A 138719-nucleotide genomic window follows, 5' to 3' on the forward strand; every position below is an offset into this window, starting at 1 on the left:
GGTGTGACGAGTGCATTCAGCAAATCACACACTCTTTGACGTTTACTTTCCTGAATTACGCATATGGGCAAAAGTTTTCTGAAAAGGTAATGGATAATAGTGTTAGGTATGATTATGACATCAATATATGTTTGGTTTCAAAACAATTGACTGCTGAGAAAAAACAACGAAATGTTCATTGTAAATTTTTGCTTCCCCCCCCTGTAAGTGTCCACTGTGTTGGCTGATACAATGATAATAATAATATAATTGCATTTATAAGCACTTTTCATTCAGCAGAATCTCAAAGTGCTACAAGAGAGACTATATGGAACTAAAACAAAAACCTATGAATATGCAAGAGAACAGATGTAGCTGTCCACTGGTAGTGACCACTATGCATGAAAGGGTTAAAACGGACCAAATGAGGTAACATCCTTAGTCATTTTTTTCAACATTTGCCAAACACATTTACTTTATTTTTTGACATTCATAAATGACAATGATCTAACACAGCTTAGTTTTCATTTGCACTGGTACATTTTCCGCTGCCTACTTTTTAGGGAAGTGTTTCGACTGAGGTGAGCCTTCATGTGGATCCCAACATAAATAAGTCCTCTCTCCCTCGCCGGCGTTTAAGTAGCAGCACGTCAAGCTATTCTTCTCCCAGTTTTAGCAGTGCAATGGTCCATGCGGTTCCCTCACAGTGTGTTTAGAAGAGGACCCTCCATGTCTGCTCAGTTGTGCCTGGTTTACCAACACTATTGATTGCAGGTGATGTTCTGGACAGAGTCCATCTGACCTCTGGAGGGGCTTAAATACATCATTGTCCAGAGAGAGACCTCCTGAGACTCTGGTTATACTGTGTGTGCAGAGCTGCGCCTCACTCCCAGACACACTGATAAAGTGGCAACAAAAAAGTCAACAGGACACATGGATAAGCACTTCTCACTCCTTTTCACAGCACTGCACAATCTAAAAATACAGTTAGAGGAAAGATAAATATGGAGGTTGATAGTCTATCCAGCGCTTGAGTGGTTAATGTACCTAGAAATTGGGTTTAGTTTTGATGTTTATAGTCTGCAAATGTAAAAATAAATAAATAAATAAATAAAATAGAGTAAGTGGATAAGCTGATTAGTGTATGTTTTGATAATGGAGTAGGGTGATGCTAATGTGAAAGTATTTTAAAGTGTAATACCACTAACGGGCGCACTAGATGCTACTCCAAAAAGCTCTGATTCCCTCTGACCTGAACTGAAATTTCTCTAAAAGATTGTCAGTATTTTTTGTTTTTTTTTTTTCCATTAGTGATTCTGGTTTCATTTGCTTTACTTGGAACTTCTGATAGTCGATCGTTAAATGCTTTACCAGTAATTATTGATCTCAGGTCGAATAGAAAGCTGTGATGTCAGAAGTGTGACGCTTTTAGTTTTATTATTAAAATGCTTGAAGGAATTGTGGTTAATTATTATTGTTATTATTATTATTATTATTATTATTATTAGTATTATGTTTATTCTGTTGTTTTACTTGGTATTTTTATTTCACTGTTTTTAATTGTACAGCTGTTTTTATGTCGTTTAATCTATGCTTTTATTTTAGTCTATTATTTTGCTTAATTTATGTTCGGTACGACACTGTTTTAATTGTACAGCTATTTTATGTCTTTAACCTATTCTCGTATTTTTAATGCTTTATTTTAGTTTTTCCCCTGAAGTCACTTGGAAAAAAGTGTCTGCCAAATGCAAAAAAAGTAATGTAATGTAATTGGTTACATGAAAAACACTGTAAACTGGACTTTAATATACAGTGCTTGATGAAGTTTATAGTTTTACAGAGTCAATAAGATAGCGTTTAGCATTAGTTTGCCTCTGGCTCCGCCCCTTTGTCCAAATATGGTCACTACAAGCTCCAAAAGCTAGCATAACAATAACCAATTTTAACCTGCATTTTTGTCATCTGAGATTATACTAGAGGTTTCATTATTATTTTTATGACGTCATATAAAACAGTGAAACCTCGCCTTGAAGAAACAGTACAAAACATAGGATAAAAATAAATAAATAGATAAAATGACAAAGAAATCTGTAGAATTTTGAAGGTCCATACATGTATATGACCTCATTTTATTGCTTCTAGTCAGCAAATATTTATTTGCATTACAAAAATAATGGATACTAGCTCACTTGTGTTATTTTTCTGTTGTTTTTTTTTAAATTACTGATGATGTTAGTTTGCACATTTCAGCATCTGCATGGTCTAAAATACAGTTTGAGGACAAATAAATATATTAAATGATGTCCATGCCGTAGTTTAGTAGTTAATAGTCCTGAACTTTGGTGTTTGTTTAAGATTTAGACACAAAAAAAAAAAAAAAAAAAAATCTGTTTGACATGCTCTTTGATTGCTCTTTCAGACATTTTTTTTTCTCTTGTCATAATGTGAATGTTTTTATCGAACAAGTATATGGCAGTAATACAGCAAACACAAGAATCAAAACAATCTTAAAAGCCAGGAAGCAATTATTTTGAGTGGAAAACATTCAAAATATATCAATATTACAGCGAAATTCTACCCTCTCGACCTTTTTCTAATGTTCCTCATTGTCTCAGAATCTACATGCATAGTTTGACAAAAGATAACTATATTAAATGATGGTCCATGCCGCAATTTAGTTAGCACTCCTGAACTTTGTGTTTGTTTAACATTTAGACGATAAAAAATGTAAAAATAAAATAAAAATAAAAAATCTGAGTGACATGCTCTTTGATTGTGCATTCAGACCATTTTATTTTCTTTTATCATAATCTAAATATCTTTTATTAACAAATATATGGCAATAATATAGCAAATACAAGAATCAAATCAATCTTAAAAGCCAGGGAGCAATTATTTTGAGTGGAAAATGCTCAATATACACGAATATTACAGAGAAATTCTAACCTCTCGACCTTTTGCTACTGCGGAATGTAAATGCATAGTTTGAGAGCAAATAAATATATTGTTCTTTGCATTTTTTCAGCATTTGGACACTGAAAATGTAGAAACAGGGTGATCATAAGGAGCTGGTTTATCTACAGTACGTTTTGATTCTTCATTCAGACAATCTCCTTTGCTCTTGTCATAATTGCACTGATCTGCTCTTCTCGTCGCCTTGCTGTGAATTCTAATTGGCTTTATTAATCAGCAATCATGTTAACACTCTCCCTAATCTGTGTGGCACGCTTTCGTTCCATACACACCTCAGAGCCATTGATGGAAATCCAATGAGACATAGGTTTACCTGCCATGAAAGTACCTCAGCAGCCGTCGTCAACACATTGTGGGGAGTGAGGGGGGAAGTACACTTTAAATTAATTAACACAGACCTCTTGTAGCACTTCATTTCTGTAAACAAACATTCTAATATGCAGTAATTAATTAAATATGCCAAGCCTCCTCTCTGTTCCCGCTGTTGATCTTTCTTCCTGGAGATTTTTTTTTGTAAAATTTCTGAGGGATTTTTGTGTGAAGATGCATGATGTAGCTATCACAGGAAACATGAAGCAACCGGCGGGCAGGATCAGATGGAAAAGACCAGATTTGGACAGAATCAAGTGTAGGATCTTAATGGATGTGCAAGAACGTGGAAACAGATTCGCAAAACCTACTGCACAATCACTTAACTTACAGTATTATTTACTAGATTACATACTGTGCATATGACACAAGCAATGTCCATGTCCACCAATACTTTTATGACACATTAGTTGATAATAACAAAATTGACCCTACAGTTGTCGCTTTTCCATTGATCCTCAAATTGCGCAAATATCAGTTCTGCATAAAAATGTACCGAATGGAAAAATGATAATTTCGCCAGTCTCATTTTTCGATTAGAAGTTTTTTGCGCTGGCAAGAGGGGTTTTTTGGGTGTAGCGCAAATGGTATAATCACGCAAAAGTGCAATGGAAAGACCTCTGGTGAACGAAGCCTCCCCCGGTGGATTATCTTTGGATTACATGTATCTAATTGCATACATCAGGTTTTTCAAGAAAAAAAAAATCACACAGATCATGAGAGGGCTTCAAAACTCATGTATCAAATATGATATGTTTGGCTTTATAGAGTTAAGTGTTCATAAATCTGTAAACATGCTTATTTCTAGATTAATGATCCTTTTCAAAATTGGTAAAGTTCGAATATTACTATTTTTGAACAAACAAAAAACATAATATAACACAAACATGTCTAACAAATTGGTAATTCCTTTTCAAAATTGGTTAAAGTTCTGTCTCCTTCCTCATTAATGACAGTCTTGTGTCACTGGAAAGGCCTCTGGTGAACGAATGCCTCCCCCCTGGTGGATTATCTGTGTATTGCATGTATCTAATTGTATACATTAGGTTTTCCAAGAAAAAAAATCTCATTGATCATGTAGAGGGCTTTCAAAACTCATGCATCAAATATGATATGTTTGCGTTACCAGGGTTAAGTGTTCATAAATTTGTAGACATGTTTATTTCTAGATTTAATCATCTTAATTCAAGAGAAATTATCTTGTTGCATGGACAGATATTTCCCTTGTTATGAGTACCTTTTTCTTCAGATTTAGTGTTTTTATCTTGTTTTTAGACACTCTTTTTTGCAGTGTAAGTGTTGCTGTCATAGTATTCGCTTTTCCATTGACCCTCAAACTGCGCAATATAACTTGCGCATAAAAATGTACCTAATGGAAAAATGACAATTTCACCAAAAGTCACATTTTTCGATTAAAAGTTGTTACGCTGGAAGGAGGTGGTTTACAGGCATAGCGCAAATGGTATATCATAGCAAAACTGCAATGGAAAGGCCTCTGGTGAACGAATGGCCTCCCCCCTGGTGGATTATATGTGTATTGTATGTATCTAATGTATACATCAGGTTTTCAAGAAAAAAACAAAATCACACAGATCATGTAGTGGCTTCAAAACTCATGTATCAAATATGATATGTTTGGCGTTATAGGGTTAAGTGTTCATACATCTGTAGACATGCTTATTTCTAGATTTAATCATCTTAATTCAAGTGAAACTATCTTGCTGCATGGACAGATATTTCACTTGTTTGAGGTACATTTTCCTCATATATTAGAGTTTGTTTCTTGTTTTTAGACACTCTTTTTGCAGTGTAAGTGTTGCTGTCATAGTAGACCGCTTTTCCATTGACCCTCAAATTGCGCAAATATAACTTGCGCATAAAAATTTACCTAATGGAAAATGCCAATTTCACCAAAAGTCTCATTTTTCGGTTAAAAGTTTTTACGCTGGCAAGTGGTGGTTTTTCGGGCATAGCGCAAATGGTATATCACGCAAAACTGCAATGGAAAGACCTTTTTTTTCGCAACTAGAGTCAGGTGAATTTAAAAAACGGATGGTGACGTACGTTACAAGCGAAGAAGAAACATGTCGCAGTATGTGTGGACACACCAGGAAACCGATCATTTTTTAATTAAGTACGAGATAAAGAGGTAATTTATAATAATAATAATGAATATATCTGTAAATCAACACCATATTTACGTTTGTCGCCATGTTATGGAATGACTTCTAATGTCATTTCATGATAATAGATAAATAATTATCACATTAGTGATTTAATGGAAAAACCGACATTGCACACTTCTGTTTTTTTTTTTTTACATTTAGTAAATATCAGTCAGATTTTGCGCAGATGTCCAATGGAAAAGCAACGAGTGATAAATAAGGTTGTATTGTGTTATATAAACTATTGTCTGCTTTTAAAGCTCTGGTAAAAACAACACTTACAAGTAAATATGTCAGTATTTCAGTGAGATATAAAGTGTAATGACTGCTCCTCTTATCCACTCATATAATACTGCACCAATGTAATAAAAAAATTGAATATTTATGCATTTTTTCATTATGTTATATACCATCAAATGTGTTTTAGTACATATAAACCCTACCAGGATCATTATTTTAAAATATAAGGGTAAAAGGAAAGGAGTAACTCGAATAATACTTATTATTAACACATAAATAGGTTAAAATGTTATAACATGACATACTGAAAAAACACTGTAATCATCCACAGTTCACAGATGATAGAGATTATGTTTGGAAAAAAAAAAAAAAATTACAGATTGCAGATCTTTATAAATATGGTTTTCTCTTAAGGTGTGATATAGAGAGATGGAACTTAACTTCCAGAATAGCATTTTCTAGAATAGTAGTAGCCATACAGTACATATAGTTTGGATTAGTTTCAGAGGTTTTATACTTCTTAAAAGACAGAATTCTGGATTCATATAAATACCTCCTCAAACTTGATTATTCTGTCATTTTAGGAGGTGGGTGTTTCTATGAAACTGGGTTCATTTTGTACCTCGCATTTTTCCAGCTTTTTAGACCCAATACTAAAAGACAAATTTAGACATGTTTCCCCCCAGGATGGGACCTAATGATGACCTCAGATAAATGCCAAAAAAAATTATACTCTTGTTCTGAGCCATCCCAAATGAAATAATTTTTTATCAAATATTTGGGCCAAAAATAGGACCAAAATTGGGACATGAAAAGCTACCTAGGTGTCAGTGTGTTTTATCTTAAAAACATGGCTTGAAATGGTCGTATATACCGTTATAAATAAAGACACCGTGTTAAATATGATGATCCTAGTGGTTTTTCCTAATCCAGACGTGGGTTTTTCATGAATCTCAGTCTCATTCCAGGTTTCGCGTGTAACCCATCGTGTCCACTTGTGTCACATGCAGAACCTGCCCTGTTAAACGCATATAAATCGCGAATCATTTTGCAACAGCGATCATTTTGTGAAACACTCTGCCTTGCATAATTAGTTCAATTCCCAAAATGTACCTGTAAGAGAATAAAGAGATATTCAAAAAAATAGTAGCGCATAATTTTCGCGTCCTTTTTACCGTGTTACATACAGATTTTTGTATTAAATGTGACGTAAAATAATATAAAAATGTGTTTTATCTGAAAAATAGCTTCTAGAATTTATTTCTAGAATAGACCCAAAGTGCTTCCAAACTTGCTTCATAACATTAGTCTACATCTGGTTGGAATTTTTAGCCCCCATGTCCAGTTTTTAGGGACCAGTTTTATAGAAGCACCCAACTGCTCTGTGCACATTTTGTATTTTTGCTGTACATGTTGCGTGCTGATGCTGATGTAAAGCTCCGTAATATATCTTTAAATAGGTGCTAAGTATGCTCTATTCACTTACATATTGTGACATAAAACTCATGGGCAAAATCTCTCCCTCCCTCCCTTCCCCAACATATATTTTTTTCATACAAAATCATGAAAATTGTGAAATTTTTCTGACTTTAATCACATTAGAAAGAGGTTTTTTCAACAATTACAAAATCACACAAAGAGCATTGTAATTAAAGACTAAAAAATATGAAACTATCTATTAAATTTATTTGAAATAAGCAAACAATACAATGCATATTCTAGGGATTAAAAGAGAATGTGTGCATGTAATGAGTCTTAAGGTTAAATATGGAAGGTGTTGTTTTTTATTTCAGCCAAGTTTTTTGTTTGTTTTCCATGTTTCAAGTAATTTCACTGTTATTATATTAACACCTGAGCTATTCATGCAAAATATAAGATGAAAATAAATACTAACTAAAGCGAAAATTGGTATTAAGTGATAGTTAGCACTTACACTGTTCACCATAAAGTTGGTAAAAACAAAAAAAAACAAAAAAAACTCTTTGCATGAAATGATTGTGACAATGTGATTTATTTTTAATAGATAAAGTGTAATTGGGACTCAGTAAGTAATCAGTGAAACTTGTTAAATGTGATTACTGATGTGTATAAATAAGAATAAAAAGAACATATTCCAACTTTTTGTGCTACAGTGTATTTGACTGATTAATATTATAAATATTTACATGCATTCGCTAATTACAAATGTTACTTTGTTACATATCAAATGACCTTTTAACCTTTTGTTTCCATCCTATTTTGCTTTATATTTCGGCACAGAAATTCATTTGTATGTGACTTTAACAGTTTAATTCTCACTCGTGATAATTCCAAAAAAAAAAAAAACCAGGAGCCTCATTTTTGTTTTCCTGATTTCCATTTCATATCTGCAACATTCACGCGCCGAGCTCTGCATGAGGGTTGCTCATGGGTGATGATTTTTGAATCGATTTGCCATTCTCACAAACGAAGGGCACAAAAGGCTGAGCAATCAGTCCAAGGCTGGCTGCTTTTGGCCCAGAGAGAGGAGAGATACTCGGTGAGTGGAGGGCAAGCATGGCTGATCTGAATCATGAAGAATAATGTTTAGCCTGGCAGATGATTAGGGATGTTAATTTTTTTCGGAGGGGGGGGGCAAAGGGGGCTGGCACTTGGTGATGTCACTTTGGCGATCTGAACAATCTGGCAGGGCCGATCCTGGCGAAATGCTGCTCAATTTGCTGGGGCTCCTGCTCCATTTGCCTGTTAATGAGCACTGTTGTTGGAGGTACCCATGTGTACCATGTCATGAGGCTAGCAGGCAGCACCTTCACCTGACGCTCTGACCACAGAGGAAAATGGCAGCCGCTGTGACAGATGTTTTCACAGTCCTAGGGAGAGAGCCATGGGAGACCCGTACAGTCAGAGGGCCGGGATATATCGCCGGCAACAACTGCCACAACATGTGTCTGCCTCCGTGTACATCCTGCATGCGTCGAAAACAGGGAGTCAGCTCTTTTCTTTGAGGCAACATTAATATGACAACAGGGCATCCCATAGGGAGACGATTCCACAAACAAAGACTTAGTTGACTCATCCTGTCAGCTTTTAGCAAATCTGTATCAAAGCATTAAATAAGTGACAGTACAGTTTGGAAAAGAACTGACTCATTATGCCACGATATAGTTGCTTTTCCATTGGATATCTGCGCAAAACTTTACCGATATTTACTAAATGTCGAAAAAACAGAAGTGCGTAATGTCGAATTTTCCATTAAATAACAAATGTGATGATTTGTTGATTTATTAATAATAATAATAATAATAACTAGAAAAGCACTCGGAGAGCGCAGACCTCCGCCAAGGCAGATCAGCCCCCTCCCAATCACCGCCAAAATTTAATAATTTGTTCCTTGTGCCAGTATCAACATTTCCTGAAAATTTCATTCAAATCCATCCATAACTTTTGAGTTATCTTGCTAACAAACAAACCAACCAACAAACAAACAACAAACAAACTGGCAAAAACATAACCTCCTTGGCGGAAGTAATAATAATTACACATTTATTTGTAATGCACTTTACATTTTTTTCTAAAAATCTTCAAGTGCTACAGGCAGGGTACAATAAATACGATTCAAAGTGAAGTAAGTAGAAAGTAAGATAGATAAAAACAGTTAAAAAAAGAGACAGTTAAAACAAGGGAAGCATGCACAGATGTGGGGAGATCATGGATATGCTTTCCTGAATAAAAAGGTCTTCAAGCCTTTTTAAAAGTGTCCTCAGTCTGTGGGGCCTGGAGGTGGTCTGGCAGGGTGTTCCACAGACGGGGAAACGCAAGAAGTCTTGAGTTATCGCGAGATAACACAAGAAGTCATTCCATAAACATGGCAACAAACGTAGATATGGTGTTGATTTACAGATATATTCATTATTATTATATAAATTAGCTCTCTATCTCGTACAAAATTTAAAAATGATCAGGTTTCCTGGTGTGTCCACACAAACTGCAACATGTTTCTTCTTCTTCTTCGCTTGTTGTAACATGCGTCAACATCCATTTTTTTTAATTCACCTGACTCTAGTTGTGAAAAAAGGTCTTTCCATTGCAGTTTTGCATGATATACCATTTGTTCTCCACCCAAAGGACCATCTCTTGCTTGCACAAAACTTTTAATCGAAAAATGAGACTTCTGGCGAAATTGTCGTTTTTCCATGAGGTAAATTTTTATGTTATATTTGCACAATTTTAGGGTCAGTGGAAAAGCGTCTACTATGACAGCAACACTTACACTGCAAAAAAGGGTGTCTAAAAACCAGAAAAAATACTAAATCTGAAGAAAAAGGTACTCATAACAAGGGCAATACCTGTCCATGCAACAAGATAATTTCACTTGAATTAAGATGATTGAATCTAGAAATAACATGTCTACAAATTTACGAACACTTAACCCTATAATGCCAAACATATCATATTTGATACATGAGTTTTGAAGCCCTCTACATGATCAATGAGATTTTTTTTTTTTCTTGGAAAACCTAATGTATACAATTAGATACATGCAATACACAGATAATCCACCAGGGGGGAGGAATTCATTCACCAGAGGCCTTTCCAGTGACACTACAAGACTGTCATTAATGAGGAAGGAGGCAGAACTTTACCAGTTTTGAAAAGGAATTACCAATTGTTAGACATGTTTGTGTTATACAGGGTGACACAAAAAAACGGGAACTTTTTAACAATCCAATAAAATCAAGACTGATGGAAGAAAAATATTTTATTCATAGTAACTGAAACCTTAAAACATGCCATTTAAGAAACAATGATGGAATTTTCATTTTTTAAAAATTACTTCCTGTAGATGGCGTCCTCCTGTACGAATCCATTCTTGAAATCTGCTGTTGAGATTCCTCATTGACCGCTGCAACATCTCAGCTGGGATACTGTGAATTTCATCCTGAATTCTCTGTTTTAACTCATCCAGAGTTCTTGGTCGAGTCGCGTACACTTTACTCTTGAGATAGCCCCACAAGAAAAAATCACAAACGGACAAATCTGGCGATCTAGGGGGCCAGGGAACGTTACCGAATCTTGAGATCACACGGTTACCGAACAATTCTCGCACAGCCGCCAATGGTTACTAAAATGGGGGTGTGTTTACTTGCTCAAGGTCACTGTCTCGCAGTGCTGCCACTTGCTCATGTCTGCCATACACACTTCAAAAATTCCCGTTTTTTTGGGTCACCCTGTATTATGTTTTTGTTTGTTCAAAATAGTAATATTTGAGCATTGAGACCCAATGTATCAAATATGATACAAAATTGAAAGTCATGGAAATTGAGATTTGAGAAAAAAACATTTGGATTGTTCAGAAGGACAAAAAAAAGGCTCCAGTTTCAAAAAAGTGGAATTTTTTTAGTCAATGATTTACAGGGTTAAAATAAGAAATCCACTCTAAAAAGAAAATCTGGAAGCCACTACTATGACAGCAACACTTACACTGAATTGAGCAAAAACATCTTGAATTAAGCAAAAAACTAATAATCTGCCAATGGAATAATTGAAAATTATCTTGGTAAGATTTCTTGAAATAAGATTTTTAAGATCTATTGTCTAAAAATCAGTTCTTATATCCGACCGAAAACTTACTCTTTAGGTGATTATGTCTTATTTTAAGTGTGATGAGATATTTTGACAAAGAAATGAGGAAAAACACTTGGTAAGATTTTGATTTTTGCAGTGCATGTGTATTTTGATTCGCTTATGCTTCCTTCAAGCCTCTGCTTCCATTTATTCTACTCCATTATTTCCCTCCAAACCCCTACAAATGTGTTGTCCTACACACATGACTTATTCTCAAGGAGCTACGACTTGCAAAAACAGTGAAACACCCAATGAAACAGACTCACATATGTCTCCAGAGCAAAAAAAAAAAAAAAAACAAGTACTGTGGAGAAAAGAAGAAGGCTCAGATGAAGGCTGAAGGTTGCTGTGGTTATTATGATGCCACTGAGTGAAATGTGCCATAGCTCAGCTATACATCCTACACTATTACACAGTGCATCATTAAACAGATCCATAAAACAGACAGGCAACCCAGACCAAATTTTAATGACAAAAGCACCGATCTGAGATAGTATAAATACTGTGTAATTCAGCAAGGTTTCATGCCTGGTTAAGCATGTACATCTTATGGCGGCCCACTAACTGATATTTCTTCAGTGCAATATTTCAGAGCACATCAACATCCCACTGAAATTAACTCTGATATGTGAGCAGACCCGGGTCCAGCATGCCAAACTGTCTTGTGATTATATCGAGATAGATAGAGCAAGTGGTGCACAAAACTCCCACAATCTACAAGCTGTCCCTGCAATTTAAATAAACCTCAGAAAAAAAAAAAAACGGGAGAATCATTCGCTAATGTTTGTGCTGCTGGAAAATAGGTAATAGATGCAATACCCTGAGAGTGTTTTGTGGAGGCAGTTGGTTTTCCTCTGTCTGATTACTAAATCCAGGGTTGATATACAGATGTAATATGCTGATTTAGAAGCCCCCGCCTCTCCTGAATCCCTCCCTCCCTTCTTCTCTTCCATCTGGCAGACAATAGTTTAAATTCTTAATCCATGAGCAACCATTGAACATTAGTGAATTGCAAATTACAGATGTTTTACTGTCTCTCCGTTCTTTTTTTTTTCTGTTTTGATCTGTGCATCCCACTGTCACTCAGTGTCGCGTCCGGCATCCCTCGCTCCTCTGCATTCATTAGACACCCTGGCCATCATGGCACCATATGACACTGTCATCATTTGGTAATTAAACCTTTGCTCGTTTAAATATGAAAAGCTGGCCCAGGGTGTGATCATAAACAATGTTGCGCAAACCAGATTTTCCAGACTACAATGAGAATTTAAGCAACATCATGCCAGAGAGGATGTTTTTTTTTTTTTTTTTTTTTTTTTTTTATCCCACTTTTTTTTCAGTGGAGCAAAACAACAAAATGGAAACACAACATTGAAGAAGTTGCTTTTGTGCCAAACGTAGCAGACTGTCATTCATTAAAATTCATATCAGATGTAGATGTATTACTGAAAGCATGTCAAAGTGACAAAAATCATGCAAAATACAGCTGTAAATACAAAAAAATTATTAGACCACCCCTTGTTTTCTTCAATTTCTTGTTCATTTTAATGCCTGGTACAACTAAAGGTACATTTGTTTGGACAATAACAATAAAAATAGCTCATAGTAGTTTCATTTCAGAGCTGATATCCATCCATTTTCCATAGTTTTGTTGATAATAACCAAAATCACTTCAGTTCTTACATCAAGAGCTATGGCAAAACAGTGCTTTTAGGCAGTTCCATGTTTTCTTTTCTGTTTGTTTTAGAAAATACAGCTGTAAAATACAAAAAAAAAGTGTTAGACCACCCTTGTTTTGTTTAATTTCTTCTTCATTTTAATACCTTGTTCTTTTTTCAGTTGGAGTAAAACAACAAAATGAAAAACAACATTGAGGAAGTTGCTTTTGTGCCAACGTAGAAGACTGTCATTCATTAAAATTCATATCAAATGTAGATTGCATTACTGGAAGCATGGAGAAAGTGACAAAATCTGCAAAATACAGCTGTAAATACAAAAAATTGTTAGACCACCCAGTGTTTTCTTCAATTTCTTGTTCATTTTAATGCCTGGTACAACTAAAGGTACATTTGTTTGGACAAATATAATGATAACAACAAAAATAGCTCATAAGAGTTTAATTTCAGAGCTGATATCTATCCATTTTCCATGGTTTTCTTAATAATAACCAAAATCACTTCAGTTCTAACATCAGTAGCTATGACAAAAACAGTGCTTTTAGGCATTCCATGTTTTCTTTTGTCTGTTTTAGAAAATACAGCTGTAAAATACAAGCTGTAAAATACAATATATATATATATATATATATATATATATATATATATATATATATATATATATATATATATATATATTAGACCACCCCTTGTTTTCTTCAAATTCTTCATTTTAATTCCTTGTTCTTTTTTAAGTAGGAGCAAAACAACAAAATGGAAAAAACAACAATGAAAAAGTTGCTTTTGTGCCAAACGTAGCAGACTGTCATTCATTAAAATTCATATCAAATGTAGATGCATTACTGAAAGCATGAGAAAGTGACAAAATCTGCAAAATACAGCTGTAAAATACAAAAAAAAATTATTAGACCACAACAGTGTTTTCTTCAATTTCTTCTTCATTTTAATGCTGGTACAACTAAAGGTACATTTGTTTGAACACAATATAATGATAACAACAAAAATAGCTCATAGTAGTTTAATTTCAGAGCTGATATCTATCCATTTTCTATGGTTTTCTTGATAATAACCAAAATCTCTAAAGTTCTTACATCAATTGCTATGGCAAAAAACAGTCTTTTAAGGCATTCCATGTTTTATTTTCTGCCTGTTTTAGTCAAATGATACACACAGGAGTTCATACGTCATTGCATAACCACTGTTTTTGGTGACTTTTGATGGTCTAATAATTGTTTTTTCACGACTATAGAACACTGTTGCATGTATGTACATACCTCAATGATAGATTTAAGTGTAATCAGTAACACTTTGACATCCAAATATGTTTATTTTTATGGTCTAATATTTTTTTTTTCCCATGACTGTATGTTGGGTGAGCTTCTTCAATAACTGCAAAAAAAAAAAAAAAAAAAAAAAACAGCTGTAAAATACAAAAAAAATTATTAGACCACCCCTTGTTTTCTTCAATGGTCTTGTTCATTTTAATGCTTGGTACAACTAAAGGTACATTTGTTTGGAGAAATATAATGATAACAACAAATAGCTCATAGTAGTTTCATTTCAGAACTGATATCTATCCATTTTCCATGTTTCTTGATAATAACCAAAATCACTTCAGTTCTTACATCAATAGCTATGGCAAAAACAGTCTTTTAGGGCATTCCATGTTTTATTTTCTGCCTGTTTTAGTCACGTGATACACACAGGAGTTAGTACTTGATTGCATGACTATTGTATTTGATGACTTTTGATAGATTTAAGTGTAATCGGTAACACTTCAACATCCAAATATGTTTATTTTATCTTCATTCACAGAGCAGACATGAGTATACTCTACTGCACATATATGTGATGAATAAAGATAGATAAAAACTATTAGTCCATAAATGTTTTATTCTTATAGTTTATGGAAGAATTACATTCCAGCATTTAAAGCACAGGTGTCAAACATGCGGCCCAGTGGCCAAATCCAGCCCGCCAAAGGGTCCAGTCCGGCCCTTGGGATGAATTGTGAAATCCAAAATTTACACTCGATATTAACAATCCTTTTAGTTCAGGTTCCACATTCAGACAATTCAATCTCCAGTGGGCAGGACCAGTCAAATACTATCATAATAACATAGAAATAATGACAACTCCAAATTTTTCTCTTCGCAAATGTAAATATTTTCATGTATTTACACTAAAAACAAAGTATATTTCGCAAAAAATGTGAATAACCTGGAATGTCTTAAGAGAAGTAAGTACAATTTTACAATATTCTGCCTGTTATTAAATGTTTTGTGTGTTTGTAGATCCACTGTGATCTGTAAGTTATAATGTACATGTATAAATGATAAACTGAGACGAAATATTATTAAAATTACACTATATTTTTTCAGTTTGTTCATGTTATTCATCATCTGTTGAAAGGATAGTTTGTAGATGTAAACCTATTCATAATCTAAATTTACTTTTTTTCGCTCTTAAACGAGAGAAATGTTTGGAGTTAGACATTATTTATATATATAATTATGTTATTATTTTACTGGTTCGGCCCACTGCAGATCAAATTTAGCTGAATGAGGCCCCTGACCTAAAATGAGGATTGACACCCCTGATTTAAAGTGTACGTTTTATCTTCATATGATTCATGCACAGACATAGAGGTGACTGCACATGTCTGTATTCTACATACACCAGTGAAAACAGGATATTTTAGATAAACACAGGACAATTTGCACTCGTCTATCCTCTAAACACAGTTACTGTGCTTGATCATGTTGGACAATAAATCCCCCCAGTGCCTCAGGACAGCCGTCACCATCTCCCACTCTCTCATCTACATTCACACAGGCCTCCGTCACTGAAGATTTAGCCAAATAGCTCAGAGAGGAGGAATGCCCGAACCATTACAAGCCAAACTACTGGCTTTTTATTACCACTAACAATCTTCCTCAAAGCAGTCCATAGCGTACCTCTGTGCACGGAGCCGGTGAGAAAGTATGTGGGAGGAGGCCATTCAGTCACATATGGCTTATCCATAGATCAAGGGTCACATTTTCATGTACATTACACCGACTGAAGGTGACAGGAAAGCATTACAGAAGTTGAGTCAGGAGCTTATGTGGGAGCTGCTCATCCGTAGATTTCTGGGGAGAGTCGTGTCTGTGTACAGCCTCACACAGACACACAAACTAATAATCAGTAATCAGACAGTGCAGTTGACAAACCACGATTATTATATCATCATAACAACCATGAAAACTGGCAAAAAAAAAAAAAAGAAAACTGGTCAAAGAGGTGAGAAGCAGAGATGGTAAATTAAAAAAAAAAAAAAAAAAAAAAGGGTACCGTAAGATCTGATAAGTTGAGTTTCCTTGAAAAATTTGAGTAAACCGGTTGCCTTAAAAAAAATTAAGTAATGAGTAATGAAAACTTGAGTGTATTAAACTTAAATGCTTGATTCGAATGGAAATGCTATTTTAAGTACAACACACTAAATGCCAAGTTCATGTCAAGTAGCATCAGTTCATTGTACTCAATTCCAGGTTGATTTAAATTAAAATCTTTCACAATAGAAATTGCTTTGTATAATTATTCAACATAATATATTATAGCGTGGATGGAAGTTGGAAGTTTGGTCAATATAATTTTCCAGTACAGGAAGTGCTTTTAATTTGGCAAGGCATAAAGATGTACATATAGATGAACAGGAAAGTCATTGTTCGGCCTACACTGTAAGACCGGATAAGTTGAGTTTACTTAAAAAATTTTTTTAGGAAACCGGTTGCCTTAAAAAATGTAAGTAATAAGTAATGAAACCTTGAGTGTATTAAACCTAAATGCTTGATTTGAATGGAATTGCTATTTTAAGTACAACACACAAACGCCAAATTAATTAACTTAAAAAATTGTTGCATTGTCAATTGCTTTGTATAATCATTAGACTTAATATCATCTAGTGATGTGACATTCACAAACGAATCGAATCTTTTGAACGGCTCTTTGAAATGAACGATGGGAACCGAATCTTTGTAAAGAGCCGATCATTTATTTATTTATAAGGAGGGAGTGTCTGATTGCCTGTCAATTTACCAACATACTGTTCTTGTTCTGAGAATTGCACTACAGTTCAGGTATTTAAGTCATTGCAGTGACTAATCACTGTTGTGTTTTGTGCAATTTTTTCATACATTTACACACATCTATTGTTCTTCTTTTGAGGAGAATAAAATGTTATTTCATAAGAAAATGTTTTATTTTCTTCTTCATTTTTAGGCTACAGACTAGTCCACATAATGTACCGTGATGTTTTTGGTCAAATTCCAGCATTCGCCTGATGTCACCTCTCATGTCATGGATTTAGCCCACACCATTTGAACCAACTATTCTTTTTTACGGTAAGATAATATTTACTGTTGCGCCAATTAAACTCCTTTAAAATGTAATGTCAATCATCACATGTAGCCTACTAGTTATTAAAACATTGGTGTTTTCAAAATGATTAAAAAAACATAAAAGAGCCAGTCTTAGAATGGCTCCCTTCAAAGAGCCAAAAGTCCCATCACTAGTAATTTTTTCCGATATAGGAAATGCTTTTAATTTAGCAAGACATAAAAATTTACATTAAAAAAGAATTGTAGCTGAACAGTAAAGCTATTGTTCAGCCTATGGTTCTGACTCATGGTGCAGCTCTACAAAAATACAAAAACAAACATAAAAAGGCCAATAAACATTGCCATACACACATTAAATCCAAATTAACACTTACAGCACAACCCCGCTGAACCCCTGCACAGAAAAATAACACATTTTCAACAACATGCCAAATACCCACAATGCAAGCAGAGATAAAAAGCTGTGGTCATGACTAAAACTTAGTGATTTAAATCCATTCAAACTTAACCCATAAAGACCCAGTGCTACTTTTGTGATACTTCCCAAATTAATTTTTCTTTATATTTAACTTTCCTAAGTTATTTATGACCTTTTATTATCATGTAATCTTCTGTATTTTGTGTTTTTTCAGTGTAAATCTGGTATTTTCCTATATTTAATTGGCTGATCATCTAGAAGTTCATAAAAGCTCAGATTAAAGTTGAAGTTTATTACATCAGAAACACACAAAACTGAAGAAAAAGTGACTTTTAGAGTAAAATCTCTCATTAACTGAACATAAACCCAGTGTCTCCATCCACTGTCATTGATCCAACTCCAAGGTTTTACTGGTGAATCAATGTTGTAGAAGATGACAGTGTTTCCACGGTAACTACAGAGCCTCTGAACATCCAAATGGGTCATATCTGATGACCATGAAAAGATGAAGAACTGTATTTTACACCAATTATTTCAACGTATTAATAAGTTTAGTGGTTCAGAAGTTATTAAACATTTTAGATCAGTAGATGGTTTTAGTTGCCAGTGGCTGTTTGGGTCTTTATGGGTTAAACTTTTCGTATATTCGACTCTGTCTACAAATTAGTAGAATATACTGAACATTTTATAGTAAAACTTAACTCATTTAAGTATATTGTAATTAAAGCATTTAGTGAATACAACATCCAGGCTTACAGTGAGGGTGAGGATAAGAAACATCTTGTCTGCGTTAAAAAAATCAACATTTGTGAGTTCAAAGCCTGCCACCAGGAGGTGACTGCTACATTATGCATTCACATGCCATAGGCTAACACATGTCAGCGGCCCACTGGACAGACGCTCTGTTTCCCATATTGCTGACATGTGATTGGAAGCTGTTGGCTGTCTGGTTGGGACTGAGGCAGCTGGCGGGACACCTCCGAGCCGCCTCGGGCTGATCTCTGCTGCACACACACACACAAACACACACAAACACACACACACACACACACACACACTGATCCACTGAAAGATCCAGACGTGGGATCAGCATCTCCCACAGCGCTGAACCCAGGGCCTTATGGGAGGACCGGGTGGTGAGCGCTGCCTTTATCCACTGGAAGGAGGTGGAGGACATGATGGTAGTGAAGTATTTTACATGACATTTCAATGCTTCCACTTCCTGGTTTTATTCTCTGTACATATGTTTATGTGCAGATATGTGTAAATATAGTTGAGGAAAAAATTATTAGACCACCCTTCATTTTAATGCCTGGTTCTGAAAACAACAAAATGGAAAACAAACATAGAATAAGTTGCTCTTGTGCCAGACATAGCAGACTGTCATTTGTTAAAATTCATATCAAATATAGATACATAACAGAAAGCATGTAAAAGTGACAAAAATCTGCAAAATACAGCTGTAAAATACAAAAAAAAAAATATTAGACCACCCCTTGTTTTCTTCAATTTCTTCTTCATTTTAATGCCTGGTTCTTTTTGCAGTTGGAGCAAAACAACAAAATGGAAAACAAACATAGATAAGTTGCTCTTGTGCCAGACATAGCAGACTGTCATTTGTTAAAATTCATATCAAATATAGATATATAACAGAAGCATGTAAAAGTGACAAAAATCTGCAAAATACAGCTGTAAAATACAAAAAAAAAATTATTAGACCACCCCTTGTTTTCTTCAATTTCTTCTTCATTTTAATGCCTGGTTCTTTTTGCAGTTGGAGCAAAACACCAAAATGGAAAATAAACATAGAATAAGTTGCTTTTGTGCCAACATAGCAGACTGTCATCCATTAAAATTCATATCAAATGTAGCTACAAAACAGAAAGCATGTGAAAGTGACAAAAAACTGCAAAATACAGCTGTAAAATACAAAAAAAACCTCTTAGACCACCCTGTTTCGTTTAATTTCTTGTTCATTTAATGTCTGATTCTTTTTTCAGTTGGAGCAAACAACAAAATGGAAACAAACATTGAATAAGTTGCTTTTGTGCCAAACATAGCAGACTGTCATCCATTAAAATTCATATCAAATGTAGCTACAAAACAGAAAGCATGTAAAAGTGACAAAAATCTGCAAAATACAGCTGTAAAATACAAAAAAGTATTGTTAGACCACCCTTGTTTTGTTTAATTTCTTGTTCATTTTAATGTCTGATTCTTTTTTTCAGTTGGAGCAAAACAACAAAATGGAAAACAAACATTGAAGAAGTTGCTTTTGTGCCAAACATAGCAGACTGTCATTCATTAAAATTCATATCAAATGTAGATACATAACAGAAAGCATGTAAAAGTGACAAAAATCTGCAAAATGCAGCTGTAAAACACAAAAAAAAAATTATTAGACCACCCTTGTTTCTTCAATTTCTCTTCATTTTATTGCCTGGTACAACTAAAGGTACATTTGTTTGGACAAATACAATAATAACAACAAAAATAGCTCATAGTAGTTTCATTTCAGAGCTGATATCTATCCATTTTCCATTGTTTTCTTCATAATAAACAAAATCACTTTCAGTTCTTGCATCAATAGCTATGGCAAAAACAGTGCTTTTAGGCATTCCATGTTTTCTTTTCTGTCTGTTTTAGTCACATGATACACACAGGAGTTAGGACTTGATTGCATAACCGTTGTTTTGATGACTTTTGATGGTCTAATAATTTTTTCCGTGACTGTATAATGGGGTGAGCTTCTTAAATGAATACAAAAAAGAGTCCCAGTTTTTTAATGTTTTTAATACATCAGTATAAATCATACCATTTGTACATTTTGTCTATTAAATAATAAAAATAATAACAATAATAACATGTATTTCTCATTTAATTAAATGCATTTTTCAGGGCTATTTAGTTATAAGATGGTGAGAAATGTAACTGATTACTGCTGTGATTCTACTTTTAATGAACACATTCAGTATTCACATGAAATGTTGGGTTTTTTTTGTACTTTTACCAGCAGTTTATACTCATCCATGATGTATTTTTGCAAGTTTACTACACAGAAAGAAGTCAAAGCCCCTATTTTATATACATAGAAACGTCTTTGGCCTAAACTGATACAGAAAAGACAAAAAATAATGCATGAAAATCACCAGAATACAAGAAATAAAGTGAAAATGTCCTCTTCCATCCTCATATATGTACAGGTTTTATAGGCATATACAAATGTGATAATGTGTAAGTATGGTATATTTCATTTTTTGCATTTTATTGACTTCATCATAAATATATCACGGAAAAGAAGTCACTCATTTGACAAGTAAAGTTGAACTGAGCAAAACTGAGGCCCACTAATAATAACTAATATTGTTTTTGCTCTTCATGGAACTTTATCAAATAACAGAAACAAAATTAGTTATAATTCAGTTTATCACTGAAGCACAGTCTCTTAAGTGTTTTGGAAACAGGACAGGAACAAAAGGAAGGAAATATTTACAGAAATCACCACCAACATGGAAGAACTTTTGTTATCCAGTCAAAGATATTTCACAATGACATTATTTTCCATTGTTTGTGTATGTGCAGGTTTTATAGGCATATGCATATGTGATAATGTGTAAGAATGGTATATTTCATTTTTTTTTGCATTTTTATTGACTTCATGAATATATCGGTGGAAAAGAAGTTGCTCATTTGTCTGTGCGTGACACGTAAAGTTGAACTGAGGCCCAATAACAATAACTAATATTGTTTTTGTTCCTCATGCAACTTTTTTTTTTAATCAAATAACAGACACAAAATTAGTTATAATTCAGTTTATCACTGAAGTACAGTTTCTCAAGTGTTTTGGAAACAGGACAGGAACAAAAGGAAGGAAATATTTACAGAAATCACCACCAACATGGAGGAACTTTTGTTATCCAGTCAAAGATATTTCACAATGACATTATTTTCCATTGTTTTGTGTATGTGCAGGTTTTATAGACATATGCATATGTGATAATGTGTAAGAATGGTATAGTTCTTTTTTTTGCATTTTTATTGACTTCATGAATATATCAACGGAAAAGAAGTCACTCATTTGACAAGTAAAGTTGAACTGAGCAGAAGTGAGGCCCAATAATAATAACTAATATTGTTTTTGTTCCTCATGCAACTTTATTTATCAAATAATAAAAACAAAATTAGTTACAATTCAGTTTATCACTGAAGCACAGTCTGTCAAGTGTTTTGGAAACAGGACAGGAACAAAAGGAAGGAATATTTACAGAAATCACCACCAACATGGAGGAACTTTTGTTATCCAGTCAAAGATATTTCACAATGACATTATTTTCCATTGTTTTGTGTATGTGCAGGTTTTATAGGCATATGCATATGTGATCATGTGTAAGAATGGTATATTTCTTTTTTTCTTTTTTTTTTTTTTTGCATTTTTATTGACTTCATGAATATATCAGTGGAAAAGAAGTTGCTCATTTGTCTGTGCATGACAAGTAAAGTCGAACTGAGCAGAAGTGAGGCCCAATAATAATAACTAATATTGTTTTTGTTCCTCATGCAACTTTATTTATCAAATAACAGAAACAAAATTAGTTACAATTCAGTTTATCACTGAAGCACAGTCTCTTAAGTGTTTTGGAAACAGGACAGGAACAAAAGGAAGGAAATATTTACAGAAATCACCACCAACATGGAAGAACTTTTGTTATCCAGTCAAAGATATTTCACAATGACATTATTTTCCTTTGGCCCTGTAATTTCTCTGCAAGCCTGCCTTTTCTTCAGTCTTTGTTAAACCAGAAGGGGCACACATTTAACTATTCATGTGGAAAGTTTGATGGGGAAGAGAAGGGATTTAGCCCTTGTTCCCAGTACAATGCAACATAGAGGATACTTTAAAAATGACAAGATACAGTCCTATTTTAATCCGGCACTGCAGGGCATATCTAACAATTACTGCCAAATCTGCATAATGAATGAGGAGCGAGAGTGTATTTGAAGTCTTTAGAGTTTTATTTCCAAACTCAGAGTTAATTCAGAAGAGATGGGAAGGAAAAAAAAGTGCTTCAAATATTCAGAATATTTATGAGAGTCAAGTTTTTTGTGGTCAGAAAGACAAAAAAAGTGCCCTAACTACTACTAATAATAATTATATTAATATTAATAATAATAATTGTTGTTTAACTGGGTCCTTTTTTCATGTATAAATGCAAATGAGATGTTAATTTTGCTTAATGATTTGCTGTACCTGAGGCATGAAAAAGCTGAGAAACTCAACTGTCTGACTGCTTTTGCACTCAGGGTATGAAAAGTAATTTAACAAAGTGTTTTCTAATCAAACTAATGTAACCTGATTTCAGTTGCATTTGGAATTTCCATGCAATGAACACAAAAAACCAAACGCAGGAAGTGTGTGTCTGTGTTATAAAAGTGTGTCTATGTGTTGGTAATGACAGGACAGATGATCAGCTGCAGAAATAAGACACTTTAATTGGACTTAACAGCAAAAACTACACACAGCAATGCAGTTAGATTTAAGACTTGCACTGCAAAGAGTCACAGCAGCGTGAAATCCATCATCCTGTGTGTGTGTTTTATCATCTGAAATATGAGCCCGAGTGTTGTAAACTTCCACTGACTTTTACATCTATTCCTAATTTTTCATGATTTCCCATTAAAGACAATATGCGGTAAAAGTGACGTAAGGACACTGTGGACGCAATAATCCACGTGTGACATCAGCTCCTATATAATGGAAAGAACCAAAAAGTGAGTATTTGTTTAATAACGTTAGAATTGGGGAAAAATCCGGCTTGAAATAAACGATTTTTTGTCATTTTACTGTTTTTTGTCGGTAAAACATTAATACAAAATAACATATAATACGTATAATGTAGAAACAAATACAAAAACAAATATAGCATTATTTGTATTTTTTATATTAAAATAGGCTCATAATTTATTATTTAACCTAGTAGCAAATGCCTGAAAAAAGTGCAAAAAATTACAGTAATAAGTTAATAATAATAATAAGGGTTGACGAATGAGAAAGGAAAGAGAGTTTTGTTTGTTTGTTTGTTTGTTTGTTTTTTCGTTAAAACGCAGCAGTGTGAGTGTTCAGATCAATAGGCCACACTCAGAGGTTATAATGAGTTCATCATAGGATCTGTCCCAACAATTCAGTCTGGACACGAGACACAGATGCAGAAAATTCAGACAGAAATCGATTTTAAAAATTTAAATAAATAAATAATTTTTTTTTTTCTAGCTGTGAGATGCTATTTTCCTCCCAAATAAGCAAATAAATAACAATAAAATGAAAAAAAAATAAATAAAATCACGTTTTAATTCACGTTTAGTTTTACATTTAAAAGAAGGGATCAATGGAAAACAGTTGTAATGATCCAATTAATTATGGGCAAAATTAAAAGCAAGTGCAAAATCAATCTTTCACGGTGTAGAGGATGAGATCAAATTGATGCTCCATCTGTTCACGCCAGCAAGATTTGTAGCCCGGAGTAGCCTCGCTGCAGGAGCACATGCAGGGTACAGTGTGGAAATCCAATATAGTGTCGAGAATATAAATATATATATATATATATATATTTATATAAATGTGTGTATCTGCTGGTGCTACTGTAGGTGTGTGCACTGTGGAGCTGCAAGAAATGAGTGCAGCTGAACTTTGTTGACACTCTGCAATCTATTTCGTTAAAAAAAAATGCATAGAAATTAAATATTTTCCGATTAAAAAGCTGGTTATCAATACAATTTTTGCAAAATAAAATGCTTAATTAAAACTAAAACATGCAGAAAATTCTAATGCAATATACATAAATACAGGCCTATTTAATATTTCCACTCCTGCACTATATTTAGTCACAAAAATCTCCTAATTTCGACTCGACAACCCTTTGTTAAATCCAAAAAGATTAATATTCAACTTACAACCGGTGGTGTCAGCTCCCCTCAGCAGGGTAAAAAAAAAAGTCAGATCGATTGGTGACGTCGGAAAACAACGCGAGAAGGGACAGAAAAAAAAAATAATAATAAAAAGTGGCAGCAGAGGCTAAACAGGAGGAGGCTTATTGGAGAAAAAAAAAAAAAACACTCGGGGAATGACAGACACTTCCCACCTGGAAATCAAAGTTCCACCCGGACGCTTCGATCATCCCCAGCCCCGGAGTGCGCGCTCATGTTCGGCGGGAGGAGCTGCGGGACCCTCGGTGCTCCTCCCGCCGCCTTTCCTCTCCTCTCCTCTCCTTTCCTCTCCTCCATCCATGCCACCTCTCCTTCCTGCACACAGGCCATTAAGGAAGCGGGGGCAAAAGATAAATTGCTCTCTGTCAATACATTACACCTCTCCTAATGGGTGCATGCGTGCTCCCAAAACATTTTTGCAAACTCTTGACATCACTGGCATCACCTTAAACACCACACCTGCGTGGAAAAGTGGAAATAATAATCATAATAATAGGAATTCTTGCACGTGCATTAAAAAAAGACAACATTTGAAAGTATTTGGGACTGATAAGGATAAAGGAAATAATTCACCCACTTTTTTTTTTTTTTTTTGTTTAATTTTTTGTGAATGCTTTTGCAGGATTCGCCCTCTGACCCCTGCGTTGTAGCTGCTGAATAGAGAGGTTATAAGGCACGTGCTGTTCAAACACGAGCCAAACAAAGTAAACACCTTGTATTCATTTGGATATGTGTTGGAGGAAAAAAAAAAAAAAAAAAAAAGAAAAAAAAAAAAAAAACAATTTCCTCCCTCGTCCTGGCTTGCAGAGGCTTAATTTTTTGCAGTGGGGAGATCAAATTGTGGGGAGCAGGAGGGCATGATGGGTAAGAGGGGAGGAGGGGGGGTGGATTGTGGAGGAGTGGTGGAGGTGGAGGTAGAGGTGGTGGTGGTGGGGGTCTTATAGGGGGGAAAAAAAAAAAAAAAAAAAAAAAGAATGTAGCTTTAAGGGAAATGTGCAGCCGGGTGTGAAATTACAGCCTATAGTGCTACATATTGTACCAGAAGCTCACTCCAAAAACAGTAACAAAAAGAGAATCATCCCCTAACCTGACCAGGAGGCAGAGCGCGAGATGTGGCCGTCTGCCCCTAAGAGGTGCCCCCCACCCTACCCTACCCCCCCCCTCCAAAAATGATGCCCAAATATCAACCAGCATTAAAACAGCAGCAGATCACTGCAAATTATTTACACTTCCTCATTCATTTTATAATCCTACTAATCCATATCTACTTTAAATTATTTTGGATATTTATTAAGTTTTGATTTATTCATTTAGCATATTATCTTAATTTATAGGGTAATTTTTTTTATTTTTTTCCCAATATTTAACACATAACAGCTGATTTTTTTTTCTTTTAAATTGCAAATAAAGGAGAAAGTTTTTTTTTTTGTTTTTTTTTTTTGCTTCATAAAATAAAAAAAATAAAAGTCCAATAATAAAATACAAGACAAAATATGCATTAAAAACATGCAGAATGGCGTGTTTTAATTATTAGTGTAAGACTATGTTCATATTTTTAGGTAATTTAATCTATATTAATACATTACTATTATTATTTATTTGATGATTTTTATTTGAATAATTTGGTAAATAAGTGGAATAAAAAGCACAATATTTGCCTCTAATCCAATGAAATAAAAACATAAAGAAGCCTAAAATGGAAAATACTCAATTAAAAGCGAATTAAAAAGTTAAATAAAGCACTTATAAGGATCTAAATCCAATTTTCTTGATTTTATTTTGATTAATTCCAAGTTCAAGTCTTATCTGCTGTTTTTTTTGTTTGTTTGTTTTTTTTCCACAAGAAGCTTCTCCATGGATGTTTTCTTTTCTATTTTTTTCTTTTTTTTTCTCTCTAATTCAAATGAATCTTCAGTTTCATCACCAGCCACCCAAGTGCGGTGCACCTCAACTTTTTTTTTTTTTTTTTTTTCCTACTGTTTTTTTGGGATGAGTTTGAGAGCATTTGTAAAATTGTGAAACTATACAGCGCCATCTACAGAGGCCGAGAGGAGGTGCTCCGTGCTCGGTTGCTTCACCTCCAACCTCCAGCAGCAGCACCGGTTTGGACCATGAGGGTTCAGCTGCAATCATTACACTATCAGCTGGATGTGCACGAAGGTTAATACGTCTACTTATACACAGTCTGGCTTATACATCAGACGTTTTACGCATGAGATTTTAACCAGAAAAATGCGGTTATAAAATAATTTAGGCCTACTTGGCTTCCAGAAATATTGTAGATGATGAGAAAAAAAATGAGTAAATAGAAGAAAAATATACAAATAAATCGCGCTAAATCCCAGATGAGATGAAATCTGTGCGTATTTCCAAAAACAAGATGTAAATCCATGTAAGAAAAAATCAAAATAGAAATAAAAAATCTAAAAAAAATTAATCTGTTTCATTGATTCAAAACTTCCACAAGCGACCTTATAATTCAGAGCTGTTATAATGTCTAATAAACTCTAGTGTTTGTAGCTCCGAATCCATTCCTTATTTATCTCCCTCCCCTTCCTGTCGGTGTGTCAGACCCAAAGACCTCCTCATTTGGACCCCCGGTATTTTGCGTTGGCGAATCACAAAGTGTTGGCATCTATTGCCTTTGTCTGACAAGTCATCCATATAAGCAAAAAGGGGGGTCTGCAGAGGGGGGGGGGGGGGGGCGAAGGGGGTAAGAGAGGAGGGGAGGGTTGCAGCTTTTAGAACCACAGACACAGAGAGAGGCTTCATTCCCAGCCCAAAGATCCAGCCTTTACGCATCCAGAGCGAAAAGAGAAAAAAGCCGCTGCGCTTGTGCGTCCATGTTCCGACGCCGATTTTGACGCGTGAATCCAGGCCACCAGGATTGAGGAGATACCGGGCCCCGAACGTTGGACTTTATTAAAAAAAAAAATAAATAAAATACCGTGGTGTGTTCGCTGACATCCTGTGAGAATTCCACCTCTGGCGTTGAAAAAATACCGATAAACCCAGGTCGTATTCCAGAAACAATCCTTTCGGTCATGTTGCGCACCTGCCAGACCTCCGATCCAGGACTGGACTGTTAAAAAGAAAAAAGCAAGGCAACTTTTTTTTTTTTGGAAAAGAAGTTGCCATCACATCGGTTGTTGTTGTAGCTGGGGGTTGGAGGGGCAAACTAAGTCCCTCCATCGAGTAGAATCACCTTTTTTTTCTCTTCACATTTTCATCCTTGATAGGAAGGCGAAACGGCGACTTCAGTTGATTATCTGTCTTTCCTTTGCTATCCAATGGATATTCACTGCAAAGCAGACCCCTTTACAGCGATGCACCGTAAGTAGCACAACCTGAGTTTGCATGCCTCTGCAGCTCCGACACTAAAAAAAAATAATATCATTTTATATATATTTTTTTTTTTATTTCTTATTTCGCAAAGGCCTGCAGCGAAAACGCACAGCATCTTAAAAACAAGACGCTAAGAAACTGATCCTGCAAAAGCAAAACACAACAACACGAGGCTGATATATGTAGCGTCATAATATTTCACACCACAGCTTTAAATGTGCACAATCCAAGCTACTATAGTGCGCAAAAAAAAAAAAAAAAAATATTAGAAGTGACTGGGTGCACATACTGGTGCGGAATTTATGGTAAACAAAGAGCATGAGTTGGCAGGTACTCTGTAATTTACACGTGTATCACGGTGCAGGTTCCCGCGCACTGTGCGTGTTTTTTTTGTTTTTTGTTTTTTTTTAAGTCTAATAAGTCAGGACACATTACTTACACATCTATTATTCAGATTATCCCAAATAAAATAAAATAAAAAAAAAAAAAAACAACAGCTCTGTGATCCAACTTCAGGCCACGCACAGTGCGCTTCACGTGTAATTTGGCGAATGTGCATGAATAATTGATGCCCTGTTCGTTTACTAAATAATCTGTAATATGAGTAATCAAAGCTCGTTCAATTATTTAAAATTACCGTGCAGAGAAAATGAAGCAGCTGCAACTTAATAGCTGACAAGAGTCGTGAAGCTGCTAAGAATATATACATAACCTAAACGTTTTAACCTATGGAACCTATATTAGAATGATATTAAAACTGTATAATGAAATTAAACCCCAGTCATGAAGCAGGTGTAAAGCAAAAATAATGAAGAAGTTAATGAAAAGCATGTATCTTGTATGTAACTGATAAATTATATTAAAATAAAATAGATTATGCTTTAGAATTATTCCACTATACAGCTTATTTTTTTTTACAGAATTCTTTGCATTAGTTCATAATTAATATTTAAGTAATGCATTATGTTTTGGTAGATTTATGTGCTTGAGATAAAACACAACAAATAATACAACATATGAAATAAAAGATATATGTAATTATACATGAGCCAAATAAAATGTTAAATTCAAAAGGGAAACAGTAATGAGCTTTTTTTTTTTTTAAATTTATTGTGTTAAAATGAGTAAAAATAAAACATACATTGTCTTAAATCACACACTACAAAATCATCCTGCTCTTCTTTGTTTTCTTTTTTTTTCAGTTATGCTTATTAAATTTAATGTTTGGGTAATAGTTGATAATTGAGAGTAAATATGTAATTCATTGTGGTTAAAAATACTAAAACATGACCTAAATCACATAAATATATGGCGCTACAAACAATCTAGTGTGGCAAAAATATAATGACGATGAAATATAAAATAAAAATAATCAGAAATCTGAATAAAAAGCTGATATTTAATGAAAAATATTGGATAAACTGAGCTTTTTACAGCCTTTTACAACATGAGGATCCATCTGAGTCCTTATTTTGCTTCCTCTATAATTAAAATTAATAATTAAAAAAAAAAATACACATGCTCTGGGTCTATTTACGACTTTATGTAATGTTACGGTTGTGTGTGTGTGCTGCTGTTGTATCCCACGTAGGGCACGGAGGTGTGAACCAGCTTGGCGGGGTGTTTGTGAACGGCAGACCCCTCCCGGACGTGGTGAGGCAGCGGATAGTGGAACTGGCCCACCAGGGTGTCCGGCCCTGCGACATCTCCAGACAGCTGAGGGTCAGCCACGGATGCGTGAGCAAGATCCTGGGCAGGTGAGGCTCCAAAGGTCCGGCCCGCCCTGCGCACAGGTGGATCTGTGGATGGAGTGACGCACAGACGCACAGTGTTCAGCCCACTTTGGAACGGGTTTAATTTATATTTAGACGCAAAGATCAGGTTAATGTGCAGAAGGGGGACCATGTCGTATATTATGCAAGTATTATTCACATGAAAAAGAGGATTGTTTTTGATGTACTTTTACGCGTAATGGAAAACTTTGTCCTGTTTTTTTGGATTTTACGCATGGGATTGTGCGTCACATGCAACCACTTCAAAAAGTTTATTGTGTTTTAATTATCTCAACTTATTTGCACAATTCACCTGAAATGATGCACATGAATAATAGTTATTATGTATATTTTTTTTGCAGGTACTATGAGACTGGTAGCATCAAACCAGGGGTCATTGGTGGGTCTAAACCTAAAGTGGCCACGCCAAAGGTGGTGGAAAAAATAGCAGATTATAAAAGACAAAATCCCACTATGTTTGCGTGGGAGATCAGAGACAGGCTGCTGGCAGAAGGCATCTGCGACAACGACACCGTTCCCAGCGTTTCGTCAATTAACAGGTAGGAAAATGGAATCTATTCTGTGCCTTTGGAGAAAAAAAAAAAACAGATGAAATGTAGATATTTGGGTTTTCTTTGTTTTTATTAGTCTGAAATGTGTGTGGGTGTGTGTTATCACCGGGCAATAGGATGTGAGCAGTCTAATGAAGAGGGCCGGCAAGAGCGCAAATTGAAAATCATTTATCACGCACGGTTCTATTGTGGAGTGTATATCCGTGCTAAGCGCTTCGTGCGTCCGTGCACAAGCTTGAATCCATGTGTTTGACCAAGTTTGTGCGCTGGACGGTACGCCGAGACTGGCTGCCTGGTCTGAGGTCTCAGAGGTGCAATTCAATCTTTCACACCAAACTCCCTCAACAATCAGCAGTACATCCAGGACTGAGTGAATCTGTCGAGATGAAAACCGATCAATATTCGGTGACCAGATCCCGTGGCGCTATAAAGCAGGCCAATTTTCTTTAGCACATCTAATGTGTGGAGCTGAACAGGCTGCACACAGAGAGCAACACTGGCCTTTTTCTGCTTGCTTTTATTTTTAGTTTGTAGGAAATTGCTTGTAATTTGTTTTTATTTTATTTTATTTTTCTAATTTTTTAGGAATATCCATCATTTTTTTCTATTTATTCCTTCACAGTCGCTAGTGTCACCTTGGATTCAGCTTTTTTCATTATTATTTGCTGCTTATCAGTAAGGAATTATTACATTAGTGCAAAATTATATGTAAAACTGCACTTTCTAATGTGTGGAGCTGAACAGGCTGCACACAGAGAGCAACACTGGCCTTTTTCTGCTTGCTTTTATTATTAGTTTGTAGGAAATTGCTTGTAATTTTTTTTTTTTTTTTTTTTTTTAGGAATATCCATCATTTTTTTTCTATTTATTCCTTCACAGTCGCTAGTGTCACCTTGGATTCAGCTTTTTTTTCATTATTATTTGCTGCTTATCAGTAAGGAATTATTAAATTGGTGCAAAATTATGTGTAAAACTGCACTTTCTAATGTGTGGAGCTGAACAGGCTGCACACAGAGAGCAACACTGGCCTTTTTCTGCTTGGTTTTAGTTTTAGTTTGCAGGAAATTGCTTGTAATTTTTTTCTTTTTTCTTTTTTTAGGAATATTTCCATCATTTTTTTCTATTTATTCCTTCACAGTTGCTAGTGTCACCTTGAATTCAGCTTTTTTCAATATTATTTGCTGTTTATCAGTAAGAAATTATTACACTGATGTAAAACTGCACCTTTTTTTGTTGTAATTGTAACATTAATACACTCTCAGAGCCTCAGCAGAGCCATAATATTATGTTAATATGTTATAATGCTTAATAATATAGATAATCTGCCTGGGAAAAATGTCTATTTTTAGCCTTTAAAGTATGTCTTTAGGTTATTGCTTGTCATTATTTTTAGGTTTTATTTTTTTTTAAGAATATCTCCATTATTTTTTTCTATTTATTCCTTCACAGTCGCTAGTGTCGCCTTGGATTAAGCTTTTCTCAATATCATTTGCTGTTTATCTATAAGAAATTATTACACTGGTGTAAAACTGCATTTTTTTTGTTGTGATTGTAACATTAATACACTCTCAGAGTCTCAGCAGAGCCATAATATTATGTTAATATGTTATAATGCTTAATGACATAGCTAGTCTGCCTGGGAAAAATGTCTATTTTTAGCCTTAAAGTATGTCTTTAGGTTATTGCTTGTAATTTTTTTTTAAATTTTTAACTTTTTTTTAGGCATATCTCCATTATTTTTTCCTATTTATTCCTTCGCACTCACTAGTGTCGCCTTGGATTAAGCTTTTTTCATTATTATTTGCTGCTTATCAGTAAGGAATTATTACACTGGTGCAAAATTATGTGTAAAACTGCACCTTTTTTGTTGTGATTGTAACATTAACACACTCTCAGAGCCTGAGCAGAGCTATAATAGTATGTTAATATATTATAATGCTTAATAATATGGATAATCTGCCTGGGAAAAATGTCTATTTTTAGTCTTTAAAGTATGTCTTTAGGTTATACCGCTTTCATTCTTCCTAAAGAAATTCGTAAACATGAGTATAGTTTGACAATAGCAGCTACAGGAGGACCCAGGACGCCACCCCCCACCCCTCTTAAACCCCCACCACCACCACCACCACCACCACCAGAGATCCCTGGTGATGAACTTTGGTTAAGAGGCACTGTTCCATAGAGCCAGCATCAGCATTACATTTTAATGAGCTGATGGGAGAGCATGGACAGCTCCACACAAGACATCTTTTAAATAGAGAAAGGCTGAAGAAAATTCATTTCATGGTTCGTGGTTGCTTAAAAAGCCCCATTTAAGGAGGCTCAGACACATGTATGTGATAAATTCAAAATGTACATTAATATCATTAAAAGACCCCTATAAAGTTTTTCAATTCCAATTAAGGCTTTCTATTTTGGGCTGTGGGAGCCTTATGTGTCTTTGTTTATGTGGGAAATTAAATTGTGAATACAAAGAAGTGTAATTCTATCAGCCAATATGTGAGAGCTACTTTGAATTTCTATTATGGCTTAATGCTGAATATTTCCCTTTTGTGGCGCGAAAGAAATGTGAGATTTCTGTGTGTTTTCATCCACAGCACACACAATGGAGCGCCCACACGAGGCGATGCAAACACAGCTTTGGTTTTAGCAAAATATTTCAATGCATGTTTGTTTTTGTTTGTTTTTTTAAAAAAAAAAGGAGCGCTCCACAATATATTAAAAAAAAAAAAAAAATCTAAATGAAAGTGTAGCTCAACTTTAGACACAGCAGGAGATGTTTTCGCTGGATGCTTAACCAGTTAAGACAATTTAAGAAGGGCAAAACACTGCAGCCTCAGTGTTTCCACTTGGATGGCTCTGAGTGGGGCCAGTCGTGGGTTTCTGTGGCAGACAGTCTGACCTCAGGACTGTTGACAAAAGAGGATGCTCTATTTAAACACCTTTCCCCTGCATGCATTATTAAATGCTACAGAGATAGTGTTGTACTACGAGTGTGAGCCACCACAAGGTATTACCACAAGTAACGTTACCCTGCTGGTAAGGCAAAAAAAAAAAAAAAAAAAAGGTTCTCAATGGCGCGGCTCAATAGTATTGATTCAGAAGTAAAGCAATTTTAATATTTCTTCAGGGGATTTTCAGCAACAGCCAGGTCATTAATTCATTCTCCCAAATTGCTTATTCAATATCAAGAACATGGATACCAAATAAAGTCTTTGAATTTATGTAGCACACACAAGTCAAGGGGTCGAATAACTGTTATGGAGAGAAGTGAAAAAAATTAAAACATCAATACATACTCCCTGGAAAGTCTTGTTGTTGGCTTTGCCTGTAAGAAGATTTTTTTTTTTTTTTTTTTTTTTTTTTTTATTGTTGACAGTGTTGGATATAATCCTCCAAAGCCTTCTGGCACCTACAGGAACATCAATAACCAGATGATCTGGTGCATTTCTAGGTAATATGGAGAAGGAAAATATGAGGAGAGTGCAGTTTTATGTGGACGAGACAGCGAAGAAGAGCTAAAAAAAAAAAAAAAAAAAAGGTGAAAGGAACAGGAAGCTTTGGCCGACCCCTCTTCTGCTTCTTCTTGTTCTAAAATAGCTCCGGTGGCATACATGATGAATAGTTTTAAAGTTTACAAATTATTGTGACAGCTCCCTTTTCTCCCCAAGTGCCATTCAGATTAAAGGAATCTAATGCTGGCGTAAGCTTGTGCAAGGCAATAAGGAACTATTGCTTTCCTGTCACATATAATTTATAGCTTTCTATTTGCATCTGTTTGCCCGTGTGACTAATCCCCAACTTTTTCTCCCCAAGCCCCGATCAATACAACCTCATCCGCATTGGCACATGGGGACTGCCGGTCCTACAGAGATGTTTGATCTGGGAAGCAAAAAAAAAAAAAAGAAGGGGGCTGGCGGAGGTCCGATGGGCCCCCTGTGTGAAGCCCCCCTCCACAGTGGGAGAGAAGAGGCGATCAGAGCAGAGCAGAACAGAGCAAGGGGGGTGGGGGGGGGGTGGGGGGGCTGATTAGTGCAGGCCAGGTAGAGTCAGTGAAGCTGATCATTGAGGTGAATTGATGTGATTTCATGCTTTGTTTGCAAGATCACTCAGACCAAAAGTGCAATGAAGACTTTTCTCCCAGACCTCACCTTAAAGGTAGAGCCCGCCAACCACCGGCCAAGCCAGGCCAGACCAGACCAGGCCAGACACCCCCACCCCCCCCACCCCCTCCTTTCTCTCTCATATGTTTGATATCTTAATAATCACGCTCTCTCTCCAGGCGGTGGTTGACGCCTAAAGCCTCCACAGGACCTGCTGTCTGTATTTCCGTCCACCCGTCTGTCTGTCCGTTACATCTGATTTTCTTTTGTTTATCCAGGATCATCCGAACAAAAGTCCAGCAGCCTTTCCATCCATCTCCAGACGGGTCATCCCTGTCGACGCCGGGTCATACCATAGGTAAAACAGCAACTTGCAAACTATTTTTACTATTTATTATAAGTCTAAGCTTTTTATAAAGTCCTTGCAAATTCTTTTTGTGCAGCAAAATTCTCAAACTCTGAAATTTTGCCTTTCAGTGATGGAATGTGAGGTGCTTGTGTTGTGTGTTTTCCATTTTATGGAGCTTTTATGTAGATATTACTGTACTGTATTTATTTGACACATGCACTTACGTGTCAGTTTTTAAAGATTTGATAAATACTGTATGCTTATATGATATAATGCAGCACTGAACTGTCTACAGTGGCAGATATGTATTTAAAATTAGTTCAATTTCCCATGAATTACAACATTTAATAGTTTCTAACATGTATTTGTTAGTCATAAAAGCAAAATAATATAACACAAACATTTCTGAGTAAAAAAACTACTGTTACTTTTGATATTAAAGTACATTTTCCTTGTAGTTTTCATGCACTTTAATTTATTTAATTAACATTTTGAGCTCGGGATGTTTAGCTCAAATGTTGTTTAGCTCAATTTCCCATGAATTACAACATTTAATAGTTTCTAACATGTATTTGTTAGTCATAAAAGCAAATAATGTGACATGAACATTTCTGAGTAAACTACCATTACTTTTGATATTAAAGTACATTTTCCTTGTAGTTTTCATGCACTTTAATTTATTTAATTAACATTTTAAGTTAAGGATGTTTAGCTCAAATGTTGTTTACCTCCATTTTCCATGAATTACAACATTTAATAGTTTCTAACATGTATTTGTCAATCATAAAAGCAAAATAATATAACATGAACATTTCTGAGTAAAAAAAACTACTGTTACTTTTGATATTAAAGTACATTTCCCTTCTATTTGTCATGCACTTTAATTTATTTTAGTAACATTTTGAGCTCAGGATGTTTTATTCACCGTTCTGCAAAAATGATCACTTATACTTTTTGTACTTTAAATGTGATGTGATGTTAATACCGACATATTTCTACGTAACATTAGAGTATTTTTACACTGTGCTATTCCTACTTTTACATCACATCTAAGTACTTGTTCCACCTCTACCTAATTGTGGTTAAACAGATGAATAATTCAGCTGTTCACCAGAGACAGACTCATACAGAATCTGATTTTGATCGTTTTAGTCTACTTAGGAGGAAACTAAAAGGTCAAACTGCATGTTAAACGGCTAATTGCATTTGTTTCTTTATCTCAGTACCAAGCACAGCCTCTCCGCCTGTAACTAGCGCCTCCAATGACCCTGCTGGGTCTTACTCCATTAACGGGATTCTGGGTATTCCCCGATCCAACGGTGAAAAGAGGAAAAGAGATGAAGGTAAGAGAAAGTTTTCTATTTGAGTATCTTGCAGTAGATGTCTAAAAAAAAAAAAAAAAAAAAAAAAAAGACAGAGAAGAGAAGAAGAAGAAAAAAAAAATCCAAGAAAGTAAATGGCATTTTATGCTATAAAACCCACTTTGCTGATCTTGCAATTACAGCATTAAAACTGCTTCTGTTCCAGTAGATGACCCTTATAAAACACCTAAGTCTGAACTCTGTTACACCGCTGTGTCAATCTGCCAAGGAGTCTTTTGATTTGAAGACACGACCTCCGCTGTTGTCTCCTGCAATTAATCTTTATGGAAGTGATTAAAGGGCTTTAGATAATTACATGTCAAGATGATGTAGCCAACCACCCAGGTCAGTCAAGAAAAGAAAGCCTGCTGTAGCTCTGTGCTCTGTGGAAGGGCTTTTCTTTCCCTCAGCAAAAGTGCCTCCCCTTCTGCTGCTGAAGAAGTGGATATAAGGGGGCCTGAGGCGATATAGATTATTGGTTCTGTAAGCAATAGGCTTCCTTAATGTCACTACATAAGTAGCTGATGAGAATAGCTAAACAGATGCACTTGCAGCCCCTTGCCATGTTACAAAGGCGTGCATGGCTATGGAGGGATGATGTGGCTGCTGGTAGAAAAAAAAAAAAAAAGGGGGCAGTTATCTCAAACAGGGTGGGGAATGAGTGCCTTATTTCTGCCGTGCTCTGGAATGAGAGCTAATCAGAGCACGGCAGCAGTTTACATAGCGTCTTCTTTGTTCTGGCGTTTGTTGAGAAGCGCAGGGGTTTGCGGGATATTGAGTGGAATTGATGTTTTATGTGCGTGCGAGGAGGGAGGGATGACTAATGACCTGTCAGAGGTAGATTTCCTGGCAAAGATATAAAAACCAGCATGACGTGGACATGGCAAATGACATAATCAAGTCTTTCCCTGTAAGAGATGCAATCGCGGAGGCATAATGCAAACGTCTGGTATTTTCAAGGGTTCATTTTCAGTCGTTCGAGGACCTCTCATATTAGCCGGGGTGTAATGTCTAGTCACTGAATGATAGAATGCACACATTTCTATGCAGATTGCTACTGAAGGGCAAAGAGGTATTAAAGGGCATGAAGAGGAATAAGGTATGTGTGTGCGAGAAGGAGAGCTGGCCTGTTTTGTGGAGGTCTTCCAGGTGACAGCGCCGTGTTTCTATGGCTATTCAGTCTCAAATGATTCCCCTGATGTGCTGCCATTTCTGTGATTTAGGTGCTCGGCCAGCATTACGATGAAAGAGAAGAAAGCTGTGTGTGGGTGTGTGTGCTCTAATGTGTGTTTGCGTCGGTGTAGGGATGACAGGAGGAGGAGGGGGGGAGGGGGTAGGGATGGTGGTGGCAGTGGGAGGGGGCTGCTGTGGTTCTTATATATACTCTCTGAACCTCCCTGGCCGGCTGGTGCCTACCTGGAACCACAGGGTCAGGGATACTTTATCTTTCCAAAACATAAACCTCAGGCCTTGGCCGCACACACACACACACACACACATATACACACACACACATATATATATACACACACCTACACACACACATGCACGCAGCATCAAAAGCAATGTCTTGCCTGCAGCCACAGTTTGCAAGAATAGTATATTACATACAACGTTACCCTGTAGACACTATTTTCCTGTAGCTGTCTTCTCTTAAGGTGCACCTTAGCAAAGAAGGAAAAAAAAAAAAAAGGGTGAATTTTAACATTTCCCAACCTGGTTTTGGAGTTTGTCTGAGAAAAAAAAAAGGGTCACAGATACCACTCTGTCCTCTGTGTTCTGAGCAATATATGAAGAAACTATTTTGGTGTGAAGTCGGTGCAGGAATATTTCACAAGGACGACACCGATGACTGCTTTTACTGTCAAGGCTGCTGCTTAAACCCAAGTACATCCCATGCTTTTATAATATAACACACGGTATGTCATATTTTATTTTACTCATGTCTCTTTATTTGAAATGATCTCCATTGGCAGCTATATATCAAATATTGGCTTAAAATTATATAAAATATGCCAAAAAAAACCCAAATATTAGAAAAAATTGATTATGACAAGCATATAAATGCAGAAAATAAAACCAAAAAAAGCAGTTAAAGCAGGTACAGATAGAAGATGAGGGGCCAGATTTGCAATTTTTATCATGATGCTTAAAAACTTGCATGATATAGAACTGGAATCAGAAAAAAAATACAGTGGATTTGCAGTGAAAGTCAATCATTTGATATTTGATAGGGGTGATAAACTTGACAGTGTCCAATATAGGGACAGGCCTGATCAATTAGTGGATTCAATACTTGATTAGTGATTAAATAAATGAATATAAAACTGTTCCGTTTGACCACTTTATATCTGATTGGTTACAAATTGCAAGCAATATCCTGTCAACTGTGAATGAGAAAAGAACAGTTGCTTTTTAACTAAATAATTAATAATCCTTTTACGTCAGTGTGAAATTGTCTGAACTGTGTTGGCTTGTTTTGGACCTATTTTAGATTTTTTTTTTTTTTTTTTTTTTTTTTTTTTTACTACAAAGTCATATCTGTTCTAAGTATTGGTTATTGATCATTAAGTTGTTATTGGTCATGAACATACCTTGGTCGAACTCTAGTCCAAAGTATGTCATATTCAACATTTTAAAAAGAATCAAATTTGTGTTAAAAGAAGCAGATTTAGACATATAATATGTGTTTATGAGTTATAGTTACAGTAATTTCTTGCTTTAAAACGGGGAAATAATGACCACAAAGGCATTTCAACTAAGTTCTATGTTGGAGTTACACTAAAATGTGATGCCATGTTTTTCATTTTTGACTCCTTATAGTGGTTATCGTTCTCCTTCATAACCAATAATTGGAATTTATTTTATTTCTCACAAAAATACTTTTCCAAATACTGTCATTTGTTGCCCAAAACATGCAGAAAACCCCATGTAAAGTCACTTCTTCTTCTAAAATTACATCTGAAAACAAAGACTTACGAGTAAAGAAACATGCTAATGTTGCCGCCCTTCATGCTGTTTTACAGTCGCTTTGGTTTGAGGTGAAATGTGTGTCTCAGTATTGCCTTGTTTACTGTTTTAAAAGTGTTTTGCATCACTCAGTAGGCTGTAGTCTATAGTCAGTTAATGCTATGGATTATTAATTTTAAAAGGAATCAAATTTGTGTAAAAAGAGCTGGGTTCAGACATAGTAATTTGTGGTTATGAGTTACAGTTGCAGTTCTTGGTTTAAAACAGGGAAAAAAGGACCACAAAGGCATTTCAACTAAGTTCTGTGTTGGAGTTGGAGCAATGTTTTTCATTTTTGACTCCTTATAGTGGTTATCGTTCTCCTTCATAACCAATAATTGGAATTTAGATTATTTCTCACAAAGACACATTTCTAAATATTGTCATTTGTTGCACAAAACATGCAGAAAACCCCATGTAAAGTCACTTCTTCTTCTAAAATTACATCTGAAAACAAAGAATTGTGAGTAAAGAAACATGCTAATGTTGCCGCCCTTCGTGCTGTTTTACAGTCGCTTCGTTTGAGGTGAAATGTGCATCTCAGTATTGCCTTGTTTACTGTTCAAAAGTGTTTTGTATCACTCAGTAGGCTGTAGTCTATAGTCAGTTAATGCTATGGATTATTAATTTTAAAGGGAATCAAAGGACCAGATTTAGACATGTGGTTACGAGTTAGAGTTGCAGTTCTTGCTTTAAAACGGGGAAAAAATGACCACAAAGGCCTTTCAACTAAGTTCTGTGTTGGAGTTGGAGCAATGTTTTTCATTTTTGACTCCTTATAGTGGTTATCGTTCTCCTTCATAACCAACAATTGGAATTTAGATTATTTCTCACAAAGACACATTTCTAAATATTGTCATTTGTTGCCCAAAACGTGCAGAAAACCCCATGTAAAGTCACTTCTTCTTCTAAAATTACATCTGAAAACAAAGAATTGTGAGTAAAGAAACATGCTAATGTTGCCGCCCTTCGTGCTGTTTTACAGTCTCTTTGTTTGAGGTGAAATGTGCGTCTCAGTATTGCCTTGTTTACTGTTTTAAAAGTGTTTTGCATCACTCAGTAGGCTGTAGTCTATAGTCAGTTAAAGCTTGGATTATTTATTTTAAAAGGAATCAAATTGTCTAAAAAGATCTGGATGTAGACATAGTAATATGTGGTTACGAGTTACAGTTAAATGGGGAAATTTCAATTAAGTTCTGTGTTGGAGTTACACTAAAATGTGATGCCATGTTTTTCATTTTTGACTCCTTATAGTGGTTATCGTCCTCCTTTATTACCAATAATTGGAATTTAGTTTATTTCTTGCAAAAACAAATTTCCAAATACTGTCATTTGTTGCCTGAAACATGCAGAAAACCCCATGTAAAGTCACTTCTTCTTCTAAAATTACATCTGAAAACAAACAAATTGTGAGTAAAGAAACATGCTAATGTGGCTGTCAGTTAATACTTGGATTATTAATTTTAAAAGGAATCAAATTTGTGTAAAAAGAGCTGGGTTCAGACATAGTAATATGTGGTTATGAGTTACAGTTGCAGTTCTTGGTTTAAAACAGGTAAAAAATGACCACAAAGGCATTTCAACTAAGTTCTGTGTTGGAGGTACACTAAAATGTGACGCCATGTTTTTCATTTTCGACTCCTTATAGTGGTTATCGTTCTCCTTCATAATCAATAATTGGACTTTAGTTTCCAAATACTGTCATTTGTTGCACAAAACATGCAGAAAACTGCATGTAAAGTCACTTGCAGGTCTGTTAATGTCTTCTAAAGTTACATCTGAAAACAAAGAATTGTGAGTAAAGAAACATGCTAATGTGGCCGCCCTTCGTGCTGTTTTACAGTCGCTTTGTTTGAGGTGAAATGTGCGTCTCAGTATTGCCTTGTTTACTGTTTTAAAAGTGTTTTGTATCACTCAGTAGGCTGTAGTCTATAGTCAGTTAATGCTGTGGATTATTAATTTTAAAAAGAATCAAAGAACCAGATTTAGACATGTGGTTACGAGTTAGAGTTGCAGTTCTTGCTTTAAAACGGGGAAAAAATGACCACAAAGGCCTTTCAACTAAGTTCTGTGTTGGAGTTACACTAAAATGTGATGCCATGTTTTTCATTTTTGACTCTTTATAGTGGTTATCGTTCTCCTTCATAATCAATAATTGGAATTTAGTTTCCAAATATTGTCATTTGTTGCCCAAAGCATGCAGAAAACCCCATGTAAAGTCACTTCTTCTAAAATTATATCTGAAAACAAAGAATTGTGAGTAAAGAAACACGCTAACGTTGCCATCAGTTAATGCTTGGATTATTCATTTTAAAAGGAATCAAATTTGTGTAAAAAGAACTGGATTCAGACATAGTAATATGTGGTGTGAGTTACAGTTGCAGTTCTTGGTTTAAAACAGGGAAAAAATGACCACAAAGGCATTTCAACTAAGTTCTGTGTTGGAGTTACACAAAAATGTGATGCCATGTTTTTCATTTTCGACTCCTTATAGTGGTTATCGTTCTCCTTCATAACCAATAATTGGAATTTAGTTTCCAAATACTGTCATTTGTTGCCCAAAACACGCAGAAAACCCCATGTAAAGTCACTTGCAGGTCTGTTAATGTCTTCTAAAATTACATCTGAAAACAAAGAATTGTGAGTAAAGAAACATGCTGATGTGGCCGATAAAAAGAATCAAATTTGTGCAAAAAGAACCAGATTTAGACATGTGGTTATGAGTTACAGTTGCAGTTCTTGCTTTAAAACAGGGAAAAAATGACCACAAAGGCATTTCAACTAAGTTCTGTGTTGGAGTTGGAGCCATGTTTTTCATTTTTGACTCCTTATAGTGGTTATTGTTCTCCTTCATAACCAATAATTGGAATTTAGATTATTTCTCACAAAAACACAGTTCTAAATATTGTCATTTGTTGCACAAAACATGCAGAAAACCCCATGAAAAGTCACTTGCAGGTCTGTTAATGTTTTCTAAAATTACATCTGAAAACAAAGAATTGTGGGTAAAGAAACATGCTAATGTTGCCGCCCTTCGTGCTGTTTTACAGTCGCTTTTGTTTGAGGTGAAATGTGCATCTCAGTATTGCCTTGTTTGCTGTTCAAAAGTGTTTTGCATCACTCAGTAGGCTGTAGTCTATAGTCAGTTAATGCTTGGATTAAATTTCCCCACAGCACAGTGGCTTGCCTGAGCCCTATTTAACTTGGTAAGCCTCATGATGATTATGGCACAAGCAGTCATTATCAAGGGTTGAAAACATGAGCAAAAATGAGCGAAGGAAAAAGGGAAAGAAGAAGGAGGAGGAGGAGGAGGGGAGGCGGCGGCGTGCAGCACATGCTCCGGTGAAATGGATTGGCTGTGCAGCTCAGAGTATTTGTTTTAGGCAGCGGCGGTGGCCCTCTGCCAAGCAGCCAGACAGCTCCTAACTTTCCAAGTCAGCAGTGCCCTTAAAAAAAGGTCCCCATTACAGGCGGGATGTAGAGATAATGTAGTGTGACACACGTTATGTACACTGGGTCTCGGCGAGAGGAGCTTCAGGGACACAGGTGTCATAAGACCCATTAATCTGCTATTGTCACGTGTTATTGCAAATTAAAAGTAGCATGTTACACTTGGCAGCCATTGTTGCCAATGGAGTGGGTTATGGGGGTGGGGTTGAGAAGGAAAAGAGGGGAGGAGGAGGAGGAGGGGGAGGAAGAGCGAAGGAGGGTCTTTGGTGACCACGGCTGTCCACGCGTTTTACAAAGTGACATATATTAGAATTTGCAATTCTGCAGAGAAAAGCTATTACCTCACAGATTAACATCCAAGTACCTCATCCCCACTCCCCCCCGTCAGCCTCCCACCCCCCAAGTCAGCCTCCGATCCCAACTCTCCACCCCCATTGCGTCTGACACCGTAGGGCTCGTAAAAGACAAAGGGAAAAAAAAAGGAAGCAGGTATTATTTGTGCTTTACCTTTATATTGGTCTGTTTATGGAGTTTTGAAGTTTCACTGTCACAAACATCTGAGCTCTTTGGATTTTCTAAAAGTTGAATATCTTTAAAAGACTCATTTGACCAAAACTCCATTGTGTATTTTCTGTTTTCTGTAAATATAATACAATAAAAGGCCTCTATCTTTTTAATTTTTTAATTATATACTAGAAAAGTATGTTTGATTTTATGCAAAGTACACTTTCCTTATCCATGTCATACTTTTTACATGCAACAATCACCACAAAATATATACATATATATATATATATATATATATATATATATATATATATATATATATATATATATATATATATATATATATATATATATATATATTATGTAAAATGTATGTATCAGGGAATCACTGATATATGGATTGCATAAATTAATAGCAACTTGACCAGAAACATTCCAATATTTAAAATTTTTGTGTTTGTAGAAAGCCTCTATATAGCATCATAAAAAGATTGTAGTTTGTTCTAAACATGGTAAGTCATTTTATTTTACTTTTTATCATTTTTTCCAAACGTTTTCTGTTTAAATCCAAGCCTTAAAGTGCTGTCAGTGAAACCAAACTGTAAAAAATATAAAATGCATATATAAACAACAGATAAGAACCGTAAAAAGTGATTAACACATACTGAAAAATGCTGACAGAAATATATTTTTCATTCTAAAAAAATTTTAAATATGAATGTTTTGCAGAAACATATATTGTCTAGTTTTTATTCTAGCAAAGGAGCTAATCCAAACTTTGTTCATGTTTGAAAAGTAGAGCATTTTTAAGCCGCTTCTGATCATTTTTATGTCTATAATGATCATATTCTGTGTGACGTTCACTCTCCATGCACTATGTAGAACAAGAATCACAGAAATGACAGAAATATTGCTAATATTGCTGTAAAAAGTGTGAATCGCAGTAGAAGAAATTAACTATAAGAGCTAAAAATTCACTATTTAATCAGCAAGCATTATATATCATGGTATTGCATAGCTGTATTTGAAAATATGGTTATTATTTTTGGATTAATACACAGAAAATGTAAGGATAAAGCTTCTATATAGCATCATAAAAGGACTGTAGTTTGTTCTAAATATTCATAAACAACATAGTAAGTCATTTTATTTAACTTTTTTATTATTTTTCCAAACTTTTTCTGTTTTAATCCAAGTCTTAAAGTGCTGTCGGTGAAACCAAACCATAAAAAAAATATAAAATGCATATATAAACAACAGAAAAGAACCATAAAAAGTGGTAAACACATACTGAAAAATGTTGATGTAAGTATATTTTTCATCCAAAAAAAAGTTAAATATCAATATTTTGCAGAAACATATATTGTCTTTTTTTATTCTAGCAAAGGGGCTCATCCAAACTATGTTCATGTATCAAAAGTAGAGCAGTTTTGAGCTGATTCTGCTCATTTTTATGTCTATAATGACCCCGTTCTGTGTCACGTTCACTCTCCGTGCACTATGTAGAACAAGCATCACAGAAATGACAGAAATATTACAAATATTGCTGTAAAAAGTGTGAATCGCAGTAAAAAAAAAAAAAAAACTACAAGAGCTAAAAATTAACTATTTTATCTGCACTCATTATATATCATTGTATTGCATAGTTTTATTTGCAAATATTGTTATAGTTTTTGGATTAATACACAGAAAATGCACAAAAAAAAAAAAAGTATCTATATAAATAATATTGACAGCTGCATCCTTCTCACTGCCGGAACAGAAGAATCAAATAAAAGTTCTATCTGATGCTTAAATACAGGTGTTATTGTTCACCTTCTTGTTATTAGTGAACGTTTGAGAATGGACCCGTGTCTGTGAAGAACATGCAGCGTCTATTGCTAAATTCACAAAGTGTGTCCAGTCTTTCAAAGTCCTATCACTCATCTTTTCAGAATCGCTCACAAACTGCACAATCAGAACCCGTAGGTGATTCTTAATTTCAACTATTCGGATCGCTTTCTGCTTTGTGTCGGCCTTTCTTCTTGATTTATGAGAGAAATACTGAGAGAGAAATTTCATGATAAGATGATCATCATATATTTCAAAAGCCAACAACAATAGCCAGTGGCAGTCAGAATGGATGTGATTCTGTGCTTCACTAGCTGTTGAATTAATTATTTCTCGTCTCTGAGCGTCATGAGGACTGAACCGTGAGGAGAGATGAGTGATGGAGCGCTTCGTCGTCACACCCTGCGCTGTGTCTCAGCATCTGTTTTGGGGGAGAGGAAGAATCAACACAGGAACTCAGAGCGCAACAAAGTGTCAAGAGCAGCCTCCAAATTAGGTTAATAAAGTCTTTAAAAGTGAGGCAGATTAATGCTACAGTAAGCACCGCTGGATGCAAAACAGGAACGGGCAAACAACTTACAGTAATGAACAATAAAATGAATTATTTAGCAAAGAAAACAGCAATAATTTGGCTAAATAAGTAGGAAAAAGTGAAGAAATGACAACAAAAGCTTAAAGAAACATGTTTTCAGATTGACTTTATCATAAGATCAAAGATATTTGGTTCTCGCTGATTGAAATATTGAAAGATTTTGCAAAGAGACGAGCAGTTTAGTCAGAAAATTTATACAAAAATGTCCAAAAAAGTGGAATTTTCAAGCTGACTTTATCAAGCAACTAAAGATTCTATTTACAATTATTAGAAATTCTTCAAAAAAAATCAAATTTATCAATATATTGATTCATTTTTCAAAGAAAAGAGCAATGATTTAGTCAAAAAAGTAATTGAAGTAGTAAAAAATCATAATGAAAGCTGAAAGAAACATGTTTCAAATTGGCTTTATTATATGATCAAAGATATTTGTTTCTCACTGATTGAAACGCTGATTGATTTTGCAAAGAGACAAGCAGTTTAGTCAATAAGTAAGAAAATTCATACAAAAATGTCTAAATTTTCCAGCTGACTTTATCATGCAACTAAACTATTCAGTTTACAGTTATTAGAAATTCTTTAAAAAAAAAAAAAAAAAGCATCATTTATTGATATATTGATTCATTTTCCAAAGAAAAGAGCAATAAATTAGTCAAAAAAGTAATTGAAGTAGTAAAAAATCATAATGAAAGCTTTAAGAAAGATGTTTTCAAATTGACTTTATTATATGATCAAAGATATTTAGTTCTCACTGATTGGAACGCTGATTGATTTTGCAAAGAGTCGAGCAGTTTAGTCAACAAGTAAGAAAATTCATACAAAAATGTCCAAAAAAGCATAATTTCAAGCTGACTTTATCGTGCAACTAAACTATTCAGTTTATAATTATTAGACATTCTTAAAAAAAGCAACATTTATTTATATATTGATTCATTTTCCACAGAAAAGAACAAAGATTTAGTCAAAAAAGTAATTGAAGTAGTAAAAAATCATAATGAAAGCTTTAAGAAACATGTTTTCAAATTGACTTTATTATATGATCAAAGATATTTAGTTCTCACTGATTGAAACATTGATTGATTTTGCAAAGAGTCGAGCAGTTTAGTCAACAAGTAAGAAAATTCATACAAAAATGTCTAAATTTTCAAGCTGACTCTGGCATGTAATTAAACTATTCTGTCTACAATTATTAGAAATTCTTAAAAAAGCAAAATTTATTAATATATTGGTTCATTTTCCAAAGAAAAGAGCAGTGTTTTAGTCAAAAAAGTAACTGAAGTAGTAAAAAATCATACTGAAAGCTTTAAGAAACATGTTTTCAAATAGTCCGACCAAAGATATTCAGTTTCCAATGATCTGTATTGTATATTGATTTATTTTGTAAAGGAAAAAAACAATAATTTAGTCAAAACTTAAGAAAAGTAGTGCAAAAAAAAATGCCCTAACAAGATTTAAAAAAGCTTAAAGAAACAAAATTGACATTCAGACTAAAGATATTGGGTTCAAAATAATATGAAATACTTAAAAAAACAACAATGAGTAACACTGTGATTCATTTTGTATGAAAAAAGTAATAATTTAGTATAAAAAATGAGATAAGAGGCAGAAAATGAGTTTACAATTCAGTTTACAATGATTAATATATTGATTTTTTTTTGCATAGGAAAAATTTTTGCCAAAAAAATAGTCAAAAAACATTGTAAAAGATTAGAAAAAAAAGTTACATTTTCAAGTTCACTTTATTATATAACCAGAGCTTTTGAGTTTATAATGGTATGAAATGAATAAATTGATTAATTGTTGCAAAGAAAACAACAATCACTTAGTCAAGAAGCTGCAAAAGTAATAAAAAATTACAATAAAGCAACACTTTCATGTTGACTTTATTATTAAAGCAATAAATAACAGTTCATGATATGAAACTGTTTTTAAAAAAAAACAACAAAGATTAACATGTTGATTCATTTTGGAAAGAAAAGAGTTATCATTTAGTAGAAAAAAATACTAAAAGTAGTAAAATGTATAAATAAAAGCTGTAAACAAACATGGTTTTTAGATGAGTTCAATATATATTGAACTTTTGCAGATATTAATTGAGGAAAAATGCAACTTTACAGGAATCTAAATGTTTATCCGGCGTGGCCACAGCAGAATTTTACTCTTAATTGACTAATTGCGCGAACATTAATTGCCGTTCTTTCGACGGCTCGCGGAACGTCAACCATTCACATGACAGTATTTCATATTTGTTTACATAATCAAAACATCCAATTAGAAAAAAATGCAACTGAGTTCATCCAATTTGTTGTAAATGAGTTTTAATTTGATTTCATTTAGCCACGAATTGAACCAGGCTGGAAATTATGGAGGTGTGTTATTGTGAAATACATAACAATGCGTTCAGGGGATGGCGGTGTATATATGTTGACATGTTATTTAAACACAGAGCAGACTGGAGGGGTGGGGGGGGTGCAGGGAATGGGGGGGGCTCATTCATCTCACATGACCTTAAGGTGCTAACTTACATCCCTTCGCCTCCGGAAAACTCTAATTTCATAACCTGGACGAGCTTTAACTTGTATTTAACTATTCTTTAAACTGTGCTTTCAGACAGACTCGCTCTGAATTTTACATTTGGGAAAGAAAACGCTAAAAAAAACATCAGCGGCGACAGTCACTCAGTCACTCAGACTCAATCCCGAGTCCCAGAGTTGTGTCGGCCGAACCTCCTGCTAGGGGTCGTGACCTCTGGGTGCCAAACCCGCAGAGAGGAGTCTGCTTTATAGAGCTGGTTATCTGATCTGATAGAGGCTGCTCCCTCGTTACCGGAGTGTTAATACAGACTGATGTCAAGATGAATACACTCAGGCCCGGCCGTGATCAATAAACAACCACAAAGCAGGACAAGTATGTAACGCAGCCACGGAGATTACCATCACAGCTGCAGATTGGAAAAGACGGATGTGGGTTCAAGCTTAGCTTAGCCCTATCAGCCCGCCGGCAGGCCGATAGGGCTAAAAAATTATATTAATATTCATCTGCTATAAAAATATAATAAATCAGGACAATGGATGTTTTTTTTCAACTTTTGCTCAAAGTTTAGACCCTAATGTTAATAAAAGTACATCAAAAGTGTATTTTAGTGCAAACTTTAATGTTCAAACATGATTTTTAATCTTTGTGGGGTGAAATATATGCTATTAAAAATCTCTGATATGAACAATTAATTTATGCATATCATCGTCAATCCAGCCGAAAAAGAACAGGCAAGGATAAAATATTCTAATTTCTCTTTTAATTTGTTACAGTTTACTCAGGCACAGTAATAAATGAGGTCTGTAAATGTCCATAGACACCAAGAACATCCATATGAACCTTATTATTGTGAAGTAATTCTTCATTTACTTTGGGTATGTCTTTATAGGTATGGTCAGGGTTAAAACATATGGAATCCTGAACGGAACAGAAAAGTATGTTTGACTTTACGCAAAGTACACTTTCCTTATCCATGTCATACTTTTTACATGATATATATATATATATATACATACATACATACACACACACACACACATATATATATAGTGTAAAATGTATGAATCAGGGAATCACTGATATATGGATTGTATAAATTAATAGCAACTTGACCAGAAACGTTCCAATATTTAAAATTTTTGTGTTTTTAGGATAAAGCACTAGAAAGCCTCTATATAGCATCATAAAAGGATTGTAGTTTGTTCTAAATATTCCTAAACAACATAGTAAGTCATTTTATTTTACTTTTTTATCATTTTTCCAAACTTTTTCTGTTTAAATCCAAGTCTTAAAGTGCTGTCGGTGAAACCAAACTGTAAAAAATATAAAATGCATATATAAACAACAGAAAAGAACCATAAAAAGTGATAAACACATACTGAAAAATGCTGACAGAAATATATTTTTCATTCTAAAAAAAATTTAAACATGAATGTTTTTTACAAACATATATGGTCTAGTTTTCATTCTAGCAAAGGAGCTAATCCAAACTATGTTCATGTATAAAAAGTAGAACATTTTAAGCCGATTCTGATCATTTTTATGTCTATAATGACCCCGTTCTGTGTCACGTTCACTCTCCATGCGCTATGTAGAACAAGAATCACAGAGATGACAGAAATATTACAAATATATGGAATATATATATGGAATCCTGAACGGAATGGTCTCACATTGCCATTTGGGGCTTTTTTACCAATACTTGAGGTTAAAAATACTTCTGAAAGACCTAAAACATCTACTGATTTAAATTGTTTAACCCTTTCATGCATAGTGGTCACTACAGTAGACAGCTACTCTACAGTTGTTCTCTTGTATATTCATGGATTTGATCGTTTTAGTTCCATATCAGCCAACACAGTGGACACTTAAATGCCCCATCCCATACACTGACATTCATACCATTATTGTAACTTTGCTGTTTTTGATAAATCTGATCTGCAGTAACATGTTTGAGTGTAAATCAATTGCTTGTTATTATTAATAGACTGTAATTAACCATTTTCTTAAAAAAAAAAAAGTTTTTTTTTTTGCATATTATCTCCATAAAGTAAGTAATAACTAATAGTAGAGTATGTAAAAATGTGACAAAACATCAGATTAGCAGCATTAAAATAATTGATTTTATAGTTTTCATTCTGTATATCAGTATTTACAGGTTTCTTTGCTTCAAAAATTAAATGCATAGCGTGCAGCTGAGTGGACATTCTGGCAACTCCATGAAAAATGTTTCAAACGCATTGTTTTTTTCATGCCTAAAGAGGAATAGAAACACTCGGGGGGAAAAAAATCTTGATTAGGGTCAAAATCTCTCTGACGGGAAATATTAGAGACAATTTGACCCACATTTTTACTTTTAAATTAATTTTTGCTTTAGTTAGACCATAAGGGATTATCCAAAACAAGGAGCTACTTTATACTGAAATAAATGTTGGAATAATCAATTAAAGTTCGCTCTCTGACGGGACATTACTCTGTTTTGACCCATTAAGGTTCTCATAATTCATGCATGAAAGGGTTAATAACTTTTGATCATCTAATCCTATCAATACATGTAAATAATTCAGGAAAAATGCAGTTTCACAGGTTATAAGTGGCATCAAATGTGGAATATTTGCACATATAGAGGCTCCATCATAAATGTGGAAACACCGTCATCATTTTTATGTTCAGTTAATCATATATTTCGCTGAAAAAGTCATGTTTTCTCTTAGTTTTCTAGAGGAAAATACCTGATTTCATCTGAAAAATGTCAAATGCATTAAGTTAATTTGTACATTCAGAAGCTTCATCATAAACGTGGAAACACCTTCATCTTTTTTATGTGTAAATAATCATATATTTAGCTGAAAAAGTCTCCTTTTCTTCAGTTGTCTATAGAAAAATACCTGATTTCTTCTGAAAAATGCCCAATGCAATAAGATTATTTGTGCATTCAGAGGCTCCATCATAAATGTAGAAACACTTTCATCTTTTTTATGTGTAAATAATCATATATTTAGCTGAAAAAGTAATGTTTTCTCTAAGTTTTCTGTAGGAAAATACCTGATTTCTTCTGAAAAATGCCAAATGCAAAGGTTAATATTACAATAAATAAGCTAATTTGTACATTCAGAGGCTTCATCATAAATGTGGAAACACCATCTTTTTTATATTTAGCTTAAAAAGTCACGTTTTCTCATAGTTTTCTAGTTTCTAACATGACTTTTTCAGCTAAATATATGCTTAACTGAACATAAAAAGATGAAGCTTTTTTATGTTCAGTTAAACATATTTAGCTGAAAAAGTCATGTTTTCTGTTAGTATTCTATAAGAAAATTCATTACTTCCTCTGAAAAATGCCAAATGCAGAGTATAATATTACAATAAATAAGCTTATCTGTATATTCAGAGGCTCCATCATAAATGTGGAAACACCATCTTTTTTATGTTCAGTTAATCATATATTTAGCTGAAAAAGTCACCTTTTCTTCAGTTTTCGGTAAGAAAATACCTGATTTCCACTGAAAAATGCAAACGCAGAGTATAATATTACAATAAATGGTGATAAATCACTTAGGAAAGGTTAAATGTAGAGAAAATTTCATCAAAAATTCAACAGTTCTGGGCATTTCAGGGTTAAATTTGCAGGATTATTTCCTTTTTTGTCACTTTATATTTCTACTCCATTACTTCTCAGAAGCAAATATCATACTTTTCACTCCGCAACTGAATAATGAAGTTTTGTTTGTTTTTTGTTTTTTGTATATAGGCCAAATTGAAAGAAAGTCTACATCTTAATCTAAATAAGCTCTTTAAAAACCCTTTTGGATCATGTAGATGTAGTAGTTTAGTTAACTGTAATTTGCTGAAAAAGTCACTGTTTCTTCAGTTTTCTCTGTTTGGATATAATAACTTGTGATTTTTTTTCTAAGCGTTTATGAACATCTACATGATTAGTCAATTAAAAATGGGAAAACACCTGATTTTCATTGAAAATTTCAAAACGCAGAGGATATTATTGTAATAAATGGTGGTGAATCACTTTTAAAAGGTTAAATATAAAGAAAAAATTACTTGGAAGTCACCACAAAATAGTTCTAGGTGTTTAAGGGTTAAAAATTGGATCTGCCACATTTAATCTGAATTCAATCTCAAAAAAAAGAAAAATGACAGAATGGTCACAAAATGAGGGGTGTTTTAATATGAATAATCCTGGTCATGCTTTATTTGCGAGTTTCTATGACACTTGTATCACTTCATGATTATTTTCAGTCCTAAAAACTGTATTTTCTCCATAATTTACACATTAAATATTAAACATAAGCTGTTGAAGTGTTTTAAGTGCTCTCTAAAGTGTTGTGTTAAGTGTTTAAAGGTGGATAAAGTGGATTTATGCATCTTAAAGAATAATTACACGGCTGTATAAATGATCCGAATGTTGCCGCTGATTTGTCAGATGGGGGGTGGGGGGGTGGGTTTGTCCTCAATCTGAGTGTGTAGGCTGACCCAGGATGGTTTGTCTTATGTGTGGGAAGTGTATTCCTCAGTGGTGAATGACAAATGTGGGGAGGGGGGGGGTATTGATCAGGTGTTGTGGCTCAGGTCCTGCTGATGGAAAGTAATTAATGACTGTGTTTGCTTTGGATCCAAAGAGAACAACTGAGTTTGATAGAGTGAAGTAAGAGCAGCTGGAGGTAAGAGCTGTCAGAGCGGTTGTATGTGCAGAAAACATGCTGAATATTCACCTGTGGATGAGGATCAGCCGAGAAATGTCAACCCTGGTGTTTTCGTTTCTCTGTTTTTAGTGATGGAGCAGTCGTTTCAGTGTCAAAACCACTTCTGTACTCACTGATAGTGTGTGTTTTTTGTGGTCAAACTTGTGCAAATTACTCTTTTTTTTTTTCCAATTTTACATGTTTTGGGGTACATTTTGGAGACTGAACCCTGGATGACAGTGAATGACAACATTTTATGCAGTCTAACATTTCTAAAGTTGCATAAAATTGTGACATTTCCAACAAAGCAGTAATTTCCTCAGCAGTGGTAACGGAAATCTATACATTTTGCTCATGAACAAATTCTGAACCCTGGATGACAGTAAATAACAACAATTTCTGCAGTCTAATGTTGTTAAAGTTACTTAGAATTACGACATTTTCAGCCAAAGCAGTAGTTTCCTCAACAGTGGTAACAGAAATCTATACATTTTGGGGTAAATTTGGGAGAAATCTGCACATAAAGCAAAGACTGAACCCTGGATGACAGTAAATGACAACATTTTATGCAGTCTAACATTTCTAAAGTTGCATAAAATCTTGAAATTTCCAACAAAACAGTAATTTCTTCAATAGTGGTAATGGAAATGTATACATTTTGGAGTAAATTTGGGAGAAATCTGCACATTTTGGGGTAAATTTTGGAGAAATCTGCACACAAAGCAAATGCTGAACCCTGGATGACAGTAAATGACAGTATTTTATGCAGTCTAACATTTCTAAAGTTGCATAAAATAGTGAAATTTCCAACAAAACTGTAATTTCCTCAACAGTGGTAATGGAAATGTATACATTTTGGGGTCAATTTCATAGAAATCTGCACATCAACAAATTCTGAACCCTGGATGACAGTAAATAACAACAGTTTCTGAAGTCTAATGTTGTTAAAGTTACTTAGAATTGTGACATTTTCAGCCAAAGCAGTAGTTTCCTCAACAGTAGTAACGGAAATCTATACATTTAGGGGTAAATTTGGGAGAAATCTGCACATAAAGCAAAGACTGAACCCTGGATGACAGTAAATGACAACATTTTATGCAGTCTAACATGTCTAAAGTTGCATAAAATCTTGAAATTTCCAACAAAACAGGAATTTTTTCAACAGTGGTAATGGAAATGTATACATTTTGGAGTAAATTTGGGAGAAATCTATACATTTTGGGGTAAATTTTGTAGAAATCTGCACACAAAGCAAATGCTGAACCCTGGATGACAGTAAATGACAGTATTTTATGCAGTCTAACATTTCTAAAGTTGCATAAAATAGTGAAATTTCCAACAAAGCAGTAATTTCCTCAACAGTCGTAATGGAAATCTATACATTTTGAGGTAAATTTGGGAGAAATCTGTACAAACATGCACAGTAAATGACATTTTTAGAGGTTTAATGTTTTTAAAGTTACTTAAAATTGTGAAACTTCACTCAAAACAGTAAATTCCTCAACAGTGGTAATAAAAATCTATATATTTTGGGATAAAGTTGAGTGAAATCTGTACAAATCTGTATAGTATATGACATTTTTAGAGGTTTAATGTTTTTAAAGTTACTTAAAATTGTGATATTTTCAGCCAAAGCAGTAGTTTCCTCAACAGTGGTAACAGAAATCTATATACTTTGGGATCAATTTGAGAAAAATCTGTACAAATCCATGCAGTAAATGACAGTTTTAGAGGTTTAACGTTTTAAAAGTTACTTAAAATTGTGGTATTTTCAGCCAAACCAGTAGTTTCCTCAACAGTGGTAGCAGAAATCTATATATTTTGGGATCAATTTGAGAGAAATCTGTACAAATTTGCACAGTAAATGACAGTTTTTGAGGTTTAACATTTTAAAAGTTACTTAAAATTGTGATATTTTCAGCCAAAGCGGTAGTTTCATCAACAGTGGTAACAGAAATCGATATACTTTGGGATTAATCTGAGTAAAATCTGTACAATTCTGCATAGTAAATGACAGTTTTTGAGGTTTAACGTTTTAAAAGTCTCTTAAAATTGTCACACTTCAGCCAAACCAGTAGTTTCCTTTATAGTGACAACAGAAATCTCTATATGTTAGGATCAATTTGAGAGAAATGTGGACAAATATGCACAGTAAATGACATTTTTTGAGGTGTAATGTTTCTAAAATTAAATAAAATTGTCAAACTTCACCCAAAACACTAATTTCCACAACAGTGACAAGAGAAATGTCCTAAAAAAAAAAAACACGTAAAATACTAACGCAGAGTTTAAAAGTCAGCAAATATCCAAAAGTTTTCTTATGTAAAAATGATGAATGCATCCATTAGAAGTTATAGGAAGGATATGGTTGATTTTACATTTGTTTATTTAACTCAATGCATTCATTGTACTTAAAAATAACAAACACTTTCTTTGCAAAACTGAGTTGAAACTGCTTCACTTTAGCTCAAAATCTTTAAAAGTTTTTAAGATGTGTCATTGCACAGTGGTTTGTTCTTGTAACATGTGGACAAAATGGACACGAAACAGAAAAATCAAGATTTAATGAGGCTAAATAATGCAGCAGATGACACTCAGAGGGGTAAACGCACATGATTACGTAGTCAAACTGGAGTAAATGGTTAAAAATATACTGTCAGCACACTCCTAACTCCTTTATTACTTGACATTTTTGCAGTAATCAGTAGCGTAAAATGACATTTTTAGAGGTGTAATGTTTTTAAAGTTACTTAAAATTATGAAACTTCACCCAAAGCACTAGTTTCCTCAACAGCGGTTACAGAAATCTATATATTTTGGGATCAATTTGAGAAAAATCTGTACAAATCTCCACAGTAAATGACATTTTTAGAGGTTTAATGTTTGTAAAGTTACTTAAAATCGTGATATTTTCAGCCAAAGCAATAGTTTCCTCAACAGTGGTAACAGAAATCTATATATTTTGGGATCAATTTAAGAAAAATCTGTACAAATCTCCACAGTAAATGACATTTTTAGAGGTTTAATGTTTTTAAAGTTACTTAAAATTGTGATATTTTCAGCCAAAGTGGTTGTTTCCTCAACAGTGGTAATGGAAATCTATATATTTAGGGATCAATTTGAGTGAAATCTGTACAAATGTGCACAATAAATGACATTTTTAGAGGTTTAATGTTTTTAAAGTTGCTTAAAATTGTGATATTTTCAGTCAAAGCAATAGTTTCTTGAACAGCGGTTACAGAAATCTATATATTTTGGGATCCGTTTGAGAAAAATCTGTACAAATCCATGCAGTAAATGACATTTTTAGAGGTTTAATGTTTTTAAAGTTACTTAAAATTGTGATATTTCCAGCCAAACTGGTAGTTTCCTCAACAGTGGTAATGGAAATCTCTATATTTTGGGATGAATTTGAGAGAAATCTGTACAAATCTGCACAGCAAATGACATTTTTAGAGGTTTAATGTTTTTAAAGTGACTTAAAATTGTGAAACTTCACCCAAAACAGTAATTTCCTCAACAATGGCAAGAAAAACTTCCTAAAAAATGTGTAAAAGGCAAACGCAGAGTTACAAAGTCAGCAAATTTCCAAAAGTTTAGACCCTTGCAATACTTTACAGTAACCTTTTATTATGTAAAAATGATGAAGCTGAATAATGTTTTTACCTGTGTTAATTTAACCCTAACGTATTCCTTGTGCTTAAAAATAACAAACACACTTTCTTTCCATGGAGTATTACCTCACAACTCACAAAATTGAGTTGAAAATGTTCAAAAGTTTTTAAGAAGCGTGCTTGTTCTTGTAACATGTGGACAAAATGGACACGTAACAGAAAAATCAAGATTAAATGAGGCTAAATAATGCAGCAGATGACACTCAGAGGGGCAAATCTGCAAAGTAAATGACATTTTCTGAGGTTTAATATTTTTTAAAGTCACCTAAAATTGTGAAACTTCACCCAATACAATTTCCTCAACAGTGACAAGAAGAACTTCCTAAAAAAATGTGTAAAACGCAAATGCAGAGTTACAAATTCAGCAAATATTCTAAAGTTTAGACCCTTGCAATACATTAGAGTAACCTTTCTTGTATAAAAATGAATGCATCCATTAGAAGTTGGATAATGTTTTTATGTTTGTTAATTTAACCCTAACGTATTCATTGTGCTTAAAAATAACAATCACTTTAGCTCAAAATGTTCAAAAGTTTTAAGAAGCGTCATTGCACAGTGGTTTGTTCTTGTAACGTGGACAAAATGGACACGTAACAGAAAAATCAAGATTTAATGAGGCTAAATAATGCAGCAGATGACACTCAGAGGGGTAAATGCACATGATTACGTAGTCAAACTGGAGTAAATGGCTAAAAATATACTGTCAGCACACTTCTAACTCATTTATTACTTGACATTTTTGCAGTAGTCATTAGCGTAAAATGACATTTTTAGAGGTTTAATGTTTTTAAAGTTACTTAAAATTGTGATATTTTCAGCCAAAGCAATAGTTTCTTGAACAGTGGTAACGGAAATCTATATATTTTGTGATCAATTTGAGTGAAATCTGTACAAATCCATGCAGTAAATGACAGTTTTAGAGGTTTAATGTTTTTAAAGTAACTTAAAATTGTGATATTTTCAGCCAAAGCGGTTGTTTCCTCAACAGTGGTAACAGAAATCTATATATTTTGGGATCCATTTGAGAGAAATCTGTACAGAGAAATCGGTACAAATGTGTACAATAAATGACATTTTTAGAGGTTTTATGTTTTTAATGTTACTTAAAATCGTGATATTTTCAGCCAAACCAGTTGTTTTCTCAACAGTGATAACAGAAATCTATATATTTTGGGATCAATTTGAGAGAAATCTGTACAAATCTGCACAGCAAATGACATTTTTTGAGCTCTAACATTTTGTAAGTTACTTAAAATTGTGCAACTTCACCCAAAACAGTGATTTCCTTAACAATGGCAAGAAAAACTTCTTAAAAAATGTGTAAAAGGCAAACGCGGAGTTACAAAGTCAGCAAATTTCCAAAAGTTTAGACCCTTGCAAAACTTTACAATAACCTTTTATTATGTAAAAATGATGGTGAATAATGTTTTTACGTGTGTTAATTTAACCCTAACATATTCATTGTGCTTAAAAATAATCACTTTAGCTCAAAATGTTCAAAAGTTTTAAGAAGCGTCATTGCACAGTGGTTTGTTCTTGTAAGATGTGGACAAAATGGACACGTAACAGAAAAATCAAGATTAAATGAGGCTAAATAATGCAGCAGATGACACTCAGAGGGGTAAACGCACATGATTACGCAGTCAAACTGGCTAAAAAATATACTGTCAGCACACTCCTAACTCATTTATTACTTGACATTTTTGCAGTAATCAGCGGCGTTTCAGGCTCAAACACACACACACACACACACTCTGTACTGTTTTACAGTTCCTTCATTAGAGGCAGGTTCATCCTCTGGCCTCGGCCTGTGAAAAAAAAAAAAAGGTCAAGCAGCAAAGAATAGGACGGCTATAACCCTCCCAAATGGTACTATCACACAGACATGATTGATCAATTGAATTCCATGGCAGAGAAAAATGTGGGATTAAGTAGAGTATTATACGCACAATGAGTTGAGGCATGATGTTCATTTCAAGTTCATTTCAGCTCTCTCTTGCCACCAGATCAGGCAATCAATAGGGGCCTTGCATATCATATATCACCACTCTCCCACTGAGGGGAGAACATAATCTGCCGCAAATTTAGAATGACAGATTTGTAAGGGAGCCCAAGCTTTCTGGGAGACCTGCAAGACACAGACGCTGCAGTGAGGAGAGGAGGGGGTGTTTGGTTAAAAAAAAAAAAAAAAAAAAAAAGGGAAGGGAAGGGAAGGGAAAAAGGGGGAAGGTTTGGTTGGATGCATGTAAAGGCTTTAACACACACACACATACACACACACACACTCTCAGGTGACAACAGGAAGGCATACGACGTCCAACAGCCGGGGCGATCAGGTCAGGAGTCTGGAGAAAATTCCTGTGTTTGGAAAGCAGGATGATTGAACTAGACTGTATGATTTTATTCCGCCTCTTGTCCTGCGCCGCTGTTTCCAAATGGAACCACATACTCGCGGAGAATGAAAGCAGGATTGAATCATGAAAGGGAAATTGTGCCTTTTAAAAAAAGAAAAAAAGAAACAAAAACTCCTCTTGATTCCATCAAGGGTTTTGGTTTAAAAAAAAAAATAAAAAAAAAAAAGGAAAAAACTTCTGTACAGTAAATGACATTATTAGAGGTTTAATGTTTTTAAAGTTACTTAAAATTGTGATATTTTCAGCCAAAGCAGGTGTTTCCTCAACAGTGGTAACAGAAATCTATATATTTTGGGATCAATTTGAGAGAAATCTGTACAAAATCCACAGTAAATGACATTTTTTGAGGTTTAATGTTTTTAAAATTAATTAAAATTGTGATATTTTCAGCCAAAGCAGTTGTTTCCTCAACAGTGGTAACAGAAATCTATATATTTTGGGATCAATTTGAGAGAAATCTGTACAAATATGCACAGTAAACGACATTTTTTGAGGTTTAATGTTTGTAAAGTTACTTAAAATTGTGATATTTTCAGCCAAAGCGGTTGTTTCCTCATCAGTGGTAACAGAAATCTGTATATTTTGGGATCAATTTGAGTTAAATCTGTACAAATCTCCACAGTAAATGACATTTTTTTGAGGTTTAATGTTTTTAAAATTAATAAAAATTGTGATATTTTCAGCCAAAGCGGTTGTTTCCTCAACAGTGGCAAGAAAAACTTCCTAAAAAATGTATAAAACATACCTCATGACTCACAAAACTGAGTTGAAACTGCTTCACTTTAGCTCAGAATCTTCAAAAGTTTTTAAGACGTGTCGTTGCACAGTGGTTTGTTCTTCTAACGTGGACAAAATGGACACGTAACAGAAAAATTAAAATTAAATGAGGCTAAATAATGCAGCAGATGACACTCAGAGGGGTAAACGCACATGATTACGCAGTCAAACTGGAGAAAAATATACTGTCAGCACACTCCTAACTCATTTAATAACTGACATTTTTGCAGTAATCAGCAGCGTAAAAAGACATTTTTAGAGGTTTAATGTTTTTAAAGTTACTTAAAATTGTGATATTTTCAGCCAAAGCACTAGTTTCCTCAACAGTGGTAACTGAAATCTATATACTTTGGGATCAATTTGAGAGAAATCTGTACAAATATGCACAATAAATGGCATTTTTTGAAGTTTAATGTTTCTAAAATTAATTAAAATTGTGATATTTTCAGCCAAAGCACTAGTTTCCTCAACAGTGGTAATGGAAATCTATATATTTTGGGATCAGTTTGAGAGAAATCTGTACAAATATGCACAGTAAATGACATTTATAGAGGTTTAATGTTTTTAAAGTTACTTAAATTTGGGATATTTCAGCCAAAGCAGTAGTTTCCTCAACAGTGGTCACGGAAATCTTTATATTTTGGGATCAATTTGAGAGAAATCTGTACAAATCAGCACAATAAATGACATTTTTTGAAGTTTAATGTTTTTAAAGTTACTTAAATTTGGGATATTTTCAGCCAAAGCGGTTGTTTCCTCAACAGTGGTAACGGAAATCTATATATTTTGGGATCAATTTGAGAGAAATCTGTACAAATCTGCACAATAAATGGCATTTTTTGAAGTTTAATGTTTCTAAAATTAATTAAAACTGTGATATTTTCAGCCAAAGCACTAGTTTCCTCAACAGTGGTAACGGAAATCTATATATTTTGGGATCAGTTTGAGAGAAATCTGTACAAATATGCACAGTAAATGACATTTGTAGAGGTTTAATGTTTTTAAAGTTACTTAAATTTGGGATATTTCAGCCAAAGCAGTTGTTTCCTCAACAGTGGTCACGGAAATCTTTATATTTTGGGATCAATTTGAGAGAAATCTGTACAAATCAGCACAATAAATGACATTTTTTGAGGTTTAATGTTTCTAAAATTAATTAAAATTGTCAAACTTCACCCAAAACACTAATTTCCACAACAGTGACAAGAAAAATTTCCTGAAAAAACAGGTAAAATGGAAGGCATACGATGTCCAACAGCCAGGATCAGGTCAGGAGTCTGGAGAAAATTCCTGTGTTTGGAGAGCAGGATGATTGAACTAGACTGTACGATTTTATTCCGTCTCTTGTCCTGCGCCGCTGTTTCCAAATGGAACCAAATACTCATGTAGAATGAAAGCAGGATTGAATCATGAAAGGGAAATTGTGCCTTTAAAAAAAAAAAAAATCCTCTTGATTTCTGCGAGGGTTTTGGTTAAAAAAAAAAAAAAGGAAGAAAAAGTGCAAAGTCCAAAGAAAAGGCTGTATAATGGAGTAGCTGCTGCTTTTATTACTGCACATACTTGCTAGGACATGTATATATTTGCAAGTGACGGTAATCCATCAATTACCAGAGGGCTTTCAGATCATAATGGTGTTAATACTAGGAAAAAGACTGTGTGATGTTGCCAGTGGCGGCTCACCATAGCCATTAAGGTGTGCAGGAAAAAAAAAAAAAAATGCACTGCATCCCTATGAGTCCTCCTCAGATCCCCACAGAGGTGCTGCAGAAAATAAATAAATAAATAAATAAAAATAAATAAATAAAGCATGAGGAGAATATAAAGTGCATAGCTTGAAGTGAAGGCCAGCTTCCCGGGGTCAGTGTCTCGATTGTTGCTCTTTCTTCTTGTAGATGGTTCAGATGGTTCTGGCCCAAACAGTGATTCTCAGGGTAGTGTGGAGAGTTTACGGAAACACCTGAGGGCAGATGCCTTCACCCAGCAGCAGCTGGAAGCGTTGGACCGGGTCTTTGAACGCCCCTCGTACCCTGACGTCTTCCCTACGTCGGATCATATCAAACCCGAACAGGTGAGTGGCACGTCGGCTCGGACTGTTTTTATTTGTGTGGTGAACATTAAAGTCTGCAAATATGAGATGTTTATGAAGATCTACTGAAACTGAAATGAAGAGATAATGAGAAAACTGATATCGGCTAAAATTTGCTTAGAGGTCTTATTTATGTCTGTGTGCATAAGAAATCAATATAAGTGAATCCCTAAAGGAACTTTGTGTTGGTAAATGCAAGTTATGCTAATTTACAGGATTTCAGCAAGCTGGATTGGAACCTTTGGCGGGCCGCATTTGGCCCCCGGGCCGCATGTTTGAGACCCCTGCCATAAAGGATGTTAACAAAGGAAAATTCATTATAAACATAAAAGCAGGGATGTCAAACTCATTTTAGTTCAGGGGCCACATTCAGCCCAATTTGATCTCAAGTGGGCCGGACCAGTAAAATAATAACAGTGAAGAAAGTAAAATTATATTATGATCAGGTTTACATCTGCAAAGTTTCCTTAAAAATCTGAATAACATGAACAACTTGAATTGTCTTAAGAAAAACAAGTGCAATTTTAGCAATATTCTGCCTCGGTTTATCAGTTTACATTCAGTTTTCATTTACACATGTGCATTACAATTGCACAAAACATTTAATAACAGGCAGAATACTGGTAAAATCGCATTTACTTTTTTAAAGACATTTCCGTTTGTTCATATTTGTTCAGGTTATTCACATTTTTTGTAAAAGTATAGTTTGGTAATGTAAACATTTTCATGTAATTTTACTTTTTTACACCAAAAAACACAAAGAGAACATTTGTGGTTGTCATTATTTATAGGTTATTATGATAATATTTTACTGGTCTGACCCCCTTGAAATCTAACTGAACTGTATATGTCTGTATGTGGAACCTGAATTAAAATGATTTTGAGACCATTAATTGTTAATATCTTCAGTGTAATTTTTGCATTTCATAAATTCATCCTGCGGGCCAGATTGGACCCTTTGGCGGGCTGGATTTGGCCCCTGGGCCGCACGTTTGACACCTGTGCATAAAAGTAACTCATTTTTTAAAGTCTTTAAGTCCTTCAATACATTACACTGGGTTACAAGAAAATGTTTTTTGCAAGTTGTCGAGGTTTTTTCAACTGAATTAGGACCATTTTGCACCGCTAAATCCAAAAATGACATCTGTTTTTCTCAATCAGGTCAGGTTTTTTTGCTAATTTGATTTTGAAAAATTTGATCTTCTCACAAAACTTTATCTTGGTCACCAAGTTTAATACCAAAATAAGATTGGTAAGCACACTTTATGAAACTTGTAACCCGATTCCTGTTAGGTACAATGGTGTATTCACCGCAGATGTAGCAGAATATGTCAGGCTTATTCTTGCAAGATCTTCTAGTCGAAGCCATTTCATTCACCTGTAATATTAAAAAAAAAAAAACATTAATCATAAACTGGCAAAAGTAAAATCTTCAGAATTCATTTATTGCAAGAAATATGAAAGAATTTTGTATCATATGATGTGAAAATGCCCATAAATGTAAGCAAAAATGTTAAAAAGCCAATATGTAGCATAGTTGAGAAAGTTGACCTGATTGAGCAAAATTAATGTGATTTTTGGATTCAGCACAGCAAAATTATCCTAAATCAGCTGAAAAAACTTCAACAATAAATTTGTTGTTGACCAGTGTTATCTTTGATTGAAAAAAGATCCAAAATATCCTCCTGAGACCCAGCAATGCATTTTTGTCATCTGTAGGAGACAAGAGTTTCACAGCTTTATTGAAAACAAAAGACAAAACAACGCTGTCCACTGCAAAGGACATTCTATAAAAATTTTTAAAATGCATCTGAAAAAAACTGTTGCATCATGCTGTTTACAGTAAAGGCGATTATTTAATGTAAAAAAAAAAAGCCAAAATTTGTACTTTCCTGAGTGTCAGGAGGATATAGAGATTTATTAAAAAAAAATAAAAAAAAAACTTAAACAGGACAGATATCACCAATAAAAAGATCTCCTATTTACAAATAATGATACTGGTCTGTATCAGCTAATATCAGTCAATACTAATGTCCAGCCGATAGATCAATACATTCCAAAGAGAAATCCAAAATAATATTTAGGCCATTTCCATCATTTAGTACTTTCATGTCACTAAAAAAAAAAAAAACAGAAAGAACAATGTCTGTGTCTCAGAAAATGTTTTGGTTTGATCATTTTGGACCAATCTCAGAGATGTGAGAACACCAAAAAAAAGTTTGCATAATTGTATGAAACAGATGTTTGTGTGGTGCTTTTCCTGAAAGTTACGACAAATATTAAACATTTACCTAAAATTTTTTTAAAAAATCATGTCGCTAAGTGTCATCCTTTTTAGGTAAAGCATCATGATTTAGAATGAAAACAGAAAAAAAAACATCTTTTAAAATAAATTAATGGATAAATACTTAAAAAGCTAATTCTGTATAATTTTTTTTATCAGCGTTGGAAATAATTATTTGATTGTCAGTGATTTTCCCTCAAACATGTACTTTTGGCATTCATTTATTGCCATATTTATTATTTTTAGATTGTTTTCCATTATCAGATGTTATTATGTCACATGTTACCAAGAATTTTTTGTTGTTCTTCATAAAAAAGAATACATTAAGCAAAGATTTCATGCATTTTTTATCAGATTTTTCCCTCATATTTACACTCAAGAAAACTACTATGCCTTTAAAAGTCACATTTGTGATAAATTCTGAATTTTCATGTCTTGGTCACAGTGGTTAAATGATTATTTCTAAAGCTCTAAGTTGAAATTTAGAATATTTGTATTCAAGATATTCACCTCCAAGTTAAAAATGTACCTTTAAGTGGTGATTTTATGCATATTACACAAATTCCTCTTACATATATTTAACTGGTTTTCAATAAATAACAGGAGGATTTTATTAAACATCTATGATTTGCAGACTTGAATGTGTTTGTTTGTTTGTTTGTTTGTTTGTTTGTTTGTTTGTGGAACAGCAGTAGAATGACCTGTATTCTTCCATATTGTACATGAGTTTCTGAATCACACATATAAACACACCTTTGTCACAATTATTCCCAAATGATAAAAAAAAAAAAAAAAAAAAAAAAAAAAAGCTAATTAAATAAACGTCTGAGATGGCAAAGAGCTGGATTACAACCCGGCATGTATAATGCTAGAGGGATCACCAGCAAAAACTCCCACATATTATTGATTTTGTGATGAAAAACACATTCCTTGTATCCCCTGTAATTGAGAATAACAGTAAGGCAACATGAAATTAATCAATACCTAGAATTTTCTTGGTTTTTGCTGTGTTATTCAACTGCTGCTTCTTATCTTGGCTGTTTTTTTGTTTTTTTTTTCACCCTCTTGTCTGATTCTTGCATCATGTTGTTGAAATGCATACGTTAAAAATGAAACAAATGGTCTTTCTGATGTTAAAACCACACTCTCCATCCATCCATCCATCCTCATTTCTAAAATTAAGAGGCATTTGGGGGAAAAAAGCCACCCCCTAACGCCAAAAAAAAAACGACAACCACAAACCACCGCTTATTAAAAGCTCGGGCTTATTATAATGGATAACCTTTATTTACTTTCATTATACTATTAAACAACAAGAGACTATTAATTTCTCCTACGAAACTACAAGTCGGACCCATAAAGCAAAAGCAGTCGCCTAATTGAGTTCATTTTAATTTCTCTCCAATCGGGGCGAATTACGCAGGTGATAAATCAGTGGGACAGGCCTCACCTCCAGAAGAGGGCCTAATTTGCAGCTAATTACAAAACTGATTTCTACTGGAAGATCAATACCAAAACGAATTGGAAATGACTTGCAATCACAAAGAGCGTCAGGGAGAGTATTAAAAGGCAGAGGGAAAAGGGTAAGAACGAAAAAAAAAAGGGGTGAGGAGGAAGAAATAAAAAAAAAGAGGCCAGGAACAGTCCAGAAAAATCAGCTTTAATTTAATGCAATATTAATCAGAGCACTTTCCCCTTTCATTGGTGCCTCACGTTTCTTTTTTTTTTCCTTCTCTGGAAAATGTGGCCCTATTAGGCAGTGTCTGGGTTCTGTAGCAAGGCATTAAAAACCCATTCTGGAGATGCAAAACTCAATGGATTCACCCCTCCCACACTTCTGCTAGCCATTTGGTCATCCCTTTCAGACCTATCTTTTCAGTTTTCCCCCTCCTGCCCTTTATCTGCATGATAAAACGTCTGTTTGGCGTCTGAAGCCTCCGAGAATAGAGGAAAACATCCGACATTGTGCCAGTGAACAGTTGTAGCAGACAATTAGAGTTTATCGGTGATAGTGGCAGACAAGAGTGGGGTCACAGGCGTCCCCCTGTGGGAGCGAGGCCCACTGAGCCACTCAGCCTCACACTGGGCTTTGGACAAACATTGTCAACACTCAGACTCCGGAAGTCTCATCTCATTAAAAAAAACCTGCTAACATCTGCCATGAGTGTCTTTAGGAAGGAAGCATGACGACAAAAGACAAGCAGGGGAAGACTGTTTTTTGTTTTTTTTTTTCCTGTCTTTTTCTTTTATGGAGTTAAATGCCTGTGTTTCTTTACTACACGGAAATTACTGAAAGATTTTTTTGGTTTTATTTGATATCTTTATCCAGGTTATTTGCATTTAACAGCATTGTGAGGAAGCAATATTCTGTTATATTTGTTGATATATGATGACATTTGTAGATTCTCACCAGAAAAGGGTTAGATTTTAAGTTTGAAGAGCTGAAAATATAAAAAAAAAAAAAAAATGCAGTAAAAGGTTAATAGTTTAGCTTACTTAATACTTAATCTAAATTGTAGTGATTTAAACCATATTTTGCAAGTTTGGCTCTGTGTTTTTAGGCTAATTATCTATATTTAAAAAAAACATCTGAGGATTTTTTTTAAGCCATTCATTCATATAAAATCAGATTTTGCATAATTGACACTATTTTTCAGCAAAACTGTTTATATCCTCAAACTACTCGAGTTATTTTTCAGTTTTGCTGCACAGCTCAAAAAACGTCTCATGCTTAATTAGTTAAAATAAGAAGTCCATAAGTTAAGAAGTCTTATAAAAGCATAAATCATGGTTGTATTGCAACTGAATTTCTGGTATATCTGCTCACTATTGTTGAGTTTTATATTTTGCATTCCATTCTCTAACATTATTTTGCAGTTTTACTTTCACTTTATACATGTATGTATAATCCAAAGCTACTTTACATCTGTATTCCATGATGAGGAAGATGTCAAAAACAATACATATAAAACAACTTCATGTAAAATATAGTGTATATTGCATGATACTTCCCACCAAAAGCATAAATCATCGTTGTATTACGACTGAATTTCTAGTATATCTGTTCACTATAGTTGAGTTTTTATATTTTACATTCCATTCATTGACATTATTTTGCAATTTTACTTTTAAATGTATCCATAGCTACTTTACATCTGTAATCCATGATGAGGAAGATGTCAAAAACAATACATATAAAAAAAACAACTTCATGTAAAATATATGATGCATGATTCTTCTCACCAAAAGCATAAATCACGGTTGTATCGCAGCTGAATTACTAGTATATCCCGCTCACTATAGTTGAGTTTTTATATTTTACATTCCATTCATTGACATTATTTTGCAATTTTACTTTTAAATGTATCCATAGCTACTTTACATCTGTAATCCATGATGAGGAAGATGTCAAAAACAATACATATAAAAAAAAAAGTCATGTAAAATATATATTGCATGATTCTTCCCACCAAAAGCATAAATCATGCTTGTATTACGACTGAATTACTAGTGTATCTGTTTACTATTGTTGAGTTTTTATACTTCACATTCCAATCATTGACATTATTTTGCAGTTTTACTTTTAAATGTATCCATAGCTACTTTACATCTGTAATCCATGATGAGGAAGATATCAAAAACAATACATATAAAACAGTTTCACGTAAAATATATACTGCGTGATTCTTCCCACCAGCATTTTAGACAAACAATAATGGGGAGAAAATAAAGCTGCATTATCTGTGTGGCGTTCTTTGTGATCCTTTAACACTACACCAAGAGTTAAATGCACAAAAAAAGTGCAGGTTGTACAAGTGCTTCTATTCAGAGATGAGAGGCAATGAAATTTAAAGGTGGTTTAGACTCCAAATTAAAAGAAAAGAAGAAGGTGAATGGTGTCTCCCAAACAGGGCCACATGGTGTGCCAGTAACAAAGCAGAAGTGCTTTCTCCCTTGGCTGATCAGGGGTAGGACTGCAGTCAAGCACAAAGGGCCAGCTGACGCCTTGGCTTTTCACTCATCTCAAAATCCCACTTCCTCTCAGACAATACCAAAATACATTCATGATATGCTTGAACTGCCACCCTGCAGCTTGAACACACACACACACATATACACACACACATACACAATGCTCTCATACACATTTATACTCGCACAGGCCTGTGTGCAGCGCTTAATGGAGGAGGAGAAGGGAGGATTTCCATCTAGGTATTGTTTGGTTGTGTAATGATTCAACTGTCCTTTTCCCAGGCTAATGAGTACTCGCTCCCTGCCCTGAATTCCAGCCTGGACGAAGTCAAACCCAGTTTATCCTCTAGCGCCAACCCAGACCTGGGCCCCAGCGTGTCGCAAAGCTACCCTGTAGGTAAGATCAAGTGCCGTACAGTAACGCCTTTATGCCGCTAAGCCACAGCTTCAGCTGAGGGGTTTTGAACAATGTAAAAGCTGAAGGAAAAAAAGGGGAATAATCAGTGTGTTTACATGCACACTTGTGTCCCGGGTTTCAGCCTTATCCTGGTTGTGATCAGATTCAGGATTTGATGCTAATATGCATCACTGACAAACCGAGTTGTTTATATTTCACATAGAATCCAAAGTTCTGTGTGACATGGAATCTTTTCAGAGTGACCCGACTGAGCAGCTGACGATAAATACTGTGTGGTTACAACTTTGTCCAGTTATTTAAAATATGTTCATAATAGGAACACGAAGAATACAATGAGTGTTTTATGCAATTCAACCTGTAAAGACCCAAATATCCACCAAAACCAAAACGATACCTGCTGATCCACTAATCCCATAAATCTATGCAAATAATTGGTGTAAAATACAGTTTATCATCTTTTCATGGTCATCACATATGATCCATTTAGACGTTCAGAGGCTCTGTAGTTACCATGAAAACACTGTCATCTTCTACAACATTGATTCACCAGTGAAACCTATGGAGTTGGATCAATGACAGTGGATGGAGACACTTATTTTCTGTTCAATTAATGATATATTTTGCAGAAAATATACTTTTTCTTCAATTTTCTTCAACTTAATCCAGTTATTTTCCTGCATAAAATATGCTCATAATAGGAACACAAAGAATACAATGAGTGTTTTATGCAATTTAACTAATAAAAACCCAAATATCCACCTGTGACCAAAACAATTTACTGATCTAGAACTGTTTAATACCTATTGATCCGCTAATCCCATCAATCTATGCAAATAATTGGTGTAAAATACAGTTTATCATCTTTTCATGGTCATCAGATATGATCCATTTAGACATTCAGAGGCTCTGTAGTTACCATGGAAACACTGTCATCTTCTACAACATTGATTCACCAGTAAAACCCATGGAGTTGGATCAATGACAGTGGATGAACACACTTATTTTATGTTCAGTGAATGACATATTTTGCAGAAAAACACTTTTCTTCAGCTTAATCCAGTTATTTCCCTGCATAAAATATGTTCGTAATAGGAACATGAAGAATACAATGAGTGTTTTATGCAATTTAACCCATAAAGACCCAAACATCCACCAGTGACCAAAACGATTTACTGAGCTAAACTGTTTAGTACCTGTTGATCCACTAATCCTATCAATCTATGCAAATAATTGGTGTAATACACAGTTTTTCATCTTTTCATGGTCATCAGATATGACCCATTTGGACGTTCAGAGGCTCCATAGTTACCGTGGATACACCATCATCTTCTACAACATTGATTCACCAGTAAAACCCATGGAGTTGGATGAGTGACAGTGGATGAACACATTTATTTTATGTTCAATTAATGATATATTTTGCAGAAAAAACATTCTTTTGTCTTCAGCTTTCTCTGCTTTTGATATAATAACCTTCAACTTTAATCTGAGCTGAGTATGATCATTAAATTAAATAAAGGAAAATACCTATTTCTATACCTAAAACTGCAAAATACAGAGCATAATATTAGAGTAAATGGTGATAAATCACTTAAGAAAGGGTAAAGATAGAGAGGAAAATATCATTTGCTAACGACCACAAAAGTAGCACTGGGTCGTTTCGGGTTAAGACAAGTAAAGCTTTAACAAACTTTTAAATCGCTCATAATTTAAAGAAAGTTTCAACCTGCTGCGTCTATTTTAATGAAGGCTGTTCTTAAATATGTTAAGATCAACAATAAGGAATTTACAGTCTGTACTTCTGGTTAACACTTTAAAACCTGACATGTCATTGCTGATACATCCTGTGCATATGCAGTTTGGATGGCGGTAACTCTTTCACTGTTTGTGCAATTGGAAAAATTTCAACGGTTTCTAAAACCTGAGACGTTGCATTTTATAGGTTTTATTGGGTCATTTCAGTTATTTCACTCACGCCTGTACTTGAAGCTGGAAAAGACACCATTTTAGCACAATTATAATATTCAGTAAATTGTAAATGACTGCTAAGATCTAGGGGAAAAAAAGTACTCTGGAAAAATGGGCAAACAGACTCCCTCACAGCATATTTTCTAACCTTTTAGTTAGTCAAGATAAGGAAAAATAAGTTCAGGCGGACCATTTTAGGCTTAGGGTTTAAAGGGTTAACATGCAAAAGCTAAAAAAAACTATTACAAACAACCATCAGAGCAAAATGTTGCTCAAAACATCATTAATACTAGAAGCACTCGGAGAGCGCAGACCTCCGCCAAGGCTGATCAGTGGGCCCCCCCGTGGGCCCCCCCGCCCCCGAATACCACCAAAATTTAATCATTTCTTCCTTATCCCATTTCCAACAAACCCTGAAAATTTCATCCAAATCTGTCTATAACTTTTTGAGTTATGTTGCACACTAACGATCAGTGCCCCCCCCCCCCCCCCCCGATCACCACCAAAATTTCATCATTTCTTCCTTATCCCATTTCCAACAAACCCTGAAAATTTCATCCAAATCTGTCCATAACTTTTTGAGTTATGTTGCACACTAACGGACAGACAAACAAACAGAATGACAAACAAACAAACAAACAAACAAACAAACCCTGGCAAAAACATAACCTTCTTGGCGGAGGTAATAATCTAAAAGCAAATAAACAAACAAAAAAAAAATCATAATTTTAGGTGAGTTTGGACTGTAAATAGAAAAAATGATCACATCTGCGTCTGATTGCGTTACTTTACATAAGAACTCATGGAAAACATGAACTCAGTAAATGGTTCCATTTGTTAAAATTGGAAAGTACTGAACCATGATGCACTAGTGTTTTTAAAAAAGCACTGATTAGAATAGAGACAGAATCAGTCATATTACATTATTAAGAAAAATCAATTGACAAAGTAACCCATTCATCTGAATAAAATACCGCCATTGCACCAACAAACCTACATTTCTACAAATGTATGCGTAGAACAGTGTAATGTCTGAACTTCTCTTGGTGCTTTTGGTGTTTTGATGGAACAGAAACAGGCTGCAAGATCAACTATGTCTTAGAGAAACAAAAGCATAATTAGACTAAATTACAATATTTTCCTAACATTGACCAAAGTTTCCAAACCTGAAAAATGCAAGAGTGGGAAAAATCACCTCTTACTGATAGGTAACTTTGCTGCTTTGGAAATATTTAGTGATTTTATGCTGAAATAGTACTTGAACATGAACTTTTTTTTTATCCAGTAGTTTGAATATTAATCTTTAGATGCTTATAAGTTGGGTTTCATTGTCATTTCCTTAAACACTGCCTATTTCTTTAACATTTCATATGTCTTTTGTCAAATTTTTGCCCCAAATTTAGCAAAAATATTGACTTTTCACTACTATGAGTTTGCTGAAGTGTACAATAGTAACTTTTTATTGCGAAGTATAGGTTGGGAATCTGCAGTTACTCCAGTCAGTTTAGGTTAAAGTATGGATGTCAAACTCATTTTAGTTCAGGGGCCATATTAGTTATCATTTATATGTTATTATTGTCATTGTTTTAGTGCAAAAAATAAAATTACATACTGAAAATGTTTACATTTATAAACTATCCTTTCATAAAAAATATGAATAACCTCATCTAACATGAACAACTTGAAATTGTGATAATAAAAAATAAATAAATAAAATAAGAGCAATTTTAACAATATTATGCCTCAGCTTCTCATTTATACATATGCATTACAGCTTATAGATCACAGCGGATCTACAAATACACAAAACATTTAGCAAAAATATATTGTATTTAACTTTATTATCGAAACAACTTTCATTCCATGTTTTCTTTTCTGTCTGTTTTAGTCACATGATACACACAGGAGTTAGTACTTGATTGCATAACCATAGTTTTGATCACTTTTGATCGTCTAATATTTTTTTTCCGCGACTGTCTGTTAACAAGTAAAACAAACAATAATAGAAAAATCCGCAATCAAGATAATCTTACTTTTTTGTGTGTAAATTGAATTGAAACATTTTTTTAGTGACCAGACATAGTTTTATTTACAAATGACAAAAAAAAAGACCAAAAAAATTGAAATATCCTTAACTTTTTGTTTGTAGTGTATATTCACACACACCCCCACACTCATACATATACACATGCATACATAAGTTTATACACATACACACACATCATACAAATACACATACTCATATAATCTTTTACCTTTGCATTTTACTGTTAATGTCTTCTGTGTAATTTTTTCACTTTGCAAATTCATCCTTTGGGCCGGATTGAACTCTTTGGAGGGCCAGTTTTGGCCCACGGACCATATGTTTGACACCCCCTGGTTTAAAGTTATTATCTATTCAAAGGCATATACGAGGGCTGTTCAATAAGTTCATGGCCTCACCCACAACAGAACAACGCAGACTGATAATTTATATTTTATTTTTCAACATAATCTCCATTTACAGCAATGCACTTGGTCCATTGATGTTCAAGCATCACTATCCCATCACGAAAGAATGTAACATCCTGTATTGTAACAACCAGTATTTCTGGGTGAGGCCATGAACTTATTGAACAGCCCTCGTAGTTAATCGAACCTCCTATAACCTTAATTTATAATCCTAATCACATTTTTCATCCTGCAGTTTTGTTTTGTTTTTTTTTACATTTGCTTTGACAAACTTGATAAGAAATCTCAGTCGTACATTTAGAAGATGAAAATGAGCTGATTAACCGGGATACTGGCGTCTGTGCAAACCCACTGAATGCTGTGCAATCGACAAGAAAAAAATAAAAGTGAACCAAAAAAGTTAAGTGTGAAGACTTTTTTACTCTGAGCTGAACAAAGTGGTACGATGATGTGATAAAAGCTTAGCAGCTGTCCTCTGTCCGGTTGGTTTTTTGCTGAGCAAGCGTTGCAGCAAGAGGGATGGTTGGGAGGTGTGTGGTGGTGGAGGGGTGAGGGGGCTGTTCAGTCACTGCTGGACAAGGACCTTTGGGTGTCAGCACATCAGAACTATGACTGTGTATCAGAGCAAGGTCTTGGAGAGAGAAAAAAAAAAAAAAAAAAAAGAAAGGCCACCATGCAGGAGTTGGTTGGCTGCCTGCTGCTGTGTTGCTCCTGTGATTTGTTCACCGACAGACAGTTTGTGTGTCTCAAAGCACGAGTAATGTGCTTCGGTAAATACGCTCTGGCATTTCTGCCGCCTAACTCTAACACCATGATCATTTATTTCACCCTCCTATCTCCTCCTCCCTCCCCCCTCGCCGCTTCTCTCCTCTCCTCTTCGTCTTCTCTCCTTGTCACAGTTAATGACTGCCTGGCTAATTGAAATATTGTTTCGTTGTTGCTGTGTTATTACCAAGAAGAAGGTTAAGTTTACTGAAAGTTTACTGTCGGGGGGCCTGAGATTAATACACAGAGCTTTTATTAAAATTCATATAATTATGCAGCAGCCATCAAAGCCAACGAGTTCTGCGTGGGGGAGGACAGGGTGATTGAAAATTGCAGCAGCTATAGCCCCCACCACCACCACCACCACCCCCCTTCTTCTCCCTCCCTTCTCAAATGATAGCCAAGCAGTCTTATGAGAAAAGAAAGAGCCCTTTTCTCATTAATATGTGGGAGGTAGATTTCCCTGTAAGGCCGGCCTCCTGAGAAGAAAGGTGTGTGTTTGTCCTTTGTGCACCGATGGCCCCGGTGAAAGCAGGCCTGGTTGTGCGGGTGGTTTTGTTTGCATGTGGGATATTTTAGATGGTCTCCGCAGAGAGGCTCTCCTTACTGCTTTACAGGTGCAAACACACGTGAAAAGCTGGGATTGTATGGCGGTGGAAGGCTTAGATGCATCAGATTCAGCATTAAGTAAAAAATGTAAACAGTCTTCAGGTCAAAATAATACTTCAGCAGTAGTATCGGTCGTTAATTACTTTAAACAACAAACAAAAACAACATATCCATTGTTCTATTTACAATGTGAAATGCCAAAGGGTTTAGGCTTCACGTATTCTCTGTGGATGATCTCTATTATCAGGACACAAACAGTTTCCAAAACTTGCTCTGACATAAAGGAAACCATCAGTCTGAGATGACAAGACTCATTTAGTTAAAAATAAGTCATGCCATTGACCCTGGCTCGTACACTGATGTTTACTTTTCTGTTCTACACTGTGTGGTTTTATTAATGTTTGATGACTTTCATAAAGTAATAAAGCTATTCAAGGAAAACTATCTTAAAGGCTTGTAGAAGCCAATAATATGATAAGGACCAATAACAGCCAATAACGTAATAAATTTGCTATTTTTAAAATGTCATAGGCCAATAACGTAATATCTGGCTAATAACGTAATAAAAGTCCTGAACCGATAACAAAATAGCTTTTGGCCAATAATGTTATGACTTAATGCATTATTGGCTCAGTTATTACATTTGCAAAGAATTTTTTTTTTTTTAACCAGGCCAATAACGTAATAACCAGCCACTAAGTTATAACGTTATTGGCCTAAAGTTATTACGTTATCGGTTCAGGACTTTTATTATGTTTTTGGCCTATTACATTTTAAAAATGGCAAATTTATTATGTTATTGGCCGTTATTACGTTATCAGCTTCTACAAGACTGCACCTTAAACATAACAGATGAGTTACTTTCTCAGTGCATGCACTAAAATTTGCTAACAAGGATCTATTTTATTGTATTCATGCCATATACACACAATATACAGTCGTGGAAAAAATTATTAGACCATCAAAAGTCATCAGAAACAATGGTTGTGCAATCTAGTAGCAGTAGTACTAGTTTATTCGGTCTTTAATTACTTTAAACAACAAACAAAAACAACATATCTATTGTTCCATATACAATGTGAAATGCCAAAGGGTTTAGGCTTCACATATTCTCTCTGGATGATCTCTACTATCAGGACACAAACACTTTCCAAAACTTGCTCTGACATAAAGGAAACCATCAGTCTGAGATGACAAGACTCATTTAGTTAAAAAAATGTCATGACATTGACTCTGGCTCATACACTGATGTTTACTTTTCTGTTCTACACTGTGTGGTTTTATTAATTTTTGATGACTTTCATAAAGTAATAAAACTTTTCAAGGAAAACTAGCTTAAAGGCTGCACCTGAAACACAACGCATTAGTTATTTTCTCAGTGCATGCACTAAAAGTTGCTAACAAAGATCTATTTTATTGTATTCATGCCATATTTATGCCTCCCGTTTTTTTTGTTTTGTTTTGTTTTAATACATACACAATATACAGTCGCTGAAAAAGTTATTAGACCATCAAAAGTCATCAAAAACAATGGTTATGCAATCAAGTAGTAGTTGTAGTAGTAGTTTATTTGGTCATTAATTACTTGAAACATCAAACAAAAACAAAAACAACATATCTATTGTTCCATATACAATGTGACTGAAAGGGTTTAGGCTGAAGACTTATTTTGCCTAACCCTATTTACAGTTAACATAATGTTTCCACATGAAAACAAACAAACAAAACATTTCCAAATCATTGCTAAATATGCAACAGAAGAGAATACATATTTAATTTAATTAAGGTAAATTCTGTCCTTATCTCACCTACCAACATTGATCCTAGTCTTTTAAACAAGTATTTTCTTTAGTCAATCCTGAGCTCTATATTTTGGAATAATAGTTCATATGTATATTGTTTTAAAAGTTGTAATTGTTTCTGACTGTTTGAATCGATCTTCTAGGCCATTCCAAAGATTAACCCCTCCAACGGAAATACATCTACTTTTTTTTTTAACTTGTTCTTGCCTTAGCTTTTTTAAAAATGTCGGTTCCTCTGAGACTATACTGACTTCTACATTCAAACATGTCCTGGATGGAAGGAGGGAGAAGATTATTGCATGTCTTGTGCATCACTACCACTACTTAAGGTCAACAAAATCATGTATTTTCAGTAAGCTGAGCTCTGTAAAAATAGAGTTTGCATATTTGAACAGTAGTTGTTTCCAGCAATATGTGCAATAGGAAAAGCAATATAGGAAAAAACAACTTAAAGTAGAAGCACGTTGATGTCTAGCTCTAGTAAAAAAATAAGAGACCACATGTTTCAGTATTTCATGTCTGAGTGTGGCTTGATGACTTTTAAAAATGTTAATGCTGGAATCAGTGGCGTTAACAACTTCCCCTGAATTCAACTTTTTCAATAACAAGTGTAAAAAAAAAAATCACGCTTTTTTACTTTTCACATTTTTTGTATTTTTATTCACTTAACGCAGCTTAATGATGTAAAAATATACCCATTTAACACAACTTTGAGTTTCTTACTATGTAATATCATTAATCAATAATGTATAGACACCTTAGGTACGGAAATTTGGTATGAAATGACAAAACATGTTTCAAAATGTTTAGTTTATAAAGCTTGTACTTGGTCGGTGCCATAAAATGTACTGAATTTCAACATTTATCAGTTTATTATATAAACTACTGATTACATTTCACTTAAATCTTGGATTTTTTTTTTTTTTTTTTTTCTAAACCTGTCATGGATGAAAAATGTTGCTTTGTACAGTTTAAATGCATTGAAATCCAACAAGGATCTTAATTTACATTTTTGATGAACTGTATTGTTTTATTGAATGTTGTCAAAAAAAAAAAAAAACAGAAAAAAAGGACTGCATTAGCTAATGAGCATATTTTGGAATACTTTAAACATTGCATTCCATGAAGTTATTTGGCCACTTGGTGTTAAAAGTTGAGGGTTTTTTTTGTTTTGTTTTTTATAAATCCGCACTAAAGGTCATATGAAGTGAAGTTCGCTGGGCATCTGTCTGCATCTGCTTTTATTGCAGCTGAGACAGAAAACAACAGTCAGTCCACAAATAACAATCAGTGTCCACGTTTGTTGAATCTGATTTAGGTCGACCTTTCTTTTCATTTTTTTGGTTTGACAGCATAGACAGCTGTTGGAAAAAACAAGAGGCCACTGGTTTTATTATTTGTAGTCAGTATTTGAGTAAAATGGGCATTTGATTTAAAAAAAAAAAAAAAAAAAAAAAAGCTAGAATCTGGTAGCTTCTAGAATAAACAAATTCTAAATAAAAAAAAAAAACAAAACTGTAATTTAGAGCACAAACATAACAAAAAAGTTCGGTTGGACTTGAGGAAAGTTCGCTTTTTGGTTTGAAAGAAAGAAAAACATTGAGATGTGTTCATATTCCTCAACAAAAAAGTTATAATAAAGCAAAACTAATAGTTGTATCAGTACTTCAGCTGGAATAGGAGTGTCTCTGAGGTTGTATTTTACAGGATGTATGAGTAAAATCTGCAAAATAACTGACGGTTATATTAATGTTCCATGAATCTGCTAATTAAATCTTAATTTTTAGCTAAATATTCTTTAGATGACGTCTTCAGATTGAACAGAAAATCAATCTGACAGAAAAAAATCACGGCAAATCTCTATCTAGACATGAGGAAAGTTTAGTATCAACCCTTAAAAATAAAAAAATAACAACTTCCTGATCAAAACTCACTTCCTGTCCTTCAGCAAAATCAACTTATTCATTATTTTCCAGTGAAATCTTAAATTCATAGTGCAGTAAAAGTTGGAAAAAGTCCACAAATAACAATCAGTGTCCACGTTTGTTGAATCTGATTTAGGTCGACCTTTCTTTTCATTTTTTTTGGTTTGACAGTGTAGACATAGCTGTTGGAAAAAACAAGAAGCCACTGGTTTTACTATTTGTAGTCAGTATTTCAGTAAAATGAACATTTGATTCAAAAAAAAAAAAAAAAAAAGCTAGAATCTGGTAGCTTCTAGAATAAACAAATTCTAAATAAAAAAAAAAAATACTGTCATTTAGAGCACGAAGTTCAGTTGGACTTGAGGAAAGTTCGCTTTTTGGTTTGAAAGAAAGAAAAACATTAAAATGTGTTCATGTTCCTCAAAAAATATATTAAAAAGTTATTATAAAGCAAAACTAATGGTTATATCAGTGCTACAGCCGGAATAGGAGTGTCTGACGTTGTATTTTACAGGATGTATGTGTAAAATCTGCAAAATAACTGACAGTTTTAGTAATTTTCCATGACTCTGCCAATTAAATCTCAATTTTTAGCTAAATATCCTTTAGATGAAGTCTTCAGATTGAACAGAAAATCAGTCGAGGCAAATCTCCATCTAGACATGAGAACAGTTTAGTATCAACCCTTAAAAATAAAAAATAACGACTTCCTGATCAAAACTCACTTCCTGTCCTTCAACAAATCAACTTATTCATTATTTTCCAGTGAAATTTTAAATTCATAGTGCAGTAAAAGTTGAAAAAGTCAGTCCACAGATAACAATCAGTGTCCACGTTTGTTGAATCTGATTTAGGTTGACCTTCCTTTTCATTTTTCTGGTCTGACAGCGTAGACACAGCTGTTGGAAAAAACAAGAAGCCACTGGTTTTACTATTTGCAGTCAGTATTTCAGTAAAATGAACATTTGATTCAAAAAAAAAAAAAAAAAAAAAAAAAGCTAGACTCTGGTAGCTTCTAGAATAAACAAATTCTAAATAAAAAAAAATAAATAAATAAAAAATACTGTCATTTAGAGCACGGACATAACAAAAATGTTCAGTTGGACTTGCGGAAAGTTTGCTTTTTGGTTTGAAAGAAAGAAAAACATTAAAATGTGTTCATATTCCTCAAAATAATATATTAAAAAGTTATTATAAAGCAAAACTAATGGTTATATCAGTGCTACAGCCGGAATAGGAGCGTCTGACGTTGTATTTTACAGGACGTATGTGTAAAATCTGCAAAATAACTGACAGTTTTAGTAATTTTCCATGACTCTGCCAATTAAATCTCAATTTTTAGCTAAATATCCTTTAGATGAAGTCTTCAGATTGAACAGAAAATCAGTCAAGGCAAATCTCCATCTAGACATGAGAACAGTTTAGTATTGACCCTTAAAAATGAAAAATAACTTCCTGATCAAAACTCACTTCCTGTCCTTCAACAAATCAACTTATTCATTACTTTTCCAGTGAAATCTGAAATGTATAGTGCAGTAAAAGCTGAAAAAGTCCCACTGAATTCTACTGCAGTGGATGTACTGGAGTTGCAGTATGTGTGTGTGTGTGTTTGAATGTGAAAAACAAATGTCATGCTTTCGTGTTTTTCCATCTCTGATCGAAGCAGAGAAATAAAACATCCAGAGGTCAAACTAATGAAACAAACAGTCTCTTCCTGTTGGTAATTAGTATTTGGTTAGTGGCTCCTCTGCTTGGTTTTCCCTCAGTGCCTGTGTGGATAATAGGTGATATTCAGGTGTGTGGTCTCACTAATGGCTGAGCATTACAGTTTACTTTGCAGCGATAAGCCTACCAGAGGAATTTTAAGCCGTGCAAAAAGTAGTAAATTATCTACAGTATTTAGGCCGAGATCCAATTTCAAATTAATTGTGCCTTTACGGGGGAAAGAACTGGAGATTATGTTCATCCTTAAAATGTTTTCTAACACCAATTAAAATGCCTGCAGTTATTGATCTTGTTGATTTTATGTGCTGGAATTTGCATAATCTATTAAAAATGAATGATTCATGAAGTGCTCATTGCCAGAGATCGGGATTCTCAGCGAACTGAAAGACTTGAGCGATAGAAATCTTTTGTGTCCTCTGCTTATCCTATTAAGGCTCAAAAGTACCTGCAAAGCAGCCTCAAATAAGAAAGGGATTTAAGGGCATTGTGCACATCATCGAAATTCAGAAGCAAGAAGCCACTTCCATTAAAACAGTTTTTTTTTCTCCCTCTCCTCCACATTAATGCTGTATTACCTGCTAAATAGTCCCTCTTACCCCATAAAAAACACCAAAGGGTTCCATGAATATGTGGATAGGACAATTGCATATTGTGAGGTAATTTCTATTGTTGATATGGGAAGTAATTTCTTTGATGAATTCCCTTCGAGAGATGGATTTCATCTCAAGTGCTTCTTATTCTTCTTCATTCGGACTGCTTAAAATTCAGATAGTGCGAGCCTTGGCTGAATTTATGAATAGTAGAAGAAGGAACTTTTTGTGTATTTTTTTGAGAAATAAATGGAGAGATGGCTTCGATATGGCCAATTGTCCACCATTTCTATAGACGAGTTTCTGTATTTCCTGAAATTAGCCCGAGCCCGCCTGTTTTCTTGATGGCGCTTCAGAGTTGAGAGCCGTCTCCGAGCGCTGCGCCGATTCCCTTGAGCATTCAGTGGGAGTTTTACACATCTCTACTCAGTGACTGCATACTGAAGACTCTTTAAACGTATTCCCTGCTGGGCCTGTTAATGGAGACTGCCAAAGGCTTAAAACCCCCTGTGTCAATGACACTTCTCTGTTCAAGCAGCAGCCTCCGGTCTTTATCCCTTCCTGGTATGAAACAAAAGTTTGTCCAGCAAATACGACCAAAACTAAACATTCAATTAAGGGGATGGAGTGAGCGCTCCGAGGGTGAACCGCCACAAAAAAATACCGGGACCTGCCGTTGTCCAGTGAGCAGCGAGCAACGATCAGATGGCGAACCTGCCGTAAGTGAAGTGTGGCCTCATGACAAACCACTCGCCTGTCTTCCCACAGGGGGAAACTCAGGCTCAGGCTCGGAAATTAATGCTTATTTCGTCTTCACAAAAGCAAACTAACCTTTGAGCACACATTTGATAATGAATGACTTTCAGCCGGTGTTTGGGGAATTAAAGCAATTTGGCTCTCCAAACATTCTTTACTTAGTTGTAATTAATTAGGGTGTTGAGATTTTTTGGCTGGTGATAAATTGCCCCATTCTGCATATAGCCTAGAAAATGGAGGTCAAAGATTTTTGGTTGTTGTTGTAGCAAACATGAAGGTGTCCCTGTCATGCTAAATTTAATACTCTTGCAAGCAAAAGAGTCATTCACAAATGACTTTGTTCCTGTGCCAAATACAAAGAAGGTCACCCTGATTTTCTGTTTGTTTTAAGAAACCGATGTTAATGCAAAAGGCTGTGCATTATGCTTCTTGTCACGTTGTTGTAGGTTGAGATAAACCCCCATGAATCTCTGTCTTCACATATGATAAGAAAATAAAAAAAACAGAAGAAAAATAGCCTCGTGAATCAATCGTTCTCTGCAGAAGTCGACTGGAGTCAGCCTCGTTCTGAAGTTCGTCAAATGGAGTTAAGACGCACCGTTATGCAAATGCGGTTACGTTTTCATGTGTGTGCGGGTTGATGTATGGGTATAAATGTTGTGATGAGTGGCCTGCAGCGGTGATGAGTCAATATACTGTGATTAAGATGTGATTTTATGTATAAGTATTTCGGCACTAATGTGCATTTTAAGACTTTATACAGTGGTGGAAAAAATTATTAGACCATCAAAGTCATCAGAAACAATGGTTATGCAATCAAATACTAACTCCTGTGTGTATCATGTGACTAAAACAGACAGAAAAGAAAACATGGAATGCCTAAAAGTCCTGTTTTTGTCAGTACAATGCCATAGATATTGATGTAAGAACTGAAGTGTTTCCACAGGACTGCATTGTTATCTTGAATTGACAAAAAGCCACTTATGAGCTATTTTATACATGTTACTGAAAATATACAGTACTGTGCAAATAAGTTTGTTGTTTTTGCAGGACTGAAATGACCAAATTCATTTATTTCTCATTCTCTTTTCCTCAGATACATAAAAATACAGGAATTACAGTCACGGAAAAAATTATTAGACCATCAAAAACAATGGTTATGCAATCAAATAGTAACTCCTGTGTGTATCATGTGACTAAAACAGACAAAAGAAAACATGGAATGCCTAAAAGTCTTGTTTTTGTCAGTACAGTGCCATAACTATAAGAACTGAAGTGTTTCCATAGGACTGCATTGTTATCTTGAATTGACAAAAAGCCACTTATGAGCTATTTTATACATGTTACTGAAAATATACGGTACTGTACAAGTAGGTTTGTTGTTTTTGCAGGACTGAAATGACCAAATTTATTTATTTCTCATTCTCTTTCCCTCAGATACATACATTTACATTTATGCATTTGGCAGACGCTTTTTTCCAAAGCGACTTACAGGGGAAAACCAATCAAATCACTCAATCAATCAAACTTTATTTATATAGTGCCAGATCACAACAAAAGTTGTCTCATGACACTTTATATATAGAGTTGGTCAAAACCAGTCAAAACCAGACTCTAAGCCAATTTACAGAAACACAACAGAATCATAAAAAAAAACAGGAATTACAGTCATGGAAAAAATTATTAGACCATCAAAAGTCATCAAAAACAATGGTTATGCAATCAAATACTAACTCCTGTGTGTATCATGTGACTAAAACAGACAGAAAAGAAAACATGGAATGCCTAAAAGCACTGTTTTTGTCAGTACAATGCCATAGATCAGGGGTGTCAAATCATTTTAGTTCAGGGGCCACATTCAGCTAAATTAGATCTGAAGTGGGCTGAACCAGTAAAATAGTAACATAATAAGATATAAATAATGTCAACTCCAAACTTTTCTCTATGTTTTAGAGCGAAAAAGTAAATTTATATTATGAAAAGCTTTACATCTGCAAACTATCTTTTCAAAACATGTGAATAACATGAACAAACTGAAAAAATAAATGTAATTTTAACAATATTATTCCTTTGTTTATCATTTACACATGTACATTATAACTTACAGATCACAGTGGATCTACAAATACACAAAACATTTAATAACAGGTGGAATCTTGTTAAAATTGTACTGACTTCTCTTAAGACATTTCAGGTTGTTCATATTTGTGCAGATTATTAACGGTTTTTGCGAAATTATACTTTGTTTTAGTGTAAATACATGAAAATATTTACATTTCCAAAGAGAAAAATTTGGAGTTGTCATTATTAATATGTTATTATGATAGTATTTTAATGATCCTGCCCTCTTTAGATTGAATTGGTGTGAATGTGGAACCCGAACTAAAAGGATTGTTAATATCTAAGTGTAATTTGTGCTTTTCACACATTCATCCAAAGGGCTGGACTGGACCCTTTGGCGGGCCGGATTTGGCCCCCGGGCCGCATGTTTGACACCTGTGCCATAGATATTGATGTAAGAACTGAAGTGATTTTGGTTATTATCGAGAAGTCAACTGGAGTCAGCCTCGTTCTGAAGTTTGTCAAACACCACCAAAAAAAAAAACAAACAAAAAAAAAAACCACAAACCCCCAAACGGTACCAGCAGATCTTCTGTGTAAAACCTTCTCACTAAAAAGCTGGAAGTACTGTACTCACAGCTCAGCAGCAGCAACGACTACAAGCCACCTCTCAAATTAAGACGGAAATCAACAGGGTTTTGTAACAGCAAACCCAAAAAATCTTTGAATTGATTTTCGCAGCAACGGAGAAAAAAGAAAAAAAAAAAGAGGGCAGAGAGGAAAATAAATAGCTTGATTTGTTGGCGTTCAATCTAAGGGGACTGTCAGAGGAAGCAGACAATATAAAGAAGCCCATCTTTTAATGAGAATCTGGACACACATCTCTGTTGTAAAAAACAACAAAGGCTAGGAAGCAGCTAATGAGGCTATCATTGCAGTACAGAGAGTTTCCCAACCGGTGCCTCTCTGAAAGAGGGCTTTAAAGGGGACATAAAGCAACAGTCACAGAGCTGCTGGCACCAACTGCGCACTGTATCCACAAATATACAACAACAGCATCTCGCTAAAGCTGCTATTATTATTGTTCCAACGTAAAAAAAAAAAAAAAAAAAAAAAAAAAAAAGGAAAATGATGCCAAATGTATGGATGATACTTGTTTATATGACATTTATTCATTTTATTTGTTGATTTTTGATGTTTATTTTACTTTATTGTGCAATTAAAAGCCAAAAATATAGGTTTTGTTTGTTATTGAATGAAGGCTGAAGTGTCTAGAGGGGGTCAGGTAGTTAGTATTGGATATTGATGACTTAAATCCACTATATCTGAATTGGGGCTAATATCAATAAACGACAGGCCAGATGTAATTGACCTATATGTTAACAAAATAAACCAAAAAAATATTGTTTTTTAACCTTTAGACCAGATTTCAGCTCGTATCTAAGACCTTTCAGCTGCTGTTTCCTTAAAATTTTTATGCGGATTATTTATTTTTCAGTCCTAACAGTAATCCAGTGTATCCGATCATAAGATTTTAATTGCAATAATACAGATAATAAAAATTCATTATAGAAATTCAACTCAAAGTGTTTTGTGATAAGAGATGTATGTGTTTTGCATAGAATGAACTCAAAAATGCACATAAATTAGTGAATTAATGCAAGATAAGGTGAAAAAGAGACAAATTTCCTTGCATTATACAAGCTTTGCGATAGATATTATAATATGTGGCATTGCAATAATACAAATAATAAAAATTCATTCAAGAAATTTAACTCAAAGTGTTTTATGATAAGAGATGTAAGTGTTTTGCATGGAATGAACACAGAAACGGACATAAATTAGTGAATTAATGCAAGATAAGGTGAAAAAGAGACAAATTTCCTTACATTATAAAAGCTCTGCAATAGATATTATAACAACATGTGGCATCGCAATAATTCAGATAATAATAAAAATTCATTCAAGAAGTTTAACTGAAAGTGTTTTATGATAAGAGATGCATCATGTTTTGCATAGAATGAACTAAAAAATGCACATAAATTAGTGAATTAATGCAAGATAAGGTGAAAAAGAGACTAATTTCCTTGCATTATACAAGCTTTGCGATAGATATTATAATATGTGGCATTGCAATAATACAGATAATAAAAATTAATTCAAGAAGTTTAACTTAAAGTGTTTTATGATAAGAGATGCATCATGTTTTGCATAGAATGAACACAGAAGTGGACATAAATTAGTAAATTAATGCAAGATAAGGTGAAAAAGACACAAATTTCCTTACATTATACAAGGCTTGCAATAGATATAATAACAAGTGGCATTGCAATAATACAGATAATACTAAAAATTCATTCAAGAAATTTAACTCAAAGTGTTTTATGATAAGAGATGTATGTGTTTTGCATAGAATAAACACAAAAATACACATAAATTAGTGAATTAATGCAAGATAAGGTGAAAAAGACACAAATTTCCTTACATTATACAAGGTTTGCAATAGATATAATATGTGGCATTGCAATAATACAGATAATAATAAAAATTCATTCAAGAAATTTAACTCAAAGTGTTTTATGATAAGGGATGTAAGTGTTTTGCATAGAATGAACACAGAAACGGACATAAATTAGTGAAGTAATGCAACATAAGATGAAAAAAACCACAAATTTCCTTACATTATATAAGCTTTGCAGTAGGTATTATAACACCATGTGGCATTTTCTTGAATTGTTATTAACTAATGATGTATGTGTTTAGCTATTATATAAAAATAAACTGTTATATAATGAAATAAACACATTTTTTACTGAAGAGGTGAGGAAATCGCATTCACAGGCAATAATAAAGGCAGGTTCTGTTCCGTTAAGTTAATGCGGAGATAAGAATATTTACTTTTATTAATGTCTACAACTGCCACACTCACACAACACATCCACAGACACACACACACACACACACACACAGACACAATGGCCTCGGCCCCCATCGGACCCCCCACCTACTCTACTCCCACGACTCCCTTTGACTTATGTGCACTGGCTTGTGGCTAACTAATTCTTATTATAAATGAAAGGTCCGGCATGACCTCACTCTTGTCTGTAAAGCTCTTAACTCTGCAGCACTTTAACCAAAAGACACATCTCTACAGGCCTCACACAAAGCTCCGATCAGCGCTCAGGCTCCCGGATAATGGAAAACAGTTGTTCAGCGCAACATAAGATTAAATGGTTTCTTTGTCACATTACATATGATCACATATGGCAGGGTTTTTTTTGTACATTTAGAGAATCAACTGCAAAACAGAAGTGATGGGGATGCAAAATCTACTATGGATTGCCTCAAGGCTTATTTATATCGCTGTATGTAGGATAAGGGATAATGGCATTAAATGTAACGCCATCTTTACCTGTTGAAATGTGAAGGTTTGTGTGTGCATTGGTGAAATATGAAGGTTATAAGCAGGATTTTTTAATATTTTAGAGACATTTTTGGTTAAATTTTTAGTTTTTTGCAGGTTTGATGTAGAAATTTAAAGCCATTATTGCTCATACATTAAATACCAGGTGTCAAACATGCGGCCCGGGGGCCAAAACTGGCCCGCCAAAGGGATGAATTTGCAAAGTGCAAGTTAGGGCATCAAACTCAAAAATAATATCATAATAACCTAGAAATAATGACAACACCATTTTTTCCCTTTGATTTAATGCAAAAAAAACATTAAATTATGAAAATGTTTACATTTACAAACTATCCTTTAACAATAAAATGTTAATAACCTGAACAAATATGAACAACCTGAAATGTCTAAAAAACTTTAAGTGCAATTTTAACAATATTCTGCCTGTTACTACATGTTTTGTGCCTTTGTAGATCTGATCTGTAATGCACATGTATAAATGATAAGTCGAGGCATAATATTGATAAAATTGTGCATATATTTCTTATCAAATTGCATTTTTTTTCCTAGGTTATTCACATGCTTTTTATTTGGATAGATTGTAAATGTATATATTGGCATAACTGAATGTTATTTTTTGCACTAAAACAATTTGGAGTCGTCATTATTTATTGGCTATCATGCTATTATTTTACTGGTCCGGCCCACTTCAGATTAAATTGGGCTAAATTTGGCCCCCAGAGAAAATGAGTTTGACACCCCTGCACTAAATGGAAACCTGTTTTGGAAATGTTATACCATTTAAAATGTCAGATTTAAGCTGAAATATTAAGTCCAGCGTACTTCTAACCTGTTTTGGTTGGTTATAACTTAGATATGGTTAGAAACCTCCACTGAAATCCATCCTGTTATTGTAACGTGAAGGTTCGTTGGTGGTTAATGGTTCACTCTTTATAAAAAACAAAATGAGACAGCAGGACGTAGATGGATTTCTTCTTAAACAGAGCTTTATTTTTCACATACGGCCACAACACTTCCTGACACATCTCCTCACATGACTGAACTAACCAATCAGGAGCTAGCAGTACTTAGATCGGTAAATGTAAGTGATTTAGAAAGACAGATTCAATACATTATCTTAGCTGCTTGTATACTACAAATGAGAATATTTAAATGTGTAAATATGTAAAATAAAACTGTAAATAAATAAATGTAAATAGGTAAATGGGTAAACACTCAGTATGTTTTTAACAAATCCATGAATTAACTTTACTTCACTGTTAAACCTTACATTTCTTCAACGTAAATGGTCTGAGTCCTACATTATCAAAGCTTGATGAGTGAAAGTGGAAGTTTTTATTTAGCCAGTTCAGTGTAGGCTGGTTATAACAACCATATTTAAGATGTTCAGGTAATGTTTTTGTTGATAAATGATGCATAATGTGGCTGAAAACGGCATTTTTAATGTTACTATGTCATGTTATCTTAAAAATATGCAGCAAAAAGTCACAATATCACTCAATAACATTTGCTTTTTCTACATGTAAAGATAATGTTTCATTGTTGAATGAACGAATGAATGAATTTATTTTTGGTTTTACATCAATCATTGTACTCAGTACATCAATCATAATATTGTTATTATTGTTAATGTTGTTTTGTTTGACTGTTGAGTGTTCTTAAGAAGGAAATATAAGGGTGAATCACATTGTTTTCATGCTTGGAAATGGATACTGTATGTCTGTTTAGAATGGGAAGACCCCAGGAAGAGTAGTTGATGTCCTGCATCAGCTAATGGGATCCTAATAATAAATAAAATAAAGAATAAACATAAAAACCAAAGAAGGAATAGGCTAGAAGCAAAAGCGTATTTTTTTGCCTGTCTTTTTCAACTAATACACTGCTTACCTAAACCTAAATGTGTACAGCATCGAGCATTCACACCATAATAATAATTTAAAAAAAAAAAAATTCTACCACCTCAATTCAATATTTCTGAAAAATTTTAAACTTAAGGTACTTTTTTTTTTTTAAACTTTGCCAAAGGAGTGGATAACCAATGCATCATAAGGTTCACTGCATAACTTCAGCTTGTTAAGACCAAAAACATTTGATTGGCAGATTAATTTGCATTTGATATGGAAAGTACTGAAATGTGGCCCATTCGGAAAAGAGAAAATCCCCAGTTTTCATAGTGTTCTTTCGGTTTTTCTGTTTCGGGGGCTTTCCAGTGCTGTGGATTAGAGCGTCAGTGTGTATTGTGGTGTTACGGTGCATTTTGTCCACTTGATCCTCATTAAGGCTAAAGCCCTTTCAGTGCGAGTGGCCCTCGCTGCTCACAATATACTGTAACAGGGGCCTCCTTTGACCCTATTGGGGTCACATGCCGTAGTCCAAACGTCGCAGTGGTTAGTGAGTTCAAACCGTCAGCTCTAATTACAGAGCTGCATGTCTGCGGCATGATGGGTAATGCTGGGCAGATGGGTCAGTACGTACGTGACATTTCCAACAGTGGAGTTAAGATGCACTGTTATGCAAATGCGGTTAAGTTTTCATGTGTGCAGGTTCATGTATGGGTGTAAATGTTGTGATGACTGGCCTGCAGCGGTGATGAGTCAATATAGTGATTTTATGTCTAAGTATTTTGGCACTGGTTTGCATTTTAAGACTTTATACATTGGCGGAAAAAAATTATTAGACCATCAAAAGTCATAAAAAACAATGGTGATGCAATCCAGTACTAACTCCTGTGTGTATCATGTGACTAAAACGGACAGAAGAGAAAACCTGGAATGCCTAAAAGCACTGTTTTTATCAGTACAATGCCATAGATATTGATGTAAGAACTGAAGTGATTCCAAATGACTGCATTGTTATCTTGAATTGACAAAAAGCCATTTATGAGCTATTTTATACATGTTATTGAAAATATACAGTATTGTACAAATAGGTTTGTTGTTTTTGCTGGATTGAAATCTCAGATACTTAAAAAAAAAAAGATACATAAAAAAATACAGGAATTACAGTCACGGAAAAAATTATTAGACCATGAAAAGTCACCAAAACAATGGTTATACAATCAAGTACTAACTCCTGTGTGTATCATGTGACTAAAACAGACAAAAGAAAACATGGAAAGCCTAAAAGCTCTGTTTTTGTCAGTGCAATGCCATAGATATTGATGTAAGAACTGAAGTGATTTTGGTTATTATCAAGAAAAACATGAAAAATGGCTAGATATCAGCTCTGAAATTAAACTCGTATGAGCAATTTTTGATGTTATTATATTTGTCCAAATAAATGTACCTTTAGTTGTTAAAATGAACAAGAAATTGAAGAAAATAAGGGTGGTTTAATATTTTTTTTCCGCAACTGTACGTTGGCATTGGTTTGCATCTTGAGCTTTTACACTAAAGCCAGATGTTAAAGCTGGTGATAATGCTTTACTTTGCAAAATGTTACTAAGGTACTCATAGAAATACTGTTAATTAACCCTTAGGGGTCTGAGCCTATTTTGGCTGTTCAAGTACTTTTGATTTTGCCTTTAAATACCATATAAAGAAATTTTTACTATACCTATGTTTAGTATCTTTTTTTTTCCTCAGCACAACTTCATCTGTCTCGACTGCCTATTATTTTTTCCACTTTAACCTACTATATTAACATAAAAGGCCAAAAAAATACAACATTTGAAAAATGTATATAATTTATTGCATAAATAACACAAAGATGCTTAATGAACCTTTTCAAAGACTCTAAAAGTGAATATTGGTTCCAAATATTAGGTATATAAAATTAAAATTGTAATAAATTAAAACTATACTCAAATATTTGACATTAAAGCAGATCTTTACATAGGCGTTTTCTCAACAAAAAATGCTGAAAATATGGTCAGAAATATAACCCCACCACCACCACCTCATTTTCATACTTTTAATCACGTTTGTTTGCTCCGGTTTCAAACTGTCATATCTCTGGTTGTATTTGCTCTATCAACATCAAATAAAAAGTGGGAGAGTGTTTCAAGTCTGCAGTTTCGAATGCAATTGCCCACAGTGGTCTATGTGACCGACTTCTGACGCTACGACGTGTTGAAAATGTCATGTAATTCAGTCAGGGGGCCGTGACCATGGAGCCCTAAGGGTTACATGCATTTAACATACTAGCATCACACCAGTACAGTACACTTTTTTGATTATCAAAATTTATACAAAATATATAAACACTTGTGAAATATTGCACTCTTCCTGCACAATTACATGACTACAAAAAGAAGTCGACAAGTACAGTTATAAACATAAACCAGTCTTATGCCTGTTTAATACTGTAGTATTTCCAGGTGTTTTCAGTTTTCAGCCTGATCCGACATTTTTTATGTTGGATTATGTGCACGTTACATCTCTCTCCTGTCAGCTTTGTTTCACAGTTTTCAACCTTTTCCAGCTTTTAATGCAGTTTGGTGGCATCGCAACTCCCCACATAGCTTTACTAAAGCTCCTTACTATACTTTTTTTTTTTTTTTTCCCCCCCCACCTGGGGTTTTAACATCTTAAAGAGTTTTTTAACAAGCAGAGACTGTTTGGGTTTATAGTTTTCAGTTATGTCATATCTTAATACTTGAATAGACTGCAAAATAAGCTGAAGAGCCCCTGATTTGTGTATTTAACAAAGCTTTTTATTATTTTAATCAGTGTATATGTATGTGATGACAGAAAAAATTGAGTTTTCTTTTAAAGTGCAATAATACGCAGTAAGTTTTTGTAAAGACACACATAGCAGCTTAGCTGAAATACTAAAAAAAATACACTTGTGACCTGACTCAATGGGTAACAGGAGGTGTTTCTAATCATATCTGACCTAGACTGGACTTAGTTGAGTTTTTCTTAATATTTCAGCTATACTTCTATACTTTTACCATATATGTAAGAACTTAGTGATTCTCACACTGTAAAAGGAAACGTTACCAGTTTATAAAGTTACTAGATAACTCATCAAAGTCTAAAAAAAAAAAAACACAAAACAGGGTGTGAAAGACCTCACTATTTCTTCCATTATAAGATCTATACACTATATTTTTACACCAAAGCTTTATTTTACATGGATTTGTCAGATCAGGAAATGCCCTTAAGTCTTTTTTGTCTTCATACCCATGATTTGTCCCTGGACGACAATTAAATCCTTCAGTTATTGGTCCAAATTCAGCAGGGATTTATTGTATAGCACTTTATTTTTAGCATACACTCCCACAAAAAAAAAAAAAAAAAACAAGAAAAGAAAAGAAAACATTACAGACCGAGATAAGCAGGTTGCATTTTCTTTCAACAAACTGAGAAATAAAGTAACATAAGGTAAAACAAAGAAAGTTCAATAGAAGGAACACATCTTTATATATGAGCTGAACAACTTCTTATTTTTAAGTAGATAAAAATGAACCAGTATGAGGGATTTGTGGATCTAAATATGACCCCTGAGATTAAAGTCATTACAAATGGAGAATTTATAACCAATTATGTTGAAACTGAACTATAATCCTCCTTAAAAACACATATAATGAACCATTTCTTCCTCAGTTACTGGCTGCAGCTCTAATGACCTCCTTTTTTGTTGTTCTTTTTTGTTGCGTTTTGTCTCCCCAGGTCGGGATATGGCCAACACAACCTTACCCGGGTATCCCCCTCACGTACCCCCTACAGGCCAGGGCAGCTACCCCACCTCCACACTCGCTGGAATGGTTCCTGGTAAGTCAACGATTGAATCGCATGGGCTTTTTAACAGGCGACGACGTCCTAAAAGCTAAAATCTGAGCTAAAAAGCAGAATGTAGCGCCAGTTATTGGCCAACAAGATGACGGATGTTAACCTGGTGAGGGAGCAGATGTGTGGGTGCAGATATTTGTGTTAAAAAAGGGTGAAAAGTTGTGAGTAGAAGGACTTTTGTACTTGAGTTAAAGTAAAAAATACTAATTCTAAAAAGTATTTGCAGTATAAGACTAATGTTAAGACTTTTGTACACTGGAAAAAATCTAAATCTTATCAAGTGTGTGTCTAATTTTAAGTATGATGAGATATTTTGACTAGAAATGAGAAAATTAATCACTTAAAGAGGAACTTTTCAGTGAGATATAAGGACTTATTTTTAGACAATAGATCTTGAAAATCTTATTTCAAGAAATCTTACCAAGATAATTTTCACTTGTTCCATTGGCAGATTTTTTTTTTGCTTGAATTAAGCAAAAAAAATCTCAAATTAAGCAAAAAATAATTAAACAAAAGTGAAAATTATCAAGATGTATCGTCTAAAAATAAGTTCTTATATCTCACCGACAAGTTACTCTTGAGGTGATTGTGGCTTATTTTAAGTCTGATGAGATATTTTGACAAGAAATGAGAAAAATACACTTGGTAAGATTTAGATTTTTGCAGTGTAGGACATTTTTTCCAGCTATTTATGTGGGAAATGTATTAAAAATCTGAAGCATTACTTACTTGAGTTCTATATATTGAAAATAATGAACGTTAACTTCAATGTGCACATCAGTTTTCACTATCAGCAGCAGAAGTTAATACATTTTGATGCCTTTTCTCTATGGTCCAATTTTATTTTTTATCTTTTTTCTCCCACATTGTTTCTTTCTTTATACTCTTATTGAGTGAGAATGATATTTTCTGTTATTGTTCCATCCATTTGGGCTGAAATCGATCTTGATGATGGTCGATGACACCAGCCTGACTGCATTCTAATGCTAGTTGGTTTGTGTTAAAACTACTGGTGTTCACATAACTCTTGATCTAGTTTGGCGATTTATTGCAGATATCTGATAAACAGTACGTAAGAAAGAAAGTGACATGTGATAAATAGGGACGATCCTTAGAAGGAGCCAGTGGTGTTGCTTTTATCAACAAAAATTATGACGAAATATCTTTGTCAATGAACCTTTATCGCGTAACGAAAATGGTGGTCATGTGACGATAACTACAATTAAATATATAATGCAATATTGTTGACTAATAAAAACTAGACTAAATGTAGCTTACCAAACAAAAACTGTGATGAAATGTCTCTTCATTTCGTTAACGAGACGAATTGACGTTATAATTCTTAGTTGCATGTACACCTGCAGTAAAACTGTGAAGTCCGCAGGTTACCAGACGTTTCGCACCGTTTCGATTAAAAGTAGACGAAAATAGTCATGTATTATTCTAGCTAAAATGCTCAGAGTTTTAGTCGACTAAAACTTGACTAGACGAAAAAGCTATGAACGTGATTAAAACTAATAAAGACTGAAATGAGAGTTTGGCACAAAGACTAGACTAAAACTAAAATTAAAAACGGACTGACATAAACAACTTTAGGAGGAAGTTGGGGATGGATAAAAACAACAAAGAACATGACGACAGACACCAGTGTTCAGGAAAAACAATAACATGCATTAAAGTAAAAGTAATAGTTGCCTGTAGCTAAGTAAATGTGAATTATGTCTGTTTATATTTAGTGGTTTGGACTAAATATTCTAGGTGGTGCTGCAGGTTATGTTACATGTAGCTCGAATAAAAAGCATAGAAGAAGAGCATTCTGTTTTCCAGGTAAAATGTCTGTGATGTATTTTTTTCACTAATAAATCATAGGAATGAAAGGAATAATTCTGGCTTCTCATCAGTTGCGATGTATTCCTAGACATGTTTTCACATTTTATTGGAAAATCTGGAAAAACATCACATACAGGTGGTCAATGACACGAGATAAGTATTTACTATATTGAAATTTATGCACAAAAAAGGTGTTTTCCACTCCATCTGTGCACTTTATTCCTCCTGTAAAAATGGTAAAAAGAAAAAAGAAGCACCTCAAGTGAGTGAAAATTCTGGAAGTTTGCTGCTCCCGTAGACATTTAATGCCGTGGAACTTCAGAATGTGATTAAGAAGCCGTTAGGGTACACACCTAGTGATGGCAAATTAAAATAGACTGGGTTACAATGAAAAACAAAACCTGAAACCCTAAACTTCCTTATCTCAAATAACACCTCAGTATACATCTCTACATCGTATGCAATAAGGCACCTATCCCACACGAAGAAGAAACCATGCATGGTTAAGTTTGCAACAACTATCACTACACAAACACTAAAAACAAACCTGAAAGAGAAGGAAAAACCTGGTGTTCAACTGTTTTAATAATTAGAATAAAGATGTGTGTTATTCATAATGTCCAGGTAGTTTATTTTTTTAAAAAGTTTAAGTCCAGTGAAAGACTTTTTTTTTTCCTGAAAAACTATATCAGACACAAACTGACACTGAACACAGAACGTTTGTGGCATTTAGAGCAGTAGTTCCCAACCTTTTTTGGCTCATGACCCCATTTTAACATCACAAATTTCTGGCGACCCCAGACATTTTTTTTTGCAAAAATTAAAAATTTGATCATGTGATACTTTGCTATACTATGTTGCAAATAAACATTAATTTTAGACGACATTTAGTCTATATAATGTATATTATTATGGACGGAGGCAGAAAAGCCAGGTGTAGATTACTGCAAAAAGTTAGAATTTTATTTTCCTTGGTCAGGATATGTACAGTCAGTCCAGCTTGGATTTACAAGGCTGACAATTAATACTGAACAAACAAGAACTCAAACTATGAATTATGAAAGAGCTGCAGCATCTGAAACTGACCACAATGAACATTTGACAGATAAACAGAACCACAGTGCTTCAGTTTCAGCTTCACAGTTTGTCATGTCTTTTACGGATTGGGATTGTCTCGGTCAACTCACCATTTATTTTTTTATTAGTAAGTTTGTATTTCATTTTTATCAACTACTAGAAATTCCAGGCGACCCCACGTGGGGTCCCAACCCCAAGGTTGAAAAACACTGCATTAGATCTTAGAAAATATACAATGAAGATATGCAATAAATAGTCACAATATTGATCGTGTAATAACAGATTCCAGTCCTGAGTTTCTACATATTTAGACATATATGGTCCACCTATAAATAAGTGCAGGTGACATCTGATTATTTTTACCAGGTTTGTCATGTAACCCCATTTTCCAACTATTACCACATTGTCGTGGCTGAGGTTTGGTTAAATTTAGGCATAAACAGTGTCAGAGCCTGTAGTCGCTTTTCCATTGACCCTTAAATTGCTCAAGAATAACTTGCGCATAAAAATTTACCTAATGGAAAAACAACAATTTCAACAAAAATAAAAATAAATTCATAATAATAAATTCAACAATTTCATAAAATAATAAATAACAATTTGGGGGTAGTGCAAATGGTATATCACGCAAAACTGCAATGGAAAGATGGAAAAATAACAATTTCACCAGAAGTCTCATTTTTTGATTAAAAGTTTTTGCGCTGGCAAGAGGTGGTTTTTCAGGTGTAGCACAAATGGTAATCACGCAAAACTACAATGGAAAGACCTTTTTTCACAACTAGAGTCAGGTGAACTAAAAAAAAAAAAAAAAAAAAGGATGTTGACGGTCGTTACAACAAGCGAAGAAGAAGAAACATGTGCGGACACACCAGGAAACCCAATCATTTTTAAATTTAGTTTGAGATAGAGGGGTAATATATAATAATGACTATATCTGTAAATCAACACCATATTTACGTTCGTCGCCATGTTTATGGAATGACTTCTCGTGTCATCTCGCGATAATAAATAAATCATCGAATATGTGATTTAATGGCGAAACCGACATTACACACTTCTGTTTTTTTCAACATTTAGTAATATCGGTAAAGTTTTGCGCGTATGTCCAATGGAAAAGCGAGTATTGTCACTAGTCACTTTTCCATTGCCCCTAAAATTGCGCAAATATAACTTGCACATAAAAATTTACCTAATAGAAAAACGACAATTTCACCAAAAGTCTCATTTTTCGATTAAAAGTTTTTGCGCTGGCAAGAGGTGGTTTTTGGGTGTAGTGCAAATGGTATATAGCGCAAAACTGCAATGGAAAGACATTTTTTCGCAACTAGAGTCAGGTGAATTAAAAAAATAGATGTTTACTTATGTTACAACAAGCGAAGAAGAAGAAGTAACATGTCATGGTATGTGTGGACACACCAGGAAACTTGATCATTTTTTTTAATTTAGTACAAGATAGAGGGGTAATATATTATAATAATAATAATAATAATAATAATAATAATAATAATAATAATAATAATAATAATAATAATAATAATAATAATATCTGTAAATCGGCACCATATATACATGCGTCGCCATGTTTATGGAATAACTTCTCGTGATAATAAATTTGTGATTTAATGGAAAAACCAACATTATGCACTTCTGTTTTTTCGACATTTAGTAAATATAGGTAAAGTTTTGCACAGATGTCCAATGGAAAAGTGACATGTAGGATTTTAATACTTAGAGAATAATGACCCAACACCTCCTTATACTTCATGAATGTATGTACGTTTCAGAAAAAAAAGTATTATTCTCTGTCTAAACTAACAAATCTGATTAAAGAATGTAAGGAGTAGAAAGTGTAGATTATTAGTATGCATGTTAGAGTGAGAGGCCCACACGTTGGTTTATTGTATTTCTGTGTACGATTGGATTAGCGGGCCTGAATAAGTGATCGGAGGCAGAACAGAGGACGGCTGCCTCCCTACTTTCCTCTCAGCCTCATTGGCTCATTATCTCCCCGTGTGGCCGTTCTCACCGGCCGTCGATAAACAGCACTACCAGCCCTCCCCATGCCTCTGCGCTCTAGAGCATGTCCCTTTCCCCTCCTCTACTTAACCTGCAGTTCAGGTTCACAGCAAACAGTTAAGGGTCAAAAGGCAGAGGCATGGGAGCCCGGTAAATATTCAAATCGGTGTCTCTCTGAGGAGTCCGGGGCCGGTGTTTCACTGCCAGGCGCAGGCGGGGATGCAGGTTTTGGTGCTCGTTTTCACCAAAACACCACACGACGGGCGGCATTTTGCTTTGATGTGATTAAACCGCATGAATGGGGAAACCAGTGGAGTGTGTGCGGTGTTAGCATATCATTTACCGGTCATACACACACACACACACACACACACACACACAACCCCATCATAGGCCCGGCCTGCTCCCCTTTCCCCCTTTCCCCCCTTTTTTCTGCTTTATAAAAAGACCGTTGTGCTTCGTTATGCAATTTTATATCACGGCTTTGTTTGTCTTTTAATCTCCAAATGCTTGAAATTTGTATGAATGAAGCTCAGAGCAAAGTTAAAAGAAAGTAAACAAACATTCACTCATACAAATGACCACTATTACACTGTGTAATAAGGTTAATGTTAAAGGAAATGGAGCCAAATCTAAATAATCGAAGTTTACAAAATATAGATTTACAGCGTGATATCATGAATTGCGTAAATATACACAGCACTTTTAATTGGTGTGTTATCTGTACACATTATAATCTTTCCATGTGTATGTTCACGCTGTGCCAAATACTACACGATTAGCAGTTAGGGTTAGCGGTTACAGATATGTAAACCAGAGATCTTGGCGTAAATTGACACGCAAAAGGATGAAAATGTGTACATATAGCACGCCAAATGCCATAAGAACTGGCGCGTAACGCAAAACAATTTCATGAGATCAGCCTGAGATATAGGTCATTTCCCTTGTGTTGTGTTCAATATATTCGTCAAAAACAGTTATTCATTAAAATCCATGACACGTGGATAGAAGTCAGAGTCCGTGAGCCTGATTATGTGCGGACTAAGGCTACATTCAGACTGCAGGCAAATGTGACCCAAATCCGATTTTTTTGCCCATATGTGACCTGTATCCGATCTGTTAAAGACAGTTTAAACAGCACAAATCTGATTTTTTCAAATATGACTGAAGCCATTTTTCATATGTAGTCCTAAATCCGATACTTAACCGATATTTTGCAATGTGACTTCAGTCTGAACAGCTGGTTCGCATTTATCCGACCTTTACGCCATTGAAATGAAACAAATGTCACAATTCTGCATCCCAGGAGGAGGAGCATCAGGAGAAACATATATTACTTCCATAAACAGTCCGTGCCTGCATGGTCACATATTACGTCAGCATAGGCCTGCACGATATTGGGGAAAAAAAACTGACATTGCGATATTTTTTAACCCTGCGATATATAGCGATTTGAAAAAATACTCAGGAGGATGTAGTAGCTGTGTGGCTCCAACGTAAATGGTCAAACTAATTAGTTGCGTTTCCTCTCGTTTTGGCAACAGGTGTAAGGCACTATTGACACAGAACCCGTGTTTGAGTATCAGCCTTCCTGTAGCTGTAACTTAGTACGAAATAGAGGGGTAATAATAATAATAATAATAATAATAATAAGTACGTTTGTCACCATGTTTATGGAATGACTTCTTGTGTCACCTTAAATAAACTAATCACCACATTTGTGACTTAATGGAAAAACCAACATTACACACCTATTTTTTTCGACATTTAGTAAATATTGTTAAAGTTTTGCACATACGTCCAATGGAAAAGCAAGTATTGTCACTAGTCACTTTTCCATGGACCCTCAAATTGCACAAATATAACTTGCGCATAAAAATTTACCTAATGGAAAAACGACAATTTCGCCAAAGTCTCATTTTTCGTTTAAAAGTTTTGCGCTGACAAGAGGTGGTTTTTTCGGGCGTAGTGCAAATGGTATATCACGCAAAACTGCAATGGAAAGACCTTTTTTCGCAATTAGAGTCAGGTGAATGAAAAAAAAAAAACTAATGTTGACGTATGTTGCAACAAGCGAAGAAGAAACATGTCGCAGTACATGTGGACACCAGGAAACCCAATCATTTTTTAATTTAGTATGAGAGAGGGGTAATTAATAATAATAATAATAATAATAATGAATATATCTGTAAATCAACACCATATTTACGTTCGTCGCCATGTTTATGGAATGACTTCTCGTGTCATCTCGCGATAATAAATAAACAAATCATCGCATTTGTGATTTAATGGAAAAACTGACATGATGCACTTCTGTTTTTTTCGACTAAATATTTAGTAAATATCGGTAAAGTTTTATGCAGGTGTCCAATGGAAAAGCAACTACTGATAATGAAAAATCAAGTCATAAATGCTGTTTGGCTGAAGTTTCCAAGAGATAGTCTTGGGTCAAAATGTGAAATCTGAGAATTAACGAGAGAATGGGTTTTTTACGCACTTGTTTTTTCGACATTTAGTAAATATCGGTAAAGTTTGGCGCAGATGCCCAATAGAAAAGCGACTACTGATAGTGTTTTTTTGGCTGCAAAACTCCTCGCTGGGTGACTATTGAATTTTCATGAATTCATCTGCGAGATCATGTGTCCAGAAAGCGTCAAGTCAAACACACTTTTATTTTCCATTTGTTCTGATGTGGCACAAAGCAAAAGATAAGGGGCCTTAATCCCATGGCTGGTGGTTTTGTGTTGTAACGCATCCATCCTATACACAACCACTAAGATTTAGTGACAGGCGCAAAACACTGTTAAAGCAAAGCCATTTCTCACCAGCTTCATATAAAATCCAGCCTTTATTGTCTCGTAAAGGACTGAAACGTGTTGAACCAACAGCAGTGCTCAGTGACACGCTGCAGGTTACTTCCTCAGACCTGAGAGCTTCAGATTGGAGATGTTAAATTCCTCTAAAGAAAGGCTGCAGGATTTATTGCAGCATATCAAAAATGTATGCATGAAACTGTTTATTACAGCTTGGTATTTATTAGAGCGCTTTGGAATATACTGGAGGAAGAAGAATGTGTAGATATCCATAAATGGGACAGGGAAAACCGCCTTCACTGTCACATCCTGTATTGTTCAGTGTTGCATAACTTAAGTGAAATGAAAAAGAAATAAATTACTTGCTTGACTGGTCACACATCGATGACTATCATTTTCCCCCCTCAAATTGCATCCTGTTTGAATGACGAGAAATGACTGCATGTGAAGGGGTAATGGTTTGACGCATTGAGATGCTAATTCATTTGTTGTTTTGTTTTGCAGGGAGTGAGTTTTCGGGGAACCCCTACAGTCATCCACAGTACACAACCTACAATGAAGCATGGCGATTCAGCAACCCAGCATTACTAAGTGAGTAATGAGTGAAAAACTGACAGAAGACAATTAAATAAGAATTAAGGTGAAGAGTAGAAAAAAAAAAAAAAAAATCCCCAAAACAGAGACTAAAGCTATTCACACGTATCCCTCTAAAATAGATGGAAGCATGCTTTTCATAGAGCATTAAATATGGATTAAACTAGTTACCAGATATACTTTGAGGGCCAAGTTCTTACTCAAGTAAAAGTACTATTATTGTGGTGAAACAGACCATCATCAGCTGACATTTTGATGTGTTCAAGCTGAAAACACAGGTGTAAATGGTACCAACTAAATGAAACAGAGCCAGAGTAGTTAATGTTATCAGAAGCACCTGTAGTTTGTCTTTTACAAATCAGAAACATAAACATAACACGTGAAATTACTAATTAAATAAGTGTAAATCATCACCATCAACAAATTTCAAGTTTACTTTGAGTGAATTTTAGCTCTTTTTTTATGTTTAAGTTTTATTAAAGTCTCAAGTTCAATCACTTTCTCTTTTAGTCAGAATATTTCATTTGACAGACTTTACAACATAAAGTCTCTATTTACATAGACATGTATCACATAATTCAGTCAAATAAGGCAGCAAACATATGCATGTACATACAGTTAAAAAAAAACAAACAAACAGATGTTTCACCCATTATAAGTAAATGGGAAGAATTAAATTCATTAAAATAAAAAATTAAATTAAACTTTGACCTACTTTTCCCAAAATGGAATGGGACCTATTCTGGGTCACTGGCAGTCTATAAACTAAATTTATTATGAATTCACCCAATAGTTTAGCTGCTACAGACATTTGAAATTTTGCCCATTATAAGTAAATGGGAAAAACAAAGATTTTAAAAATTAATAGAAAATTTTAACTTGCACCTATTTTTCCCAAAATGTAATGAGATCTATTCTGGGTCACTGGCAATCTATAGCCCAAATTTGGTAGGAATTCAACCAATTGTTTTGCTGCTACAGACATTTGAAATTTCGCCCATTATATGTAAGTGGGGAAAAAAATAAATAAAATTAAATTCATAAAAAAAATAGTAACTTGGACCTACTTGTCCCAAAATGTAATGAGATCTATTTGGGGTCACTGGCAATCTATAAACTAAATTTGGTATGAATTCACCCAATAGTTTAGCTGCTACAGACATTTGAAATTTCATCCATTATAAGTAAATGGGAAAAACAAAGACTTTGAAAATTAATAGAAAATTGTAACTTGGACCTATTTTTCCCAGAATGCCATGAGATCTATTCGGGGTCACTGGCAATCTATAGTCCAAATTTGGTAGGAATTCAACCAATAGTTTTGCTGCTACAGACATTTGAAATTTCGCCCATTATATGTAAGTAGGGAGAAAAAAAAAAAATTAAAAATTCATAACAAAAATAGTAACTTGGACCTACTTGTCCCCAACAATGTAATGAGATCTATTCGGGGGTCACTGGGAATCTATAAACCAAATTTAGTTGGAATTCAACCAATAGTTTAGCAGTACAGACATTGAAATTTCGCCTATTATATGTAAGTGGGGGAAAAAAATAAATTAAATAAAAAATTAAATTCATAAAAAAGTAGAACTTGGACCTACTTGTCCTAAAATGTAATGCGATCTATTCTGGGTCACTGGCATCTATAAACTAAATTTGGTTTGAATTCAACAATAGTTTTGCTGTTAGTGTAAACAAAGAAATAAACCAAACCAAAAACAGTACCCCTTGCCTCCCCTTCAGGCGGGCAGGGTAACAAAAGCAAATGGTGTTGCAAGTCATAAAGTGCAAAAATACCAGAAACCAGCAAGTGGAATCATAAACAACAATGTCTAACAGTGACCCTGTTATGACTATCTAGAGTCTAACCAGTCATGCTAGCCATATTATCATCTTTACAGTGTAATGTCAGCTTATGTCATTGTTTCCTTTAGTTTGTTTAGTAAGAAACACTTAAAAAAAAAAACTAATTTGTGAGCAGTCTTTAGTCTGAATCAGTGACCTTGCAAAAGACTGTAGAGTATGATAAAAGAAAAGAAAACAAGTTTTTCCAGGACATATGAACATAAAAATCCAGTCAAAATTGAAATGCCTTTTTTATTATGATGCATTTCATATTAAAAACAACAAATCTCTTCAAGGAGTCAAGATGGTTAGAAAATTAAAAAAAAAAAAAAAAGAAAACTTTTCATGCAGTTTGAAGACAGAAAAATATTGCTGCCTCTTTAAAATTACTAGAAAAACCCCTCCACTGTAACATCACCAGTACAAATGATCAGAATAGAGATACATGTTGGTAAAAAACTGTATTTGTTGTTCAAATAGTTCGTTCTTCTGTTAACTTTCAGGTTCCCCTTATTATTATAGTGGCACGCATCGAGAGCTCCGCCCCTCCCACTGCTGCCACTGCCTATGACCGTCACTAGTTACCATGGAAACCAAATCAACCTGCAGGACCATGGCCTCAGCCTCCATATTGCCCCAGTGTGAGCGGCATGGTCCACTGGACACTGAGCAACTGTGCATAAAATGTTCCCGGCTCACAACTATGAGAACTTCACAGTTTTCAGAGGATAACGACGACTTTTTTTTTGGGACATTTCAAAGCCAAAAGAAAAAAAAAAAAAAAAAAAAAGAAAGAAAAAAAAAATCTTACAAAAAAAAAAAAAAAAAAGAATCTACAGGACTCACCGCATCACCAGAGACTGATCGATGCTATACACGTGATTAAACTGTGCAGTGGTTTAAAAAAGAAAAAGAAAAAAAAACGAAAACATTTATTTTCCTCCTGTAGCAGTGTCACACCTTCATCCCATCCTTGGATCAATACTGTACATTCCTTCTCCTTCCCCCCTCCCCTCTATGGCTCTAAACAGGGCTAACGTCCGGAGCTTAAAATGTAGCAGCAGCTTTTATCTTTATTTTTTCCTCCTTTTACCCTTCACCTCCCACTCGATTCAGATCAGAAGGAGATTAGCGGCGACACAAGACTGTGGCAGGCTACTTTTTTTTTTTTTTAACCATCTGAACAGTCACCGACCAAACATTCAGCATGAGTAAAATCGATTGCTTCGATGCCATGAGAAGATTAGAACATGCGACACACTCTGTGATACACAATCAACATGTAAAAATGAAATGAAAAAGAAACATCAGTTTGACAATAGGGGGAGCCATGATAATATATTCCCATGGCCCGCTATTTGCAAGATTTCAAGAAGCTAGTAAATATTTCTTAAAAGTAATTTTTTATTTCATTTTTTATAATTCCTAATGACTTAATGTCTTACTAAACTGCAGACTGCTTGGCTAGTGTTTTACTATTTCTTATTTGTCAGATATTCAAGAGGTTCACCAGGCGAAAAACCCTTTTGTTTTTTGTTAATTTTTTTGCACTATTTTTGGAGGTTTGCAAACACTGGAGTGGTTATTATGCAGAAAAATGATGATGCATATTCGCATTTCACAGAAGTCTCTGTAAGTAATAATTCCCAGTCTGACGCGGCACTTACAGTTCACCCGCTCTTGTTCAGTTTTTTTCTTGTCGATTCAAGGCTTTTACACCGGTCACGTCACAGCCTTGATGTGCACTATAATCTCACTTGTCTTTGAGTTGATTAAGTCTTTGGCATTTAACCACAGAAACAGATACAGCCAGGTTACAAAAACGAATCATCATCCATGTATTTGAAGCAAGAAGATTCATGTTCACCCCAGGTAGGATGACTCCAAAAACTATTTCAGACAAAAAAATAAAATTAAAAAAAAAAAAAAAAAAAAAAAAAAGCAGGGCGACAAATTCAGCTAAAATGCCTTAAACATGTCTCCACTTCCTCTCATGTTTCAGGCCGAGAGTCATTTCTTTAAAACGACATGGAGCTGGAATGATGGTTCCTTCATTTGTCAAGTGAATGTATTTGCATTTGCCAAAGACTTAGTTCTTGTTAATGTTTATTTACAGTCCGCCTATATGCATCATGAGAGCAGTATTATTAGCAAAAGTCACGTTGTTCATGAGGAAAGTATATGTATAAATTCTATGCAGTGCAGAGATGGTCATCATATGCATATTCAGCTGTAAACCTAAAGGTAGGTGGAGTTTATTTAATGTTATGTTATTTACAAAAATGTTCATTTGTAGGATTTTCTGTGTGTGATGTGAAGACACTTCTGTGTAAATACAGTAAGAAAAAATGTCTTTCATGTTCATGGGTATTATCACTTTCATTATGCTGGTCTCACTTGTACAAATAATAAAAGTGTCTGAAATCTTTTACGCAACTGGACTGCAAGTGTCTCTGCAAATATTTATTAATCAGCTGGAAATTAATGCTTTATGTCACAGGTGTCAAACATGCAGCCCGGGGGCCAAATCCGGCCCACCAAATGGTCAGATCTGGCCCGTGGGATGAATTTGTGAAATGCAAAAATTACACTGAAGATATTAACAAGCAATGGTGTGAAAATCATTTTAATTCAGGTTCCACATATAGACAAATATAATTTCAAGTGGGTCAATCCAGTAAAATACTATCATAGTAACCTATGAATAATGACAACCACAAATTCTCGTTGTTTTAGTGTAAAAAAAAAAAAAAGTAAAATTATATGAAAATGTTTACATTGACAAACGTTCCTTTTTCAAAAAATGTGAATAACCTGAATAAATATGAACAATCTGAAATGTATGAAGAGAAGTTAGTGCAATTTTACCAATATTCTGCCTGTTAGTAAATATTTTGTGTTTTTGTAATTGTAAAGTTGTAATGCACATGTGTAAATGATAAACCGAGGCAGAATATTGTTAAACTTGCATCTGTTTTTCTTAAGACATTTCAAGTTGTCCATGTTATTCAGATTTTTAAGGAAACTTTATAGATGTTAACATTGACAGAATTTAATTTTACTTCTTGGAAAAAAAAAAAAAAAAAAAAAAAAAACAACAACACGTGTTGATTTTAGCTAAAATGAAAATAGTCACAGAAAAAATTATTAGACCATCAAAAACAATGGTTACACAAGCAAGTACTAATTCCTGTGTGTATCATGTGACTAAAAACAGACAGAAAAAATGGAATGCCTAAAAGCACTGTTTTTGGCAGTACAATGCCATAGATATTGATGTAAGAAATTAAATTATTTTGGTTATTATCAAGAAATCCATGGGAAATGGCTAGATATCAGCTCTTAAATTAAACTCCAATGAGCCATTTTTGTTGCTATCATTATATTTGTCCAAACAAATGTACCTTTAGTTGTACCAGGCATTAAAATGAACAAGAAATTGAGGAAAACAAGGGATGGATTAATTTTTTTTTGAGTGTATACTGAAAATAAAACATAAATTAAAAAGTAAAGAGGAGATAGGATAAAACATTCAATTCCATACTTAGAATGTATTTGTAACCTATGTTTCTTTTTTCAAGTTGAGTACATTTGTGTTTTTTTCAATTTAGATTTTTTTTTTTGTTTGTTTGGAGGGGGCCCAATGTGTTAAATAAATAGGTTCAAGTGAAAAATCCTTCTCATTATGAGATCATATGGGTAAAGTGAAACCAAAAAACAAAAGTTGCCAAATATTTTTTATGTGGTATATGAAAGGAAAAAAATCAGATGTTGCAAAAAACCCATAATGGGCTCAGACCACTGAGGATTGAGGCCGGAGCCAGAAGTAGTTCAGAATTGGACCCTGAAAGTAGACGCTTGAGGGAAACTGAGTTCAACGGAAGGTTTTTGTCCAAGAAACAGGGGAAATGTTTGGCTTTGGTGGTAAGGATTTGGCAGTGATGAGGTGGACTGGAGAGACAGAGGGATGACCAAAAAACCACTGGGCTGGAGTTTACAATGGCCCCAAAAAAAAAAAAAAAAAAAAAACACAGGGGGTCTGCATACAGTGGAAACATCCAGTGTTGTGGTGGTGAAACCAGGCTTTTATACAGAGGAGATGAGGATTGAAGACAGGTGTGTGAGTTCATGGAGGGTTTGGCCACGCCTCCTCACACACCTGCAGGTAAAGGGATGATAGAAAGAAGAGGAGGAGGAGGGAAACATAAAAAAAAGCACTTAACAAAAAAAAATCAGAATATATTTGGTGTGATTTTGATTAACCCTTAGGGGTCTGAGCCCATTATGGCCATTTTTGAAACTTTTTGGATTTTTTTTATATACCACATAATAAATGTTTACCATACCCATGCTTGGCATCTTTTTTTTTTTTTTTCCTCAACTTCACCCGTATGATCTGATATCAATTTCTTCCACTTTAACCTACTTTATTAACATATTAGGGTCAAAAATAGACAAAAATCATCAAATCCCAATTGAAAAAATATATAACTTATCACAATCAAATCCACAAAGGTGCCTTTCAGAAATGTCTATAAAGGGCTCAGACCTCTAAGGATTAATTCACACTTGAAATAACGCAAATATATTGTGTTTTTTTCTATAATGTTGAAAAAACACACACACCCACAGGTCTGTGAGAAGGCTGAACTCTCCATGCTGCTGATGAACACACCTGTCTTCAATCCTCGTCTCCTGGTTTTTACAATTAAATGGGTGCAATTCAACCAGAGAATAAAGAAAACTACAGTGTGTTTTGAAGGTGTTTGATGTACAATAAAAGTGAACTGAAATGAAATAAAAGAAAACACAAACTGTGAAAATGGCCCAACTTAACTTATTTTGCAGCCCACTTTACATAAGTCTGTTAACTCTTGTAGATAGGAATTCTTGAATTAAACAATGTGCACAAAAAGCAAAATGGTGAAAATGCTTTGACTTAAATAGGGCTTATGATAAACTAATGATTACTGTTATGTTTCATAGCAAAACAAACTTACTACTGACTTTAGAATATAATTGTATTTAATGTATTTTCTATAAGTTGTATGTAGCTTACTGGACCTGGGGTCAAAAGTGAAATTGGGTGACAAAACTATTTTTATTGAAATACCAATTGTCATAGTAAAATACACAGTTATATGAAATGTAGGTTTATTTTCCTAAAAAAAAAAAAATCTGAAAATGTGCGAGTGTATGAATGTTGACTTCACCAAAGTCAAAAGAGCGTGAAATGATTATCTAAAATGAGGTAAAGTTCAAAAAACACAAGATAATAAAACAATGTAACACATAAGACAAAACTCCGTAAAAAGCCTTATTGATATGGGACTAGTTTAACCTGTGGAATTTTAATTATTTGGAAATTAATCCACCATGTCTGTGATTCATTTGCACAGGAAAGACAATGTCTGTTTTTTAGTCAAACTTACAGACAGGATGGTTCACCGTAATTTACAAATAACTGTAAAAAGGTAGAAAAATGCTCCTACAGGGTGGGGAAGCAAAATTTACAATGAACATTTAGTTGTTTTTTCGCAGGCACTACGTCAGTTGTTTTGAAACCAAACATATATTGATGTCATAATCATACCTAACACTATTATCCATACCTTTTCAGAAACTTTTGCCCATATGAGTAATCAGGAAAGCAAACGTCAAAGAGTGTGTGATTTGCTGAATGCACTCGTCACACCAAAGGAGATTTCAAAAATAGTTGGAGTGTCCATAAAGACTGTTTATAATGGAAAGAAGAGAATGACTATGAGCAAAACTATTACGAGAAAGTCTGGAAGATACTATTAAAGAAGAATGGGAGAAGTTGTCACCCGAATCTTTGAGGAACACTTGCGCAAGTTTCAGGAAGCGTGTGAAGGCAGTTATTGAGAAAGAAGGAGGACACATAGAATAAAAACATTTTCTATATGTAATTTTCTTGTGGCAAATAAATTCTCATGACTTTCAATAAACTAATTGGTCATACACTGTCTTTCAATCCCTGCCTCAAAATATTGTAAATTTTGCTTCCCCACCCTGTACTTGTGGCTGTCATGCATATGACCAATCTCAGCTTTTAAAATGTCACTTTTCAGAAGTTCTTTCACGGAATTTTCATGCTATATCACGACAGGAGCCTCCTGAATTTCCACCAAAACCCTTACAACTTTCATTTATTATCACCAGCTTAGCCTCCAAAGTTCTCAACCAGGAAACAGGAAATAAATATGATAAATATATGGTGAAAACAAAAAGTGTTGCAAATCCACTAAATCACAGAGACGTCAAATGGCACCAGACTAATATTATAACAAAGAGTCTGTATTTGCAGAAACAGGGTAGATCATTTACAGTAGAATTTTAAGTTTATGAATTACACACAAGGCAAATTTGCAAAAGATTAAGATCCACAGCTAGAACTAGTCCCACACAAACAGCTGAAAACACAACAAGAAATGCAAGAAATGATGTAACAGGGTGTAAACAATGCAAACAGGTCAGTCATGCCTGTTTTTGTCAACATTTAAAGGGTGTGTTTCATTAGTTTTTCTGGGTTTTGAGCTAAAAATGTTTGGAAACTACAGAGCTGACCATTAATGGCAAACAAAACCACCATTGACGACATCTGACCTGAAACAGAAGCAGAATCAACAAAAAACTGATGGTTTTTATTGTGAACCGACTAAGGTTATTGTCTAATTCCTCAAATGCAAATGAAGCACACAGCAGCACACAATTAGTTTTTCCCTCACAATGTTTAATATTTACATGTGCACCAAAAATCACCTCAAAACATGTCTGTATAATGCTTTTCCTCCCACAGATCCATTTCAGATGTGTACAGATACTATTAAACCTCCACGCAGCCGCTGTAGCAAGAGGCAATGAAGTGGTTTCCATGTTTGTTGCCGCTGCGGCCATTATGCAGCTGCGTGGAGCTCCGCGTCCCACACTACGAGTTGCGACAAATTTCCAAAAATGCCCAACTGACCTACCAACTCTGTTTGTAAACAAATGGATTGTTTATGGTGGAGTACACTTCGAAATTGTTCACCATGAGGAAAGAGATTCAGGTGAGTAATCACGGACAGACTAACGAATTCATGATACTTAGGCCATGACTGGGGTTTTACAGATTTGATGAAAAATTGGTGATGAAAGTCATACGTAGCTTCAAAGAAAATGTTTTAGTTTTTTTTTTTTTTTCATATTATATATCTGCACAAAGTAAATAATAACTAGTATTAAATTATGTTAAAATTAGGGCTGCCAAAATCAACATGTTACCGCAGATTACTCTCTGCACATCTCTGGCAACAAATTTGGAGCAGTTTGTCGTAGAGTAGAGTTAGCGTCACACATGAACAAATGGGCAATTGATCCGGGAGTGACAAGCAGCAGAACCAACTCATACAGATAGAAGACACTAAACAGCACGTTGGCCCTCTGGATGGAAATCTGAGTAAAAAACAAAACAAAATGGAACTGTTGAAGGTGTTTAATAGACATGTTAACTCAGTGGTTCCCAACCTTTTTTGGTTCATGACCCCATTTAAACATCACAAATTTCTGGCGACCCCAGACATTCAAAACTGAGACTTTTTTTTTTTTTTTTGCTAAATTTAATTTATTTTTACCTCCGCCAAGGAGGTTATGTTTTTGCCAGGGTTGGTTTGTTTGTTTGTTTGTTTGTTTGTTTGTCTGTCCGTTAGTGTGCAACATAACTCAAAAAGTTATGGACAGATTTGGATGAAATTTTCAGGGTTTGTTGGAAATGGGATAAGGAAGAAATGATTAAATTTTGGTGGTGTGATCGGGGGTGGGGGGCCCACGAGGGGGGGGGCCACTGATCGTTAGTGTGCAACATAACTCAAAAAGTTATGGACAGATTTGGATGAAATTTTCAGGGTTTGTTGGAAATGGGAAAAGGAAGTAATGATTAATTTTGGTGGTGATCAGGGGTGGGGGGGCCCACGGGGGGGGCCACTGATCAGCCTTGGCGGAGGTCTGCGCTCTCCGAGTGCTTCTAGTTGATCATGTAATGGTTTGCCATACTATGCTGCAAATAAACTTCAAATTTATACAACATTTAGTCTATATAATATATATAATTATGGACGGAGGCAGAAAAGCCAGGTGTAGATTACTGCACAAAGTGAGAATTTGATTTTCCTTGGTCAGGATATGTACAGTCAGTCCAGATCATATTTACAAGGCTGACAATTAATACTGAACAAACAAGAACTCAAACTATGAATTATGAAAGAGCTGCAGCATCTGAAACTGACCACAATGAACGTTTGAGAGATAAACAGAACCACAGTGCTTCAGTTTCAGCTTCACAGTTTGTCATGTCTTATGGATTGTGATTGTCTCGGTCAACTCACCATAGATTTTTATTAGTAATTTTTTTTTTTAATCAATTACCAGAAATTTCAGGCAACCCCATGGTTGAAAAGCACTGTGTTAAGTGCATATATATTCCCTTCTTTCTTCAGTCTGTTTACTCATGCAAAATGAAACGCAATTAATATAGATTAAAAATGAATGATTTTTAATCATGATTAATCGAAATTAATCCAAACCTGTGATTAATCTGATTAAAATTTTAATTGTTTGACAGCACCAGTTAAAATATGAGAAGGCATCACATTAGCAGCATTGAAAATGTTTTTTTATTTCATAGTTTTCACACAGTATATCAGTAAATATATGTTTTTTTGCTTCAAAATCTGAATGGACATTTTTGCAACTCCATGAAAAATAGTTTCATAAAAAAAAAAAAAAATTAATTGTGTGTTTTTTGTTTGTTTGTTTTTTTTCATGACCAAAGAGGAATCAAAACAGGAAAAAAAAATCTTAAAGTTATCATAATTCTCATAATTCATGCATGAAAGGGTTAACATCCAATACAAGTTGCAGTTCCAGTTCATCACATAATTAAACTAAAGACATTTGTCGTCAATTGTCGTTCGGAATAAACTGTGACCAAAATGCCGAAGAAATGTTTCTATCCTGATATAGTTCCAAACAAAACAAACAATATCCAATGATGAATTCAGGCACTTAATGAGACTGTTCTGAGATAAACGTATTTACTTTTCAGGTATAAAGATCACATGGTACACAGGCCTACAGTGAGAATGCCTCTGAATGTTTTCTCCATGATTTGGATCACTGAGCAGCACATAAAGTGTTTAACCTCTTCCCGCTTTGTAGAGCTGAATTAATTTTTCTAGCAGTGTGCCTGAATTCAATTTGTGCTAAGTTGCAGAGAGAGATTTATGCATGAAATCCCTCTTAGAGCTTATTTTCACTCTTTCTTCTCTCCATAATCCCTCCACCGCTGCAGCCTTGTATGACTTAGTTATATCATTATTGATTTACAACAAGTGGACACTGTCCTGATTAGTGCGGAGCGATTTGCAGAGGATTTGGGCTGTTCACTTGATATAAGCGGCATGTACACGTTGAAATGGTACAAAATGGAAATGTGTTATACGGCAGCTGAGCTTGTCACTCGTTAATTCAGATATTTTAGTCTTTACAGTATTTTCAGTCCTACTTTGAAGAAGATATCAGTGCATATACAGACAGCACTGTGAAAAAGTCTAAGGCCAGGGTTGAAATGAGCATACAGTCAGGGAAACAATAATTAGACCACACTTGTTTTCTTCATTTTCTTGTTCATTTTAATGCCTGGTACAACTAAAGGTACATTTGTGTGGACAAATATAATGATAACAACAAAAATATCTCATAAGAGTTTAATTTCAGAGCAGATATCTATCCATTTTCCATATTTTCTTGATAATAACCAACATCACTTCAGTTCTTACATCAATATCTATGGCATTGTACTGGTAATCAATCAATAAATCAATAAACAGCAACTTAGCAAAGATAATAATATAACTTTATACCTTCATAAGCATCAGAATCAAACTCATGTGTGTACAAGACAAAAGAAATGTTGCCATTTCAGCTTCAAATTCCATTCTTTACATTTACAGCTGTGTCCAGTGTAAAAAAACAACATAATATTTTTATCACTTCTTTTTTTTAACTCCACGGGACACCGGCAGAATGACTCACTACTCCCTCTAGTGGTCACATACATTTAAAGTGACCGCCGTAGCTCTGGAAACCAACACAAACATCTTTGACGTAGCATCAGAACTCTTTACTCTAAACAGTTATGATACTTTTAGAGTCATTTTTAAATATTTTTAAATACAGTTGCGGAAAAAATTTGTAGACCACCCTTGTTTTCCTCATTTTCTTGTTCATTTTAATGCCTGGTACAACTAAAGGTACATTTGTGTGGACAAATATAATGATAACAACAACAATAGCTCATTAGAGTTTAATTTCAGAGCTGATATCTATCAATTTTCCATGTTTTCTTGATAATAACCAAAACCATTTCAGTTCTTACATCAATATCTATGGTATTGTACTGACAAAACCAGTACTTTTAGGCATTCCATGTTTTCTTTTCTGTCTGTTTTAGTCACATGATACACACAGGAGGTAGTACTTGATTGCATAACCATTGTTTTTGGTGACTTTTGATGGAATAATAATTTTTTTTTCGCAACTACATATTTATTTGTCATTCTCTTTTCTTCAAAAACGACAAAAAAATACAAGAAATATGTGCACAGCCTTAATAAGACACAAAAAACTGAACTAAATGGGTTGTAAAGGTTAAAGTTACTATTTAGTGTTACCCCTGACCCCATGACAAGGAGAGGCACAAACAATTAGAAGCATCTGACACGTGTTGAATGAAATCTGATATAAAACGTCAGAACATTAATCTCAACCAGAAATCTCATATTGCCTGAACAAAAGGGATAAAGACATGTTAAGTGCAAAAGAAGGTCATACTAAATATGGGTACTTTGGTTTATAGAAGCTGTTTTTCACATATGATTGAATCTTTTCAGAGAAATGCATATGTGTGGTCATTAGAACTTTACTCTATACGTCACTTAACTTTAGTGCATGATTTCTTATCTCCTCATTTTCCTCTTTTACTACACTAAAATTATTCCTATTTTTCTTTGTTAACACATCACAACATACATCTCTATACTTTAATTTTACCAAACTGGTGCAAACATTTGTCCTACAACTAAAAAAAAAACAAATAAATGACAGATTTAACTCTGTAGATCTAATATGTCTATTAAGATCCTTACGAAGCACAAAATAATATGAGAAGACAGTATGTTTAATAAGTATAAAACAGGTTGGTGCCAATAAATGATTTTTTTTTTTTTTTTTTTTTTTTGAGTGCCTCAGATATTTCCATAACATTTATTATTTTTATTGTTAGTGACAATATTTTTGCATTTTTTTGTTTTTTTTTCTTATCTCAGATATTAGGTTTCAAAAGATAGTTTTTGTTGTGAGACAGCAGTTTACACTAATTCAAACTGGCCTGTCTTTGCACAAATACATCTAATATTTAATATTTAACATATCTGATATAAAAGCACATCCCTGGAAAGTTCCTTGACATGTACTATTTTTATTTGTGACAGTCTTTCTGCCTTTTTATTCTCATCTTTTTTTATTATTATAGGCTTCGGTAGATGAAAGAAGGCTCTTAAATACTTTTAATTTGGTCCATTTTGTCAGTCTAAAGCAGGGGTGTCAAACTCATGTTAGTTCAGGGGCCACATTCAGCCTAATGTGATATAAAGTGGGCCGGACCGGTAAAATAAAATAAATAATAGGTTAAGAACTTCTAAATAATGTCAACTTCAAAGTTTTCTCTGTGTTTTTGAGTGAAAAAAGTAAAATTCCGTAATGAAAATGTTTACATCTCCGAACTGTAATTGAACATAACATGAACAAATATGAACAACCTGAAAATTCTTCAGAAAAATAAGTGCAATTTGAACAATATTACGCTTTAGTTTATCATTTATACATGTGAATCACAACTTACAGATCACAGTGTATGTGTTTATAATGTATAAAGCCCATGAACATATGCTTCCCTACAGTCTACAGAGGATGTTTGAGCCCAGGCAAAGTAATTATAATTTAAGGGGAACTGAAATCTAAAAGAAAATTAAGTGTAGAACAAACAAAAAGCCAGTGTATCTCTGTTAGAGGGGTACATCTGTGGAATAATCTGGAGCAAAACTTAAAAATGTCTTCTTCAATCTGTGCATTTAAAAGGATGTATAAATCCACTATAAAACAAAATACAGAACATTAGACGTACGAATAAAATAAGATATATAGTTAATTGGTTATCATGGTAGGAAGATACTATCATATTATTGATTATTGTATTTGGAGTAAATATTTGAGGTGGATATGTATATTATAGTTTATATTAAAAACGGTTGATAATTGCAAATCTGATTGTGTGTGAGGTGACTAAAAAACACAATGTATATGAATGTTTTTATGGATGTTTTGTGTTATTGTAAAAAATATACAGAGGAAAATGTGTGTTAACAAAGCAAAGGAGGCGGATCTAGTTTGATTATTAGTTTGTAGAAAGGGGGTGGGAGTCAGTACTTCTTCCCACTCCTTTTCGAGTGCAAAAAAATTTTATTTATTTATTTGTTTTGACCATGTTGTATGATTCTTTGTTATCTGATGATTCTATGTGCTCGAAATAAACTACTACTACTACTACTACTACTACTACTACTACAGTGGATCTACAAATACACAAACATTTAGTAACAGGCAAAATATTGGTAAAATTCTACATACGTCTCTTAAGAAATTTCGTATTGTTCATATTTGTTCAGGTTAGTCATTTTTTGTCTGTAAATATAAGCTTTTTGTGTAATTTTACTTTTTTTTTACACTAAAAAAAAGACAAAAATTTACGTGTTTCATTATTTATAGGTTTTAATGATTGTATTTTACTGGTCTGACCTACTTCAGATTGAATTGACCTAAAATGATTTTCACATTCTTGATTGTTAATATCTTCATTATAATGTTTGCATTTCACAAATTCATCCCAGGGGCCCGATTGGACCCTTTGGCGGGCCGGTTTTGGCCCCGGGTTGCATGTTTGACACCTGTGGTCTAAAGTGTCTGTACATAGTCCTTCTACCAACATAAAAATCTAAACTTATATCAAATACATGACTTATAACATAACTGTCTGTCGTATCATTTCATATAATGGCTTGGGGTTTTTTTTCCGATGAAAAAGAAAATAGACAGTGAGGTTTGGTTCAACATTAACAGCTTAGATAGTGATGATTGATATCAAACAAATATTGTTACATAAAATCCTGAATCTCTGTCCGATATTTGACAAATCCTTCTAACTACAACATTGTAAAAAGAGAAAATAAGCTCTCCTAAAATGTACCATTCTCTGCAGCTTTTTTTTTTTTTTTTTTGGTGCACTCTGATGCCTCAAAGCCCACAAGGAGACCCTTTTTTTTTGCTTTGTAATTCAATTTCTCTGCCTGTTGTTTATTTCATAGCTCCCCTGTGAAGCATCAAAAGCTGATGTTCTGTCAGACTCTAACTGTCGTATATGTTTGTCATTCACAGCCCTTGTTAAAGCTAGAGGAAAAAAAAAAAAAGAAAAAAGAAAAAAAGAAAACCGGAGCTTGACTCTTTCCTTTCCCCAGCTGAGAATTCCCAGCAGCAGAATTATTCTATTTAGATGGAAACTTTTTTGTCACTTTCCTGTCTAAATTGGCATATCCGCCTCTCTCTCCGAAACCAATAAACTGTGAACCTGGATGTATCTGTCAATCAAGCTCATCTCAACTGCAGCATGCCAGATGACAACAGCATCCTCAGGAATATAAATATATATATTATTTACTGTATATAAAGCACTCGCAGCAGGATGATGTGATTGGCTGTAATCAGAAAAGCATTATATAAAGCACCTGTCACTGTCTGTGCGCGTCAAACATCAGCTAATAATTAACAGCAATAGAAACGATACTGGATTAAACTGACAAATCCAAAAGGAGGCTTGTCAGATCTCTCTAATTGTGCATTTAATTTTATAAATAATAAAGTAAAAGTAAAACTTATAGAGAAGAAAAACTGATTAAGCAATCAACTTAATGTACGTGCGCTGATATGTTGATTTACAAGCTGCTCTACGGTTAAGATTTTTAATTAATTTATGAGAAAAACAACCCTGTAATGCTTTACTTTTTTGCTCCCTGTCCCTCTGTGACATTAATATGATTATTCCTAATGGCATGAGTGGTAATTACCCTAATGTGTAGACCTCATTTTATAGATTGCTCCTCAGGATGTTGAACTATTATGTATTTGCTTAGTATAAAAGAAAAATACATGATCTAATATACAGTGTTTTGCATCTATGTTTGGATTTTTTAATTATTTTTTACAGAAATATGTAGAATGAAACACAGATGCTGCATATACAGTGGTTTATAGCAAATGTATAACTTTATAACTAAAATATACATATTTCAGTCGCAACAGTACATTAGAATTAGTCTCACATAGTCACATCTATCTCCACGCTTTGTTAGCTTTGTAGGTCTGACAGTCTCTACTATTGTTCTGTGATGTTTGGTTATGTCTTGGGCAGCGCTGCATGCAGGACACAATGAAAATGTATTTGGAAATATGGTGCCAGGAGAAGAGCTGTTATAGTTGAGCATGTGCAAATGAAGGACATGGTGGTATCTAAAGGAAAACTGCACATAACAAGATGTGTGACTTTGTCAAAGTTTGTTTTTAGAAGAGTGCGGTAGCAGCTTGAATGTCGGTGGACATAGTGAGCAGAACTTTAACCCTGTAATGCCTGAACCATTAAATAACTGACAGAAAATTCCAGGTCTTTGAAACTGGAGCCTTTATTGGTCCTTGTGAACAATTTTTTTTTTTTTTTAAATCAAATATCAATTTCCATGTATGAGTTTCAATTTTGTATCATATTTAATACATCGGGTCTCAATGCTCAAATATTGTTATTTTTTGAACAAAGACATAATATAACACAAACATGTCTAACAAATTGGGAATTCCTTTTCAAAATTGTCAAAGTTCTGACTCCTTCCTCATTAATGACAGTCTTGTAGTGTCACTGGAAAGGCCTCTGGTGAATGAATTCCTCCCCTGGTGGATATCTATGTATTGCATGTATCTAATTGTATACATCAGGTTTTTCAAGAAAAAGAATATCACACTGATCATGTAGAGAGCTTCAAAAGTCATGTATCAAGTACAATACATTTGGCATTAGAGGGTTAAAAACAATATCACACAGATAGTTGAAGGAAGAAGAATGAAAATCTTACCACTGCATGACAGACATACTCACCTTATTCCACTGCAGTGTTTCCAACACGCCAGAATGTCAGATAATTAAAAAACAAAAGCTAGCCGCAACTTCGTTTCCACCTCCTGACTCATCACAAACTGCTCTTTGGTCAGGGGGTAATTTTTTGACACATTTAGAGCATAATTTCTTAATCTAAAAGTTGTTTAAAAAAAAAAAAAAAAAACCTTTAACTTGATATTGTTTTTTTAATAATATAATAATAATAATAATATAATGATAAAATGTATTTATAGGCACCTTTCTTGGCACTCAGGACACTGGACAGTAAACGAAGAGTATAAAACAAGCAATAAAACAGAGTAAAAAGCAAAAGGCAGGTTAAAATTAGACAATGCAATTGTGGTCACATAGAGAAAGCGGGTCCTTAATAGATGGGTTTTGAGTTTTTATTTTACTTTATTTATTTATTTAACCCTTATTTAACCAAAAAAAAAAGTCCTATTGAGATTAAGAACCTCTTTTACAAATGAGTCCTGGCCAAAAACTGATCTAGACAATGTAATGGTTATGCTTTGTTTAGGTGTAAACAATTTGGTTACATTTATGAAAAAGAGCTGAAGGACTGGCTAAAATAAGACAAAGACAGAAAATACACAAATACATGGTTAAGGCGTCCCAAAATAACCGCCCTCCTTTGGATATTTTTGCCACTTAAAACATCACCCAACTCATAGTGTCAGCCGATAGTTTACATTATTGCCCTGTTAGCTTAGCGCTGTTAGCTTAGTGCTGTTTTTTAGACAGAAACAGCCAGTAAAACCACAAATAACCCCTGTTTTCTGTATCATTTGTGTTGTCAATAACTCAATAAAGATCTTTTAGTTAGTCTGAACCATTAATCAATAACCAGCAACTTAGCAAAGATAATAATAGAACTTTATACCTTCATAAGCATCACAATCAAACTCATCTGTGTGCAAGAAACAAGAAATGCTGCCATTTTCAGCATCAAAACTCCATTCTTACATTTTCAGCTGCATCCAGTGGAAAAAAACAGCATAATATTTTTTATCTTTTTTTTTTTTTTTTTTTTTACCTCCATGGGACACCGCAGAGTGACTCACTACTCCCTCTAGTGGTCATATATATTTACAGTAACTGTCATAGCTCTGAAAACCAACACAGACATCTGTGACGTAGCATCAGAACTCTTTACTCTAAACAGTTAAGATACTTTTAGAGTCATTTTTGAATATTTCTAAATACAGTCGTGGAAAAAATTATTAGACCACCCCTTGTTTTCTTCAATTTCTTGATCATTTTAATGCCTGGTATAACAAGAGGTACATTGGTTTGGACAAATATAATGATAACAACAAAAATAGCTCATAAGAGTTTAATTTCAGAGCTGATATCTAGTCATTTCCATGTTTTCTTGATAATAACCAAAATCACTTCAGTTCTTACATCAATATCTATGGGACTGTACTGACAAAAACAGTGCTTTTAGACATTCCATGTTGTCTTCTCTGTCTATTTTAGTCACATGATACACAGAGGAGTTAGCGCTCGATTGCATAACCGTTGTTTTTGATGACTTTTGATGATCTAATAATTTGTTTTCCGCAACTACAGGGTGTGGAAGCAAAATGTACAATATTTTTAGGCAGGGATTGAAAGACAGTGTATGACCAGTTAGTTTATTGAAAGTCATGAGAATTTATTTGCCACAAGAAAATGTACATCATAGAAAATGTTTTTATTCTATGTGTCCTCCTTCTTTCTCAATAACTGCCTTCACACGCTTCCTGAAAACTTGCGCAAGTGTTCCTCAAATATTCGGGTGACAACTTCTCCCATTCTTCTTTAATAGTATGTGTTAAGAAAGTCAACATTGCTGGGTGATGTTCTATCAGTAGCATGTTCTAAAACGCCCCAAACGCAGAATCCAGAGGGTTTAGATCTGGGCTAGAAGGCTGGCCGTAAACATGATTCCCAAAAATTGCTAAAGTTGGATTTGTTGCTGTTGTCAACAAGTGTTTTGGTGTTCTTGTGTAAGATTTTTAACTTCAAATCATAATTTACTGCATTTCTAACGGTCTTGTTGTCTACCACAAGTTCAGTTGCCATTTTTCTCATGGATTTGGTTGGATCCTTTAGGATTTTGGATTTGAGAGTTTTAATAAAAGCTTTGGTACGTTTTTTGTCGCTTCCTCCACTTCCAGACTTTCTCGTAATAGTTTTGCTCATAGTCATTCTCTTCTTTCCATTATAAACAGTCTTTATGGACACTCCAACTATTTTTGAAATCTCCTTTGGTGTGACGAGTGCATTCAGCAAATCACACACTCTTTGATGTTTGCTTCCTGATTACTCATATGGGCAAAAGTTTCTGAAAAGGTATGGATAATAGTGTTAGGTATGATTATGACATCAATATATGTTTGGTTTCAAAACAATTGACGTAGTGCCTGCTGAGAAAAAACAACTAAATGTTCATTGTAAATTTTGCTTCCCCACCCTGTACATATTTATTTCTCATTCTCTTTTCTTCATAAACGACAAGAAAATACAGGAAATATGTGCACACCCTTAAAAAGACATACAAAAAACTGAACTAAATGGATTGTAAAGGTTAAAGTTACTATTTAGTGTTACCCCTGACCTCATGACAAGGAGAGGTGCAAACAGAAACATCTGACATGTGTTGAATGAAATTGTTTTCCTTTCTATCTGTTTTAGTCACATGATGCACACAGGAGTTAGCACTCAATTGCATAACCATTGTTTTGAATGACTTTTAATGGTCTAACAATTTTTTCTGCAACTATATACAACATATAGCGTATTTATCACATAACGATAATGATGAAAACCCAGCTCTTCATAGTCATATAACAGCAGATGGGGGGGGGGGGCGGGGGGGGGCGGCATAAATTCACATTTCTTTTGCGATTTCTTTGGGTTGAAATGTGTGATACATTTGGATGGAAACCCACCAAAGTGTGGTAGACATGTGTTAAAATAGTCCAAAGCTTCTGACAAGGGTAGGAAAGGCTTCTGTTTCAGGTATTACACAGTAAAGCTCATCATGCGTATCTCCAAACCACAGTGTCAGATCAAACTGTTGACCTTTGGAGCTGCTCTACATTAATACATGCTGACTGAACTGAACACTCTGAGTGCCATTGTACAGCGCTTCTATGAATATGCTGCAGCAACTGAATTATAATTTGGTTACTGGTGTGTCAAATGTACAATAAATCCTCAGGATGTTATCATTTGCAGTGACACGCCAAGAAGAGCGAAGCAGAGGGGTGGGGGGGTGGGGGGGGGGGTTCTGCTGAGAAAATATGAAAATGCATTTCACGTCTTTATATCTGAATACTGGTTTATGAAAAGAGGGAATGGATCTGCTGCTTTATGTGCTGTATCTAATTGGATATGGCAATATATAATACGATTCTCCAGTATCCATCAATTCCTGTGTTAGACCTGTTTGTATGGCCGTGTCAGTGGGGCAGCCTAGCTTGTTATGATGCCTGAGCAGCAATTATGAGGTAATTTTTGACTCTTGCTGTGCGAGGCCATCCAGAGGATACTTCAGGGGAGGTTCCTAATGAGTGAACATTGATTGATTGGACATAATAAGTGCCCTGCTTGACTGAAAGCAAGAAAAAAAGGGAAAAGCGGGGTTTGTGTTGAGATGATGGCATAGTGTTGCAAGAATAAGAATGTGAACCAATTGAAATGTCCTTGTTTTTACATGATTGCATGGTTCACATCAGCAGATGCTTCCTGCATTATAAATAAAATCTGTAATTTAACAGAATTTTCACTGTTTATTTTACAAGATTTTTTCCTGTATTTTTAAGATACAGGAAAATATCAATGAAATGACAAAAATAGACTGTGATTTTACATGTCATATGTAAAATAATATGAAAAAAACTAACTGTGAATAACCGTAAAATTTCAATTTTTTTAAAAGATTTTTTTTTTTCTTTTTTCACAGAAAAATACAGTTAAAATACATTTGCAAATGTATCGTAATTTCACAAATATTTCTTTTCTATTGATGAGATTAAACTGTTGATTTAAAGTTTAATACTGTAAAAAAAATATTAAAACCAGATAAAATTACTGACAATTAACCGTAAAAGAAGTATTTGTTCTGTAAGTTTAACAAGATTTGTTTGTTAATTGACAAATATCTTGTGTGATTATGGGAGGTTTCACAACAAAAATGTTGAATAAATGTATTTTTGTGAATGTATAACATGTATAAGCACTGATAAACTGTCCAAATACAGTTTTTATCCATGGATTGTACAACTTAGTCTCATTGAAAACTATTTATGTGTGTGTATATATATATATATATATATATATATATATATATATATATATATATGGGTAATTTGATTGTTTTAATACATGAAAATATTCTTTATTAAACATTAAAAAGTCAAAAAATATGCAAAATCTCATGTAAAGTTAGGGCAAAAAAAACTGTTTTTTAATCATGGAAAATTACTGTATTTTTATGAGATGGTTATTTTCTGTTATTTTACAGTATTTTTTGGCACCCCAGCTGCTGGAATAGTACATGTTTTTTTTACCCTTTTTTTTTTTTTTTTTTTTTTTTTTTACAGTGTGCCAATAGCAAATTCAAGAAATTTTTGAATTTTTTTTATAAGTCTAAATAGCTTCACACCTACCTCAGTTCTCATTGCATCGATTAGACTTCAGGTTAGCTAATTCCTGACTCCAATTATCTCTTACTGGAGTCATTAGCCAAACAGGTCCAGAGTGTTTAATAGCTCTGTTCTATAAGGACAGGAAATATTATAATTTGTTATTAGCCTGAGAACATTGTGTTTGTCTGTACTGACTTGTATGCAGATCCGATCACAGTTTATGGCCAATTCAGTGTAAAAAGCTATGAATTTTCAACTTAAGTTTTCACAGGTCACATACTTTTTCTTGCCACTGCATGTAATCATATGTTAATCTCACAGCAGGTGGAGATTAATCCATTTTAACTACCATACAGTCTCTGCAAGTCTAGTTGCCATCTTAAAAATGTATTTGATAATGTAATTTAACTATTACTAAATTTTAGTAATCTGAATTTTTTGAATGATTTGGTAAATGTACACTGTAAAAAATAACCGTAGAATTACCACCAAAAAGTCGTAAAGTTGCAATATAAAAAAAACTGTAAGTGAAAATACAATGTAAAGTAGAATATTTGAAAAGATTTTTGTATTAACGATGAAATCAAACATAGCTGTTGTGTTTTTTTGGGAAGAGTGTGTTAACAAAACCAGATTTGTTCATAGAAATAATGTATTGCTTTTGTTTTGAGAAAATAAAACTATAAATTGAAAAACAATGTGGTGCTGTTTACATTTCAAGACCACAATGTTGAAAGAACAGCCTATTTGCTTTTTTTTTTTTTTTTTTTTTTTTAATAAAAAAAGTAAACATTAAAATATTTAACATTTTAAACATAGAAATTAATGGGTGGCTAGGTTGGTGGAGTGGATCGTCCAAAGACCAAAGGGTCAGTGGTTCAAATCCTGGCTCCGACTGTTCACATGTCGAAGTGTCCTTGAAAAACACTGAACCCTCAGTTGCTCCCAGTTGGGCCTGCTGGCTTTGTAAAGTGCAATGGGCACCATGAAGTTGTATAAAATGCATTATATAAGTGCAGTCGATTTACCATTTAAATCCAGTGTTAAATATATATGTTTAAAATGTTAAATCTACATGTTACTCCATACATATGTTTATGGTTTGATGTGTTTTTTACAGTATTGTTCTGGTAGCTGCTAGTTTTTTTCCCGTAAAAATAACAAGATTTTTTTTTTTATAGTGCAGATTTAAAGCCTCATAATAATAATAATAACCTTTATATTGTAAGTAAAGCAATCTGATAGGAAACTCTTGCTCTTGGCTCTGTTTTCAGGCTTTAAAAAAAAATAAAAAATGAACTCTGACAGGACACTGACCTGAGGGCGGTAAAAAGGGGTGACTGACAGCTCTAATAACCAATCACTGTCAAGATCTGGCAGATATGTCTCTACTGCTCAGACACTGTTGCTTTAAAATGCATCACAGAAGCAACATGGCAGATCTCCAAAGTGTGATATTTTGGTTTCACTTTTCCATAGCAGCCGATTTCTGTTTACTGCAGCTTTAAAGCAGGCAGTGGTAACCTCACAACAGGACTGAATATGATAATTAGGAAGCTTTTACCAAAAGTAAAGCAATATTTTCTGATTTCAGTTGGAAAATATTGTGGAATTATCACTGAAAAGCATGTGGTCCAGTCTGATGACACACGATATTCAGAAATTATTATGTAATGATATATGTGTACTTTTTACTTACACTGTAAAAAAAAAAAAAAATCTGTAATTTAACGGAATTTTCACTGTTTATTTTAAAGATTTTTCCTGTATTTTTAAGATACAGGAAAATATCAATGAAATGACAAAAGTAGACCTGTGATTTACAAGTCAAATGTAAAATAATGCGAAAAAAACTGTAACTGTGAATAACCAAAAAATTTCCATTTTCTAAAAGAATTTTTTTTCTTTTTTCAAAGAAAAATACAGTTAAAATACATTTGCAAATGTATCATAACTTCACAAATATTTCTTTCTATTTATTAGATTAATTGTTTATTTAAAGTTTAATACTGTAAAAAAATAAAATAAGGATGAGATAAAATTACTGACAATTACCGTAAAAGAAATATTTGTTCTGTAAGTTTAACAAGACTTGTTTGTCAATTGACAAATATCTTGTGTATTATGGAGGTTTCACAACAAAAATGCTGAATAATGTATTTAATAACATGTATAAGCACTGATAAACTGTCAAAATACACTTTTTATCAGTGGATTGTACAACTTAGTCTCATTTAAAATCATATACATATATATATATATATACATATATAAACATATATATATATATATATATATATATATGTATACATACATACATATATACATACATATATATATATACATACATATATATATATACATACATACATATATATATATAGATATATATATATATATATATATATATATATATATAATACACACACACTCATATATATATATAAAACAAAAAAACTGCATTTTAATTATGTAAAATTACCGTATTTTTATGAGATGCTTATTTTCCGTTTTGACAGTATTTTTTGGCACCCCTGCTGCTGGAATAGTACCGTTTTTTTTACGTTGTTTTTGTTTGTTTTGTTTTTTTACAGTGTAGAACAATATATTCAAATGTAATATCTTCATCATTACCAGCCATTTAATTATTAACTGTGATTTATTTGGATATTTTGTCAGTAACAGCAATGACCAACATGAGAAGTGACAAATTAATCCTCAGTGAAATTACTTTATATAATTATCATATTCTATAGTTGATTTGTAAGAAAACAACAGATTTTATAAGATCATCATAGTTTATTTGTGCAAACATAGTCTGACAAAAAGGGTTGCAACCAACAAATATTCTATTTTTATTAATCTGATGAATGTTACCTTGGCTGGTCACAAAATGAGTCTTGATGTGTCCAACCAGCAGCTCAAACCCAAAATGTATCCACGTGTCTGTCACTTTTGTCTGAGAAAAGCTGCAAATCATCAGAGACCACAGCCTTTACAAAAATAAAGCTGTTAAATCAATGTAGTGAAGTAGAAGCATAAAGAGTCATAAAAATAAGTTGTAAAGTATGACTACCTCAGGTACATGAAGCATCACTTCTGCAAAAACAGCCCTCCCAAAAAGAAGTTTTTTTTTGATTCAGCAAAAAAATTAACTTTAAAAACAAAAACAAAAAAAAGCCAAAATCGAATCAGATTGTGTTTATTACAAGTAACAGAAACACTATCTTATTAGTGTCAGGATAGGTTTTTCTCTGCTGTGATATCATGCAAACCACTGTTTTATCTGTTATTTAACCCTTAAAGACCTATACAACTGCTAGCAACCAAAATGTAACTTTAGAACCGCTAATCCTATTAATACATCTTAATAATTTATGTAAAATGCAGTTTCTTAGCTTTTCATTATCATCAGATATTGATGATAGTGAACATGGAAATATCATTCACGTCAGTTTTTTCATCATAATGATTCACCAGTAAAATAACTTTAGTTTGATAAATGACAGTAATTGTAGACACTTGTTTTATGGTAAGTTAATAATATATTCTGCTAAAAAAAAAAAGTCACTTTTCCCACAGTTTTCTCTGTTTTGATATAACAACCTTTGAATTAACTCTGATCTATAATGACCATGTATATGATCTGTGAATGAAATATAGGAAAATACCAAATTTCAGAGAAATATGCAAAATGGAGGATAATGCTTGGGAAATTTTAATTGTAGAGAAAAATCTGTTTGGAAGTGACCACAAAAAAAGTATTAAATTTAGCTCAACATTAGCTGGATTATCCGATTGAGGTAATATATATTCTTCAAATGAGATTACTTTTCTAATTGAAAAAAAAAAACATTGACAGGAGTATTTTTCTTTCTTAGAGCAAAAGAGGCAAAGCTTCACTGTTTGAAACCCTGATTTTTGTTTGTTTTTTGCAGACCACATATCTCAGACACTATGTTGGAGTAATTTTCACAGAAATATGCAGAATGGAGGATAATGCTTTAGAAATTTTAATTGTAGAGAAAAATAAGTTTGGAAGTGACCACAAAACTAGCCCTAAGTGTTAAATTTAGCTCAATATTAGCCTGATTATCGTATTAAGAATAGATTTTCTTCAAATGAGATTACTTTTCTAATTGAAAAAACATGCTTGACAGGAGTATTTTTCTTGAGTAATTTTCAGAGAAATATGCAAAATGGAAGATAATGCTTGGGAAATTTTAATTCCAGAGAAAAATGTATTTGGAAGAGACCACAAAAATATCTCTAAGTCTTAAATTTAGCTCAGTATTAGCTGGATTGTCGTATTAAGGTAATATATTTTCTTCAAATGAGATTATTTTTCTAATTGAAAAAACATGCTTGACAGGAGTATTTTTCTTTCTTAGAGCAAAAGAGGCAAAGCTTTACTGTTTGAAACCCTGTTTTTTGTTTGTTTTTTGCAGACCACATATCTAGGATGCTAGGTTGGAGTAATTTTCACAGAAATATGCAAAATGGAGGATAATGCTCAGGAAATTTTCATAGTATTGAGAATAATGTATTTGGAAGAGACCGCAAAAATAGCCCTAAGTCTTAAATTTAGCTCAATATTAGCTGGATTATCCTATTAAGGTAATACATTTTCTTCAAATAAGATTACTTTTCCAATTGAAAAAAAAAACATTGACTGGAGTATTTTTCTTTCTTAGAGCAAAGAGGCAAAGCTTTACTGTTTGAAACCCTGTTTTTTGTTTGTTTTTTGCAGACCACACATCTCAGATACAATATTGGAGTAATTTTCATAGAAATATGCAAAATGGAGGATAATGCTTTAGAAATTTTAATTGTAGAGAAAAATAAGTTTGGAAGTGACCACAAAAATAGCCCTAAGTCTTAAATTTAGCTCAATATTAGCTGGATTATCTTATTAAGGATATATTTTCTTCAAATGAGTTAACTTTTGTAATTGAAAAAATATGCTTGACAGGAGTATTTTTCTGTTTTAAAACAAAGAGGTAAAGCTTTACTGTTTGAAACCCTGTTTTTTGTTTGTTTTTTGCAGACCACATATCCCAGATACTACACTACAAACAAAAAGTTAAGGATATTTTAAATTTTTGGGCAATTTTTTACCTCTGACAGGAGGTATTGTGATCACTTTGCCTTGTGTGTGTGCATGTTTGTTTGTTTGTTTGTTTGTTAGCAAGATAACTCAAAAAGTTATGGACGGATTTTCAGGAAATGTTGATACTGGCACAAGGAAGAAATGATTACATTTTGGTGGTGATGGGGGGGGCAGATCTCTCTTGGCAGAGGTCTGTGCTCTCTGAGTGATTTTCTTGTTTCAGTTTGGATTCTTGCACAGCGATTTTTACTTTTTGTGTGTGAATTGAATTGAAACACTTTTCGTTTTAATGACCAGACATAGTTTTATTTACAACTGGCAAAAATGACCAAAAACAATTTAATATCCTGAACTTTTTGTTTGTGGTGTATGTTGGAATAAATGTACTACTACTACACCCACCCCCCATTGCAAAACGGAGCAGCTATTAGCTTTGTTAGCGTAGGCGAGGGCCACATTTCTTTCTTTACTCTGAGCTTTTATGAACATGTACATGATCAGTACGTTAAAATAAGGAAAATACCTAATTTCCATAGAAACGTCCAAAATGGAATATAACAACATCATCAGTGGTGAGAAATTGCAGACGAAATTTTAATTGTAGAGAAAAATCAGCTTGGAAGTGACCACAAAAATAGCCCTAAGTCTTCAATTTAGCACAATATTAGCCGGATTATCCTATTAAGGTAATATTTTCTTCAAATGAGATTACTTTTCTAATTGAAAAAAAACATTGACAGGAGTATTTTTCTTTCTTAGAGCAAAGACGCAAAGCTTTACTGTTTGAAATTCAGTTTTTTGTTTGTTTTTTGCAGACCACATATCGCAGATACTACACTACAAACAAAAAGTTGATGATATTTTAAATTTTTGGGCTTTTTTTTTCAGTTGAGATTCTTGCTTTTTTTTTTTTACTGTTTTGTGTGTGAATTGAAACATTTTTTTTAATGACCAGACAGTTTTATTTACAAATAGCAAAAATTACCAAAAAAAATACAAAAAAAAAATAATATCCTTTACTTTTTGTTTGTAGTGTATGTTGGAGTAAATGCACTACTACTACACCCACCCCCACCCCTCATTGCAAAACGAAGCAGCTATTAGCTCTGTTAGCGTAGGTGAGAGCCACATTTCTTTCTTTACTCTGAGCTTTTATGAACATGTACATGATCAGTAAGTTGAAATAAAGAAAATACCTAATTTCCATAGAAATCTTCAAAATGGAGTATAACAACATCATCAGTGGTGTGAAATTGCAGAGGAAATTTTAATTTTAGAGAAAAATCAGTTTGGAAGTGACCACAAAAATAGCCCTAAGTCTTAAATTTAGCTCAATATTAGCCGGATTATCCTATTAAGGTAATATTTTCTTCAAATGAGATTACTTTTCTTACTGAAAAAAAAAACATTGACAGAAGTATTTTTCTTTCTTAGAGCAAAAGAGGCAAAGCTTTACTGTATGAAACCCTGTTTTTTGTTTGTTTGTTTTTTTGTAGACCACACATTTCAGATACTACACTACAAACAAAAAGTTGATGATATTTTAAATTTTTGGGCTATTTTTTTCAGTTGAGATTCTTGCTTTTTTTTTTTTTACTGTTTTGTGTGTGAATTGAATTGAAACACATTTTTTAAATGACCAGACAGTTTTATTTACAAATAGCAAAAATGACAAAAAAAAATACAAAAAAAAAATTAATATCCTTTACTTTTTGTTTGTAGTGTATGTTGGAGTAAATGCACTACTACTACACCCACCCCCCCCCCCCCCCCACCCCTCATCGCAAAACGAAGCAGCTATTAGCTTTGTTAGCGTAGGTGAGAGCCACATTTCTTTCTTTACTCTGAGCTTTTATGAACATGTACATGATCAGTAAGTTGAAATAAAGAAAATACCTAATTTCCATGGAAACGTTCAACATGGAGTATAACAACATCATCAGTGGTGAGAAATTGCAGAGGAAATTTTAATTTTAGAGAAAAATCACTTTGGAAGTGACCACAAAAATAGCCCCCAAGTCTTAAATTTAGCTCAGTATTAGCCGGCGTATCCTGTTAAGGTAATATTTTCTTCAAATGAGATTACTTTTCTAACTGAAAAAAAAAACACTGACGTGTATTTTTCTTTCTTAGAGCAAAGAGGAAAAGCTTTACTGTTTGAAACCTTTTTTTATTGTTTGTTTTTTTGCAGACCACATATCTCAGATACTACACTACAAACAAAAAGTTGATGATATTTTACATTTTTGGGCTATTTTTTTCAGTTGGGATTCTTGCACAGTGCTTTTTACTCTTTTGTGTGTGAATCGAACTGAAACACATTTTTTTCAATGACCAGACTGGCAAAAATGACAAAAAAAATGACCAAAAAAATTAAACATCCTGAACTTTTTTGTTTGTAGTGTATATTAGAGTAAATGCACTACTACTACACCCACCCCCACCCCTCATTGCAAAACGAAGCAGCTATTAGCTCTGTTAGCGTAGGTGAGAGCCACATTTCTGCCAAAACGAGGCTGCTGGCTGACTGGCTGGCTCAGTCCAGAGCCAAACCTCATTTACCCTTCACCAGTAAATAATTACCCTAATGGCTATTGTGTGATACATGATGCAATTAAAGCCTAATGCAATGCACCTCACTTAGCAAACGTGTCAGGTCCCACATAACAGGCACCGGTGGTCCTGGCTGGGTTTTACCTGACTGGCCAGTAATGGGGATATCCTCCAAAGCAGACAGAAGAGCTCCCTAATCAGCTGGATCTGTCAGCCAGCCGTGTTTGTTTGCAACCCGGGGAGAAATATTCAGAAAGAGGCCGAATTTGATGCGGGCAGCTACTGTTAGCAGAAGAGGGAATAATAGAAGAAGAGAGGGCAGAATCATCAGCCCCCATCCCCATCCTTTCCCCCCCCTGTAACCCCAGCTTCTCCTGCAGCTCCCCCCCTGCACCACCACCACCACCGCACTCCCAACACCCCAGTCACTGTCAGGCCAAACACATGATGAATTGCCCTGTCAACAGAATTCATTCAGGGACCAATTAATTCAGCAGAAATGAACTAGAGCCATCAGTCGCTGAAAAACTCAGAGCAAAGAGAGCAAAGTAGCTCTCTTTGGAAGATAGAGAGACAGTGTGTGTGTGTGAGGGAGAGAATGAGAGGGAGGGTGCCAAGGGAGTGCAGTGGAAGTTAGCCTGACAGGAATTGGTCATTTAATGCTTTAGCGCACTGGAGACAGCCCCTGTCATAGAGGAAGCCATGACAGGACTCCCCTGGTACTTTATTTATTAATTATCCAGAGCAGCAAGGGGCATTTAACTGTCTCACTCCAGGCCTGTCAACTCGACTTCTTGTCATTTCCTCTCCACAAACAGGTCCTTTAGAGGCAAAACTGCAATCAAAGCAGCAGGAAATGTAATTAAATAATGATAAATATTTTTGTTGTGATGATGTCAAGGAAATCAATTTCAATCCTGAGAGTTCTTCTTTGGAGATTTAAGCACCGGCCGATAATACACTGAAAAAAATGGGGGTTTTTTTGGTGTAGCAATATTTATTAGGTCACAATTTTTATTTTGTAACTGTAAGTATCAGTGAGAAATAGAATTATTCAAGTAAAACTAAATATGTCATTCGTGTAATAAATAAACTGCGTGGAAAGAGTAAGTTCTATTATCGGCTAAAATTTGCTTAGAGGTCTTATTTATGTCTTTGTGCATAAGAAATCAATAGAAGTGAATCCCCAAAGGAATTTTGTGTTGGTAAATGCAAGTTCTGCAAATTTATAGGATTTCAGTTCTGTTCAACATGTTGATGGTCATATGAACTATGTTTTCAGCTCAAAAATGTCCAATATCATCACAATTAATGCTATATTTTCATGTCACAAATGGCCAAGTTATATTTGAACTAAATTTACCTGAAAAACAAATATTCTATTCTTTTAGATTCCCCAGATTTTCTTACAAGATTCTATCCTACATATCACGTTTTTTTTTTACAGGTTGCAGTATGGAGTATGGTGCTGATCCATCCTGCTTATGTTACGCCAATACATACATGAAGAATGTCACACGTCACTTTTTAAAATCAACAGTTTTCTAATAATAAGCATTTGTATAAAGAAATAACTATTCATATTGTTATTTCCTCTTTAGTATGATGATAAACTATACAATAAATAATTCTGATCCTAGTTTTTGCACAGGGATCATTAGTGTAAACGGTGACATGGCTGCCGAGCATCAGTATGATGGGATCTGTAACAACCATGTCACATCCGTCCACTGCCACATTTTGTGTTTTTGTGTCAGCTGTTATTGTTTCAGATCCACAATACTAACATTTATGAATAAGAGGAGAATTAGCAATAGTAAGTCTATAAGTTTATTACTAATAAAGTACTGGTACTGACCAGATCATCATGGGTAATGTCACGTCCGTCCACCAGCAAAAGTTTTCACATACACGTGCTATTCCAAATCCAATATTTCTGAAAATATAGCTTCCACTGTCAAATAATATCAGTAGTCTGTGCACAAATGTATTATTAGTCAGAGTCTAAGGCTACATTCAGACAGCAGGTCTGAATGCACAATTTGGATTTTTTGGTGAAATCCGATTTTTTTTGTGTGCTCGTTCATATTACACAGTAAAAATACGGCTTTTATCAGTTTTGAGTTTGAACAGAATGCAACCCTGAAGTGACCCACATGCGCAAAACAGGTCCTGATGTAATACGTGACCACACAGGCACGCACTGTTTACGGAAGTAACACACCTGGGACGCAGAATTGTGACATTTTTCTCATTTCAGTGATGTAAAGGTCAGAAAAATGCAACCTGGCTGTTCAGACTGAAGTCACATTACAAAATATCAGATATGTATCAGATTTAGGAGCTCATATGAGTGGCCTGGGTCAGATTTGAAAAAAATCAGATTTGTGCTGTTCAAACTGTTTTTAACAGATCGGATACAGGTCACGTATGGGCAAAAAAATCAGATTGGGCCACATTTGCCTGCAGTCTGAACGTAGCCTTAGTCCACAGATGTCAAATATGCGGCCCGGGGGCCAAATCCGGCCCACCAAAGGGTCTAGTCCGGCCCTTGGGATGAATTTGTGAAAAGCACAAATTACACTAAGATATTAACAATCCTTTTAGTTCAGGTTCCATATTCAGACCAATTCAATCTCAAGTGGGCAGGATCAGTAAAATACTATCATAATAACATATTAATAATGACAAATCCACATTTTTCTCTTTGTTTTAGTGTAAATACATGAAAATATTTATATTTCCAAAGTATAATTTCGCAAAAATTGTTAATAATCTGAACAAATATGAAGAACCTGAAATGTCTTAAGAGAAGTCAGTACAGTTATAACAAGATTACACCTGTTACTAAATATTTTGTGTATTTGTAGATCCACTGTGATCTGTAAGTTATAATGTACATGTGTAAATGATAAACTGAGGAATAATATTGTTAAAATTACACTTGTTTTTTCAGTTTGTTCGTGTTATTCACATGTTTTGAAAAGATAGTTTGCAGATGTAAAGCTTTTCATTATATAAGTTTACTTTTTCGCTCTAAAACATAGAGAAAAGTTTGGAATTGACATTATTTATATATTATTATGTTATTATTTTACTGGTTCGGCCCACTTCAGATCTAATTTAGCTGAATGTGGCCCCTGAACTAAAATGAGTTTGACACCCCTGCCTTAGTCAAACTTACAAAGAAGGAGAAAGTAAAATTCAATGACCATATTAATAATCATCAGTAAATTACCTGAGGTTTGTTAGTAAAATAAACGTATATCCGCATGTAAAGTTTACTTGACGATTGCCCTTGTAGAATTTGCTTACAATTCTAAGTGCAAATACAAAATAAAAAGGTTTTCTGAGTAAACAACACCCCCGATTTTTTCAGTGTATCTCCACCTCAGTGTACATTTAGTGGTTGCTCTGGAGCTTTTGGTCATACTGATTTACTTAAGTGCATTTTGAGGTACTTGTACTTACACTGGAGTACTTCCTTTTTCCGGTACTTCTCTAGATCTCAGAGGTAAATATTGTGTTTTTGCTTCATTATGTTGATCTCACAGGTTTAACTACTTTTTAGTATGAGACGCAAGGATTTAAACTGAAGATATTAACAACAAAGGATGTTCAGGTTCCACAAACAGACCAATGTGATAACGAGTAAAATAAGAACATAAAAACCTTTAAATCATGACAATTACGAATTTTCTCATTGGTTTAAAGTGGGGAAAAATGTTAAATTACATACAAAATATTTACCTTTAAACTTTCCTGTCATTTCTTGTTATACACTTGAAAATAAAAAAGACCTTGATTAAAAAAAAAAAAAAAAAGAAAAAAACGACTTGTTAGTTTGCAAATTTACATGACATATAACAAAAAAACACCAAAATTTATGAGATTTGAGAAATGTATCAAAGTATTTCCCTCTAAAAACTGAATAAATAATGGTCTAAGGGAGTAAAATATGTGCTGTGTCACATGACCACAGCTATTTATATCCTGGTTGCACCATGAGAACAAGATTTACTGCACAAAACACAAAGTTAGTAACATAAGGCAAAGTGTCCGGTATTGGTTCATGTATGTGCTGTGACTCAGCTTTGTTCAGTGTTTTCCCAGGGTGAGTAAAGATGATGACGATGATGATAATGACTCACAGTATTAACCCTTTCATGTATACTGGTCACTACAGAGGGCAGTTCTTCTCCAGCTGTTCTCTTGTATATTCATGGGTTTTGTTGGTTTAGTTCTATATCAGCCGACACAGTTCCTGTTTACGCACCATCCCATACACCGATATTCAGACCATTACTGTCACTTTACTGTTCTTCATAAACCTGATCTGCACTAACATGTTTGAGTGTAAATCACCTGTTATTTGTTTGACACAAAGGTTTTGTTTTTGGGTTTTTTTGAGGGGTTTTTTTGTTTGTTATTTCCATGTCATGAGTAATAACTAGGACTAGAATATGTAAAAATGTGAGAAAACATCAGATTTGCAGCATTAAAAATGTTTTCATTTCATGGTTTTCATATTACTTTTTACAGAACAGGATTAGGGCTACTGGACTTTAATCTCAGAATTCTGACTTTTTTTCCTCAGAATTCTGACTTTTTTCTCAGAATTCTGACTTTAAACTGAGAATTTTGATGTTAATCTCAGAATTCTGACTTTTTTCTCCAAATTCTGACTTTTATCTCAGAATTCTGACTTTTTTTTCTCATAATAATAACAAGAAATATACATTGGACCTCAGTTTATTGCATTTTTTTCCAGCGGTCTTAATCCTCTTCCGTACTTTCTGATATTGGGTTTTAAACACATGTTTCTTGTCTTCAAAAATTAAATGCATGGACATTTTTGTAACTCCATGAAAAAAAAATGATCGCATTGTTTTTTTTTTTTTCATGTGTAAGGAGGAATAAAAACACTCAAGAAAAAAATCTTTCCTAAGGTTCTCGTAATTCATGCATGAAAGGGTTAAACACAGGATGAGTAAGACAGTAGGAATTCTAATGACTGCATCAGAGAAATATGTTAAATCAGACTATAACAAATGAACCCACTGGACACCTACTGTCCACAAGAATTTCAGAATATTATTGATTATTTAAAAGGGCAAACTAAGGTGATTTGGGTATTTTCATGTCTCAGAAAAATCAACAATAAAAAGTTTACTGAACTAGAATATCTTGTGTTTTCTTGACTTTCTAAGATCAACGATTAGATCGATATAAAATGTGCATCCATGTTGTAAATGACCAAACCATGTCACATATTACTTAAATTCTTCTCATCTAATATAAACACTCACATATAAAAAAAAACATTTGCATCCAATGTCAAAGCAAAACTACAAAACTTCTGATTAAATACACACCAAAATCTTGAGCAGTTGGCAGACTTTTCCAACAGTCTGATGGTTACTGAAGCTTTTATTTGCAGAATTTAGCCTAAAAGTGTGACATTTTTCCAGTAGAGAGTAGTTTTATTTGATTAAAAGTCCAGCGTGAGACTGCCAAATCATCACAGGCTATAAATACTTACTTCTCTTGGTAAAAACTAATGCTACACATTAGCTCTGATACAAATAAACAGAGTAAATAAAGAGACATGATTAAAAATAGAGCTGCAAGAGCTGTTGAATACAAAGTTTACCTTGTACTATTTTGATCATCAACAATTGGTTTAAGCATTTAAGGTGAATATTTTCCTGGTTTCCTTCCATCTCTGTGATGAGTCAACTGAATATCTTTGTAGTTATGGAACAAACAGGACTTTCTACGTCAATGTCATGGACTTTTTTTGAAACATAGATCAGCATTTTCTGGCAACAATTAAACAAGCTTCATCAACAATGGAAATAATTATTATCTACAGCCCAGATAAAATGGTGGACTTCCATTTTTTATATGTTTTTTGAATTCTTTAACCCATAAAGACCTAGTGCTACTTTTGTGGCAGTTCCCAAATAATTTTTTCTCTCCATTAAACCTTTCTTAACCCTTTCATGCACAAATTATGAGAGCCTTAATCAATTTTTTTTCCTGAGTGTTTTTATTCCTCTTTAGGCATGAAAAAAACAATGCGATTGAAAATTTTCTTCTGAAAAATAAAAAATAAATTAAATAAAAATAATTTAAAATTTTAAAAAATACATAAAAAAATTAAAAAAAAAAAAAATAAATAAAATTCTTATGAACCTATTTTTCATGAAGTTGCAAAAATGTCCACTCAGCTGGACACCACACATTTAATTTTTGACGCACAGAAACATGTATTTACTGATAAATTGTGTGAAAACTATGGGGAGGGCTTGTGATTCTGGGCGTTTATGATCAGGAGAGATCTACATAATGTTACCAAATCATGTCAGAAAAAATATGTAGTGTCTTAAAACTTTAATAAAGATAAGTGTAAAAAAAAAAAAAAAAAAAAAAAAAAACAAAAAGAACAAAACCCATGAATATACAAGAGAACAGCTCTAGAATAGCTGTCCGCTGTAGTGACCAGTATGCATGAAAGGGTTAAATGATTTATCTCCATTTGCCATTATATTATCCAATCTATCTTGCACTTTTTTGGTGAAAATCAAGTATTTTCCGATATTTAACTTACTGATCATGTGCTTTAATCATCATGCTGAGACTACATTTGAGGATTGTTCTACCAAAAACAGAGAAAACTGAAGAAAAAGAAACTTTTTCAGTAAAATATATCATTAACTGAACATAAAACAAGTGTGTCCATCCACTGTCATTGATCCAACTCCATTCGTTTTACTGGTGAATTAATGTTGTAGAAGATGACAGTGTTTCCTCTGAACGTCCAAATGGGTCATATGTGATGCCCATGAAAAGATGACAAACTGCATTTTACACCAATAACACTAGGTTACAAAAAAAAAATGTTTTTTGCAAGTTGTCTAGGTTTTTTCAACTGAATTAGGACCATTTTGCACCGCTAAATCCAAAAATGACATCTGTTTTTCTCAGTCAGGTCAGGTTTTTTTGCTAATTTGATTTTGAAAAATGTGATCTTCTCACAAAATATAATAATTAATACCAAAATAAGATTGGTAAGCACACTTTATGAAACTTGTGACTTGATTCCTGTTAGGTACAATGGTGTATTCACCGCAGATGTAGCAGAATACGTCAGGCTTATTTTTGCAAGATCTTCTAGTCGAAGCCATTTCATTCACCTGTAATATTAAAAAAAAACATTAATCATAAATTGGCAAAAGTAAAATCTTCAGAACTCTTTTTTTGCAAGAAATATGAAAGAATGTTGTATCATATGATGTGAAAATGCCCATAAATGTAAGCAAAAATGTTAAAAAGCCAATATGTAGCATAGTTCAGAAAGTTGACCTGATTGAGCAAAATTAATGTGATTTTTGGATTCAGCACACCAGAATTATCCTACATCAGCTCAAAAAACTTAAACAATAAATTTGTTGTTGACCAGTGTAATTTTTATATGTATTGATAGGATTCGTGGCTCTAAAGTTATAAAACATTTTACATCAGTAGATGCTTTCGGTCACTAGTGGATATTTGGGTCTTTATGGGTTAATACATCTCATTTTAATATAAAATATGCCTAAATAAGTGCTCTGCTACTTTTCCCATCATTTTATATTAAGGAGGTTTGAAACACTGGATGATTTTTCGACTTGTGATGATATTTAAATGAATAAAAAATAAAACAAGCAAAGCTGACGTCGACTTAAAAATATGAAAACGACGCTGTGACGATTAGAACATGATGTACAGTAACGGTGTTGTGTTTGTCTCCACGGGGTTGACCTGCTGTGTCTGTTTCATCGGCTGAAACTCAATGAGTGTGTTTTTGACCTCTCCAGTCAAAGGTTTGATCTCTCCCCATTGTGTTGTGTCGATCAGGTGGTAAATATTTGATGGTACCTTTCATTAACACATTATGCATCCCAGGGTAACAGGAGGATGATGTAGCAGCTGGGGAGCTGCTTATGCCGTCAGGTATTCCTTACCGAGATCAAAAAACACAGTCAAACCACAAAAGAACACAACCAGAGATGAATTTACAGTCAATGAAAAGGCTTTTAATACATAGAACATTTATAAGACATGTTAAATCTATGTATGTGTTGTTGTTTTAAGGCCTCACATCATCGTAGTAGTCCCATTAATAGAAAGAAACACTTCGTAGAAAGCTAGTCATCCGAAACATATGTTCACTAACTAAACACCTAAGAGCTGATCTTCTCTTCTGTAAGTTTGAAACAAAGGCGATGATGAAATCTAGAAGAAGACAGAAATAAGGAGATGTGCTGCAGTATATAATTAATTAAATGAGACTAATTAGGAACATGAGAGCAGGTGCCAGGCAATGGGCTGACAGCACAGACAGCCAGACAACAGGAAGGAGAAAAAAAAAAACCTATGGGTAAGGGGTGTAACGTGACAAGAGGAGGGACAAAGCAACTTTCTGTGTTTTGTCACATGAAACCTCCAAGGAATATGTGTGACAGAAACTGTAGACCCAGACGCCATGGGGGTCTTTCCCTTTGTTTAAGGCAGATT

The 138719-nt window shown here is 34.2% G+C and overlaps 1 protein-coding gene across 2 annotated transcripts; it reads left to right on the top strand.

The window, feature by feature from the left end:
* The first annotated feature begins 27561 nt into the window (after positions 1-27561).
* LOC115410750 (paired box protein Pax-2a-like) lies at positions 27562-104961 on the top strand. 2 transcript variants are annotated; one of them, XM_030122531.1, is made up of 10 exons: positions 27562-28117; positions 29709-29886; positions 30264-30461; positions 34855-34934; positions 36149-36268; positions 61664-61839; positions 68396-68510; positions 92223-92324; positions 100583-100669; positions 103024-104961. In XM_030122531.1, exons 1-10 carry the CDS (start codon positions 28075-28077, stop codon positions 103089-103091), a joined length of 1167 nt encoding a protein of 388 aa, XP_029978391.1. In that variant the 5' UTR covers positions 27562-28074; the 3' UTR covers positions 103092-104961. The 2 variants fall into 2 exon arrangements, with proteins under 2 accessions (XP_029978391.1, XP_029978392.1); XM_030122532.1 differs by having other exon boundaries at positions 29721-29886.
* Positions 104962-138719: the final 33758 nt, after the last annotated feature.

Source organism: Sphaeramia orbicularis, chromosome 19 (assembly GCF_902148855.1).
Source record: "Sphaeramia orbicularis chromosome 19, fSphaOr1.1, whole genome shotgun sequence".
Lineage (NCBI taxonomy): Eukaryota > Metazoa > Chordata > Actinopteri > Kurtiformes > Apogonidae > Sphaeramia > Sphaeramia orbicularis.

What these genes read in the sequence shown, in the direction of transcription:
- LOC115410750 (XM_030122531.1), top strand. Translation starts at nt 28,075, where the DNA reads ATGGATATTCACTGCAAAGCAGACCCCTTTACAGCGATGCACC. An exon ending in GTCGCAAAGCTACCCTGTAG is followed by an intron (nt 68,511 to 92,222) that starts GTAAGATCAAGT and finishes TTGTCTCCCCAG; the next exon opens with GTCGGGATATGGCCAACACA. An exon ending in CAGCAACCCAGCATTACTAA is followed by an intron (nt 100,670 to 103,023) that starts GTGAGTAATGAG and finishes GTTAACTTTCAG; the next exon opens with GTTCCCCTTATTATTATAGT.